This window comes from Passer montanus, unplaced genomic scaffold (assembly GCF_014805655.1).
Source record: "Passer montanus isolate IOZ18808 unplaced genomic scaffold, ASM1480565v1 scaffold1, whole genome shotgun sequence".
In the NCBI taxonomy this organism is placed as follows: Eukaryota; Metazoa; Chordata; class Aves; order Passeriformes; family Passeridae; genus Passer; species Passer montanus.
Window position 1 is genome coordinate 6,335,299 of NW_024356504.1, and position 107,330 is coordinate 6,442,628.

Here is a 107,330-nt window from a genome sequence, read left to right on the forward strand (position 1 = left end):
GTGGAAGCATGTAGTACATTAAAGAAACATATTTCAAGTCTATTATATTTTAAGATTGTTGGAAACATTTTTTAGCTATTGCTTATAAACTTGATGATCAGAAATGGTATCTGCTTTTCATTATTTCTGATAGGGAAACAATTTCCCAGTATTTCAGTCAGTTCTGCCAAACTCTCTGAGATAAGGACAAGAGAAATGATTGTGTAGGTTATTTAATCTCATTCTCTGTCTTTTACTTGCTTCCCTGCCTGCTGAACAAGGAGAGATAAAAAAAAACCAAAACACTGAAATCAGCCTAATTCTGTGAATGCATATAAAACACAGGTCCACAGGAGGCAAGGACAAATCAAGAGAGCACGTGGAGAACACAATGCTACCCAGGACAGTACTTCTTGGCCGTTCCCTTGAGATGCCCAGCACATCAGCAAAAGACAAGTCACCATTTCTTTGTCCCAGCTGTAAGTGGAAATTTGGCCTTGAATGAAGCCTTTTAGCATTTACAATTCCAGTGTTAAAATTTGATGGGCACATGGATTGTCCATAGGACACCCAGAGGTGCTTCAGGTTGGTTTGGGCAATGCCTTTTTTCCTAGGTGTCCTACTGACTCGTGCCAGCTGCTGCCTGAATTCAGTCAGGTTTCCAGGCCCATGAACTACGGACCTTGAAGTCTCACAAGAGCCAGGCAGCAGCCTTAATTTTGTCACCAGAAAATGCTCAGGTCTTCATCCCCATCCTCAAAGGTAGTTCAGGCCAAACAGTAATTTCACTTAGGATTCCCAACTGTGAAACTACTTACCAAAATCACTCTTTCCTCACAAAAAATGAAACCCAAATAAAATAATAATTTAAAAACACCCACCATAAATGTTCTACAATTGCAAAGGCTAATCAGAATGAGCTAGACATTCAAATCCTGCTCGATTTTGAGCAGGCCTCTGAACTGCAGGTGCATCTGCCCCCCACCAGCTGGTGGTGAGTAACAAGAGTGGGCTTGTCTCCTGCTCTGTTGCCAAAGCCCCTTTCACGTGCTCAGCAAGGAGACAAGGATGCCCACTGGGTACAGTCCCAGTTTTGGCTTCACTCCTGAGAGGGACATGGGCACACAGGCTTTGGTGGAAGAGCTCAGGTCTTGTATGTGCACTCCCTTGGACTACAGTGCTCCCCTGCAACATGACAATGTGACCCCACCAGAAAACTGAACACTGTTCAAGGCAAGGAGCACCTGGGGTAGAGGCTCCCTGGTGGCTGAGACAGAAGAACCTCCCAAGGACAAGATGCCCAAAAGGTGTCTTTGGCCATAAGTCGAGTAGTGAAACCAGACAATTCCCTCCCAGCCCGGACCTACAGACAAATAAGAACAGCTTCACAACGTGATGGAGATGCGGACTCTGCTTGTCAGGACGTGGTTTTGCTCCTCCTCCAAAGCAGAGCTGCACAAGGTCAGGCAGCAGTAGCTCACTGAGGTTTAAAGTGGATGCCTGGTGTGGCAGGCAGGCACAGAACTCCCCAGGCAGCTCTGTCTCAGCCAGCCCCTATGATTCCAGGGCCAGGGGTCTTGCCAAGGTCAGCTGTGTGTCAGAAGGTTGTGTTTTGTAACCACAGCGTAGACAAGCATGTTTCTTTCTAGCTCAGGTATTTCTTCAGATGATGTCCTTGGTAGAGCAGCTGCATTTTTCTGGTCTGGTGACCTTGCTAATTGCACCTTCTTAGAGAGCACTGCAATCTCATAATGTGCCTGTAGTTACCAACAAAGCCAATACTAGTACTCACAAATTATTTTTGAAAACTGCAACCAGCAGTGCCTAATGTAATTTGTAATATTTAGATTAATTCATTCCAGTAGAAAAACAGGAGTGTTTCAGTCTCCAGGCCAAATACTTATTTTCCCTTTATAAAATCAAAACAATTTTAGTTTCTGTTAAGTCATTTGTACATTGTGTGAAAGTTTAAAACAGGTTTATGTCAAAGATACATAAAACATACTAACAGGCACTTCAATGCCTAGAGCGTTATGGGCAAGAACATGTAGAGCAAGAAGGTGTTTTTCAAAGGAAGAATTTTCAAACAATAAAATCATGTGAATGGCTTCTAATAGAGCAAAGAAGTGGGATGTATCAGATGCCCCAGAGATTCCTGTCGCTGGAATGTGCCACTATAGAAATACATCCTGTATATTGCTTGCTACCATTTCTTTCTTGGATTACTTTGTATTTAATGATGAATTTTTCAGCATGTAGGCCATTGCATCCTACAGTTTTCTGGGGAATACGCCCATGGGAGGCAGCTGACAAATGCACAGAAATACCACGTGTCTGTTCTAAGGCAACTGAATCCCAGATACTTGCGAAATGTGTAACTTAAAAGATTTCTGCATCCTTTTCCCTTTTTTTTTTTTATCTTAAAACCATTGCTCTTACTGTTTTGCTTAGTACATCAAACTATCCTGGTTCAGCTTTCAAAGCATGCTTTTGAAATTAGCAACTTGGGTTTACTGGTCTTTAAAAAGATAAATAATTTTAATGGCTTACTATGATTTTCTTTTTTTATTATTTTTATTATTATTACTTCTCTTTGAAACTTGTTGGGATCAACCAGAGCTGAATCTATTGATTACTGAAGCACACAAAGAGAAGATCCTGAAAACATGTGAGCCTGAGCAGCCCAGATATGATTTTTGACACTCAGTCTTGCAGCACTCATTCCTGGGGCAAACCAAACTCCTTCACTGGATATGCCTGGCATTACTCTGGAACGACCAGAAACCAGATCTGCCTGGTGACCCTAAGGGAGCTATTCACATGCACAGAAATTACACAGATTATAGTCTGTGGTCTAGAGTATCACTGGTCTGTATGTGCCATGGTGGGAAAGAAGTCCTGCCAAAGCACAATTTCACTGTTGAATAAGAAAAGTTGGAATTTTTCTACTTTGAAAGTTGCAGGAAAGCTGTACCAAGGTACAAACATACTTCCTGCCATCCAAGAGCCTCAACCAGCTTGGGATCTTAATGGGCTGTAAAGGGGATGTTTCATGTGGACAAAGCCCAAGGCTTCCAGCCCTGGGCTACGTGTTGAGCTTAGAGCGTGCTTTTACACCACTTACTGCTTAAGGGAACTATTACACAGCGTTTAGAAATACAGGAGCCTTTTACTCTTTGTTCCTCCCGGCTGCACGAGATCCCGAAATGAGGGAAACATTCTGGCCCAGGCAGCGACTTCAGGAGGCTGCAGCTCATTGCGCCAGCTCGGAACCGGCACTGAGCACGCGGTGTGAGCGCTCGGGACACGGGCGCAGGGAGGGGAGCAGAGGAGGGCGGGCAAACGCGGAGGACGCGGCTCGGTGCCGGCCCCAGCTCCCACTGGCGCAGGGCGGTCGGTGAGGCCCGGGCACCGCGGCCGCGCCACCGCCGCCGCTCCCGGGGCAGCGCCCGCCCCGCGGGAGCGCTTCCGCCCGGCGGCGCCGTTGCCATGGCAGCGATGGCGCCGCTTCCGCCGCCGCCGAGGCAGAGCTGGGGCCGGCCATGGAGGCCGCGCCGGTGCCCGAGGGGCAGCACACGGCCGTGGTGTACGGGCTCATCGGCAGCGGGCGCTTCGCGGAGGCGGTGTCGCTGCTGAACCGCGGGCTGCAGAAGAGCTGCCGCTCCCGGGGCTGCCTCTCGCTGCTGGGCTACTGCCACTACCAGCTGCAGGAGTTCGCGGCGGCGGCCGAGTGCTACGAGCAGCTGGTGGCGCTGCACCCGCAGCTGCTCCCGTACCGCCTGTGCCACGCGCAGGCCCTCTACAAGGCCGGGCTCTTCTCCGAGGCCCTGCGCGTCGCCAGCCCGCTGCTGGACGTCCCCGCCTTCCACCGCCGGGCCCTGCGCCTCCAGGCCGCTGTCCACTATGCCCAGGGCGACCTCCCGGCGGCCCAGAGCCTGGTGGAGGAGGAGCTCGCCGCCGCTGCTGATGGCGGCTCCGGAACGGCCGAGGACCCGTCGGAGCGGGCCGATGCCGAGGTCAACCTGGGCTGCCTGCTGTACCGGCAGGGCCGGCACGAAGAGGCCAGCAGCAAGTTTGCCAGCGCCATGCAAGTGTTGGGGTACTGCCCGGAGCTGTCCTACAACATGGCGCTGTGCTCCTACGCGGCCAAGCAGTACCACGCTGCCCTCAAGTACATATCCGACATCATCAAGCGCGGCATCCACCAGCACCCAGAGCTCAACGTGGGCATGACCACCGAGGGCATCGACGTCCGCAGCGTGGGCAACACGCTGCTCCTGCACCGCACGGCCCTGGTGGAGGCCTTCAACCTCAAGGCGGCCATCGAGTACCAGCTGCGCAACGTGCGAGCGGCGCAGGAAGCGCTCACAGATATGCCGCCGAGGGCCGAGGAGGAGCTGGATCCCGTCACGCTGCACAACCAAGCACTCATGAACATGGACAACGATCCCACGGATGGGTTTGGGAAGCTGCAGTTTCTTCTCCTGCAGAACCCCTGCCCGCCAGAAACTTTTGGTAACTTGCTACTTCTCTATTGCAAGCATCAATACTACGACTTGGCAGCTGATGTGCTGGCAGAGAATGCCCATCTCACCTACAAACTGCTCACACCTTATCTGTACAACTTCTTGGATGCCATTATTACTTGTCAAACTGCCCCTGAGGAGGCTTTCCACAAGCTAGATGATTCAGCAGGGACAATGACTGAGCAGCTGAGAAAACTCACAAAACAGGTACAGGAAGCTAGGCAAAATTGGGATGATGAAGCTCTAAAAAAGACAATTAATGAATATGATGAGACTCTGGATAAATACATACCTATCTTGATGGCCCAGGCAAAGATTTACTGGGACATGAAGAACTACACAATGGTAGAAAAGATCTTCCACAAATCAGTGGAGTTCTGCAAGGAACACGACGTGTGGAAGCTCAATGTGGCTCACGTGCTCTTCATGCAGGAGAACAAGTACAAAGAGGCCATTAGCTTCTATGAGCCAATAGTTAAAAAGCACTACGACAACATTCTCGATGTCAGTGCCATTGTGTTGGCAAACCTCTGCGTTTCCTACATCCTGACAAGCCAGAATGAGGATGCAGAGGAACTCATGAGGAAGATTGAGAAGGCAGAAGAGCAGCTGTCTTATGATTACCCTGATAAAAACACCTACCATCTCTGCATTGTCAATCTAGTCATTGGTACCCTCTACTGTGTGAAGGGAAACTACGACTTCGGTATTTCAAGGATCATTAAAAGCCTGGAGCCGTATAACAAAAAGCTGAGCACGGACACGTGGTACTACGCTAAGCGGTGTTTCCTGTCCTTGCTGGAGAACATGTCCAAGCACATGATCATGCTGCGCGACAGCGCGATTCAGGAGTGCCTGCAGTTTCTGAAGCAATGTGAACAGTATGGAAGAAACATCCCAGCTGTCATTGAGCAGCCCCTGGAAGAGAGTGGGATGCACAGTGGGAAAAACACAGTCACCTATGAAGCCAGGCTTTTGAGGGCACTGATGTATAAAATCACTGGGTGGGCTGAGTAAATGTTGTTATCATACAGCAGAAATGAGAACTTTGTTCTTTTCTTCTGCTTGTGAGGTAATGCTAACCCTCACAAAAATATCTAATTATTTTTTGCTGTATTTTAACAATGTTCAGTAGAATATAGAATATTTTCTTGAAATTTAGCTGTACCAGATAACTAGGAGCATTCTCAGTAACCAGTCATGTTAAATAAAACTTAAGATGTGTTGACCAAGAATGTCATTATAGAAATACCACAGAGTTTTCACCCATAAGATAATACTTTATCCTTCTGAAAATTTGATCAAGTTTATTTTCATTTGAAAAAAAATTTGTTTTCTGTCTCTTCTAGGATAGAATTTGAAGAATGTTGTTTTAATTCTCCAGTTTGTGCCTGTGTGTGAAACGTTTCTTTCTTCTGCTTTTTCTAAGGTATTTTTAATATGTTGCAGATCATGTCAATAGTATATTTAAACACAACAAATGGCTTTATATTAAAAAATCAGTTCTACAAACATAAACATTTCCTTTGTCTAACTCATTAATAATGCATGAATGTTCTGGCAAATTCTATAACTAATACAGGAACCAGGAATAAATTCCAAGAAGGCTTAGGTTGATGCCTCAGTTTAGATCTAGCTTTGAATAAAATTTGTTATGACAGCTGGCTTCAGAGACACTGCTCAGTGCTGCCCCTCTGAGTCCCAGTGCCCACACCATCTGGGTGGGAGCTGTTGCCCTGAAAACCTGTTTGGTAGCAAGGGCTTACTTAGTAATTCAGTCCTCCATGTGCAGCCCCTCCAATCCAAATACTATTCTTAAAACAGTCTCTGGTAAGAGACCCATGAATGTGGAAGTATATTCTTTAAGAAAAACCCATTGTAACTTCCATTTCATGCAAGGCTTACAACCTGTACCCTTGGGTGGAAGAAATCTGTTTCTGTTTCCTCCTTGTGTTACACTCTTCCTGCACCTCTCAACACTTCTCCAAAACCCTATTTATTTGCTTAATTACTTTACTTGGCATTTCCTTCATCCTGGCATCAGTCTGTATTTTCTCAACAGTCTTCCCATCCCTTTTCAAACATATGTGTTCTACAGCAAAGTGTGACCAAAATGCCTTCCAGTGCTTTTATGCAGCTTGGTTCTCTGCTCCATGGCTGCTCTCCTTTTTGTGTATTTGATGCAATGTGTGAGTTGAAGTTTTTTAAATAAGGAGCAAAAATCCTTAGCTTTAACTCATTTGCTTACCTTTGATACTGGCTCCCTGAAGACCTGTCCTGAGGGAGTTTTTGAATCAGTCTGCATGTCCCTCAGAATCCAGTTTCTATGCTGTGGTTTGCCTGAAAACAAAGAGAACAGCATTTTTTAAGCTTTGAAGCTATTATAAAGCAATAGAATAATTAATCTTTCCAGAGAGTTAATGTATATAGGAACTGCACAGGCCTACAGCCATTTCAACACAGAGAAAGTCAGCTCTTTTCTGCTGGGGGAGAAGAAACCTGTCAGGGCTGAGCATATCACATTGCGACTAAAGGAAATGCTGTGGGTTAGGTAATGCTAGAGTTTACCCTAAATGTCCTATAACAGTAAACTAAAATCAAATTTAACAGTGTTAAGAATGGAAAAATGTTCTAGAGAGACTAGAGAGCAGACAGGAACTGCAGCAAGGTGTCCTAGAGAGGCCTCCATAGTTCATCACTAGGCCATTAAACCTGTGATTATTGTGATATTAAATATTTCCCACAACTGTTTCCCCATGGGGAGGAGACCTGTGATTTCAAATTTTGTTCACCTCCATGAAGCACAGCAGCAGGCTGTAAAGCATGTCTCTAATTTACAGTGCAATTGTATTATATATTATGCAGCATAAACAGCATGACCTTTAAAAAAAAAGTTTTTAAAAAGTCACACCACATAACAGTGTCTGAAGTGCACTAATAAGCAATGCCCTTTATTTAGTATTCATTGTGTGTTTTCTGTAAAAGTCACTGGACATTAAAAAAAAAAAATCACTTTGCAGATTTGTGCCCCTGCAAATGTTGAATGCCCTCTAATGGAGAGCAGTTCAGATACTGATACTTGGTTTTCCATAGAGCCAGAGTGTGGCTTTCTTGAGGGCACTGCTGCCAGGATTTGCAGCCCCAAGGGGGTCATCACTCCCTTGCCCACATGGCTGCACTGCGAATAGGCAGAGGCAGCTCTGGCACACACTGCCCGCTGCAGCCTGCAGCCAAGGCTCCTTGGCCACAGGCTGGGGAGGGAGATGAGCCATGCTCCCGATGGAAACATGTCCCCACAAAAGGCTGTGGAGTTCTGCAAGCTGTGGCTGTTTTAGAAGATACGGCTAGAGGGCAGTCGGCATGCCTGGAATTTGCTTCATCTTGTTACATCACAACAAACGTGCCCAGAGCAGCATTTTTCCTGTTCTTCCCTTTTCCTGATGTTTTTATGTGCTTTTCCTCGGGGAGTATGCTGTGCTCACAGACAACCCAGGGCTTCTGAACAGGTTGGGTGATGCTGAACACAAGGACCTCAAAGTAGAGAGGCCTCTGCTGCTGAAAGAAGAGGGAGAAGTGGCAGGGCTGAGGTACCACAGCAGGAGGAGGCCTGGGACAGGCACTTCCTCCTCTGCTGCATCAAGAGATGCTTCTGCATGGAGTCTCCTCTCCATTCCAGCAGCATTTCCACCCTGTCCACCATGGCCTCTTTCTCAGCAATAGCACCCAACCCTCCCACAGCAGTGACATGCTGGGGCAGATGCCCTCACCCTCGTTTTGTCCTGGAGAGCTGCCTACCCACACACTCTGTGCCCAGAAGAACTGGGGCCTGCGCTTATGTGGCTGACATCTTTTGCAGCACAGGACTGTTGCTTCCTCCAGTGGCAAGCACACGTTTATAGCATCTCCCACTGCAGAGCACGTTGGTCATGAAAAATATATAAATGTTACAACCACTTTTATTACCATCTTTATACCACATTTAATGTTATCACTATGTGACTTACACACAAAATACATTTTTAAAGGAAAGCATATACATTTTTATTTAGAGAGAAAGGAAGTAACAGTTTATGCTCCCTATACATATAGTAAAATCCACCTAAATTAATGCCCTAAGCCAGCAGAGTCCTTTTGTTCCAAAAAAAAATCAAAACCACTCCCCAGAAACATCTGACCATATTCCCAGGGCCTGCACTGGGCAAACAGCTGCAGATAAGCATAGATTCCTAAGCAAGAGTCTCTGTTGGTTTGGTTGGTGTGTTTTTGTTTTTTGGGGTTTTTTTGTTGGGTTTTTTTTTGGGGGGGGGGTGTTTGTTGTTGTTGTTGTTGTTGTTTTGTTTGTTTTTATTGGGAGCAAGGGGAAAGAAGCCCTCTGTTGCAGCATCAGTGTCTAAAAGGTGAGCAGCACAAGATGCTTCCCATGCACATCACCCCCATACCAAGGCCAGTCTCCAGGATTCTATTTGCACTAATAGCCCCTTTTGCATCTTGTCCTTACAGGACATCTTATGAAATGTTCTTGTCCTCAAAACTTGCAAGGCCTTGACATCCATGTTGCAGGTGACAAACTGTTGTACTGCATCTTTTTTTTTTTCCAATTACCTTTGCATTAATCACAGCACACATGAGCAAAGGCCTCAGACCAGCGCTCTGACAGCAGCCCACAGGCACTGGCAGGAGCAGGAGAGGCACGAGAGCCTGAGATACAAGTTCCTTCATGCCCCACCTTGGATCCCCTTGGTGCTCAAATCTCCATCAAATGTCTGCTGACACCATCAGCACAACGCAGGCAGTGAATGCCAGGGACCCTTGTGATCAGCACCACAGTCAGAGCTCATCCAAAAATTTCTGTAATTAAGGGGTGGCTGACTTTATGGTAAGACAGAGATAAAAGGTGGGACAGCAGAGTCTTCCTATACAGTGCTGGGAGGAACATGATGACTGTCTTCCTTAGGAAAGTTGTGCTTACTTCTACTGGGTAAGCAAGCCCTTTTAGCAGGAGAACAAAGAATGTTATTTCTCTAAAAATGGTGAAGTTACAACAAGAATAAAAGTATATTAGTAAATACAAGTAAAATTAGTAAATACAAGGATAAAAGATGTTTTAAGAGCCCATTCCACATTATCTTACAACATCCTATTTTAGAAGCCTGAGTTCAAAACTTCCACAAATCCATATTAGCTTTAGCTTCCAGCAAAGGCAGAACAGTCTAACCCTGAAAAATTCAGATTCGGAACACTGATGTGATAACGTGGCTGTGTGGGCTGAAAGATAAGCAATAAAAGAATCATCCCTTCCTCTCCCTCAGGCTTCTCTTCCTTTATTTCTCTTTAACCTTTCAGTAAATTAAATACATCTATATTTTGGGACTCTGCTAAAACTTGCTGTCTTCTTAAGGAGTGGGTATGGCCAAGACAATGTGCAACTTCTTCATGTTTCCGAAGGAAGTGTTTTTGCACCTCATTTGGACGACTTATTCTATACAAAAAAACAGTTTCTAAATGAAGTAAAAGAGGCTTTAACTACTGAAAAACTTTTCAGGCTCTATTTTCAGCAAAGCTTTTTTTTTTTTTTTTTTTTTTTTTGCCTGATGCTTCTTTTCCATTAAGTAGAGAAATTGAGACATTTGGACTCATTTTCCTAAGAACCTTTTGATTAGTATCATTTTCCTATATCTTGCCTGAATTTAAACTAATAAAGCCTTAGAGCAAGCCTTGCCAAACCAAACCAAACAGTCCAGAATATTTCTATTTTTGAAGATCTTCCCCTAAATTAACTGTCATTTATAGTCCAAACTGCAGGCCAGGAAAACCAATTAAAAAGTTCAAATTCACTTCAATGAGTCTTAAATTGGCACCTTAGAAAATGCCCATTTTCACAGACTACTATTTCAAGCCATCCAAGCGCAGCTTCTGGAAAGTACTGGAATGCTACAACCCCATGAGAAAACCCCTTGTTTCAACACACTTAAAATGTTTCAACCCACTTAGAAATCAGCTAACCCCACGTTTCCCATGGCGCAGCTGCTGCACATTGAGAAAACATCACTGTTGCTCAACGAGAAGCAGAGCTGGCAGGGGATTCTGATCCTTCACCAGGAGCTGGCCAGGCACAGCCTCGGAGCCGCGGCTCTGAGCGCAGGGCTGAGCACTGCCCACCACATTAGGCTGGCAGCGCAGCCCAGCCCCGGGAGACAGCCGTGTGCCCACAGCCATCCTGCCAGGAACGGCTCGGGAAGGGAAATCGAATACGCAGCTGCCACGTTTTCTCTGGAACATGGGAATCATCACTCAGCATCACAAACTTTTGAACTTCCCGAGGTGAATGTATGCACTGGCTCTGAACGGTCTGAGCTGCTCATGGCGTTTTTTGTCCTCTGCTGTGCACACTCATCCACTTCCCTGAATTTCAGCCTTTCTTGCTGCTTACCTTCTCCTTTCCCCCAGCTCTGCCCCTAGGACCCTTTCCAGCCTGTGTCACGAGCAGGGAACAGGTTGACGAACAGCTTTTTATGAGTCTGTTTTATTTTACAGCTCTCTTTCCCGTGGGAGAGGGCAGAGCGAGTTGGCTAACACTCAGATCCTGTTGGGTTGAACTGTTTACTAACAGCCGTTTTCCAAATTAAAATTAGCACAGCTCGGATTTTTCTGAGCCGCACGTCTCTGGTGCCTCACAGAGCTCTTTGTGTGCCCCTCCGCTGATTCACGGCCGCTCACACGGCCGGCACACAGGAACGCGAGAGCTCGACACGGCGTGTCGGATTTTCTTGCTCTGTCAACAGTATTTATCACTGCGGCTCCCACGCGGAGCAGGAGGAGATGGCGAAGCACCATCAGCGCTGAGGGACCGGGCATTCAGAGCGCACATAAATCCTTTGCTCTTCCCCTGCGGAGCAGCTCAAGGCCCACGGCGTTTTCACAGCGTCCAGCGCCACACGCTCTGATGGCAGCAGAGGCGCAGCCCGCACACCGACACCCCCGCGCCGCTGCCGCGGGTGCGGAGACACAGCATTGTCCCCGGGAAGCGCCAGGAGCCGGGTCCCGCTTCAGCGGGAGCCGCGGCCCGAGGAGCCCTTGCGGCGGGGCCGGGCCGTGCTGCAGAGGGCGCTGCTGCGCCGGGACCCGCGGGCCGGCAACGGGAACGGGAATGGGAATGGGCCGGGATCCGGAACGGGCCGGCAGCGGGAATGGGAATGGGCCGTGCCGCCGGCGCAGTGCCGCTCCCGACACAAAGGGGAGCGGAGCCCCGCGCTTCCCAGCTCACGGTAGAGCTCCCTGCGTCGCACGGCTGGAGAGAAGGAATGTCCCAGCCGAGTGGTGAAAGGCAACATCCCTGCTCCCTCGGGCCCGGTGCTGGCCTGCCCTCGGATCTCCAGGAAATCCCTACTGCCCTTTCCCCGCGTTTAGGAGGAGCAAGGACATGCAAGGACATGCACGGCCCAGCAGAGAGGCGCTTGTGCTGCCTCAGCATCAGCTGGAGGACAGCAATTTTGGTTACCAGTGCCTTCAGCCCAGGGATGCAGGCATTGCCATGCACCACCTGCATGGGAGCTGAAGGCACTCCTTACAGGGACTGCACATTGGAGAGGAACCTGTCCCTAAGTAGCGCGGTCTGACCCCTGGGCAGGTATTTGTTCACTCCCTGCACACCTGCCCGCACCAGAGCCCAGAGCTGTGCCGGTGGCGCCGCGGGGAGCGTTTGTTCACACGCGGCAGCGCCGCCCCGTCCGCCTCTGCGGAGCGCTCGCAATTGTGTGCGCGGCAGGAATCAGCCCTCCCTTAGAGACGGGGAGCAGCCGCAGCTTTACCCGGCATAACCGCGGCCAGCTCCTTTTCTGCCTCTCAGCCTGAGCAAGAATGTATCAGGGTTTCGGAAGGTATGAAATGCTGGTAAAAAGACTCAGTAGCAGTGAAACAGTCAACAAAACATAAAGCTGTTAGAGCGGGATGGCGTCTCTGGGAAGGGAGATGCGGGAGCCCTGCCCTCTGCCTTTGTGCTCAATCCAGGGCAGAACGCGCAGAGACGCCTCCCTGATCTTGTGAAATGCCTGCCAGCGAGCATGTGTAATGTACTGTGAAATTTTTGTGACTTGCTAGGTTATAAAGCTGGTTATAGGAGAATTTAATAAAAAAAGGAAACCAGTTTATCTCTTTCTGATAATTTCTCTATGGCTTTAGGGTCTCATTCTAGCTTCCTCTCCACGCCTGGAGAGGTGATCCTAATATTCAGCATAAAATGTACAGATTCCCTGAAGGAAACTTGAAAGAAATTCTCTGCTTCAGATTCAAACCTGACAGTATATATCACATCAGGGGATCCCTTTTATCAGCAGGATATTCAGAAGGGATGAATGATTTACTCACATAATCTCTTAAACCTTTCACTTGCAGAGTCTAAGATAGAATTTATAGCATTTTTATCATTTGTGCCCAAAAAAGCCCCAGTAAAATTCCTCTATGAAATCTGAAACCATACTCACTGATTTTCTAGCTGATGAAATTTCAAAGAAACATGTTTTTCTGTGATAGAGTAATAGCAGGCCTTTGCCTTGGCTTTGGTGTTTTCTCGTGTTAGAGATCAGATAATTCCTCCCTAGAGAGACACATTAAATAGAAACCTCCCATCTTTTGCAATTGAAACACTGAGGATGTGTATTAACCTCCTGTAATTTAAGACTGCACCGTGTTTTGCAGAATTATTTTCTCTTGATTTCCATTTTTCAATTAGATGCATATTTACACAAGAAACCTAAACAAACAATGCTTTCATTCTGAGTTTTAACTTAAGTAATTAGCTGTGTTTCTAGATGATGAGGAAAGCAACTTATGTGACAGCACTTGCTTAATATTTCTGCCATGAAATTACTGCAGAAATGTAAACAAAAAATGGGCTGTGACATATTTCTCTTTCTAAAATATTTTTCCTGCCTGATATGTTCTCCTTTTTGTGATGAAAATATAAGCTGGGTTGAGTCCAGGTTGTTTGTCCTGTTGTACCAATAAAGTGCTATGATATTTTTTATTCTTCTAAAGTAAATCTTGAATTAAACTGGTGGAAATGAGCCCAGAATGAGAATGCAAAACCAATCATCATCTCATTTGCTAACGTTGTAAGAACCCAGAACCATCGAGTCTTAATCTGGGCTGATACAAATAAATATGTAATAATACCAATAACTGTTTCTTTATTTGAACTTAAAGGTTCCAGGGACAGGAGGCAAATTAGCATGCCTAGATTGGTAATCAGCACATTGGAAACAGAAGTACAAAGCAGAGCAACAAAAACTGAGATTTCATTTTAGCTGTTAGTGAATTTGCGCTCACCCCTTAGAAGGGGGTTGCTGGCTCTGAACTAATCTCCAGAAGGTTACCTGCAAACAGGGATGCAATTCCAATAAGGACTTCCCACCTCAGACTGCATTTCTGTCAAGCCCGCAGGGGGCCCCTCACCCCTACTTTTCTGCCTTACAGAGCTCCTGCATGAGCTGGGGCTTTGCTCAGCTGGGACACCACTGACCTCCACGAGGCAGGGTCCTCACTGAGTGCTAAATTGTGCTCACACTCACCTAGTGCAAGCCCCAGTAATTCCATGCAGTTCAGCAAAACAGAGTCAAATTTACACCAGCGTAAGTGACAGCAGGATTTGGCCCTGTGGAGCAGGGTCTGTAAGGCCAGATCCTCCATGGGTCTAAGTTAATTTGGCTCAGTTTGCATTTGCAGTGCCAAATTTATTTCTTTCCGTTTAGTATGTGGACAAAGGTCAAGTTAAGAAAATATTTCACTGTCATAATTATTCCCATGAAATCCAGAGCAGTTTGTATTTGGCAGCCAATGTCATTTCCCATGCTTTAAGAAGCTGGCATTAATTTCCTGACACTGAACAAAGACAGATTCATTTACCCATTTTCCTGACTGCCATTTTCTTCACCTGGCATGTCTGAACCCCTGCAATCTGATGCAGTCCTGGAGAGGAGCCTTCCTGGGCTCTACTATAGCACTAACAATAACCATATCTCCATTTAGTGAGGATTTGTGCTGGATTTCATTTGGGGGGAGTTTTACTTTAAACCTGGGGAGCAAACCTGGCAGCTTTGCCTCCCAAGGGCTCTTTGCTGCTGCATTTTCTCCCTGAGAGCCTACCCATCATTAGAGAGCAGAGGTGGGATGCCACAGGAGGGCGATTCCGAGGCTGTCGCTGTGTGTCAGCCGCCCTGCAGCTGGATAATGCCCAGTGTGGTGAGCAGCCCTTGGGAGCAGCTCAGTGCTTCTGGCATGGACCCTCCAGCACCTTCCCTCTCCCAGCATCCTGTGTATGCAGCAAAGCTCCCAAGGAGAAGCACTCTGCCATTTTTCCCATCTGAAATGAATCCCAGACTGGGAGCAGCCAAGCAGGAGCACTGACGGCAGCAAGGGCACTGGGATGGGATAAAGTCTTGAAGGGCTACAGGGGAGCCAGGGTGCCCTTCTGTGCCTCCAAGGGACTGAGTTCTGGCTCTGCCTGCAAACGCAAATGCAAACAGCCACCCCCTTTCTTTTTCACAGAAATATTTCAGTCCATGACATGTAGCTAATATCCTCAGCTGATGCTGGCTTGCCTGGCTCCCCTGAAGCAATGAATATTTATACTAGCTAAGTACCAGCATACATTTCATATCCTTCTGATTATTGCTTACAGCTATTCCTGTTTGTTTTCCCATAGTACTCAGAAGGCTGAATGCCTTTTTCATGAAGCATGTTTTCACCATCATTTTTTTCCCCTGTAGGTTTCTGATTTACACATTTTGACTTCCCATCACAACTTTGTATTCGTTTAAATTGGTCAGTGGCAAGATTACCTAAAGTGCATTTGTCCCACCCTGACACACAAAAAAACATGTCACCCCTCTCTGCTCCCCGCACAAAAAAAAAAAAAAGAAGAAAATTCAAGCCAGATAATTCTGCGCATCCATGGCAACAACATAAGCACGGAAACAGCAGGGTGGACACTCCCACACCCTGGCCAGTGCTGCAGGATTTCAGTAAATTTTCCCATTTCTCAGGATATTAAGTTTGACTGCAAGGAAATCTAGACATCATGTAATCTCAGTGCAGCCTTGGAGCTAATAAAGACACATAAAACATGCCACAGCCTGGAAGCTTGCTCAGAGATTCATGTATGGGTTTTGAAATGAGGACAAGTACAGCAAGGGTGCAATGGGACACAAAGAGCAAAGGAGGAAGACTCAAATACAGATAACATAAGGAGGCACAGCCTATTGGAAAAATACAAATTTTCCTAAGCAAGGAAGACCAACTCACGTTTGGATCACACGTCTGCCACACTGTGGCAGCTAAACCATGGGTGTATGTGTGCTTTCCTCCACTCCTTTGTCCCCCAGAAGGGATCACCCATGGCAGGGACACATTCAGGGGTGCCCTGAGTAGGAAAATGGCCCCCAGAGCAGTGAGCAGCAGCTCCTCTCCCTCCCCCTGGGATAGGCAAGTGGGACCTGAACCATGCAGGCATTGAGACTGGGTTCTGATCACAGAAGTGGCTTTTAAGGATCATCACATCCACTCTGCCATTTCGCTCACTAGCCCAAAGTCAGGGGTGAAGCAACTGTGTGGGTGAAGCAACAGAGCCCTCAGGCCAAGATCTGCATGGGATTTAGGTACCTGAGCTTCACCCTTTCAGCAGGATGTTCCCAAGTACCTGTGGGAATCTGTGCCTTAGGACACGGCATGCTGAGACAGCACCTCAAAGCGCACACCTGCGCTGGGGCTGCGTGGCTGCAATTGCAAGGTTGCTCAACCCTGTGCAGGGCAAGGAGCAGGACAGGCTGTGGCTCCTGGGGCCAGGCAGCAGCATCCTGATGCCTGCAGAGCAGCCCCTCACCTCCTGCTTTGGGCCTTGAAGATGGAATGCTGAGCTTACTGGGCTGCTGCTAGTACATTTTAAATAGTTCAGTTTATTGTCCATCTTAAACCCTCTCTTCTTCAATCCTTCAGCTGGGGGTTTGAAAACAGGTGCTGTCATGAAACACAGATTGGGATTTATTTATTCCCACTCCTGTTCTGCTGTTATATGCAACACTAGAGCCAATCTCACCAAATCCATGACCACGACTTTGTGGCAGCAAAGCATTGAGGCAAAATGCTCAGGGATGAGGAGAAGCATGGTTTCTATCACACAAGCTGAGCTCATGACACACAAGAGAACTTCCTTACATGCTCAGGAAGCATCAGATGGTCTCACCACACAGCTTGGTGGACATCTGAATCTGAGATGGAACTGTATGTGAGACACAACACATGGGCATGGCTGGTGGAAAGACACAGGGCTGAGAGGAGAACAAGCCTTGCAAGCCAGCAGGACAAAGTCCAGAGCGAGATGGAACTGTATGTGAGACACAATACTCCCTGGACATGGGCTGGTGGAAAGACACAGGGGTGAGAGGAGAACAAGCCTTGCAAGCCAGCAGGACAAAGTCCAGAGAAGGTACAGGCACTCTGGGTGGCTGGGATTTTCCCTTGATTTTAGCAATGCTTGTACAACATGTCAGGACAGCCTCCCATACATATCTGGTCTCAGCAACCTTTTAATTGCTTTTGAGGTTTTGTTGGTTTTGGGTTTTTTTAATTGGGATAGCTTTCATCATGCAGCAATGGACACCCACCTCAGTTTTTATAGGGCCATTACAGCAGAAGCTGACAGAGGTGCTAAGAAACCTCATTATTTTAAAAGAGTTTTGTAAGTTTCCTACCTCAAAGTAGATTTTACATTTTCTGTGTTCATTTGCAGTAAATAAATGTGTTATCCCTTGCCTCACCCTGTACTTCGTCACTGATAGGAACTTCTTGTATCTGTTTTCTCCAGGAGGAAATTCCCAGTTGGACACAGGCAATGTGAATAAAAATTTTAGACAAGAAAAATGGGTGCAGAGTGTGTAACTCAGCTCTGAATCATGATGTCTTAAGGGTTTAGTGAGGAAATCTAATTGACACATATGAGTGTTCAGGAGTTAAAACCATGTGGTGGGGGCTGTCTGGTGATTTTGCAGAGCTGCTGGCAGGAGCTGGGCTGAGGGAAATCCCCCTGGTGATTTGTAGTTTTGGAAAGGGAGGACCAGAGCTGCTGAGCTGCCAGGAATTTGATTTCTGGCCACAGCTGTTTATTCCATCTAGTAGTGTTCCTTCTCACAAGGCAAACCCACACCTTCTGAAGAGGCTGTAACACGCACTGCTTATTTTTACCACATCACAGAAACATCTGACTTGGCTCTCCCCCTGTATTTTTAATGCTTGCCAGTTCTAACACTTCAGATATAAAACTTGCAGATCATCCTCTGCCTAGCTTTTGGGTTTCAGTGTGTTTTTTTCCTAGCAATGGGACATGCCCCAAAGCATTTCTGAGGAGAGCAACTCTCATCTTAACAAACAAGAAGTCATTGGCTCTGTATGATATATGCCCTAGTTAAAGTAAACAATAACGTTCATATTTTCCTGTAGGCTGCATCAGAGCACTGGTCAACCATTCAGTAAGTTGCCCATATTTCTTATTGCAATTTATGGCCTTGAGATGGACAGGAGCTAATGCAAATGTCCTGGGCTTTTGTGAGGGATGGTGCAGGGCACATAATGGCTTTGTAGTTACAAATGCTGAGCAGATACACAGTTCACTGATCTGTTAAGCACTTTTGAGATCATGCAGTGTGTAAAAAAATACTATGTACTTGTAAATGTCAAGAGGAGTTACTGATATTTATAGAAAAGAAACTGTTTTACTACTTCCAGTTCTGTGGAGCAAATATACTGGATACTTTAGGGTTCAGCTCCATCAGCCCTGTAGTTTCCATGTGGATCGGATTTTTAAGGTCATAAATTGATTGAGATGACCCCAGCAATTTAGCCCCATGCCTGAACCAACCCCCTGGTCATTTAAAGCCCAGGGAAAGGCAAGTGACATTCAACAGTGGGAAAACAAGCAAAGCAAAGCAAAAGGAATATGGAGGTTTGTAACAGGACAATAAAAACAAGGAATGGGCATTTCATCAGTTGGATTTCACAAAGAGCTTGATCTTGCAGGCTCTCTTTTGCAAAATATGCATGGGCGTAGGAATTTAGCATAGACACCAAAGAGCTCACCTACAGGACTTGCCAAACACAGAATCAAGACAAGCAAGAAAAGAAGGGTTCAAGTCTGGCAGTAAACACAACATTCTGGAAATTACAACTCTAATTTAATGCACCACATGGAAGGCTTTGCATTTTAATTTATCCGTTTCTTTTTAATTGACCAGATTAATTATTTCCACCTTGCCACTTGGCAGGTAGGTCACTGTTCTTTTTCACAGCATTAATGAACTAATTCCATTTTTTCCCCCTGTAATTAAAAGTGCTAGTTACAGAGACCACATTTATAAATTGATTTGGCGCACAATAAAATTTACTCTTTATTAAAGAAAATATAACATCATTTCCCATGTCAAAAGGGATTTCTTTTCTTTGTATTTCTCCACCAGCAAAACCATGACTAGAAAAAAATCCCCTCAACTCTGTACTTTTCAATCAGTAATAAAAATGGGTAAAATAAGATTACCAGTGAACTCCTAAACATCCACAATCTCCCTTGGGCACACCATGCTCAAGCAGAAAAGTGAAAATAATTGAAGGCTCGCATTATCCATGTTTTCTGCTCTAATCAAGGGCTCCCAGGATCAGGTGAAAAAGCAGGACTCGGGAGGATCCCACTGTGGCAGCCCAGTTGCTCACTTTGAGAGAGGCTGCAGGAACACCAACACTTGTTCATTGCAACCAGTACAAGACTGGGGTGGGCTGATTTGGGGGCTGCCACACCTTCAAAAGCTCATCTTAATTATTTACTTACCCTCTCAAATGATTTTTTGTGCTTTTCCTGTCTTTAAATGTCATAACCCAGTGAGCTCACCTAATGGAGCCCAGTTCAGGTAGAGGCTGGATCTCACTGGTTGTACTGGCTAAAAATACACAGGATAAGACAGGAAAACTGGAAGAAGAGGAAGAAGCAGAGGGCTTTGTATAGGAGTAGGGCTAGGATAGATACTACAAACAACTGCCTGAAAACATTATTTTGTATTTCTAATGAATTCACTACAGTCTGGCTGAAGGCTTTCTGTTTTAGCTGTCTAAAAGACACCTAGAAATTGCATTTGAGGGCCATGTCCACAGGTAAACCTCATATCAACACCTTCTGCCACCATTTCCACATCTTCTTATGTATGTGCTGGCACTGAAAATACCTGAATTTGTCCAGTCAGAGAGATTGGACAAAACCTGTCTTTTAAAAGATGTATATGATCTAGCTGCAAGGTAAAAACAAAATATTTGGTATGTTAAATATGTTTCAGGAATGTGTCTACCTGTGAATTCTTGTGCATGTGAGAAAAGATGAATGTTTTCTTTTCTAATCCCTTGCCTTTCTCTAGTGCCCAGGGTAGCTATGACAGGGCTTGAAGAGCGGGTGCAGAGTGAAGAAGAATTGTAAGGGTGACAGAGAAAAGAGAAACCAAAGGAAGAGGATAAAGTCAGGGGGTGCCAAAGAGAGTTAGAATAGGTACTGGTGCTGGCCCAGGAAAATAAGTATCTCAGTCCCCAAAATTACAGCTGCCCAATGCCAAATGCGTCTGACAGCCCTTGTCCCTTTCTGCTCTGGTGTGTGCATCTGAAGCCCAGCTGTTACAGAACATGGTTTTCTCTCTGCAGACTGCATTTTACACCCCCCACAAAGAAATAGGCAAATATTTAAACCTGCAAAACAGCCTTAGGTCTCGTTCTCTGTGCATCTGGAAGAGTGAGATTAATTCAACAGGATTGTGAATAAAAATACAGCAACTGGTATTTCTAATTCCATTTCTCAGTGGAAAGCTTCTAGTAACAGCTAATAACTAAGTCATACTAATCAACTCAGTGACAAAACCTCTAAAGTATGTAATATAACATAGTTTCTGATTTTTTTTTTAATCGAACCTACATGTTGCAATCTCCTACTCTGCAGTCATAAAACTTTATAGTCTTCTCTTTTGTCTACTGAGATTTCAGGTGTTTAACCACTGACTTCCACCCAAACAAAGTCTGTAGTAACAATAATGGTATCCATGTGCTGCAGTAAATGAGCATTTCAGCTTGGCTGGCAGTGACAGCTTTTACATACAAAGGCAAGCAGAGTAGTCTGAATTCTGCACTCTGCCTGTGTAACTTCACTGCAATGCTCATGGCTGTCAGTGGAGTTACTTCTGATTTACTTCAGTGCAGCTGAGGAAAGAGTTTGACCCAGTTTGTCTATATTTATGGAAAGAAGCCTAGAGAACAGCATCTGTTCTTGTTTAAAGTGCAGGAGGAATTCCAGCGTTGCTGAAGGAAAGCATGCAAGCCAAGACTGAGCCAGTAGCATTGTTGCTATGGCACTCCATCCTCAGGATGTTCTTAAAATGCCTGGAAGTTTGGTACCTTGCCCACTGTACCTGGGGGACCAAGGCATGCTAAAGCATTTGTGTGAAATGACTTTTCAATTCAACTCCGACCCAGAGGCACCTCTGGAGAGACTGGGTGGAGGAGGAACAGCGGATGGGAATATGAAACAATTAAAGCTGTTCCATGCTCCCCTACTCCATGAACTGCCTCACATCGTGTTGAAGCCAGGAAAGTTTGGTAATAAAAACACAGCAGTTCCATTAAATAAACTCTTAAGGCACAGGAATGTAACAAAACTAGGGAGTCATCTAAATTCATTACTAGTCCAGACTGGCCAGCACTGCTGCAATGATAAACAGTCATTACAAAAACCATACTTTATTTTCTGTGACTTATCTTGCAAGAATGGTCAAGGGATCCTTCTAGCAAGCAGGGTCCCATTATCTGTGGGGAAATTGTCACTTGCTGAGGTTCTACACTCTGGATTCCCTTTGGGTAGTAATAGACACCAGTCATAGCACTCAGTGCTATTATGCATCACTGCAGCCCCTGCTAGCACAGATCCTGTCAAAGGCAGTACTAGCACGACTTTCAATCAGATAACTTGTTTGAGGGGTTTAGAACCTGATTATAAAAATCTGTTTAAGGTTAAAACTTTGTGCTCTGGTGCTAGAAAATGGCAGAAAAAATAAACTAAGAACTAAAAAATAGAGCTAGGTACTTTCAAAGTAACAATGCAGAGAGAAGGAAAATGGAGCAAATCTGGAACTGCTCAAGTCTGCAAAGATCGGACATCTGTTTTCTTCATTCAGTCCTTGACAGGAAGAACCTGAACTCCAGAAAAGAGCTGCCTTAAAACCTGAGAAATATGTACCTTGAAATCTTTGTTTAGATTTTACCACCACACTCCCAAGTTTACAAATTTCCTGGATTTTCTGGACTGACATTTGTTCTTTTCCACCAAAGGTCTCTTGGCAATATGAGGAGATGAAGCCAGTGTCCTCCTTCTGCCATGTTATATTTGCATGCTTTACCTCCAAGAATCAGTTCTTACTATTCCCTAAACATCAGAAATGTGCAAAATGAGGGCTTGAAAGGATCAAAATAAAACTCTTCCATGTGGATGCACGTACTCCAAAGTGGCTTTTCTCACTCTGTTAGTCCCTGCTGACTTCTTTGACACCAGTGAAGCTCAGCCAAAGCCAGCAGCACACCACCACCACTGTCCCACCTGAATTCTGACACACCTTCACGACTGAGCCAATCTTGGACAGCTACAAAATCCACCCACAGCTTTCCCCTCCAAAATAGTTTCTCCTGACACTAGTTATCCACTCCTTAGCTGTCACCACTTGCATTAATTCTTGACTTGTGTCTGGTGACAAAAGAGAAATGCCCACTCCAGAGCAGTATGGGAGGTTTCCCTGTGTGTCCCAAATACCAATGAGTCTTCATGCTGCTAGTTATGTGACTGGAAACAGCCTCTGCTGCACTGAGCTCACCAAGGGATGCACCTAAAGGGAGAAGGAACAGTGCACAAGGCACCTGCTGAGAAAATGTCTCTCTTGATCCCAGCAGCCTCCATGGGCAGCCAGGAGCCAGAGAGACAGCTGTCCATAGGTATACAGACTCACAGGATGGTAGGGTAGCATCTTTGCCTGGTAATATCAAGCTCTGTAAAATCGTTTCAGGAAGTCATTGGTGAAAATTTTCAGGTGCCCAGTTATTTTGATTTAGAGGTTTATTTTAGTTTATTTTAGTACAATCCCAATCCAGAGAAAAAAATAAATTGAAGTGTAAGAGTAATGCAAAAGGAGATTTAAGATACACACTTAGCTTTTCCCTAGAGCATTATCACTTACAGCCTAGCAGTAAGAAAAATTAAAAAGCACCAATGGAAAATAAAAACAATGTTTCAGTGCACGTCACATTTCTGTTGTTTCCAGATCTTCTGATCCCAATTAGTTTGCCTGCAAAACTATGGAGACCACTTATGATGTTATTAATCAGAGCCATCCTCACACCTGACTTGCTGTGCTCCTGTAAAAGCACGCTCTGGTTTGGGTGGGCTGCCCGTAATTAGTGTCAGGATCCCTGCAGACAGATTTGAAGTTGCTCCTGCCAGCTCAGGGTTTCTCATAGAATTTCCTGTTCCAAGACCTTCCAGTTCTCCAATGGCAGCTCTTACAGAGGAATAAAAATTTTGGCTAATCAGGTTTTGTTCTGCTCCCAAGTACAAATACATCAGGAGAATCTGCACCTTTTCCTCCATCTTGTAGCAGCATCCAAGTACAGGCAGGACCTGAAGCCAAATCCAGCTCTGTCTGAGGATCTGGTAAGAAACACTGATCTACTTTGGGTCCCACACCAGGAGCTGGGGATGAGGGTAACTATTTTTTGTTTTGGGATTTTTTTTTCTCCTTCACTGCCACAGGTAGTTTCCTATCAGTTTCATTACTCCAAGCACTGGGCCAGGCTGGAGCTGAGGAAGAGGTGATCAGGAGGAGGTTAGGGAGGACCTGCCCTTTGTGTCTAGGGTCACACTGTAACTCAGCATCACAGGGAGGAGTCACATCAACAAGTGCCACAGAAGAGAAACTCTATGCTTAAGTGCAGTAGATACTAAAAAAAACTTTAAAGCAAGGAAATTAAAATCTTTAGACTCAGCATGGAAGCTATTTAAGAAACTTGTTTGTGATCATGGAGAGTACAAAAAAAGAGCTGTTCTTTAGGGAGGAGAGAAGGCAGGAAAGTATGGGAAAGAAACCAATAAAATGGTTAAATGGTAAAATATTGTTCAAGCCAAACAGGTGCCTTTCAAAAAAAAAAATAAAAGAAAACCCAAAGGGAACATGAGCTATAACAAATAAAGTGTTGGAGCATGAAAGTTTGGAAGGCTGAGAGTGATTATGAACAACCAATAATGAAAGACATAAAATTAAATAACTAGAAATTCTTTTAGCAAATCAGCTGATTTACCAGAGATTAGAAGCAGCATTTTGTATAAGGAAGCAGATTTGCTACACAATTTCTTTGCATTGGGGAGAATTTCTGAAAAACCTACTGCAGCTGCAGCTTTACCCATGGCTAGGCTGAGAAACTGTCAAAAGAGTGGTTAAAAAACTGAAGCACTAAACCACATGGGTGCAGTTTATAAAACCCTGCTGTGGCACAAAAGGCTGGGGTCTTTCTCCTGTGGTTGTTAGTGCTGCCATAGTAAATAAGAGCATATTTACTGGTGTGAACTGGAAAGGTGTGAGTGATGATGATTCATACTAGGGCAAGATGATTCATATTAACACTTTCTCAACAGCACTTCTATCCAGGAGAGAATAAAATGCCACTTAGTATTGCTTTGGTGGTCCAGAAGCACAAAAGTCTCCTTTCAAGAGTAAAGAACAGGGCCCATCAATGGGCAATCCACTGAACAATAAAAATCAACTAAAAAAGTCTCCAGAATGGCATTGTACATAGTGAATCATAACACCACTCACTCCTCACCTACTTTAGATAACATGATCTCAACACCCAGTCTGGAAAAGAAACCTGGTTACATTTTTGCTTTTCCTAATTCTGTATACAAATCTGTATAGATCTGGTAACTGTCGTTTATTGGTAAATTCATGTTGATGTAAGCTTAGCCAGTGCATTCATCATACTGTTTAATGCATCTTCTGTATCTCCTAGATGGTCTAGAAATAAAAGTAATCACTTATCAGCAGTATTGAAAAAGCAATATGAATTCACAGATGACTGAAATCCTGCCAGACATAGGCAGCCAGGCATGCTCTGTATCCATTGTCACTCTGATTTCAAATTAGCTGAAATGAAGAAAAGGTGAAGCAGACAAAGAACATTTGGTCTGCATAGCTGAAGAAAATAAGGGTTTCTGCATTATAACTTAAGGTTCTCACACGTGCAGTATTTGGATTGAGGTGGCCACAAGGCATGATTCAATTTGGTTTTTAATTCTGTTTGCTATACTGTAAATACAGGCACTGCCACGGGTCTCTGTAAAAATCAAAGGCTGGCGTGGGTAGGCAGACCTGTGTAAAACATTCCCCTGGGATCTAGAAATGTGGGGACTAGATTCAAAAAGTACTAAACAAGAGAGCCATCAAAAAGTGAGGGGGTGGGAAGAGAGAGAAAAAACTATCTCTTAAAATGACGTAAATATTTAAGAGTAGGAAGCTTGTAACTTCTATTCAGTTTCACTGAAATTGAAGGTCCAAAAATCTTGGTGGTGGAGAGCACAACTGGACCCACACATATTCAGCTCTGAAAAGGAGGCTTCAGCTGTGGGCCATCAGCTTCCTGCCTTGCTACCTGACCCAGTAATAAAAGCAAGCAAAACCCAGCAGAGGGTTTGTTTTGTTTTTAAATAATTTCATCTATTCCAGTTCTCCAAGATTTTGAAGATATGCCAGGCAGAAGAGGGGGCTTGAAAAGGGTCCCATGAATTGCAAATACCATATCCGGCTTTAAAGTTGTGGCTGAAATCAGAGCAGACAGGAGAGGAGTCTGTAGGATTTTCCCATTTGGATCATTTGTCTGAGAAGAGCCAAAAGAGAAATAAATCCCTCTGGACTTGGAATTAACCCAAATGTTAAAGGATTCTCCCTCATGTTGGAGATCAATGAGAATATTATCTTTAGCAGTAGGATGCTTTATGTGTAGGCCACGCCAGATAGGGTGTAAATCCAGCACTCAGGCTGTAAATTGCCTCGAATTGATCACTCTGGGAAATCAAACTACAGAGCCAGGTGTGGGACCAAAGGTGACAGGAGTGCTCACCTTTACTGTCACTCTGTGTAGAGAGTACAGCTCAACAGCAAATCCCACAGAGTCTGCACTAGGAAATATTTCATGAACAGTACCAGAAAAGAGGTTTAGCTTGCATTTCTAATCCATTCTGTGGTTATTCCAGCTCTTTTATTTCATATAAAAATTCAGAATTAAATAGAAAGAACCAACCAGAGGTAGGTTACACCTTTGCAGCCTTCAAGCTCAGAATAAGTCGCCTCCAGGTGGGTTTTATCTCCAGAGAAGGAGACATCTGCCAAAGGGCACTGTCATAACAAAACTGGCTTGAAGATCAACTATTGCAACCCTATTTACATTAAAGAGTTGCCTTAAGGAGATCAACAACATCACTTAATTCCTGCCTGCCTGCCTGCCCTTACAGCTGGTAACTGAAGTCAACCACAGTTTAAAACTTGATGCCAGGATGCAGCAACCTGAAGGAAGCTGGTTAGTCAATCTCCGGTCACTGTTGTTTAAACTGAGACACAGCGGTTGCACAATACCCAAATGCAAACTAGACAATTCCTGAGGCAGCATGTGAAATCCTAGCATGCTGCTACTTCTGAAACACCTAAGCATCCAAGACTGAATTCAACTGGCACAGCCTTTTGAGGAAGAAGTTATAAATAGCACAAGAAAATTATTCAGGAAGACCAGTCATTCTGATATGCAAGCTACTTGGTCAAAAATACCATCATGGAAGGAAGGGCCAAGGGGTGATGGAGAATTCAATACTTAACAATGGATCACTCCAAATCACAGAGCTCTGTCATTCTCCCTTGAAGATGTACAAAACTGCCATTTCTGGTACATCCAGCTCCAGTGCTGTTCCTAAGCCTGACATTCTCAGCAGAAATTCCTGCTACTCAAGACAGACGTACTACTGAGAGGAAAACTACCTACCTTACAGTAAGACTTCATGAAAAATGTTAACTATGAATCCTGCTGATTTGTTGAGCAATGCTGTGTTTTCATCAGCTAATCAAATTGAGCAAAATCTTCTGTATTAGAATAAGCCAAATCATTACAATCATATTTCAAATGCACACGATGTGTTTATACCTCTCATGAGACATGCTGTCCACTCCATTAAAACTAACAACCTTTGTAGTTATGCATGCTAAAGTATCAGTAATCAAATCTCATGCTTCATGGTGTAAGATGATCACTAGAAGTGTCAGGAAGAAATTATTTCCTAAGAGATGGCACAGCAAGATGTGTTTGCCTTTGAATCATCACATGTTGTCAGTAACAGCACACTCATGTGTTAGATCATCGATCCAACAATTTGTTATAGCAAATTCTATCTTCTGATGTTCAGAAAATCAGTCACTCCAAGACCAGCAAAATATAAATCTGCTTTCACTGCAAAGCAGGCAGTCCTAAATGTTGAGATGGTGAGGAATGCAGGCTACCTTCTATGCAAGTTTTAAAGTACTTCTAGAACTGGCTAAATCAAATCTCCAGGTTTAAGAATCTTTGTGAGTTTTCAGGCAGCAAGATTTGGCTCTGAAATTTGCTACTTGGTGCCAATCTCTCTCAGTATACTATTAACTTTTTGGGACAATCTCTGTGGCTGAATTAATTTCCCTTTGTCCCCTGTTTTTCTGATGATTCCTAGGGAAATTAAATGTAGAACTGTCACTCCCATAACACCGTATAAGAGCTGGAAGTAGGCAAGGGGAGGATTGCTGACCCAATGGTCTATCCTTCACACTTCACATTAGCCTAGTTTGCCACTGATAAGCTTTGGGTAACTACAGGAGTCAAGAGATAACCTGTAGCTGATGGGATTCTTCCCAGCAGATGAAGATATCAGTAACAAAGATGCATTATTTTGTTGCTGTAATACAGATGTTATTAATCCTATTGTAAGTCTGGTATTTTAAATTCATCAATGAGTATTTCTAGAAGAGAACCAGAGCATTTGTTCTTTGGTAAATCTACCCCAGAAGCCTAGAAATTACCTTTACAAAACCATCAGATTTCTTCAATTTAAAATAGACTGTTAATTCCTGGAAGTGCTTTCAGAAGCAGTGTTTTATGATCATCCTGGCATTTCTTGCTCCCACTGGCTGCTGTTCAAAACCACCTTGGCACCAGAGTTCTGGTCTAGCTGTAGCTTCACATCCCCTGGCATCAATAGGCTGGAAACAGTCCTTTGAGATAAATTACTACGGCACCAAATAGTGGCATAAAACTGGACAATAAAATGTTTTCCTTTCAATAAATAACTCTGATGCTGTGAGGCTTTGCTGTCCTCTCCTGCCAACTCCCCAGAAGCTGTCCATGCACAGTCTGCTCATGGCAAGCACCCTTGCAGAGCCTGAAAACACAACTGCCCTCCAAAGAAAGGTGCTCAAGCATTACTGCAGCAGCATGGCCCCATGTGGCTCTTCCTCTCTCACAGACTTACATGAGGTAGAAAGTGGCTTGGTTTTCAGAAGATCCATGGAAAGGCTTCCAGTCCAGCATTTCCCTTCCAGCTCACTGCCAGCAGGCACTTCACTGTCACATCACCACACTCACCTCCACATCCAGCACTTGGTGCACATCCCCTGCACCACGGGAAAGTCCTTTTAACCTTTGCAATTCCCTATCCTACTTTGGGTTGTGGGCAAGAAGCTCCCTGCTCATGTGTGCTGGGCTGTCTTGTCTGCAGTTTGATATTCCTTGCCACAACTAAGAAAACAAAAACCACAGGTTTGGTATCATAGGGAAATGAACAGATATAACCCCGGCTGAAGTGCATGGAGACAAAGAACACAGACATATGTGAGAGGGTTCATCTCTGCTGAAACACCACTGCTCTCAGTCTTGAGCAGCGTTTTTCTGGGCTAGCTGGAATGGCAGCTCTGCCTGGAGCCCGGTGTGCAGCCCCGCACACCCACCCACGCTGGCGTATGCTCCACACAGCTGCTGCTGGCTACCAGGGCCAGTGTCTGGCCAGGATTATCTGTAACTGCAAAGCCTTTCTGTCAGCCCACCCACGCTGGCCAGAGCTGGCAATTACCTTGTTTATACAAAATACCTTTTGATTAATGGTTAGAGAAATAAAAGCTGTAGCATATGTTGCTCTCCATAGAAAATCATAAGTCTGTCAGGCTTAGAGTGGATCTGGCCAGGAAGTGGGGGACAAAGATTTATTCTCTTGCTATACCCTGTACCCCCTGCATTTAAGTCTGAGCTCCCTCCATCATTTCACTTATTACATTCTCGTCTAGTTCAGCAAAGAAATCTAGGCATGGCCTCTGCAGCAAACCCCACCAGGTGTCAGAAAACACGAAGAAGGTGGGATGTGCTCATGCTGACAGACTAAGTGGTAAATCTTCACTAGAGAAGCACAGCTGGGACACCTGCTGGCAGTGGCTGATGAGGACTCCCAGAAAGGCATTATTTCACTCTCTCCTAGGGAAACTGAGGAAGTGGTTTCCTTCCTTGTTTATGAAATTCCTGAATTATATATGGGACTCTGAACACTTGGTGCACACAACCACTGAAAGGCATTGTTGCTATTTCTGCTTCATGGGGCTCTGTCATGCCAGTTGTACTGGCAGCCAAAATCACACACCAACACCTGGTGTTCCCACACACTGACCTGGCAGCTCTGGCTGCCTGGAGAAAACAGCCAGCAGCCCTCACCTCACTGTGTCCTCAGGGAAAGCTCTCTGTGGTGCCACCACTGCTGAACCCACACCTCAGGGGGGTACCTGGCACTGCCCACACTCATTCAAACAGTCTTGTCTATCTTGTTTTCAAGCCTCCTTTGTAGACGTCTTGGGTTAATAGTTCTAAGAATACATCCAAATTAATATTTTCTAATTGCATCTGATCTGCAGGGCTGGACATGTGATAGCACAACAAACCAAGACTTGTCCTAGGACCTGGTGGAGAGGGTGAAGTCACAGGTCCCAGCCTGTGTAGGTAACCCCAGCGAGATGGTTTTGTGTGCTCCTTCCTTTCAAGGGAAGGGAGAAGCAGCACTCCCAGGGAGGCACAGCCAGCTACCACACCAACCCTGACAAACATACCAGCTCGAGGAAGAAATAGGGTCAGCTGCATGGGGCAGTGTCAGACCTGGGGAGAGATGGCCACAAGTCTTTTTTTCCCCAGGTCAGACAGCTGTGACAAAAGGGGAGGGCTCAGTGCAGGGAAGAGTGCAGGACCTGGGAGAGAAAGCTCAGTGCTTCGTCATTATTCACACTTTTCTCATGAACCTCCTTGCTGTGAATTGTGTAACACATAATTTTTGTAGCATCTTCAGAATATGAGGATACTAAATATATATCCCCCTGAAAAGAGTCTTGCATGCCCAAAAAATTCCGTTTCCCACCTCCCCTGCGCTGCTTGCCCAAATAAATCAAGGGGATCTAATAAAAGGTATTATCTCTCTCTGAAAATTTTATCTCAGTTATAAATAAGACATCAGGCCAGATTCTCAGCTGGCATATATTTTGGGTCACTGAATCTAAGCTCAGGAGAATAGCACTGATCTGGCCTTTTGTCTGTAATGCAGATTAATAGAGGGATAGGGCTTTAAAACAGTATCTGCAGCCAGACCACAATTTCACGCACTTCCTTGCATGTATTCAAGGTGTATTGTAGAGAGAATGAAGCACAGCCCCAACGCAAACCCTAAAGTGCTCCAGGGCACAGGATTGCTCTGCCAGGACTCATTAATGCCATGTAATTGTAACCCAGCACCCACAGAAAGAATTATGGTTTTCCATAAAGTAACATGAAAACCTATCTAAGCTCAGCAAAGCACCAAAAAGTAAATCAGAGTAGCTAATAGAACTCAATTATTCCAAAAAAAGGGATGTAATATGAAGAAAGGAGAGTATCCCAAAATTTTGGAGTGGTCAATCTGGAAAATCTCATGGATAGTCCTCGATTCAGAGACATTTATAATTAGTATCGCTGCACAACTTGGACCTGTGCTTTTGCACGGAAATGGAAATATCCCACAACAGGAAATCTCCTCTGGGAGACTGTGTGCCTTGTTGGCAGTGAGACCACAGTGTAGGAGAGACCAGGAGAACAAGCCTAGAAGCAACTACGGTGAAACTGAAGGACTCTCTGCAGAGGTGACATCTCTGTCACTAGGGACACAACGTGCTAGTTCTTCTTTCCAAATGAAGCCTTTCCCCAGTTTTTTCTATCATCATCCATTCAATGTGGCAGCCTTGTATCTTGTGGTTGCACCTCTAATGCTTCCCTCAGCCAGGGATTAAAAGATGGTCCTGAACTGCAATGTTTGTACGAAGACAAACATTTGAATGTCTTGGATTTCAATGTCTTGGAGTTTGAGATCTTTGGAGCAGATCCTTTGGCTAAGTCTGTGAGAGAGATAAAGATACCTGTCAAAAGGGGAGCCAGTGAATTTCTGTTTATAGCAAACTGCCCTGTGTGGGCTCAATTCACATCAGTTTGTCAGGGACAGTTCATTACTCACAACTGGGCTAGGGGCCCACCAAACATCTGAGGAGCTGCTGGCCTTTAGTAAGGCCATTAAAAACAAAAAGCAGTAATAAATACTGTTGTTAAGCCTCCAGAAAGCCCAAAGGTTAAAGGAACTGGGAATCTTCCTGTCAGACTAGAGCTCCCCCTGATCACAACAGCCTCTGTAACAGAACTGACTGAAGTTTGCCAGCCATAGCTGGCACTTTTCTAGGGTACACTGGCATAAGCAGTGATCAGGTTGCTCAGTTTTTCCCATGATGTGTTATGGTTGCTATATAGTAGGCAACTAATGGGGAAAAAAAGAAGGACTTTGAAAGGCATTTATTAAGAAAATGAAACAAAATCAAACAAAGCAGCTTGCTAATTGTCTTTAAAACTTTTGTGTTAATATGAAGCACCTTTAATCCATTTCAGAAAACTGAAATATTTGGACTAATCTTTGATTGCTGCATGGTGGCAATAGAAAATGCTATTTAAGGTCAGAGAAGTCCCTCAACTCTGAGTAAATTCTCCGCTATGCAGTTGTTGTTCAACATCTTTCCTCTCAGCAATCCAACCTGCACCACCAGGCTATAAGAGGGAGTAAACTTTCTCTGAAATGATATGATCTTTGACCTAGAGTTAAATAAAGATTTACTGTATTTTCAGACTGCTTTTGGCCAGCACTGGGGAAGACAGAGGAGAGAGACTCGCTCATCCAGCACGTTATTCCAGCGTGGCTGGTAGGAGACTGCTGCAGCTTTATCAGCCAGGGAGTGCTGAGTTCCAGTGCTAGGGAAGGGGCTTGCTTGCTCTGCCAGTGAGCTTTGAGACAGCTTTTCCTGCAGCTCCAATTGATAAAACAGTTGGAGATTGTTTAAAAGCAGCTCAGGAAGCAAAAAGACAAAACTACAAAGTCGTGTAGCACTTGCAGGAAAGGGCATGCCTGAGAAAGGGACCAGAAATACCCACTTTAGTCCAGGGTGGAGCATTAGAAAATAGATATATGCATGTGAAGGAGGGGGGAGACTGAGAAGCTCACATGCCACCCACAGTCCCCACTGTACAGACCCACAGGAGTGGCCCAGAGCCCACCAAGCAGGACTTTACTCCAGACACTGGTATGAAGTATGTTGGCATATGTTGTGTTTCTGATGTATATAATTTGTTTCTTTGTATTTAAGGAAATAAAAGAGGTTAAAAAATAAACAGCACCATTTCACAGTAGATATGTATCATGTAACACAGCTCGCACTTTTTATTCTTGCTGAGCTTTGGTCAGCACTCTTCTCTGAAAGCAGTCATTTCGCATAGCAGTTAATCTCGATCATGCTCATGGCTGATTAGATATTTTCAAATCTGATTTAAAAAATAATAAAATCCAGCTACAGATCTCCTATGCGTAGAATTGTGTTAGGCAATTTTTTACACATTGTCTTACAAGCTGGTTTGCTGGTCTGAATTAAAATGGAAAAAAAAGGGAGAGAAAATTTTCCACCTCAGAAATGTGTTTCCACTATGGAACTATCCTTAAGGTACATTTTGATCCCAAAGTTTCCTAGTCTCAGAGCCACCAGTCTGTTTTTTAGCAGGGGATACAAATCACAGCAGAAGTGCAGCTCTGTGCCAAAAGAACTTCCCACCTAACACATACACAACCCATTGGTTGTTTCCGGCAGCATGGACTTTGTGACTTTGTCCAGAGAAAGGCAACAAAGCTGGTGAAGGATGTGCAGCATGAGTCCTGCGAGGAGCAGCTGAGGGAGCTGGGGTTCCTTAGCCTGGAAGAGGCTCAGGGATGACCTTGCCACTCCCTACAACTCCTGGGGAGGAGGTTGTAGCCAGGTGGGGTCAGGCTCTTCTCCCAGGCAAACAGTGACAGGACATAGGCTTAGCTGTGGGAGGTTTAGGCTGAACATTAGGAGGAAATTCTTCACAAAAGAGGTGGTTAGATGGCAGAATGGGCTGCCTGGGAAGGTGGCCAAGTCATCATCACTGGAGGTGTTTAAGAAAGACTGGATGTGGCACTCAGTGCCATGGTGTAGCTGACAGAGTGGTGTTTGGTCATAGGTTGGACTCAGTCTCGGAGGTCTTTTCCAACCTCATCGATTCTGTAATTCTGCAATACCGTGCCAGCAGAGAGTTTGCTGACATCCCCCAGTTTTCCTAGACATTTATACTTGCAGGGCACACACTCTGAATACTTGAACACCTGGGTGTTGCTGTGCTCACCCTGGCACCCGGGCCCTGCAGCTGGGCTCACGTGCTGGCCGTGTGAGTGCCCCCTCTCCCTGCAGACCTCACTCACAGCCCCTGCCATCTCACATGCACCTTCGACAGGGAGAACTGCACACTCCAAAACAGCCTCATTTCAAGCTTAGTTACATTCCCAAACTGCACATTCCAGTTCAAAATCTTACTCAGTGTACATTTGTACCACTTTTCCTCAGCTGTCTCAAGGGACTTGCCAAACATACCAAAATTTCTTGGTCTTATAAGAGAATCAAGTATATGTCACACGTAGAGATCAATATATTTAAATCAGATTTAGTAAGCTTAAATTCGACATAATTGCCTTTCCTTCTTTTTTTTTTCATATGGTATGATCATTGGCATCTGTCTTAGCTTTTAATCTGTTTAAAACTTTATTGGCATAGTCATATGAAGTAAGTAAATATTTTTTTCATGAGCCTATAAAACATTATTAGTTTATTTTTTCATCATGTCAGGTTGGATAAGTATCTCACAGTGCCTGTACATCTTCATGAGGATTTTATTATTTATTTTGATTTAGACTAAACTAAAATGAAGACCTGTGCCAAAGCCCTGAGCTTTTTTGACAGTCTTTAAAATATACAGTAATAAAATTGAATTAACAGGCTCCCTCAGTGATTTCCAGATGGCAATACACTGGTAACAGCAGAGAAACCACAAGAGCTTTAGCCCCCTTTCTTCTACCCCAGCACTGCAACCCACAAATCCTTTTTATCTCTCCCATTCCAAAGCACAAGGGCCAGAGGACAGTGGCAATGGGGCAAGTAAGAATGGGATCCAGTCACCCAAATAATAACCTTGCCCATTCTTAAATGTCAGAGGGGAACATGAACTTTATAGGCTGGTGCTGGACTTCACAATTTTTTGAGACACAATAGCTCCAGAATAGATAATTTAGCATTTTATCCACACAGAGAATTAATAGAGATTATCTTCAGTAATGCATCAATTGTGTTGTAATTCATTCTCTAATTTACTTATACAGAGTTAATATTTCTGTGTAAACTATCTGGATGTGAATTAACACCACAAAATACACAGTTTATCCCAGATCTGAGGGGAGAAGAGCCTACATAGGTTTGTTTTCCAGGTGATTAATCCTGAATGCTCCAGAGCAGACACTTCTTACTCAGTACACTTCATTATATTCCTGATCTTTTGTCCAGTTGAAATAACCTAAACTATTTGTCTCCAGCTTTATAAACTGGTCAAAACAGATAAATTGCTTTCTTTGAATTTATTAAATGCCAAAAGAACCAATAACAAAGGAAGGTGTTGTGCTGCATGGAAACATCTGCATGACCTCACCTTTGTACACCCAGCCAATGTCCCTATCATCCAAAGAATGAAATAACCTGCACAGCAAACTCAGAAGAGTGCACTTTTATATCCACATTGAGCAAACCTGCTCTGAGACCTCAAAATGCACCACTCCTGCAGTCTTTGCTTGAAAAGTCTTTATACAAATAGGGCAATATTCAGTGGCAAAGACATGAAAATTTTATTTTCGTGCTTGAAAGCAACTCTTGTACCTATGAAGGAGGTGACTAACCTTGCTAGCCACCTGTGGATGGCACCATTACAGATGCAGAGTAGCCTTTTGGACTGATTGTGATGTGTGGGCTTGATCCATTACAATTACTGTGACTTCCAACCAATGGTAATTGCAGGACTGAGCCCACAGTCCTACAAATAAATGGGGTGGAGACAGAGTAAGCAAATACAGCTAAGCACTTTTTCTGAAGTAATTTTTCTGTTCCACCCAGATGATTCCTCCTTTTGCATCCATGGCAAACACAACATCCTTTTTGGATATGAGATGCATCCTGCCCACTTACACACCTGCTCCTCTCTATCCTCCAGCTTTCCTCACACAACACACTGGGAAATGCTCTTTTACAGGAATTACACTTACTTCTATGCAAAGATAATATTTTCAGAAGAATCCAGAAAGGAAATGAGGGTTCTCCGTCCTTACCCCAGCAGGTCCTGAAGCAAAAGGGAAGACTTCCCCTTCAGAGAAGTTAAGCAGTATGCATTGACGATGTCAACAGGTAAAGCAAGCCAACCCAACAGAATCCAAATCACACAAGCAGACAATTGAAATACAGAGAAACTGTGCTCTGGACACTATCATTATTTAACTAAGCAGATTTGATTAACCAATAGTTAAACAGCCGCAGGGCCAGCAGACAGCATCCTTACCCATGCAGTTGTCCCTTTTTTTCCTCTTGCCCCTGTGCCATGTGCAGAACACCTGGAGGGGGCTGGGCCACCACGGATCTGCAGGACAGAGGGGGAGATTCCACAGCTGAGGCAGCTCCTCCTCTTGAGGGCTGGGGAGGTGTGGGATACTCGGCCCACTTGGCTTCCCCGGGGTAAAATAAGGAGAATGCTGGGCAACCCAACCTTGCATCGAGTGCCAGGTGGTGGCAGACAAGGAGCTGTAACGAGCTCTCTGTGGTTTCCCTTTTCCACTATATTTCCCCTCCTTTCTCCATGGCATCCCAGAAGTGAAAGTCATCAAACACACAAGCCACCATCACAGTTGGAAAAACACTGGTGTGCAACTTCAGTAAATATAACTCTGTTGTACCAATAAAATTGAAAACAGAGAAATGACATAAAAAGAATGTACATTATTTTAAATTGCAATTTTTATATGTTCACTTTTATGGCCTCACTCTTTAAAATAAATCCAGGACCTGATTTACTTTAATAAAAGTTTAATTTCACATCTTGGTTTCAGTTCTGTACTCTTAATTTATTCTAAGGCCAGCCTTCTGTCAGGAAAAGAGCTAGAGCAGCTGGGGAGTTTTACAGACAGGTTATACTCAAGTCACGGTAATACAGTGGTTAAAAGAAAATTCAATTGTAGCTTCCACTGTAGAGGAATGTTTTTGTCTTTCATTTTTTCATATGTATTGTTTTGAAGTACTAGCAAATGGAAATGGAGCCATTTTTCACACCTGAAACTCCTAAACAAATGCATTAACATTTCACGGTCACATTTCAAAGTCAACAGCAGTGGCAGACAAGAGGCCAGACCCAGAGCACATAATACACAAGTGACCCACAGCAGCACCGGAGAAGCCTCCTGCTTTCAGAAGCCTCAACATACCAAGCAAAATTTGAATTGTCCTTCTTTTAACTGAAAATTGCCAAGTGGTCTCGGAGCACAAAGGCAAATATCAATTACCCACCATGCTGCACAGCTGAGCAGTTGCTGACCTCAAGCTCATTCAACAACACACATTAACAAAGCCGGGCTGGATACATATGGGCTGGCTGCTTGTAAACAAGGGCACAACATGACTTGCTGAATTATATCACAACTAATACAACTGTATGAAAGTGAAATTTCCTCTTTAAGCCATGGGAGACTCACGGGTCACTCTCGTATTTAAATGCTGCCTCCGCGCAGCTGAAACACGAGCAGACGCCGAGAGATGCCCAGGGAGGCACGGCTACACCTTGGGGGAGAGGCTCAGGGCTCCCCGTCCTCCCAGACCTGAACAAGGAGTCCCCGCAGTCCCTCTCCGAGGGGCTGCCTCATGCAGCTTCATCTCGGCCCAGCGAGGGGAGCCCTCGCTGCTCTGCCATCACCTCCGCGCCTCCTGGAGCACGGGGCATCCTCAAGGCTCCCTGCCCAGCCATAGCGGCCGCGCCACCGACCTGCATCCCCGACCCGCACTAGCCATCGGCTCCAAGCCCACGTGTTACTGCCAGTACGCGGCCATGGAAGCAAAACAATCGCCAGCATCCTCCTAAGCGTGTGCTCTTACCTGGCGAGGAGCGCGGGCCGGGCCCTGCCCGCTGGGGTCGGCAGCGCTGCTGAGGCGAGCCGCGGCTCCGGGCCGCAGCCGCCCCTCACACGGCCGGAGCCGGCAGGAACCGGGCCCGGCACCCGGACACAGCTGAGGCCTGCTGCTGTCATTAGGGATGGGGAAAGGTGGGAAAGGGCCAAACAGCCTTCAAGGCGCAGCGATTTGTGACCTCCTCCTCCTCCTTTGCCCAACCAGCCCTGGCCGGAGGAAGGAGCTGCCAGGAGGGCAGCGGTGCGTGTGGGAGTGCCACGGCCCAGGCGGTGAGACTGGCTCGGGCAGGGCTGGAAACCGTGTGAAGGACAAAGCGGTCTCTCTCAGGACTAGAGTACGCACAGCCAGAGCAAGAGAAGTGTGTTTGGAATAAAATGGCAGGAGTTTGCAGATGCAAAAAATGAAAACAGCCCTTGTGAGGCAACTAAATTTTCTGTGTGTCAGACACCTGCTCAGCCCAGCCTGGCAGGAGATCAACAAACCTCTGCTATCTCGGCACGACTCCCCATCTTCCTGGGAAGTCAGCACACACAAACATCCCGTTTCTGAAGAGTTTGTGTGCAAGCCATGAGCAAATCCCATTCTTCAGACTCGCATCCTGCTTTTGATGTGAGATGCCAAGATTCAACAGGAATGTGCTCTCTGCACGCGGGGGGGAAGAGACGCAAACACAACTGCTTCTGGACACTAGTCCCTGTGTTCAAAAACCTGCCCGGCTCCCTCTCAGGGAATCTGCATTTAACTCCAGTGATGGGTACTTGTGCTCTGGCTGCTGACAGTCTTGCTCACTGCTACAGCATCCCTGCAGTTGCTAACTCGTCACTAATGTGGCATTCACAAGGTTCCCTACCCAACTACTCACAGCTGGTCTTAACTTCTCTCTGACTGGTCTACAGCTGTAGCATATCAGCACGTGGTTTTAAACAAAGAAAACTAAAGTGACCCAATTGCTCTTCTTTCTTCATTTGTTTTTGAAAGGGAAAATCAGCCTATGCTTTCTGCAACAGCAACAAGGATAATTTTGGTTTCAGTAATGTAAATCATGCAGTGACAGAAGTGAGGAGGAAGGACCCAAAGCGCTGAAGCATGGCTGAGCAGGCAGCCCACAAAGGCTCAGCTGTAAACACCTACTCGAGCCCTGATATGCATGGGAGTCTTCCATGAACTACTGAAAAGAACAGGAAATAAAATTATGTTTTATTCATGTGTGCAGAGCAGCACAAGGTCTACAAACAAAGAGACAGTGATTCCCTCTCATCAGCCTTAAAAAAGTACTAAATTGTAACCAAGGCAGCAGATTTGTTACCATCTGAAATTTATCATTTCTCTATAGCAACCAGGTCCCTTCTGCCTGGCTGTTGCTGCCAGATGTTCATTTCACTGTAATTTAGCCATACACACAAGACACTGGCTTGCACTGCCCTTGCTCTGTTTTCCTCATTAGCAATTCTCTTTGCTTCCAGGTCATGATTTCATTAGCAGTAAGTCATTCAACAGCCAGGTGACGTTGCACAAAGGAGTTTTTATTAAGTGTGCTGGTGGGCTGTGCTGCCTCGCTGAAGCTTTGCAGAGGGACAGCCTCTGTGTTCCAGGGTGTGATGCTAAACCTCTGCACTGCACAGGAGTAAGGACCTTCTTGAGAGCCTTTCTCCACTGACCCTCGGGCAGCTGTCACTCATCTCCTCCATCTGAAACAGTAAACTCAACCACAAGCTGGGTAACAAGGACATACTCCACCCTTGTAAATCTCCACCGACCTGCTCCAACATCTTTTCTCTTTGGCCTTGTGCTTCTTTTTGTTCTCTGCAGACTGCTTTTAATGCTGTGCTTTAGAGGTATCTCACCTCTTTAGAAGAAGGTTACCAATCACAATCCCTAACTTTGAGACACTTCTGCATGAATAAAATGAGCTCCAATGAGCACAATTTCAAGGACGCCACTGGCTTCTATTCTTCTTCATCTTCCTGCACTAGAATGTGCTAACCTGTAAAACTGAGCACAGAGAAGAATTTAGGCATTACACAGTTACAAGCCTGAACAGAGAAAGACAAAATCTTCATTTTTTATGACAATCTTAAGTTAAAAAAAAAAAAAGCTTGACTGAAAGAACAGTGTTGCCCTGTACTTCTAGAAGCAACATTACTAAGAAGGTAAATTTGCCTTGCGGCTTACCCACTTACCAAAGTATTGCATTCAGCTCACCCGCATCTTGCTTTCTAACATTAGCCAGATTTACTTTCCTTAATAACCAGCTTTTATGGCCTCATCTCTAGATGTATTTACCCAGCTGCTATGTATTTGCTAGGTGAGCATGTGTGTCACTTCATGTTTCAGAAGGGTTTTTAAGCCTCGCCTCTGGGCAGTCAGGATTTCCTGCTCTGCGGCGGCAGGAACACAGCGAGACAGGAAACAGTGCTGCTGCCACGGGCTGTGAGGGAGGAAGGTCAGCGCCTGGGTCTGCATTCTCATTACTGCCACAGCCTCAGGACTGAGTCTAGTCAAGAACTGAACTTACCAAATCGCCCTTTTATGCTGAACTGAAAGCATAAAGTGCTTTCAACTTAATTCGAGTACGTAACATCAGCGATATTCCTTGCCTTTAAAATACTTTGGGTATCGTGTTGCTGAGCCAGCACTGACAGATGCAATGGCAGTGCCAGATGACATCCACACTCAGTGTCCGTGTCACTCGTGGGAACAGAGCCCAGCCCTTCCAGCAGCCTGAAATGGGAGCAGTTGTATCATGACCCTGCCTGGAGCCCATCCATTTTATATTTGCTGCACAGAAGCATTGTGGGAAGTCAGCAACGCTCAGACAAGCCAGATGATATTGAACAGCAGAGCTGGGACAATCATTTTACATTCTTCATAATTTAAAAATAAAGTTTTAAAGTATAATTTTTAAACAAAAACATTTTTTCATTTATTTCCTAATTTGATATGAAGTTTTAGAAGCATCTACTTGAACTTTACATTATTAGAGTCACATCATCAAATTTTGTCCATCATCTTTCAGCACACAAATCCACTGCTGTGGTCAACTCTTGCTTTATCCTTTAGAAGGCTGCTATGATACTTTACAGTACTACAACAAATACATTACTGTAAAAGCTGCTGTGGTCCCCATTTTGGGGGGAGGCAATACTACTACATTACTGCTACCATGAAGGTGGGAACAGGCAAAGTGCTACCCAGATATCAATGTTATACTGGAAATTATGAACAGTCAATTGAAATTTAGATTTATTCTGAATCAAAATGAAAGATTCATAAAATTTCCCAAAAAAATATACTTTGTTTTTCCAAAGTACAAAAAAAAATTGTAAATGAAACATTTCACACGATTTCAGTAAAAGTACATATTATTGCAATTTATATTGTTAAATAGTGCAAATAACAGTACAATTTAAAATATCCTAGACCCATTTTTGAAATGGAATCCTTGATTTCAAACTAACAGCACTAGTATTTCTCAGAGACAGCACAGCAAACATCTTTGAACAGTATTTTTGACCACTTCTGCCCTTTGAGCAAAGCAAACCTTAAAGCTGACACTGAAAAAAGCAGCCACTTGCCAGTTCTGGTCTCCATAGAGAGCCTGAGGAAAGACATCAATTTATGTTAAAGGTAATGTGGAATTCAAAGTCAGTGTTGGGACTATAAAACCATAAACAGTGAGCCTGTAGTATTTACACAGCTGTGAGTTCAGATCCAACTTTTTATAAAATTTATGTATTTCAAACAAAGAGAACACTGATGGGGTCTGGCTGTCATCCTGAGACAAGTATATCATCATCTAAAATCTCCTTCAGACTCAGACTCACTGGATCCAAGTAAAAATACTGCAGTTTAATGCTGTTAATAGAAGGAAAACACAAATAAAATGCTTGATGATGAGGTAGTCTCCTTCCCATGAGCAAGCACACATAAAAAAACATATGAGCACATTGAACAATTGGATCATATTGAGCAATTGTCATAGTTCTACATGGTACACCATGTCATTAGTTCTTCTGTCCCCTGCACACTATGACTTTTGCAGGTTTTGTGCAATGTGTTAAGACTGAGTTACGTTGCTAACACAAGACAATGCAACATTTCTTTAAAGCAACATGTGATTTCAGCCACTTTTGTTAAAAAGGCACAAAGTCTTTATAGCAATGATGCAGGTAACTGAGAAATATTGCTTCTGCTCACATGTGATGCATTGTTGTACACAGAACTTTAACAGAGTCCAGGACCTGCAACAAGGAGGTTACATGAGAGATGAGCAGCAGGAAATGATTTACCTATTGCAACAGCTTAATACAACAGGGCTTTCAAATATGGGGAAGCTAAATAAGACAAGGTCTGCTTCTGTATTATACTGAAAGGGCTTTCAAATAGCAGCTGAACATGGTCCCCATCCTGCCCTCACCAAGGAGGTGAAATTCTGAACCAAACAGCCTGGTGTTGTTTCGCCCTTCCTTCTCTGAAATTCTCTTTCCTGTTGTGCTTTACATGAGACACAAAAGCAGAGTTCCTATTAGCACAGATTTATAATTTCAGTCTCTCCTCTCCCAGCATGTGCCAAAGCTTTCCTAATAGTTTTCCTTAGGCAAGAGTTCATCACCAAATTAAAATGAAGGGATATGACAAGTTAGTAGAATGTATTTGTTTAGTTTCATCACAAAAAACACATACTAGTTTAGGCTGATTTTCTTTTTATTAATAATATAAGGTTCTGTAATCTCTTAACATTACAACTGAAGCTTTACAGTTAATCTCACACTAAAATGACGAACACTGTTTGGCTTTATTTTCAGAAAATTAAATTACAACCTTGATAAACATACATTTCCAAGATGAGAAGCAATTTGTGTTTTCTGGATTTCAGTGCTAATGTTTCCCTGCCTTTGAAATTGGTTTCAGTTAATTAACATTGCTATGGAAGAACTATTTGGCCTGGCCTCTGTTCACAGCTGTAAGGCAAAGATGACATCTCTAACTTCACCATTATAATGTAAGTCAGATCAAGACATGTTCTTTGACTGTAAGATTTAGATCCTGGATCAGTTTTTAACAGATCTGCTTCTTTTCCCTCCAAACTTTATAAAGGTCTCTCTAATGTAAACATATTTTACAGTCAAGCCACAGTCACTCTCTGTACCTTTCCTCCTTCAAAGGGAGCAGAAACTCTGTAACTGGAAGTCATTACAAGGTTAATTAAAACTGCTTGTAACTTATGTATGGCCAGAATACTCAAACAAATGCAAAAGTTATGTTATGCACCAGCACTTCTAATCTGCATGGATCAAACTCCATCTCTGAACAGGCTGCAGCTACAAGTGAAGTCTGTAGAAAGAAAGTAGAGCATACAGATGGAAGAGTGGTGGAAGACTACAGTATTAGAGACAGTTAAGATTTCATTTAAATGATCTATCTAGGTCTTCTGAACTTGCATTACATTTTTTTCTATTTTCATTAGCAATGTGAAATTAAAGACAGTAATACATATGTTTCAACTGCAGTTTCAACTAAGCTCTGACCAGTTCATTAGATAATATTTAGGAAGACAGCAATATCTATTACAGTTGGAGTGAATTTTTTCCTCAGATATCCAGTGACAGTGATTTGGGACCCTTGTAGCCTGGTATTTCACCTCCCCATAGGACAACTGACATACAATAAAAATCTTTACTGCATTTTAAATCACTTCATAAGTCAGTGGCTATGTAAAGGTTAGAGAGTGTAAGGAGCTTTTACCTGTGTAGTTACAATACAAAAAAGGATGAGGAAACCATAATCAGAAAATTAAAAAATGGGAAGGATGTTGCAGAGCTGTGTTGTACTGTAGTCAAAATCTTAAGAGATCAGTATTACTAAGCTACGACTACTTGTTCTACTCTGTGCTGTCATTCTGCAAAAAAGCTTCACATGCTTTAGTTCAAAATTAATTCTTCATAGTTACACAAACTGTCATTGAGGCACATAAACATCCTTCATATTGACCAGCTCCTAGCAAAGTCTCCACTGGGGAGTGACACAAGTCATCAGCACGAGGCCAGCCGTGGCCACGGAGTCACCAGCGAGCAGCTGAGCTGAGGCAGCCCCTGCACAGCCACAGGCAGATCCCCTCCCCGAGACACCTCTGTGCACTTAAGGAACACTTAACCACAGTGCAAAGGCTCAGTTCCCACAACAGACTACGCCTACTGTTCTGGTTACTGCTGAAATACCAACTCTGGGGCAAGAAAAAATAATAGATTTTTATACTGAAATGTTGTGAAATAAAGACCATCCAGCTGCATTGAAATATCACATGAACATTCTGTCTTATGACCTGCAGATCATAAAAAAGTTTTCTTTAATTACCCTGACAGCATGCAGTTTAATGTCATGGTTTGAGTGTCCATGTTTTTCAATAATTTGAATTGTAGCATTGAAATTAATCTTAGAACAAGTCCAGAGTTTTCTGATATGCAGTATCTTTTCAAGCATCTTATATTCTTTTTGGTATATTACCAAAACTGAAAGCTAATTAGAGAGTATTCTAAAACAGTTTAAAAACAAAATCCAGTTTATAATTTTCTCCTCATTAAGGGCACTACCAATACAAAAGGTGTCCAAACTGACACTACAGAGCTGTGAAGCAGTTGACTAGAGACAGTGTCCTCAAAGGATAGTCTGTATTTTTTCTACCTTATGCATATACATTAATTATCAAAAAGTTGGATAATTTGCTTTAAGAAAGAACCCACCTTAAAAATGGATCATGAGTATTGACAAGTATTTTGTTTATTTTACTGATTACGATTCAAGTTTCAATGTAAAAATGCTTACTCTCACATGATAGTGATCAAGAAAATATTTCATTTTCATAAAGTTCAATGGACAATTAAAATTGTGGCTACTTGTGAAGTAAATAAATGATTCATAAAGGCCATAGGAAACTGTACAAAACTTAAATGGGAAATCTCACTTCCAGGATGACAGTAGGTTGTCCATTTAAGTGTTTTATTAAACTGTTGTGACTGTTTCAAAAGACAGTGCTGGGCAGTTTCATCTGAATAACTGAAAAAGATATTTTGCATCTGTGCAAAACAAACAACGGGAACAAAACCCATACACACTAGGACTGAAGTACAGATGAACACAAAATTTTGTTACAAACCTGTTTTCAACATACAGTGAGAAATGTCCATTGTACAAAACTTAGTGACTGACCTACAGTTAATTTAAGATTATCCCAGCAATACAAATACAACTCAGAACAGCTCAATTGTGTAAGATTTTCCAGTAGTACTACAGTGAGAGACTACTGAATTTTTAAGTTTGACTTACACTGTCTCTTTTGATGAAAGCCTGTATTTATACTCTAAGTATTTGCGGGTTACAAGTCTGTTACATACTTAATGCGGTGCAGGGAGGTACTCCTTGGTGTTCTCTCATCTGTCTCTGAGCAGCTTTCCTTTAGCAAGAGGCTGGGCTGTGCAGCTGCTTCTGTAGAAAACACTGCTGTCAGTCTTTGTCCTCCTTGCGGGGGATGCTTTAAGTAAGAAACATCTGGCAGTATCCAGCACTGAAAATATTGTCAGCTGTGCTGCCTGGCCCAACTTGGAAACCCAAATTTGCATTTCCTGGTTAGTACTTTGTGCCCAGTAAGTTGGAATATTGTTAAGTAAAAGTCCATAAACATTAACAGTGATGTTTACACTTTATTGGGAGAAAGGGGAAGGGAGTAGCAAAAATCAATGTAAGTTACTAGTTTTGAAAGTTTAGTCTATGTTATATTTGATTACTGGGATATCAATACAATGAAAGTGGAGGAATTTCAACAGTAATTTTTAATTTTTAGTACATCATTTGTGCAGGGCTTTATAAAAGATTTTTGTTTCCAAAGATGTTATTGGGGTCCACATATTCTTTAACAGATCTCAGCATTCCCAAGCCAACATCAGAGATGCTCTCCTTCATCCAGCGCTTCCGCAATTTGCCTACTAGAAAAACAAAAACAAAGTGTTTCAATATATGGCAGGATTCTAGGAGCCAATCAATCTTGTGACCATGAATGAATAAACACTGTGTGATAAATGCTTTTATTCAAAAATGAGAAATGTTTTGCTTTATTTGATTTATTGAGCCCACCAGACTATCAAGCTCATTAAGCTCAGCATACTCCCAGAGGAAGACTGTGTTCCACCCTGTCTACTTTCTTTAGAAACTATGAAATTTAGATGAAGCTTAGGCTGAAATCACATGTTCTATTAAGACAAGGAATCAGTAGTAAGTTTTAAAAAGCCACAAACTAATTTTAAGTTGTAAACTGTAGAGGAGATTACTAAAAAGCAGAACCCCACGTCTTGATTACTTTAAAGTGAAAACATAATTCGAAATCAAGCTTAAACCAGTGTTGGTTTAAATAGCAAAAAATGTTTCTATGAAGAAGGTTTAATATTTCATTTAAAACTTCTATGCTGGCTGGTAATTGCTCAATGCTATTACACAAGAGCTTTGTTTGACATATAAAAATGGCTATACAGAACATATACCAAATACAAACAAAGCTGAAACAATCTTCTGAGAACTCATTTCACTAAATTCTTACAATAGTCCTGTTAAATGGCCAAGTGTTCACATGCTAATTAACCAAATCATCAACTCTGATTAACAGATCATTCAAAACTGAGGTCATTTTTTTCATTAAACACACTTTAGCATTAAACTTACCAGCCTGAAACACAATCCATTTGTCAGTATGAAGAGACATAGTAAATGTTTGAGAGACGGAAGCTTTAAGAGTATCTGAAGCTAAATTCAAGCTATCTTTTGTGCCCTGTTTCAGGGTAACCATCAAACTGTCATCAGAATAATAAATTACAGGGACACCTCTGGAGAACAGAGTATATTTGTTTATACCTTAAGGAATACGAGCCAGTCACAATGCCAACAGAAAAAGCAAATAATGTGAGACAGAATGAAATTTGCAGTTTGCTAGAAAATGACTATTAGCAGCACGTGTGTCAAGATCAAAGATCACAACTGAAGGACAAAAAGAATTTGTCATGTGGTAGGAACCCTGGCTGTATTTTGCAGCCCCAGCTCAAGAAAGAATCCCCATCTGTGAATATACTGTCACTACAACGTGACTGTCTGAGCACACTGACGTCAAATTTTATCTGTTCAAACTTTAACACTACTACAAAATAACTGAATTGTGGATGTGGCTTGACCATCCCCTCAAGTCACTCACACTGGCTCTTACACAAGCAGCTGAAGAACAGTCATTACTATTCTCAACTGTTATCTGTAATATAGTTTCAGTGAATGTGTTCTGTGGTTATGGATGTAATTGTCCTGAAAAGACTGCAAACAACTGCTCCAACAAGATGGAGCACATTAGAATCACAGCAGGATGCCCAACAGCTAGCATGCCTGCCTCCTTTACACCTCCAGTAATAATGCAATTCCACAAGGAACTGAACTACTGTCTGAGCAGCACCAAACAGTCGTTGCATATTTAATGAAGTCGCTCACCAAGTGCTGGAAAACAGAAGGTGCTTGGAGTGCATCATTAGTTCTGTCAAAGTGATAATTTACACATCTATCTTGTCAAATTTTCTATGGTTTACACTTTTGCAATAATAAATCTAACATACATCTGATTAGTGAACTGGAAAGAAAAAAAGCTGTACTACAGTTACCAGCAGTCCTTCACAAACATGCTCAACAAAAAGATTTTAACCCCTTGGTAACAGCGATGTTGATTCCCTGTTCCTATGTCAATAAAACATACGTGGAATTTTCAACTACTCAAGTTTTCACATTAGAGTTAAAAAGCTTTGAAGCAATCTCTCCTAATTCTAAGCTGGTCCATCAGATAAAATGGAAAACAGACCAAGTGAGGGAAAGGCTCTGTGAAAATGAGAGCAGCACTTAGAAAGGTCATTTATATATTGTTTCACTTCAGGTTAGTGCTGTGCTATTCATTTGCTGGTTCTCCTCCTCCACAGGACAGCCCAAATGGCTTCAAGGATGAGAAGAGAAAAAGAGGAATAAAATGCCATAATAGTTAAAGTTGTTAGTGTGAACATAAAAATAATTCTAAGTGACAAAGTTGCCTACCTCCACTCTAAGCCTAGCTAAAGAATTTAGCTAGAGATTAGTTAGGCCTGATCTTATCACAGAAAACCAACTTCCCATTTCTAGCCTAGAGAAAGTAGACTTCTCAGTTTTAGCCCTACATGATGGCATTTATCTAGAACTGCCAGGAGACGGTGCACAAAACCAGAATAGATACAAGCATCTACCACTTACAGGCTTTCAGCACAGTATACTTTGAGATAAACATGAGATCAAAGTCACCTGATTCTATATGCTACATAATAACATGATTAACAATGTGTTTGTAGTAGCTTAGCACACTTTCAGCACAGTATACTTTTCACAATTCAAACACGAGATCAAAGTCACCCGATTCTATATGCTACATAATAACATGATTAACAATGTGTTTGTAGTAGCTTAGCACAGCTTGTTACTACTTATCCACTTAGCTATACACACCATCATGTGCATAATCCTTGTGCCCCAACTGGAAACAAACACAGCCCCTCCTTCTTGCACCTTCTTCTTCTGAAAACACTTAATCTTGCATCTGAAGGGAGGGTGTCAAGAGGATGGAGCCAGGCTCTGCCTGGTGGTGCCAAGCAAACGTCCAAGAGGCAACAAGCACAGGAAATTCCATCTAAGCATGAGGAATAATTTCTTCACTGTGCAGGTGCCCAGGCACTGGAAGGGATTGCCCAGAGAGGGTGTGCAGTCTCTCTCTGGGTATTCAAGAGGTATTCAAGAACCTTCTGGATGCCACCCTGTGCAGTGGTGCTCTATGATGGCCCCATTTGAGCAGGGAAATGGGATGAAATTACCCACTGTGTCCCCTTACAACCCTACCCATTCTGTGATTCAGTGATCTTACGTATCTAAGACGAGGTACAAGAGAATCGGTTTCCCAGTTTGACAGGAGGCAAGTGGCCTGTTCCTGAGGTGTGCTGAGCAGTCTAATAGCCTTAAAACATTCACTGCTAGAAAGCAGAAACCTCCAATCTGAACCCCCCCCTATTACACTGAGCACAAACCCCACAGCATGGCATGGAGCCTACTTCTCACAAGGTACTTCAGATCAGAAAGCCAAGAAGCTTGTTCAGTAGCAACTCCAGAGACAGTCCAACACCAGCTGAATTTTAGCTTTTTATCTATCATTCTAGCCCACATGTGAAAGAGAAATATGTGAACTGGGTAACTCTTCCCTAGCTCTGATACATGCTGCTCCATGTTGGTTTCACTGGAAAAGTTCATCTTTCCACTGCCCTTTTTCACTTGTGCATCTTTGAAAATGCATCTGGATGGTTACAACAAGTCTGGCTGTAAAAATGTAATGAGCAAACAGCAGGCAGCAATTGGTATTCTCACTTTTGGAATATGAAGTACCAGAGCACACATGAACAGTTCTGTAAGAAAAGTTTTCATGTAGCTGATTGATTTCAGGAATTACTCTACAACCATGCAGAACAGATTTATAGCACTGTGTGGTCCCAGTGGAAATAGGTTCTGATGGCACAGCACATGGCTCTGGACTTCCTCTGCTCCAGCCCTTTCAACCTGAAGAATCAGTTACTGCATAACAACAGCTTTGCAAAAGGAGCAGCAGTGACAGGTCCTAAGAAGGATGAGGCTCATCCAGCTGTTGCTCTTCCTGAAGCTAGCTGTCCCTCCAGAAAGCAGCCCTCTGCACTTATAGACTGCTTAACATGCTATTAGTCTTCCAGGGAGAACTCTGCAATACTGAGAAAGGTCAGTGCATTCATGTAAAACACGGTGACAATGGAGTATATTGGACCAGTTTACACCAAGTCTACTGCAGAATTAACACCACCACCATAACACTTTGCATATTTTCACTTGGTATCTTAGCAGCTGAAATAATAATTTCAAGTTCAGTGTGATGAATCAGGAGGTCCTTTCCTTTTTCATTTTTTTTTTGAAAAGGCACTGAAGATGACTATTCTATTAAGACTTTCAACAGACCAAGGAGGAAAATACAACTGTGTTATTGTATTATTGCACATGAGGTTACTCCATTTTTAACCAATGATCAGGTTCAACTCATTCTAATGAGTAGAACTAGCTCTAGTATGCTTAACCTAAGGGAAGATTTTTTTCCCCTGTGTAGAAGAGAAAAGAATGTGTTTAACTCCCCCTCATAAAAGAACTTTATAATTTCAGATTTTGTAGTTTGAGTTAATTACTGCAGTGTATAGCTTAAGCCACAGCCCTTTAATGCCAAAGAACTGCAATGTCAAATATGAATTGAATGCAAACAAGGTGTAAGGTTTGCTTTTTCCTTTGTTTTGTTTTAGGGGTTTTGCTTTTGTTTTTAGTGTTGTGGGATTTTTTCTTATTTTTTGTTTTCCTACATAAACTGCCATTGATACTACAGCTAAATCTATGCAGCACGGGCTACCTGGTTAACCTTTATTCTAATCAGCTGTCTAGGAAGTAGAAGAAAATTATCTCTATTATGTTAAGTGGCTAAATGGGGCTATTTTCCTCAACCCCACAATCTGATAATTGTTTCCTTAAGCAACCAGTTTAGTTAAAACAGTGCCTCAAAGGGAAGCAATGTATCATTAGTTTTTAGACTGCTTAGTTTTACATGGGTCCTTAACATGGTAATATGAAAGAGATCAGGCACAAATCCAACCTTCTCCCTCTCTGATGGTGTACCCCAAAGGAGTTATAGTTGTATTTATACACAAGTCATACCTACTGGTACCTCCTTAGCTCATTATTTCATGCATACAAAAAAGGGCATGTTCAATAAAAGAAAAATTCAAGTGTGACACATCATATGTGTGTTTTAAGGGCTTGCCATAAATGATTAGAATAATTATTTATCTGAACTTAAACTTGTATCTACAAGAAATTGTCATTTCTAATGCTGCTTTTTAAATGCTAAGTTTCTAAACACTATCTATGGCTCTCTAGCAACCTTACATGACTCTCAAATCTAAAGATACCCAGTGCCCAGAAAGAAGGATCAAACTCTGCTTGAAGACGTGCAATGTCCCTTTCTGAGCGTAGGACAGAGTAAAGCCAGGGTGACAAGGGGGGTGAGGGAAGAAAGATTTATCCACAGTGAAGTCCTTCTGAAGCTACTCTTCATAAAGTTAAAAGTAACATGATTTCAGTTCTCACTTTGCACCTACCTGCAGTTGGTAATTCCCCAGATGCAAAGTAATTTATACATTTACACAACTCAAACTGTCATATATGACCATTTCTTCACTCAAGGAGTACATGAACATTGACTTAAGCAGGCTTTGTATTTCCTATAGCCTCAAGTCCCAGACTACATCTGTTTTCTTTGATACACAAACCCAGAGTTAAAATAGCTCCATTTATCACAGTGTGATTGTAGGCAGACAAATCAGCCTGTCTGTTTCCAGATAGTGAAAACAACTGTTATTAATCACAATTACAAGACAAACACCAAAGGAAATTGCACCAGTATTTTCTTTTACCCTACACAATAGACCAGTCAGTGCTAAGAGTTACAAGGCTTGAAGGTCAGTAAATAAAACCGACAATATTAGGCTAATTTTCAGCACCACATCTACTAAGCACTGGAAAAAAATTAATCTTGAATATTAAACACAATGAACTGCCAGACAAAACCACTCAAAGTGGAAAATATATATCAGTGGCAGTCATGCATACAACAGGAGCATACGAAGTCAAACAGAAACCCAGTTTTCATAGCTGTGGAGTCACAAGGTTCAAGCATGCAACGGTTTGAAAATGCTATATAATTTTTTTTTCTTGTTCAATACATGCAGTAAGCAAGATTTTATATGGTGAGGGCAAATACATCCAAATATGTGACAAGCTCCAGCTGCATCCAAGCTGGATGAAATGCTAGTCACAGTAAAACAGAGTGTGACAGCAGGGAAAGCATGAGAGTACATCAAGGGGGTAATCCCACATTCAGTGTGTGAGACCTGACAGTTCCACTACACCACCATGTTAAAGATTTAATCAGAGCATATTAACAAAAAACTACTGAAACCTTTTCACTCATGTTGTTACCTACATATCCTTCAATATCCTGATCCTGCTAAAGCAGAGTCCATTTCAGTTTTCATCACCAATCAAGACGCCTGAAAACAGCACTAGCTAAAAGTTTAAGTTTCCTGCAAGTTTAGGAAGTAACTGACATGTTTTAAAGCACAGCTTCTGCCCTTTAGGATTCTTTCCCCCACACAGTGATTTTAGAATTACAAATTTTTTCTCTAGTTTTAAACCATTACACGTCTTCTTTGCACTTGTATCTGTGACCAAGCAATGCCCCAAGAGAGCAGAGAGAACAAATATATGAAAAGAATCACTTTTAAGAAGGTAGCTGCACAAATCACACTGACATCACAAGTCTTCCTGACATCCAAGGTTGTAACATTGTATAGGATGCATGCAATCAAATTAGACTATCCATGTATGTGGGAAAAATGTATGTAAAGCTTCAGGTATAGGAAATATTGCTTATACATGACATTGGTTCTTATTATCAAAGTATAAAATACCTTGTCAAGATGCTAGTAACACAGGACAAGTAATCCCCAAACTCCAAGAGAGGAAACTGGGTAACCAGAACTTACCAGACAGCAGGTCAGTAAAGTAAACACTTACATAACATCAATTATGCAATCAATGGTAGATTGGAACATAGTCCAGTTCAAAGTCACTGGCTCTTTTATTCAGACACGTGGCCTAAGTGCTCTGGAATTTGGACAAAATATTCACAAAGCCACAAGGGACACAAAACTGTCTTAAAACTGAAAATCCCATTTGAAGTCTTTGTAACTGAATATATATCTACACAAGGATAAGTAAAAGTTGTTTAGGACAAACTGATCAAACTGGAAAAAGAGTGAGAAGTTTCTAGATAAAATGCCAGGAAATCTCCTTCCCCCTTTGACCCTCCCCCAGTAATTTCAGTTAATGCCATGAAATATTTTTCAGAATTCTACTACAAACTATTTCATGTACTCATGAATATTTAACAGTATCAAAGAAACTGACATTAGACTGAGAACATTACCTCCATGGTGATGTGAAAGACTTCCTCCATTGGCAAGTATTTCTTCTCTAGCAGCCCTCTAAATTTGAAAGAGATGGTATTTATTCAACAGCAATTACACAACACTGTTGGATTTCATGAAATGCTTTCTATTGCACTCATACACACAGGTGTATGAAAAGTTTCTGAAGTAATCAGGGTACATTATATAGGTAAACATTATAGCTCAAGCCTGCAGATAAAGGTAAGTAAGAGTCTCCTAAATAAACATCACAGCCATGACATTTCAAAAGGCATCTCTTGTAACAAATGTATTGCTCAGGAATAGAATATTCTGGATCACTTTCCCATTGCCAAAACTTAAACATCCAGTTGCTGGGATGCTCATTTGGAAGATGATTAAGTATCAAAAGAGAAGTCTGAAAACAGGCTTGTCAGAGATCCTTATTCAGATTAGAGTTCAACCCAGATCTCCAAGATGCAGTGAGGTACTTTACAACAGGCAACCCTTTCACAGGTGCCGTTTGTGGCAGAAAACAAAGCTCAAGTTTTAGAATCTTCTTTACCAGTCACTTCTGAATAATCAGAGAGCTTAGAAGGTGTAAACAATGAAAGCTTTTCTAAGCCCAAGCACTACATGTTTTCTTTTCTAAAGAGTGTACTGCTTTAGGAATAACATATATAGCTGTAGCTGTGCAGTTAGAGATTTTTTTCCAGTCTGCCATAGAATACATATACTTGGTCAGCAAACTCACTTTGTTATGTTAAATTTTGTCACTACAATGGAAAAAGTGCATTCAGGTAATCACACAAATGAATTCTAATAAAAGAAGTATCTAGGTATAAGTAAGTTTCATTAAGTAAATACTCAAGTATTGCATTCTTCAGTGCCCTATATGCAACAGCATGGAAGCCTCTGAACTTGTAGATAAAACTTTGCATCCACTTGCCAAATTTGAGATAAATTTCTAAAGAATAAGCATGAGAAGAATGATATCCCAGATATAAATACTATTTATCTACAGTCCTATTAGCAATTTTCTAGTGCAAAAGTCTGAGCTAGGAACCAGAAGGTAGGACAAAAAGCAGTTTGGCTATAGTCCTTCTAAGAATTGCATCTTGAAGGTAACAAGGATATAATTTCACCCAAGTACAGTGTTCCATCAGGTGAAGTGTTACAGCAGAATTACTGCAGAGATGCCTGGCCAATGCTGAAGCAGCTTACAACTGGTCTAACAGACTGGATGTAGACCAATGTTTAATCTCAGCCTAACAGAAAAGGCATGAGACAGTACCATTCCTTATTCTCTACATGCAGCACTATTAATAAGGTATGAGCTTGGCAGTTTTACCATGCATTTTACAGACTGTGTATTAAGCAGAAGTAGTTTTGTAAATAATGGAACTAAGGAAGACTAGTTTCCCATGGATTTGAGGTTTAAGATTTGAAGCTTCTGCCATCCAAGAAAATCCAGGTCAAGCTCTTCTATACTTCAGTCAGAACTACTGATGTACTGATATCTAAAACTGTCACCTGGTAGCCTTTTCTCTACTTGATGAGCTATGAATATGTATTATTGCTGATAATAATCAAAGCTTTGCACACAGACTTCTGAGATCTTTCCTGCAAAGTTCAGTAAGCTTGGCCAATAGGTTCAGAACAAAATACAGGTCATCAGCTTTTCCCCCTTAACTATTGTTTCTTCATACATTACCTCAATTTGTTCATAGACATGAATAGGATCACTAATTCCTCTGTAGTTAAAGGCAAAGTAGAAGTAGACGCATGCACCTGCATCGTAAGTCTGTGTCACCCTGTTGAAGAGAACTGCATTACAAACAAAGCTTTATGATATTAACCCAACCACTATGTGACATCATAAAATTCCTGAGATTACTTCCTATCTTACTCAAAGGGACAGCACCTTTTTTTTAAAATTTCTTTATTTTTTTTTGCTGCTAATCCAGGAGTGACTCAATGCTGTGACTTTGAAAGTTGAAGTCAGTACAACTGACTCTTGTCCATATAAGCAAAAGTCTAAAGCCTAAGCAAGTGCTACTAATCCCTTGAACTCCCCAGGTTCAAGAGGAAGGTTAAAGGCTACTGGTATTTGTAATATCTTTACTAGATCTCTTACTGAACTAAGATTCAAGAAAAATTATTTATATTATTGCATGGCTTACCTACAGGTGGAAAGAGGAGCAAACTGAACACCCCTTTCTTTGCATTCTCGTACTATCCTTTCCTTTACATTTCTACAAAGGTCCAAAACCCTGTAACAGGAAACACATTAATATATAAAATTTCAGTATTAGATTTTATACAGCTTCTAAAAAAAGAACTTCACAACCTTTTTAAAAAGCATAATCTAATACAATGTAAGAGTACCTTCTAAACTCACTGTTAACTAGCTTAGTCTTTCTTCTAAGGATAGTTCTCATCAAGACTCCATTGCTTTTTTTGCACTTCTCCTGAATAGCAAGTTTATTGTGAAAAAGAGAACCTAAAAAACTCTTCTTCATAAGGAAGAGATGTCAAAAGTGTTAAAAAAATAAGGAGGTTACCTACTTCTGAATGTCTTTACTTTCTTAGCAAAACAGCCTCAAAGTTTTGGCAAAGTAGATAACAAATACAGAAGAAATCCTGAGAACTCAAAGGTCTGGCAAGCTATACTAACACCATATCTTTGTGTTGCTGCAAGGCCAAAACTGCAGATCCTTCAGCTGGGCACTACTCTGCCAACTTGAGACACTATAATTCTAATACAGCAATGAACTATGAGACCCTGTTAGAAGCCATACTTGTTCTGCCTTTTTTTTTTTTTTGGTTCTTCTAGGATAGACTCAGGTCCAAACAAAGTGCTAGAGCAACCAAAAGAAATCACTGTTTTTCAAATGATCATTTCTTCAGTTACACAGTCTCCCACAAAGGTCTGCAGAGCTACAATTCAGATTTTGGTGTTTTATACAGATTTAGAACTACATTAAAGATTCACAGAACACAGGAGAATTTAACCATTTAGTGAATAAGAAAGTCAGCTAAATATTTTGTTCAAGTATCTTCTACCTGTCAAGAAGAAGTTAATCAGTTTATGGAAAGTTACATGGTCCTTATAAATCAAAGCAGAAAAAGATTTTCAAAGCATATGCTTCAGTGAGGACAATTTTAAATACTTTCTTAAGTAAAAATTCATAGTCTTCTGAAACTTGGGAATGGCAAAAAAATTGGGGACTAAGAAGTTAGCATGCTTCAAAACCTATAAAGCTAAAGGAAGAGCACTTTGACTTTAAAATTGTCCTCAAATTTCTTCTACGCTCTTAGGATACTTTGCATTTTTCAAACAGGCTGGAATTTACAACTGCCACTAAATTCAATTGCAAGGGTATAGGGTTGCCAGCTTAAGTCACCAGACTTTGCACTGAATGCTGTAAAGCTTTGATTCAAATCACTCTGGATCCTACTAAAGAGATTTCAGGCTTACCAAATGGATCAGAGCATCCAAAATGATTTTGTATATTAAACTCTGTTGTGGTCAAACGTTACTCAACCATAGCTAACAGATAAAATACCCTTAGGTAAAAGATCTCAGTCGCCCTTTCAGTATTTCCCTACATTACTGGACAAAGAAAAAAACTTACTTAAATATACCTGATTTTTTTCATCTTCACTGAAGACTAATCCCTTTGAAATACACTGATGATCCCACACATGTGGCTGCTCACGCCCCACTGCAATTGTGTCACCAATGTCCTGCCTCCTAAACAGGGCAATTTCAAATCCTAAATTTGTTACAGTAAGGTAACCTAAGATGAAATATTACTGAATGCTTGATACACTGCATTTACAAAACTCTGGTATGTAATTTATCAGCAACTTCAGCAAGAACACACAGCTGCAAGACTCAAGGTATGTCAGGCTGCATCCAATACACAGGCCTAAAAGAAGCATCCTCATGAGCAAACACGAGTTAGGAGTAATTTGAATGAAATCAAGTTTTAAGAAATTCTGAAGAGTATTAAGAGTTTACCTATCCCAAGGAACAGATGTCTCAAATGATTCTCCTATTACGTAATAATCCAGGCCTAGGTCCTAATAAAAAAAGTAAGGAGATTATCAGTAACATTCAGTATCAGCATCTGGGATTCCACTGTATGCTACACAGCTATCAGGAGAACAACTTTTTAGTTTGCAGGAAAAGAACAGAAATTCTAATGTAGCAGAAACACCCATATGTCCCAGTGACCTAAGTTTATTATTAATAGGGAAATAGGGACGCTCTTAAAAGACACAGATGACAAACATTTTGATGCCATGGCTACAGTGAGATAACTTATCAGACTGTCAGTACATCTATACTAATCAAATATTTTTATCACTATAGTACCAAGCCAAGGGTTTCACTGTGCTCATCAGTATAATACCTAGTAAAAATATTTTTGTGCAATGTAGTCGCTGTCTAGATAGAAAAAAGACAAACATCTTCTCATCTTACACACAGCCTGCTGAAATAAAGGGAGACTCAGTGATTTGTCCCCAACAAATCAAACACTCAGGATGTGCATATTGTTCTGAAAAATAAAAAAAAAATCTCAAACAGTAAGACTAAAATGTGTAAGAACAGCTGCAGCAGTTTAGACTAAAAGTTCCTTATGTTGGAATTCTGATTTAAACCAGTCATAAGCAGATCCCAGGTTGATATAATCTCTGAGATATCATCCAAAGCAGCCTGCACTCAGATTTCAGAAAAAGCATCTTCAAAGAAACATCTCTATGTTTTGTTACATTAATTAGCAGAAGTTGCAGCACACAGACAAAAGCTGACTTACCCGAAGATAAGCAATGACAAATGTCAGCATGTATCCTCTTTGTCCATTATCTTCTCCTGCTGCTAAGCCACTGAAATTTACAAGAATTTAATTAATTTTCCACCAAATTAGTTACCAGATTACAAAAATATTTATAAAATAACTTTTATTATTAAACATATGTCCAAGTGTAGCTGCCTAAGCTGTGTTTTTTTAGTTGTTAATAGTAAGATTTCTCCACTAGAAATCAGAAGTTACTTCAGACCAGACCTTTATTCATTTCTCTTTTCATTCCATAACCTGGAGACAAACTTACCAAAATATTTGACGAGATCTTAGAAAACAGTCTTCAAAACCCACAAAAGAGTGGAAAAACACAAATAGACATAATATATCCTGGATATTAATTTACAGGAACATGGGTAATTACATTTCTAAGCAGGCTGAATTTGTGTATTTTTATGTGCACAAGTCATGAGACCCCAAGACTTAAGATCTCCAAAGCATAAGAGCGCTGAATGAATTTTAAAAAGACACAAAGGTTATAGCACTAAAGAAAAAGGAAGCCTTGCTTTCACTAGCCTAACAAGGGTTATTATGAAAGCATTTGTTTTTAACTATTGGTTTCTAAGAACAACAAAGTGCTATGCATCTGGAATCAGTATTCCTACAAGCTCCCCTAAATCTGAGAGAGAGGTGGGTATGGGTGTGAAATCAGACACCTGAAGAAGCACAGAAGTGAAGTATTTTATACTATAAAGCCATTAAATGGTTTATAATTTTAAACCAGGTTAACCTATGAAGACTTCACTAATGGCCTTAATAAAGCAGCATAGACAGCACCATCTTGCAATGGCTCTAACACAGACAAGTTTCCCCCCTTATCAATACACTACCATCTTGAAATACCAAAATACAAAAGGATTCACAATTGAAGTAACAGAATGAAAGCACAAGAAAAGCACAGAATTCAGTAATTACAGCCTAGAGGTGGATAAAACAGCACTTATACGTATATTTGAATAGCTGAGACTAGTATTAGCAATAACAGTACTTTCTTGACAAATCAGTTTTAATGATGGTTTTAATCAATCACATTTAATCAAGGCAGAAGGAAAGAAAATGCTTGATCATTACTCAGCCTGCCACTTCAATGGGAGTTTTCTGTCCCTTTGTGGCACAGAGAATCACTGCACTCTTCCAACTAAAGTTTCTTATATTCATATACTCACATGAATTCTGCAAAAACTTAATATCACCATAATATCACCCTAATATCAGCTAATTGACTGCTGCCACTTCAAACTAGCAAATGAGAACATATCCATACAGGAAGCACTACAAAGATATGGTGGTCCAATTTTTTCCTGGACAGTTCACTCCCAGCTTCACACTGAAAATGTTCTTTGAAAAGCATACCCAAACTTGGTGGCAATATCATAGACTTGCTTCTCATGCTGAAGAACCTTCTCTCTGTCACCCTCAAAGAGCAAGGTAGCTACACACAGTATGTTGGGATCAAATCCTTTAAACTGCAAAGAGAGACAAACTTGCCATTAGTCATAGTCTATGTGGCAGAATACATGGAAGAGGTTTTTACTTTTCAAATACATGGCATGTGCCCTAGTCAGTAAGTGTTGCTGCAATTAAGAAGAATAATTAGAACAAAAGTCTTTCATAAATTTACTCCCAAAACACCTAAGTTTTTCCTTGACAGGACAGGTCAACGGAATTAACAAATTATCTGCCACCTCTATCCTCCTGTTAAAAGGCAGGATAGGCATAACAGCTGTCTACCTATGCTGTAGAAAAAAAAGGTCTTAAATGCTTTGAGCAACAGAGACATTTATATTCAATCAATTATTCCTACCAGCTATAAAAGCAGGAAGAAAACTATGCCCATCATGAATGTGAAGGGAAGAAAAAACTTCTGGGCTATCTCAACCAGAATATATATTCCTCAACAAAAGAAGTCCCAAGACACATGTTATTTCCCACTTCAATAATCCAAGAAAAAGCAGCAGAATCAACATTGGTCACTGTCTTCCAAAGTACGCTCTCTTGGAAGACAATGAAATTTTCTACATTTGAATACATTTGAACAGGCATTAATCTCTTATACAAGTATGACCAGTGACAACAGCTCTCTTGGAATAACTTCTCAAACACAATCTCATTTGAAAGAAACCACATTTAGGACCTCAAGTTCTTGCACTGTGGTATCAGTTATACTCAAACTCGGCTGCATTGGAAACAGTTTACCAAAAAATCTTGAATTTTATGAATAGCATGAAAAATTCAGACCAATATTAAAAACTCCAAAATTACCTTTGTGATGTAGAACTTTTTCAGTCCATCCAAAAACGATGTAAAAATGGAAGCAACTTGTGGTTTAAGAGCATGACCTTTGGCAAAAAGCAGAAGTCGTCATATAAAGGCAAACAGTGCTCTTAAGATTCCTACTTTAAGGGGCAAATAAAAAATAGCTTGGTAGTCAAAATTACAAAAATTGCTTGGCGCACTTTGATTATCAAAATTATACAGAATTTTCTCTACTAATTTAGAACATGATTTAGGAAAAGATTTCATTAATTTTTGAACACATATGTACAACTCTGCACAAATATTTGACACTAATTAAGGCTGCCTAAGTTTAGATTTCACAAGCCTATGGCATGTGGAAAGTTTTTAAGAGAGCGCTTCATTAGTTTTTACACCACAAAACTAAGCAAAAATCAGGGACTTTTTTTTTTAAAGTTACACCAAAACCACTGAAACAAACAGCCAAGAATGGTGAAAGTTAGGAGTTAAGCATTTTTTCCCTAACTTGTGTGAAGTTTTCTACATAAAGCTAGTTATTGCTTCCTTAATGACAAACGGGGAACTAAAATTACCAGGATATATAAATGGTGTCTTGGAGCCTGTTAAATTAACATTTCTGCCTCAGGACTGGGTTTAATTGAGATGAAAGTCTTTTACTGTTTGTTCCATTGTTTTCAGTCACAAACAACTTCTGAACTCTCATTACTGCTTCACTTTAGCAGCCTGGCATCTGGCCTACATGCTGTGAGCCCAATTCATAAAAAGTTATGCACCATTTACATGATACTTCCTTCTAAAATACTTCACAAAGCATTTCCTCCTGAATAACACATGAACTTTGACAACTGACTGCTCTTTCTTCCTCTTAAGCAAAGAGGGAGTCTCTCTGCAGACACAAACCCAAGGAGGACACCTACAAGCACACTTCAGTAAGCACACAGAAATTGTGAAAAGACATGAATTTATTAAACCACAGTCTAAAAAATTACTTAAGTAGAATCTCTACTCCTTTACAGCTAAACAGAGGAAGTGATTCCAGAATTTCAATCTCACCAATAGACTAAATGTCAAGAAATGAAACAGCAGAAAACCCATTTCATTTATAGGCAGAGCATGGCTTTTTATTGAGTCAAGTAGCTGATAGTGTTTCCTCAGAGACAAAGACAGGCTTCTGCTTCCCAAACTCACGTTCAGCACTATCTGGAGACTGAACTCTGGGTTCACTGCCCTGTCTAGATTTGAGCAGAAGAATTACTACCCAAAACAGACTTAAGCTACCAAAAAGCCCTTGGAAATATGATGCTCCACAATGATCTACATACTTACCAAACTGAAACTGTGCATTGTCAACAAGGCGAATTGATGCAGGAGCACATCTCTTAGAGGCAAAGTTAGGGGAGTAGAGGAAGGAAGAATAAAAAGATTACGTACATAGTTGGTTTTTAAATTCGTTACCATCAAATTTTCATTTCAAAACAGCATATAAGAAAGCACACTTTGATACCAGAGACCTCTGGCCATCACCATCATTGAAACAGGGTGACTATAAGTTGTTTTCACTGGAATAACAACACCTACTAGGTATGTCTAGATATAATGCATTGAGAATTTTCAGTTTAACCTCAAGCCAACACAGTAATAGTCCAAAAACATTGATTTTCACATCTTGAGTATTTTTCTAAAACGGCATATGCACTAAAGATAGCACACTTGTTTAGTACAAGCTTATGTTTCTGTGTAATCAGAGATACACACATAATAACATCCATTGAAAAAGTTTAATTGTTGAAGGTCATCTTGGCATGCAGCAACTTTTTCAATGGATTGTTATTATGTGTGTAATTGTTGAAGGTCATCTTGGCATGCAGCTGAGCACCACACAGCTGCTCACTGAGCCTCCTCCCCTGTGGGATGGGGAAGAAAAATCAGAAGGGCAAAAGCTGAAAAACCCATGGGTTGAGATGAAGACAGCTTGGTAAGCAAAATGGAAAAAAAAACCCACAAAAGCACAATGCAAAAAGCAATCAATTACCATCAGCTGACCAATATACAGCCAGTCTTCAAGCAATGGCAACCCCTATGAAACACCCTCCTCTATTTTATTTATGATCATGACGTTATATGGTATCTGCCTTTAGTCTGTTTGGGTCAGCTGTCCCAATTGTGTACCCTCCCAGCCTCTTATCTGCTCCAACACACTTGGTGGTGGGAAGAGAGGGAGAAACAGAAAAAGCTTTGACATTGTGCACACTTTGTTTAGCAATAACTAAAACACTGGTGTGTTAACACTCTTTTGGTTACAGATACAAAAGCTAACACCACATGCTGCTATGAAAAGAGCTGATTTAATCCTGGCTTGACCCGGTACACTCATGCTCTGCTGTCAGACTGCAATCAAAATCTGAACTTGGGTCTAATCTAGATTCTGCACTGTACAGGAATCTGAAAAACTGTAAGAACAGCTGCCTTCACTTAGGTAAGTTTCTGGTCATGTACGTGCTTACATCATATACTAACTGATGGCCATGTCCAGTCATACTGAAATGTATGGCCAGAGGAATATGACAAAAGTCTCAATTTTAGGCCAGTCATCATCTAATCACATGGATATGGAAGTACTGCTCTTTCACTTCATTTGACATGTTCACTCCTCACAATATCATTAATAGGTATTTGGTCACACAAGAGGAAGAAAACATGAAGAACTAAGGGAGCTCACCAGGCAGATAGACAGAAGGCTGTGGGAATGGTTTTAAATGAGACCAACCCACCCACAACCTGATTATTCTTACATTAAAGTGGACTGATACATAAAAGAGCTTTTCAGACAGCAATCATTGTAATTACTACTCAGATTGATGTGAGGGGCAACAGAAGAGAATAAGTAGTTCAGGCTGAAGTAAGCAGAGAAACAGCAGCAGCAGCAACAGAAGCTTAGAAATGGAGCAACATTAAGTGGCAAATAATGCCTCTTTTTTCCCCCTCTAACTAAGCCCATAGACAGGGAAAACACGAGTTCCTTAACTGGTTTTAAATGTTGATAAGCCACATGACTAAGCATTCCCAAAAAGTCTGCTTAGGTACCTTTAAAAGGAAGGACAAGCACTAGCGGTAGAAGCACGACAGAAAAACTGGCAAGTGCTGCTGACTAGCATATAATGTCATTCACATACCAGTTTGAACATCTGGCTTGGAACATTAAGCCATTAATTTAGACCAATCACTGGAAAAAATGTAAAGCTGTGTTTAGTTTGGCATTAAGTAAAACATTTCTGAAATTATCTCCCCAATTCAGGGTACATTCTACCATTCATATATATAATTTGCTATGTTTTGCACAGAACAGAGGAAAGGTAGTCAGTGGAGAAAGAGGCTAGCCAGACTAAAATTTGTTTGGATGCACAGCCTTGAGGAAAAGTACTAGAGAACTTTGAAATCTAAATACTTCACTACCTGAAACCATCTGCCGCACTATTCTCTATTTAAATACTACAGTGTAAGCACAATTCCACTTGGAAATATCCATCACACCTGTCCATGTCACTGTGCTCCAGGCAGTGATTTCTAAATACAGGCTATATCCTTCCATTGCATTCCTTGTGCTCCTTTATCACTTCAAAGCCATGAATTGAACTGCCTTTTTCCTGTATGCAACTCAATTCCTTTAAACACTGCTCCCTTTTACATAGCCCTAATTAATCTAAGGGTAAAGTTCTCAGCTGAAGGAGATACAAAGCTGAATTTTTCAGGCTGCAATATGAAAATAACTCCCACTGAAACAAGCCATTAAAGGCTTGTCCATGTTTTGGTTCAGAATACCAAGCAAAGTTCCAACATGCTCAGTCCTGAGCTGAGTAATTGCCAAAATCCTCATGGACCATATCCTGCATTTCATGGATGCTTATCAGATTCCTGCCTTAACCTCCTGGTTAACAACTGCCAGAAATACTGAAGCATCAATATACCCCTACTAGAATCCATGAGTCCTTGAGTGAAGTCAACATCCAGCTTTTCCTTACCTGCTTTGCCACTTCCCTCAAGCAGGCCACCCCTCGCTCAAAGTTGGGGAAGACCACAGAGCCATACTTCTGGTATTCAGGGAGTGGGCGGATCTTTATCGTAACTTCAGTAACCACTCCAAGGGTTCCTTCAGGAGAGGAGAAAAACTGAGCAAAATGTTCCAACATGAACTGCTTGCAAGCTTAACATGTACCAGACCCAACTTAACATGTGCCAGAATGTTGTAAGTTAACATAAATCAGAAATCCCAAAAATTCAGTTTGCAATAGCAGGTGACTTCTTCCTTACTTTTTACATGTAGTAAAATGTGAATTCTCACAATATATTCTCTAAATCCTGCTCTTTGTTACTAGACTTGTAGGCTGACTCTACAGGTCCAATGCCACCCATCAACACACTGGAAGTCACAGCATTAGAGATGCTCAATGATCAAGCATTATGGAAACTGAATTAAGATGCAGTATGAGAAATTACTCTGTTTATACCTTCAGATCCCATGATGAAGTGATGGATATCAGGTCCTGTTGACATGCGAGGTACTTGACAGTTTTTTTCTACTATTCCTCTAGGAGTTACCATTTTTATATGAATCACCTGTTTAAACAAAGTGCAATGGCCATCAATATTAGCATTAAGCACAGATTTTTATTATATTTATTTTCCACAAAACATACTAAGTTTGATACAGTTTGGCTTTATAGGTTTTAGACATTGTGTAGGCAATTCCAAGAAACAGAACTGTTACCAACCATTATTTTGACACAGCATGGTTTCCCCAACAACAGATAGCTTCCACTCTATGACAAATCATACCAACTGGTGGCTACATCCAGGCAATACCAGTTAAAATTGTTTTGTTTCTCAGTGTAGAATTGCACAGATAGAACTTTATATACACCAGGATTTTAATTCAGAATATACACTGTACTACAGAGGGAAAAAGTGAGAGTTTAAGCTTTGCTTAAGTTTTGCTTTAGAACTGCTGCTTGATGAAGCTACTATAATTCAGTCATTGATTGCTACAAAAATATTTCAATTAGACGGAAAGACAGAAGTAGTGAAATACTTTGTGAAATAGATTGTCAATATAAAAGCTGCCATAAGACTGACACGTGTAGGGCTAGAAGGCTGTTTTTTTTAAAAATATTTTTCAGTGTTATGTTTCCAGCTTAATTCAGGCCCATGCAATAGAGCTCACATGTGGGTTTTTTTAATCCTCTATTCAATTCAATCCTCTATTTTATACCTTATACCAAGGAAGGGCAGAGTTTCAGCTTTGCTTTAGTGATGCCTTTAAATGAAGCAAAATTACTGAATTTCAGCTAATGGCTTTAAAACTTTCAAGCACAGGTAGTTAAGTAATTTTCACTCTATGCAATTTATGAAGCGTTGATTCTGCAGTAAGTGGATTTTAGGCAGCTTATATAACACACTGTTTCAAGATATAAAGTTCCTCAAAAGGTAAACACTTCCTTGAAACATTCTCACCATGCTATTTTGAAACTCATGAACTGTTCTGAATCAATTTCCAATCCTATTTCCTTCTAATGAAAATTTCAGAAGCTGTTTTAGCCTAAAGTTATGCTTCCATAATAGAGAAGCCTTCAGCTTCACAACTCCCAGAACAAGCAGAACTGCACCATTCAGGCAGCAGGGGAGGGATGACACTTTGTAAGTGCTACGAGTTTTACTTCAGCCAGGTCTACAAATAAAAACGGAGTAGCTCCTGCCAGCCTCAGTCACTGACAGTGAAGTGTCACACCTGTGCACAAAACAAATATGTCTAAACTATGAGCTGATGAAAAAGCCTGAGGTAACATGGATACATTACCCAGAGTGTGCTGCAGGAAAGAAGGAAAAAATTCACACATGGAAGGGTTAAACAAATTATGAGAGAAAGCTGGAAATTTGAAGCAAAAAGGCAGGCAAAGTCTGACTAGTGATAATTTATCTTCAATATATTCAATGTATTTGTTGTTACAGAAAACATAGACTTGAAAATCAAAAAGTATGCTTAAAAATAAAAAAAATTATCTGAGTTAATATAAAGGTGAACCATTTTAATGACTAAAACAAATTCAAGAGTAGAACACTGCCATTCCCAGTCCACTGCTTCTTTCCTCTGGATTCCTACAAACCATGTGGTGGCACTAGATCTCACCACTGTGCACCCACATGCTCAATTAGATCAGCCTACTGATTTAACAAATACTGCTAGCCATGGGCACGTAGGAAGGTGGGGAGCTGCTTGCTGTCAGACAGTTCAGCTACATATCTTCAGCTACACACAACAGGTAGGAGAGAACGTGGGACTTCTGGAAGTTTGACAGGATTATTACACAGGATGAGTATAGAGTCCAAAATGGTAGAAGACAGCACCAGAGTCAAGACAAAGTAACAAATCCTTAAGATAGTCAGTGAGTGCTGAAATGAAAATTAATTTTATGTAAGTGATAAGGATTACCAGTACTAATACCAAAAACAAGGAAACAAAAACGTCAGTCAAGCTTTGATACTAAAACTATATTACAAAAAGAAACACTATTTACTCTCCCCCTGTGAGTCATTATAATAAGTTAAATATCTGAAATTATAATAAGTATTAAAACTACTTACCAGATCTTCAATGTTTCCATAGATGTTTTTTTTCATGCCTGATGCTCGTGTTGCTACCCATCCCCCTAGTGAACTGAATTCCATGGAGTCTGGTTCATGGCCTGTACAGAAGCCACTTTCAGCAAGCTAAAGAAAAGAAAAGAAAAAATACATCCTACAGGTCCTGCATTAACTTAGTATTCTAAATTCAATATTCTATACCTGTTTGGTTTGTTTGGGTTAGTTTTTTTTTTTAAATAAGTATCCTGATCACACACCCATTTATGAAATTTTATCTTGGATATGTACCTGACATGAAAATTGAATCTGCTCCTACTGTGCACACCTGTGCTACATATCACCCTATAATACTCCTCCCCAGCATTTTAAAACTGAGAACTCTATTGTTCAAAACAAGGTGCAAATTCATATACATCTGCAAAAAGAAATTATAACTTAGGTAACTGCCAACTTTGCACAAATGCTGCCAATAAATAAGGCATTTAATCTCTTGTTCCTTCTATCCTAATGTGATATGCAGCAGGTCTGCAGAAAAATTGAGCAAATTGCCTGTACTTAATTCTCTCAAGGAGAGATGTGTTTTAATATACAGCCATCTGGCTGGGCTTCCTGTATGCAACATTGTCAACTACTTGTGATGCACATCATGCATTCCTGTACATTAAGTAGTCACTTGTTTCTCATTTTTCTACATTAACTTGGCCTTGCCATCTGCACAGCACCTGAGGTTGACAGGATGCCCTCAGAATTACAACACCAAAGCTGTCAAACAGCAAGAATTAAAGGCCAAGCAGTCTCACATTAAGTGATAACTGCATTAGTGCATTTGAGATAATCAATTTATTGCACTGACCAACTGATAACAATCATGTTGAACAGCTGTATTTCAGTATACCATGTAACATGGATCATTAACTATGTTCTGTTGTACACAGTGGTTCTAACTTCAAGGCTGAAAGTCACTTCTACATCCTGTCTACAGCAATTCACTTAGTTCATGGTTTTCTCTATACCACAGGAACTTGTGGCTTTGTATGTTTACTGGTCATATATTAGGAAGGATGGGTTCATAACCATTGCATGTAATTCTTACCAGCTGCATGAAAACACACAAGAATTAAGAATTAATTAAATGCTTTGGACAAGATATAAACAAAATCTAAGAAAAATATTAAAAAATACTAGAAACTTAACCAGATAAAAATACCTGTTTTTCCAGATCTTGTCCAACAATGCCAGCTTCTACACAAGCTGTCAAGTTTTTTTCATCTATCCAGAGAATCCGATTCTGTGGAAAAGCCAATCAAAACAATGAGTGTTTAAGATTTCTATTTAGTTCCTTCCCTAATGCTATAGGATAAACATGCTTAGTCATACAATTTACTATTGATACCACTCCAGTTATTACACCAGTGGAAGCTGAGGCTCTTCACTCCCTCAAACTGCTACAGAACAGGTTTCAATTTATGAAGTCACCACTACAAGAGACTAACACATACATCTTTCAATTTATACCAGGGATGTTTACAGAATAAAAAGCAAAAAAGCCAGAAAGAATTAAATCAAAACTCTAGCAGGAGTCTCTCTCTCACAAAGTATGGACTAATTAATTATTCAAAGTGAACTACTTCAGCTGCTTCAGTTTCAACATAAACTGCTTAACTGATCTCAGATGCCTATATAAATCAGTTTTTATCTTATATATAGGGTCCATATTGCATAAAGATAACTATCAAGCATTTATTAAAATAGTAAAGCTTCAGCAATCATCTGAACTGCTCTGAGACACCTATGTTTAAACTTTGACAATGTTTCCTTTCACCTAAATTGTCTTATTTAATTCCTTCATTAATGATTACAAGAACTGGCTGGCAGTCATTCAAGACACATGAAACTGGTTTATTTTCTGACTCAATCCTTATTTACACATCTAACTGACAAAAAAGCAAGATAGTAAGAATTAACCACATTTCCCTGCCACACCTACACCTGACAGAAGTCAAAGCTGTGGGCTATAAATCAAGGAGTTCAAATGAAATCCTGAGTCACCAGTGTACTTGTTGGATTTCATTCTGATAGACACCTGAAGAGCTTCCTTCAGCATACAAGTACCACCTCTGCAGAAAAAAATCACTTTGTTTAACTGAAGAACCACTGAGGGCAGAAAACTGAGCCAAACCCCAAGTCTTACCTTCAAGGCTAAAGGAGTTTAATGAGCTCAGCAGGTAGTTGAAGGCAGTAGAGCCTTACATCAAAGATACAGAGCTGTTTCTGAAGCATCTCATTACCAAGTAGCCATAAATCTATCATTTTAAAAGTACAAAGCTCTTCATAATGAAAAGATGAAAACCAGCAATAAATTTTACAGAACTTCATTTCTAGACTGCCATAAAACTATGAACTTCACATTCTCAAGATGCTATCTACACAAAAACCCCAGTTATTTCTTGAAAGTTTATCCTTCAAGTTGATTTATATGTATTAGGTCACCTTATTAATCTTTGCTTTAAGTAATTTGAAGTCTAGTGCAAAAACCAGTGAAATTTGCAATAACAACTTCCTTCCAGCCTTTCATTTATCCTCAGTACAAATTCCAATATAGAAGAAGAGGAGCTTTCTCTGAGTTTGATCACTTGAAGCTGCTATAAGGCTTAACAGTGATATTTTTTTTTTCTTATTGAATACATACAGGTCATATAAAGTAGTAGAGGACTAATATCAGAAAAACAAACTGAAGGAGTACCAGTTTAACATCATAGTGCTGATTAATACTTCCATCCCTACTTTATTCTGGAAAAGAAAGAAATGCTACTCTGCAGTGATCACCCAAGTAACTGTAAGATGATTTTAAAAAAATTCAAATAAAACTTTAAGAGATCATACCATTTGTGATGTATCCAGGGAGACAATTGTTCTTTTTTCTTCTTCAGGACATTCAAGGGCACTAGAGACACTTGTCCCTCCTGCAAATATGGGAATGATATTTTGTGATCATAAAATTCTCAAAGTAGCTTTTCTTCCAATAGAATGCCTCTGTCCCTCCTTTCTGATATAGAACTGAATAAATAAAGATCACTTAAGTTAACTGAGTCTAGTGATTAGACTCTTAAGGCTGCCTCCTTCTCCAGACCAGGTTTCACAAAATCAAGGCAGCTGTGGAGCTGAACAATGCTTTAGCAGCACTCCATAACAAACATGACATTCTGTGACCATCTCAGCTGCTTCTGTTAAGCCCAGCACAGAGCTTTAAAACAAAGAAGGGTAACAAATTACAAAGCTATTCAAGAACCAGAGAGCTATAGTTTCTGTATATTCTTTAGCTATCACTATGGAAGCCACTACATTTCAACCTACAAACTTGGAATAAGAAGTCTGCCTAGTACAGGAACGTAATACTCATCTGAAAGAAAAAATAAACTGAAAGGCTTTAACTATTAAAAAAAAAGGATAAAGAGGATACTCAAGATCCACAGCAGGCTACGAGAAGAAAAGACAATGGCAAGTACAGAGAAAGTCCCAGCTAATAAAACACTTTGCAAGAGCAGTGAGGTCCATCACCTTTGTTTCCAGTGATGGAAAAGGTGGCACTTCCCTTAAATACCAAGCACTACTGTAATAACTTCAAAAGTTGACTGCAATTTACTAGAAACAAACTTGGAAAACAACCTAAAGATCTTTCTGTACCCTGGACAGTGAACAAGAAATAGTCAATATTGCCACTTTCAGGTCTACTGGTTTACTACTATCAGTTAAAATGTGACTTTTAGCTGTTTTGCAGTCCTTCAGACACACCTGGCAAGGGTAACAGTGTTTAGTGAGGAACCAGCTCACCAGGTTTGCTATCATCTTCAAGTGAAATGCTCATTTTCTTAAATAGTTAATGCCCTTTTGCAAGGGCTGTACTACAGCATAAGCAAGTACCAAGCAAAACACAGATTTATACCACACAATTAAGAGTTCTTGACAAAAACCTTATCACAGAATGAGCTCATGAAAGCCAAAACCCGCTGTTTCCTATGCTCTATGTTAAAACAAGGTAGCTCCCAGCTCTACTTCAGCAGGCTTAGAGAAGACATCCACAGTGAAAACTGGAAGTCCTTTATGCATTCTTTAGGCCTTTAACTGTACTCTGTATCTGGAACACTTCTTGGAAACCCCTTGCTACAGGAGTTTCTACTGAACAACATCTACAAGGAAATTAGAATAATTTTGCAGCAGTGTTTGACCACAAGCCTCTCTGAAACTTTGAATTTTCAACAGTGGAACAAAAACCCCTAATTTATACACACTGTGGGAACAGAGCACAAGTAATGAAGAACATGTATTTAAACTGAAGTAGAAGACATTTTCACGAATAACCTCAAACAGCAAGTTATGAGACTTTATAATTTTGCTTACCACCAAATGGTATTATGCAGAGATTGTGTTTGCAGGCTAATTCCACAATTTTAACTACATCTTCATGGCAAACTAAAAAAGAACAAACAGTTAAAAAATAGACATTCTGCTTGGTACTGTTATTTGTGCTTATTATTAAATACTGCAGTCTCATTAAGCAGCAGCCCCTTTTCCAACACCAGCAAGGAAGACATTTCAAAGTTAGGCACTAAGTAAGAGCTGGGCTCGGAAGTATCAGTTATACATTTTAGACCTCAAACAATTCTACATTTGAAGAACTAACTACAGTTTTAGTCTCTTGCTCTACTCATGGATTGAGACCTCCTGCAAATTCTTTTCGTTCACTAGTGAAGAATGACACATGGAGTAGTTCCTAGTGACCAGAGAGCACATGATCAAGTGAAAAAAAAGCATTTGTATCCTTTTACTAGACTGAAACAAGCAGGCCTAGCCTATACTCAGATTACAAAAGATCAGTGGCTGGAAGAAAGAGCAGTGCAAAGTGTTCTGACAGGAGTTACAGGTGTTACACTTTTTTTTTCACTGAAGTACAGCATGTATAAAACCAAAAGTACTTCAATACAAACATTTCACTACCCTTCTAGCATCATGTACACCTTCAGAACCCAAAATTGAGACTGCCATTTTTGACAACTCCTCTTGCTGAACATACACATTCGCATTACACAGTGGTTACTTAAGTGGAAAATTCATCAGTCAACATAAACTTCAGCTAATCTTATCTATCTATATAATACATATATCTACATATCTATCAGCTTATCTAGTAATAAACTGACTTCCCCACTAAATGATAGAATTTCACAGACACAACCTGCAGTCCAGATGCTAAACAAACATGATTACCATTCATGAGAAAATTCCTTCAGTTTCTGTAAAGATGAGTGAAGTCAGTGAACCAAGAGACAGTTTTCCCCTGACCAGAAAGCACAAGAGTTTAGCAAACAATGGCCTCCCAGCTCAGAAGGCAGAAGACAATAAACACTTACCAGGCCATACAACTATATCAGGAATTCGCTTAAACATTCCTTCCCTGAGTACAAATATCTCGTGTAGGCAGTGACCTGGAACACAAACAATAAGTTACCAAGGTCAAACAAGAAAGTGTTGAAAGCAGCACAGTTATGCAAATGAAGTTCTCTTACCATGAGCTCTGAATACCCTATCTTCTGCATCCTGGGAATACGAGATTTTAGTGGCTCTAAGATCCTGAAGAAATTCTTCATTTACAATGGATGGAGGTACATCATTAACATTTAAGGATGCCTACGATACAAGAAAATACATTAAAGATAGGTTCACTTTACAGTATTTCTATACAACACAAATAAGAAAAACAGGCTAACACTGACTGATACCCAAACACACCTATTCCAGATCAGAAAGACATCAGTTCTCCTTCACATCTTCAAACCACCAATCTGGCTTATCCTACTCTGCACACAAGAAGTTTTATTTCAGTAGCACATTCTTACCTTTCTTTGTCCTAATAAATAAAGAGAAATACATGAGCTTGTGAATGCATACTGAACAAATTTTCTTTTTAAGCCTTCTCAAGGTACCAGAATACATCCTAAAGCTGCTGCAAAGTCTTCACTACTTAGAGTTGTTTTCACTAACCCACTTCCCCTCCTCCTGTCATGTCCTCAGAGTTAAATCCTAATTGGACCTAAAGCCTAATCCGAAGTCCAGTGCTAGGCAAAACTACATCATGACTAATGTAACATAACTGGCACACAACAAGCAGACCTCACCTGTAAAAAAGACCTCACCTATAAGAAAGATTCCATAAAGCCCAGGTTTGAGCCACATACATACAGGTGTCCCCATCTAAAGTCCTGAAGAACACCTGGGAAAGGTGTTCTTTCCAAGAAGCTACACAGGACATTGTGACTTACCAACAGACCTTAAATCAACATTCTGTAAAGCAGAGGGAAAACCTCTGCTTAAGATTTTCTAACAGCCCATTCTTCCAACTGATGTCTTGTCTAGTACTCTTACAGCTTCTTGAAGTGTAGACACAACCACTTAACTCTCTTTTCTGAACTACACTTTTAATTACTGGGCACATTAAAATAGTTTAAAAGTAGTTCATGCGTCAACTTTTTAAACCCACTTAGAGAACAAGAATTCTTTACAAGATTCAGATTTAAAAAAAATATTTTGCAGACATTAAGTGCAAGACTCTTACGTGCTTTGAAGATTCCAAAAACACCATGCCTTTTTTTCTCCTTAAAAATTGAGCAAATATGGGTAATCTCCCTAAAGGAATATGTCTTCTATCACAAATGGCCTCTAATTAAAGAGTTCTAAAATTAGATAAAAAGCTTGTCTGATGACTAAAATGTAACTTCCTGACTTCAAGTCTTATTGCAAAAGAAAATGTTGGTCAAGAGTCTTATTTCCTGTTAACAAAGTCCCTCAAGTCTGAGAGCAGAACTGAAAGTTTTTTTACCACCATATCTTTTATTTTAAATACACTTTTAAAAATCAGGCATTGAACAAAAATTAGTTGAAAGAGTGCAATGCTTTCACACTTCTTCCATGCAAGCCTTGCTGGAAAATGAACTGACATCAACCCAAAGAGAAGAATGCACTTGCACTTCTGCTATAAAGCTCTCAGGAAATAAGCCAGAAAGAACTAATTTATAACCCTACCTCAAAAAGTATTGTGCAGTCATGTCCCACCTAGCCAAAGAAATTTAAGACATCTCTTTGACAAGCCCTACCTATGCTTCTTGACATATGCAAACATAGAATAACAAAATGGAAATCACTGTGCTTTCATCTTCTGAAGTTAGCCTTCTACAAAAATTATACTCACAACAAAGTTTTCTTTCCTAGAACAGAGTTTGCCTATCCTTGCTCTACATAACCTTCAAAGCAGCTGATACTTTTTGCCAATATATGGCAAAAACAGCAGCAATCTATTCTGAATAGGTTGAGTCTAAAAGTTGTGAGATATGATGAAGGTAGGATTTAAACTTATCAGGAAAATTGTATTATTGTGATGGAGTGTCCACCTTACAAAAATTATGGAAGGTTATGGAGAAATTAAGAGTACTGACAGGAATAATTCAGAAAGAAATAGCTGCATAAGATGTTCATTAGCAATAGCTGACATCATTCACAGCATCAAGTGGATAGCCAAAAGTTTGGGTCAGAATTTTCATGTGGAACATATGACATAATGAAAATGCAGTTTTAATAGTGATTTGACTTCTGGAAGAGATATGTGCCATTCTGATTTGCTTTAAGGACAATGCTGTAATTATTGAAATAAGGTGTCAGACAACTAAAAAAAAAACCCTTTTCCCTCCAATACATTCATCTTGTCATCTACAAACACAGAAGCTGAAATTAAGTGTTGTTCGGTGAGAGGCACTCCACTACCGAGACACCTTGATTTTAGGAGCCAGTCACAGTAAACATGGTGTAAATCTGGTCCTGAACTGCTGCTTTTACTATTCTGCTATTAATGCACATTCACACAGTGCTGTTTGCTAGCTCAAAGACCTCTGACAGCAACACAGGGAACATAAGAAACAAGTAGGTACCAAATAAAGATCTTCAAATAATTTGTTTCAAGAAAAACCCTCGCTAGCTGGAGTTTACATTTCAGACTTCAAAGTTTTGTTTCTTCATGGATTTCCACAGACAGAATTATTTCATATCAAGTTGAACAGTAAGTGCCTGAAGATCTTTGTTCTTGAGAGCATGAACTACTTAACAGGTATAACAATTCTTTGCAGGTGGCTTTAAGCACCTTGATTTTTATAACTCTTCCACAAGTTTTAATCTTGAAGATTAAAACTAAAATATTAAAAAGTTAATATTTATCTATAAAAATCTTATGCACAGTGACAAACAAAAATACAACTCTATTTATTTTCATAGAACTGAAATATCTTAAAATTTGCACCCTGAAAAGCTAGTCAGGAAACATATGTGAACTAGGTCTAAACTGCTCTCTACATGAAGTTTGATCTGAAAAAATAAAGAGCATCAACAGATCTTGAAGATCACAGAAGCAGGTACATTTAATTGTTGTTAATTAAAACACAAAAGTCACATGAAACAGGGAACCCTCCAACCTTACATGACAGAGGCAGGAGGAGATGGCACAGAAAGACAAATGAACCAAGAGATCTCTTCCCTTCTGCTGCTCCTATATCTGTGTTTCTTCATGCTTAGCTGATAGCACAAGTTGAAAACCCAGCATAGCATGACAACCTGAAATACACCTTGGAGTTATGACAGCCACAAAAATGAGGGACCTGCAGCAGTATGTGATACTAGCTATGAGAGGTCCAGGTATATATTGGAGACTCCAAAGAGTCCTATCCCATATCAAGGTAGTCAGCCTGCTCCACATTACTAGACCATTAAAACCAGAGGGGCACAACATACTAGCAAATCACTCAACATTGCTGGCAGATATCCTGGGGAGCTGGTCTGTAAGATGTACTATGGAATCAGGGTATTATTAAAAATATGTACTTGTCCTCCAATTCTGCTTTGCTCTATCCTTTCTCTGCAGGTAAAAAGGGAACAACAGTTCTCAAGACCTCTGCTCACAGCAACTTAAAGCAGCTGCCAGTTAAGATCAACCCTGGTCAACAAAAACACATCCAGATGAATTTTTCAAAATATATTGGCTGGTGGAGATCCTGTAAACCACAGCAGATGAAAGAATATCTTGATGAATAGAAGACTGAAGAAACATTTAAGTTTTCAGGCTCTATGAGACTACCTGCTTCAATCCTGTACCCATCTCTTGAGTGAGTTCAACCATTACCCAAGCTGGGTTGCTACAGTCACAGTACAAGCCTGCTTCCAATACTGCTTTAGCAGCTGTCTAGTCAGGAACCTGAAGCTTCAAAGGGACTCTAATTAGGGAGTCAGGTCTCCTGACTCTAACTTAAGTTACTCTTTCTAAAAAGCAGTGTATGACTTCCAAAACCTAGAACATTCCCAATGTGTTATTTTTCTGAAAACATTCAGATCAATCTTGAGTATTCTGGTAGTCAGTTTTCAACACCCAGACATGTAAAAAAAAATTACTGTCAAATAAGAACTTTGACATCTTCACACCAAAAACACATCACAGTTTAACTTCCCTGTATTTTCTATCTCTGTTATCATGAATAACATCAATGTGGTATAAACAGTTCCCTCTGGGCTAACATTTTCTACAGTCTTGAAATGTAAGCTACAGGCAGGACAAAAAACTCCCTGTGTTGGAAACTTTCATTTCAATAAATATACTACCAGCTATCCTGAAACCACAAGTCATGCTAAGACATATAAGGTTTCACATAGTAGTTCTACACCAATTTTTTTCCCCAAAAAACTTTGAACTATTAATACACTACATTTAAATCAATTATCTGTGACAGCTGAATCATCTTTAACAGTGTGGTCTTGATTATCACCAAGACTAATGTTCAAAGGAACTGGTTCAGCTATTTACTTACTCTAGAGGTAGTTTTGTGCTCCAGACTTGCTCCAAAGGTTTTTTCTATCCATTCCTTAAAAGTTGGTAATACCATACCACCTAATCTGTACCTGAAAAGTCAATATTACATAGGGTCATTTTAAATTAAAAGAATGTATGTCAGATACACTTCCTTCAATTGTATGTATGCAAAAACAGAAGTTTCAAATCAAACTATTTACCTACAAGCCTGCAAGGCTTCTGCACATTCACTTTTCATGCAACTGCGTATTTCATTGTATTTAGCTGTTCTTTACTTCACACAGAATCAAATAATTTGTCAGCATGGTACCACTTTGCTTTGGGCATAAGGCTTTTCAGTTATCCTACCCACACTCTTAAGAAAGGTCTCTCCCTTGCAGTAGTGTAGAAAGCAGCACCCAAGCTTACATGCTGGTTACAGGTAGAGGACACATTGCAATGGAAACAGCAGTCTCAGACACACAAATCCATTTCAGTACACCTTACACGTTCAAGAAAACAGAAATAGTATTAGAGGTTCCCCCTTCATCATCAAAATGCATTAGAATCCATCAAACACTGTAAAATTATTTCCAGCACAAACTGGCAAGAGTTTAGCCATGTGACAAATTCAGACCTACAGACAAGGGACAGAGGAGCTGGTTTTGACCATGTGCACCATATGTAAAAACATAGAAGGCTGGGGACACTGGAAACAGCTAGAAACTACTGCTACTAATTGTATACATATACACACCTTCAGCATGTTTATGTGTTCAAAAGTATTCCCAGAAGAGAGGAGAAATAAGATCTTCCTTCCTTTAAAGTACTGAGAGCTTTTAGCAGCTGAGAATCCTTACCATAGTCTTCACCTGGGTCATTGCATTAGACCTAACTGGGTCTTCCCTCTAAGATCATTCAGTCACTGTAAATCCAGTTATGACCCTGTCCTTCACAGCTGGTGCAACCAACTCTACAACTGAGTCGCCTGTTTCACAAAAAGATCAATTCTTTTTGTTTCCTCATCTCAACTTCTTCCCAGCTCTCCTACTGACAAACTCCCTGCTCTAATCCTAGAACTAAAAGGCTACAACCTTAACTCAAGCTAGACTCTTCAGCGTGGAAGAGAGTATTCAGTCATTCCTCCTATGATAGCTGTTATTGTTTCATCAAACCCATACAAAAATTAAGTGAATTCTTTCAAGATGAAAGTGCAATAAGCAATGAAAGTTTAGTGCATTTGCATCAAGAGTTTGCAATGAAGGCAGAGACCCAGGCCAGCTTGGTGTGTTTTCTACTCCAGACCTACTTCTCAGTATTGCCAAACTATCATTATAGCTGAATTGCAGGGGTAACCTTAATCACTTACTTAAAGGACAACTAAAGCTATCAGAGACCCCAAAACTTTTAAGTCAAGACACAGACAGAAGTTACAGCATAGGAGAAGTTAGTTTACTGCATGATTGCCCAGGAAGCAAGCTTTGTATGCACACACTGATGGTGCAAGAAGCCCCCCAAAAACCACCTGCCACAGACACTCCCCAAAAAACAGCTTCAGTTGCTCAGACTAGCAAGTACCATCTACCCCTGTGGAGGTGTCAAAGATGTCAAAAAAGATCATTTGACGTGTGGTCTGTAGGGAAAGTCAACACAATTTTCATAAAGGGGAATCCTGTTTCACTAATCCCTGGAGTTTTATCAGGGTGTAAAAACAGAAAGTGAATAAAATGGATACAATGAACATGAAATCCCACACTCCTTTATATTTCCACAGGTGTTCATCCCAAAAGTTATTTAAGAAAATACACTGCTACAGAACTGAAGAAAAGGTTCTTCTACAGGCTGAAGGATAAGCTAAGTTTTAAGTTAAGATGCAAAGGGCAGGATTTATTGATCACACTGATAGGAACTCATGACCTTAAAAAAAACAACTAAGCAGACAAAAAAACATGGAAGTTAAGGTAATTGCCACAGCCAAAAGAAAAGCATGACTGCATATTTGGCAGAACCCCACTGATAGTCAGTATCATGGCATCTTCACTGACCACGTACAACAGCAGCCCACAGTGCTATGCATCATCTGGGCAGTGGGAAGAAAGAAGAGAGTTCATCTCTTTCTGCTGCTTTGCAGAACACTGATGTATCCACACCATGAGTGCTGCACACAGTTTTTGTCCCTGTCTCCAGAAAGATCTAGTGGAGCTGGAGAGAGTGCAGAGAACTGTACAGACCAAAGGGCCTTAAAAGCAAAGACTGAAGACACCAGAAGCATGGAGAGAAAATGCAAGAGAGGATATAACTGAGTCTTATAAATCAATAACACAGTAGATAGGCTGAAGAACTATCATCCACCTAGTCCTGCAAAACAGTAAGGGATACTTGCTGCAAAACACAGGTGCTTTACACAAAAACTTGCTGCCATGGATGCTGCATAGGCAGGCAGCATGAGCAGACTGAGGTTATTAGACAAACTTATGGACAACAGGCCTGTTAGTGGCTACTGAAATGATGAGGCATCTACGCCACCTGTGCAGATGCTCATTCTCCTGTTTTCACTTCAAACACTCTCCTTTTGCCACTGTGGCAAACTATTCCATAGAAATTATACTGGTGTGGCCCAACGAGGTATTTCTAATGTTATGTCTCAGTTAGAGACAGTGTGGATGGGGAAAAAACCCTACCATTCTTGAATATGTACGTATTCTTTTCCTGAAAAAACAGAAGTCCTGACCTGTGTCTTTTTTTTTTCATTTAGTGTCCTTTGATTCTTTTGTATAGCATCTCCCTAATATGATACAATGAACTGGCTTATACAAGGCTTGGCATTTTAATTTGTGGCTGAAAATCAAAAAATTAACAACTGAAGTGCTCAAGATCCCAGTTAGGTTTTTGCAGCTTTGATGCAACTAATTTCATGCAAGTTTACAGACTCAAAGATTAGGAAGGAATTTTTACGAATGACAGAATTTTATCTCTCTTCTGCATTCTTTTAATTCTTATGGAAAGTGTATTTTTTAAACCAGGGAAGAGACTGCAAGGTTACTTTCCACTCAGGAAGAAAAACAACCCCAAACCACAAAGATGGCAACAGGTTTAAATTCCACTGGAACAAAATGGAGAGATCCCCAAGTAGACTTAATTTTAATGCTGTTCCTCAAAAAATATACTTCTCAGAAAAACAAGCTTGCTGCATAAAGGGTTAGAGGGTAATAAATCAGAAGTGGTGCCACTACACAACATACAACCAAAGAGCAGTTTTCATTTTTAAGTTCAGAGGATGAAGTAGCTCCATGCACAGTGGTTAAGAAAAAATTTTTGTTCCCAAAACAAAGTAGAAATTTAATAAAGCAACTAGTTGATGCTCAAGAGATTCTCAAAACTTCACTGTTGTGCTGCATGTTATCTAAAGCTTTAGAACATGGTGCAGATTCTCAGTGTGATTTCATTAACCCACAGATTATATCAAGTTACAGAGAAGACTCACATTAATTTGTCATTATAGCATTTTAAATAAACATTTCAACAAGCCCCACAGGCTATTTTACGATGTCAGACTCCCGTGTATAGACTTCCATAAACCTGTTAAAGGCAGAATAACTTATTCTATGAAATGAAGCAACTTCTTTGCCTTCTTTGAATTAACTGCACTGTGCACCTTTTAAACTCTTTTCAAATAAACACTAAATAAGATACTTCATTTACATAAATTTTCAGCTTACCTTTTTCCTGTGAATTCTGCTTGTCCCTTCTTATTGAAGATGAATTTGGAGTCATTATATCCCCATCCATTCCACTTCAAAAGTTCTTGCCTTAAAGGGAAAAAACATGAGTGACAATATTAGCATCCTGCAGATCCAAAATGCTTTTCTGTCATATGGTTTTGGAAAAAACTCTTACCAGACAGCAATTCAAGAAATCAAGTACATATCGAAAGTATATAGCTTAGAGCCAAAAGAAATTCTGAAACCACAACCATTACTCCTTCAGATTGCATCCCATGACTTGAAAGACCAGATGCTCTATAAAAAGAACCACCAGCTTAAGTCATTGCACATTGAATTGAATCATAGAATCATTAAGGTTGGGAAAGACCTTTAAGATCATTATGTCCAACCTTTCACCAACCACCATGCCAACTAAACCACAGCACTAAGTGCCTCATCCAGTCATTTCCTGAATACTTTCAGGGATGGTGACTCCACCACCTCCCTGGGCAGTCTGTTTCAATGTCTGACAGCCCTTTCAGTGAAGAAATTCTCCTGATGTCCAAGCTGAACCTCTCCAGGCACACCTTGAGGCCAGTTCCTCCCATCCTGTGTCTCCTGTTAACTGGGAGAAGAGATCAACCCCACCTGGCTACAGCCTCCCAACAGGGAGTTGAAAAGAGTGACAAAGTCACCCCTGAGCCTCCTCCTCTCCAGGCCAAACACCCCCAGCTCCCTCAGCCACTCCTTATCAGATCTGTGCTCCAGATCCTTCACCTGCTCCACTGCCCTTCTCTGGACACACTCCAGCCCCTCAATGTCTTTCTGCTCTGAGGGGTGCAGGATTCGAGGTGTGACCTCACCAGTGCTGGGAACAGGGGGATGATCACAGCCCCAGCTCTGCTGCCACACCAGTGCTGATCCAGGCCAGGATGCCTTTGGCCCTCTTGGCCACCTGGGCATGCACTGGCTCACTCCAGCTGGCTGTTGACCAGCACCTGAAGGTCCTTTCCTGCTGGGCCAGCTTCCAGCCACTCTGCCTGTAACAGTACATGGGTGTGTTTGGACTGAAGGGATTTGTCTGTTTGTTTTTCTTCTGTGTAGAGAGAGAGAAGTAGAGCACTGGTGACACAGTGATATTTTCCAGTTTGCAAGGGTAAGGTGTGAAAGATGGCTGGTTTTCACTCTATACATAAACATACAAATAGGTAATATCTAAATATTTTCAGAATAAAAAAAGACATTTAATATTAAAATTCATTTTCTTGACAGAGAATAATGATTTCAGTTGCTTGTTATCACTACTGCAATCCCGTAGCATTCTTAACATTCAGTTGATGAGGAAGTTTGAGATACATTTGGACTGAAAGTCATAAAGAACAAAACCTCAAGAAGCGAACGAATAACAAATACAACCAGAATGTGATAGCATAAAACTATAAATATATAAAAACCAAACTAGCAACTGCCAAAGTACAAGCAGAAAACTGAAAAATCTTAAGCATAACCATATCAGAGAATCTCTTAACTATGATAGTCATCAGAACTACATCAGTGCAAGTGTATTTAAGACTTAAGAAATACTGCTAGTAATTACACAATAATCAAGCTTTGCTTTAAAAGCTTGCTATTTATTTACATTACAAATGAAATTACTAACCTACAAACCAAATTTTAGTTAAAAGAAATGTATCTCAAAGAATTCTGTCAGAAGATCATTTACTTCCCTGCCCTATATACAGTAAATGTAGCTCTTACTCTGACTGCCTAAGAGTAAGATGATCAGGAGTGACCATTTCAAAAAGACCCTGTGATTCAGAGAAAACACTGCCTCAATCACTTTCAGCTCCAGCATTACATGCAGGATAACCATGGGATGATTGATTACCAAAGGTTTTCATTATAAATGTATTATTAACACAGGCTGCTGACATACTATGAGTGCAATTCAATGGACTTGGCTCAAACAAAATCTATTTTCTTCAAACTGCCTGTATGCAAGATTTTAATTAATCAAATGGAAAAAAAGCCATGGTCATGTATTTCATTACAATTGTTTGATTCAGACATTTCAACCAGCCTTTGACAAATCTGGCACTTAAAGCAAACTTTAGCAGCTACTGAGTACTGAAATAACTCAATACAGTTTTGTGAAATACCCAGTCTACATTTTTCTTCCATACTGAAAAATCAATTCTAAAATTTCAGTCAAAATTAAACTGAGCAGAGCTGTCCAGATAACAGAAACCTCTTCCACTGCCTGCTCTTTCTGATCTTTATACATGCAGGGTTCACACAAGAAAGGACAAGGATTCACTCATGTTCCATAGCATGGGAATGCCTTGTACTGTTGTGACAGATTATCAAAAAGGGTTTGTAAAGCATGTTATGCAGACTTGCCCATTTTTACCCTTATTTCTATGTGTGTGTATTTATAAATGCTGCATATATTTATACGAAGGTCCCCAAAGTATCTAATTCATACACAGTGGAGCTGCTCCACTGTGAGAAGAAGGTGACATAGAATTGGTCAGCTCAAGATATTTTTTTTTTTTAAACTAAATGTTCTACTCAAATCCCAATCAGTACAGTGCTCCTCAAGGGAAGATTTCTCCCTCTGCTGACTAAATGCAGTATTTCTATATACCTGACATCTGTAGTTTGTTGAATCCTGTTAAGTCAGAACAGACTTGATATTACTAAGCAAAACTGAGGAAGGCTCAAACTTCCCCTCTAATTTAGAGAGGGAAGTCCTCTTGCAAGGCAATGCCAAAATAAATATGCCAACAATGATGCATTAAACAGGTTAGAGAAACTACCTGCAACTCAGGAGACAATCAGAGAAAGACACAAAAGGCCAGGCCCTAAAGAAACTGGTGACATGAGATAAGCTGATAATGGCCAGGTTTGAAACTATCATTAGTCCTGGTATCAGTACAGACAGGTACTTCCCACAAAACCATGGGGAGGTATTATTAATTAAGGACACAAAGACAGACTCAGATATGAGGTTTTTCTGCTACACTAACCACATTCCCATCTGCTTGCCTGTTCTAAAGGCCTAATTTCCTAGGTTGGTGTTAAACCACCTGGTACTTTGATCAGGCTCTAAAATACAAAACAGAGTTTAAGAGTTTTAACTTCTAAGAATTTATTTTATGGTTGAACTATTCCTGAGTAAAATTAAGTACACAAAGCTTTATTCTGTCAGACAACGTAGCTTCCATCACTGGTGTGATGATAATAAAAAAATTAAAATCTAAAATAACAGTTTGCATGTTTGTAGAAGAATACTTGACCCAAATATCTTGGCTACCTTGTAACACAAAGGCAGGGGATTTCACACCACCACACACAATGGGCAGTACACTGTCTTGTGGCAGGTAAACACCAGAACAAGAAACATCCAATTTTTTTATATTCAAAACTATACTGAGCAAGTGTGAGGTTTCTCTTTGGAGACAGGAAGGGTTGTTTTTGGAATGAGTATGCTACACACACAGGTTGCATGTGTAGCAAGATATAATTTACCCACCCTTCTGGTTTTCTTCTCAGACTCCTTTCCAAGGAAAAAAAAAATTTAAAAAAATGTATATATATATATATATAGCCAAGACTCTCACCAAAATCTGACATTATTCCCACTTTAAACTGTTATTGTAGTATCATACCCAAACTGTCTTATATAAAGACAACACCTTTTCTATTCAGTACATTAGCTTCAACAAAATATCAAGCTCATCAACTATCTCATTTTTGACAGAAATGTGAAATGCTTTAGTCAGAAATAGTAGAAATGGACCAGTACTTCCTTGCCTTCTAACTTCAATGATAGAAATTCACTACTGAAATATACGAAGTAGTACAAATCAAACCTTGCTTAAGGTTTTTAACGTGTATGTTTGTATATATACACGAAATTATATTGCCTGAAAGAAAACAACTCACCATGGAAGCAGTGACAATAGATTAACAGAGTGTGACTAGTTTAAGTGAATTTAAATATTCCACTTTCACTACAATGCCCAACACTAAAATACTAGTTTGACTTGCTGGATAAGGATTTTTACAGCTGGGGGGCAGGAGGGTGGCACCCGGTCCACCAGCTGAACTGGTGCTCCTGAAGAATGCAGTCACTCAGCTGGGCAGGCAGAGGCCTTGGGACTACACTATTTCAACAAACTGCACCTGCCAGCACTGTTCAGTTCTTAGGTTTTAGTCATTGGCACAGTGACTGGATGAAAAAGTTCTTATCTCTCCCACAGGAAGCGGAAGGATAAGCACAGAGTCTCCCACAGATAGCCAAGGCTTCTTTGGAGAAGCAAGATGAATGTGCAGTTCAATCCAGCTGGAGAAACGTGACTCAGCTGGAGCAAAGCCTAGATGTTCTCATCAGTTTCCTCACAATAACCACTGACTTTGTCAATTCAATCACCAGCGGACAGTCAGCATTAAAATCCCACACACATAAAATATTCACAGGCACTTCTGCTGCACAACAGAAGAGTCAGCAGATTCCTGGAAATCAGTTTAAAGCAGCAATTTTAAGGGCTACATGGGCTTAAGCACCAGTATTTGCCTAATGTAACACAGTCTTGCAAGTTGTAGAGTTCTTGCATAACCCAGTGTGTGGGTGCAGTAATACTGAGGCAGTATTATGCTGGTAAGGTGTTACAAGAAGACATTACCCAAGGAACAATTCCTCAGGGCACACCCCAGTTGGACTTTGGGTTACCAATCCAGCCCCCCAGCTGGAAATTCAGAACCCTTTCCACAGGTGGTACCAGAAGATCCCTCTCCCCTGGAGCAGTGCCTCTGTTCAGATTATACAGTCACACTTCTCAACACGACACAGTGCTTCTGAAGCTGGTAGTAAATCAGCATCAGGTGCCTGAAATAAACAAAGAACATGCAGCCCAAGGAATTGTTTCAAGAATTGCTTTGTGAAAGCATCATTTATCTGGAGAGGAATGCCACACTGCAGGCAGCGAGTATCTGCTGTGTTTGTCATTCTTATGCTTTTTCCCTCTTGGAAGACCTTCCCTGCAGCAAACCCAATATAATTGTTCTCAAGTCTGAAGTCAAGTAACACCTATTTTATAACCTCAGACACACTCTAAGTTTGTGTATTTAATGCTGCCTTTCAAACTGATTCCATGAAATATATCTATGAAAATAAGCCAAAGCTATTTCTTGTAATCCTCAGTGCTGAGATGCTGAATATTCTTAATTTTGGACTACAGGGTCTGCAGTCCACACTTCCAGCTAAGCCCCTGCAGCTGCACATACACTGATTCAGTTGCTGTCCTGTTTGCTGAATACCTCACACAACAACACAAACCTGTGCTCATAATTACAGTTTAAACCTACAGTAAGCAGCAAATGCAGACAACCAGATTTTAGGCATAAGACATCAAGGGTTTAGGTACCCAAAAGCAGAGTGCTTTTCTCTAAACTATTCTGATAAAACAAGCATTCACTTTCCTTTTCTTAGCCTTGACTATTGACCATTTCATTACTCTTCATTTCACTACAGTGTAATAAACAAAGCCCCAAGGAATAAGGAAATTAGTGTTTCTCTAGTGTCCTTCCATAATAAATAAAGCAAATTAGGGTGAATTAAAGATCAAGCAAAGCCAAGACATTATAATCATTCTTCTCAGTGAACACTTGGCCAAATGATGTTTCTCATGCAACAGAATACTTTACTGGAAGCTCTCTCTATTCCACCTACTACTTCAGCTGACACCAGTTTCACTTTTATCTTTGAATACTGCTCTACTACAAAATGCACACACATGGCTACTTCCAGGCAGTAAATGAAACAGCACAAAGAGATCAGTCCATTGAGAAGTATTTTCTGAAAGCTTGCAAAACCAGGAATTCTCCTTTGCTGTCTTAAAGAAATAACTTAATGAAGGAATCAACTGTCTGCCATTTTTCTGCACAAGTAAATTCAGTTCCTGGACACCTTTTTTACCCGTCCCATAGAGAGCCTTTTAGCAGGCTTTGCAGCAAATACATCACAGCTCAGGAAAACTTTCTGGCCTATACCATGAACCCCAACGGAGTTGCACAAAATAGCCCAGTTTTGGATATATCAACACCACAGAAGCATTAGGCTTGTCCATCACATTCAACCTGCACATGATTTTTTATACTCCACATTATTTATTTTCTACAAAGAGGTACAATAACACTTTAGGAAAGTCTAGTTGACTGCAGTCTACTACACTACTGATCTCCTTACTTTGCTTCAGGTCAAAGTACCTTCTAGTCCAAGTAATTACTTTAATCTATTGCATTATCAGATTATTCTAATTCTATTCAGTTTAAATAAACACATCAAATTTAAATAAACACCTATATACATATTCATTTTCTTGTATACAGCAGTTCAGATCTCAGTAGATATCAAGCAGCTGATCTACAAGTCTTGCAGTTTTTGCTGTAAATTGCTACTTGCTTTCATATAACAATCTATATAGAACTTCACATATTAAACACTTCACACTTTCATCTAGGTCCTTTTTCTAATAAAATTTAGCTAATTAATATATCCAGTTTGGCTTACTTGGTATCAAATGATCTAACAATAAATATTGTGTTACTTAAATTCTTATAGATTTCCTACATTTCATCTTCCTGACATGCAACTACTTGGAGCTATGTGTTAGACAGGAATTGCTGTAACATATGAAGTCACTTTTATCATCAGGTTAGGACACTTTTTTTCATGTTAATGTTTCCATGAGAGAATCTTCTTTATCTGTTCTTCAAGTATTAACTTTGACTAACAATTAATTGCTTTGATGCAATCAAAGAACCTCCTGTGAACTGCCACACCTTCCTCAATGCAACAGGTTCTTACTCTTCTGATTTCTTAAGACTGGTGAAGTGGCACCAGCCCTTTCCTTCTTCATCACCTTAAATTCAGAAATCAGCTACACCAGGATACAGCTTAGCACCACGTGTTACTTAAACATCATTCTCTAAAGGATGAAGTCTTTATTATAAAGATCCCTCTGAGTATTGGGGGTAAGATACAAAGCCTCTCCTAGTACCAATTCTTTAGGAGTTAATACATGCTGCCGCATTACAACATCATAATCATTAGCATCAAGAATGGCAAGTGTCTATATGAAGAAGGTACAGCAACATTAACTCATTGCCCTGAGCAACCTGCCTGTGAACTCGACACACAGCAGTCAGCTCGCTACACACTCATCCCTTAGTTTACCCTGTGCAACAGTATGCCCATAATAATTAAAAGGTATTCACAAGCTTCTCTTTATCCCCTAGAAAGCAGCTTCTCCACAGAGATAGGATAATCAGGAGATCCTGTCCAGCTTTCTGTTAGTCCAGGATAGAATAAAGGTTAAGCCTACAAGCTACTGAGTCAACATTTAGTTACACTTAATCAATTACCCCTTTTAACAGAGACCAAATGGTTGCAAGTTTGATTTGAGTAAGTTATACTATGTAAGTTTTGATGAGATTAGCATCAGTGCATACTCCATCTTTAAGGGACTCTTGAGCACACCCAGCAATTACTCTGGTACAACTCTGTCCTAGGAAGTTGTAGCACCTGGCTGCTGTTCAACGGTACAAGCTGAACACTTCATGTGTACACCGTTATTCTGAAGATTAAGTAGGTTTTTAAATCAAGTCTCACCAGCAAACTGAGCTTACCAGTCAACAAAAGTCAACAGCAGAACATAAAAGGACAGGAAAATTAATTTCAAGGAAGAGTTATCTTCCAGCTCAATTGTTTTACCAATGTTTTCAGCATGCCTATAATCCTCTTCTGGCTTCAACACACATTGTGTAACTATGATTCCAGCTTTCACTGCAACACTCAATTAAAATATTGCATTTAAGCCAGGAATGCCACTGAGAAATACCATCTCTGTACTCTTACAGTGCCTAAGATTTCCTTCAAGAGGATACTCAGACAAATACACAGTTACTTGTCTTTTGAGGAACTTTCCCATCTCAATAACTAAAACTTGAAAAAGTAGAAAGTGTATTACAATCCTTAAACACATCAGTGTGCAAACACATTGCTCAGTCTTCCAAGGTATTTTTATTTGGAAACAGGAAGAATTAGATGAGACCCACAGACTTTCAGCCAATACCATGTACTCTCCATCCTCTCCTTGCTGGTGAGAAATAATGTCTGGATGAGACCTTTGCACACTTTCGTGGTTGAACCATCAACAAGAAAGCCATGTTTCCAGAGGCCACTGTCTACTGACTGTTAAAAAAACAGCCAGGAAAAAAATAATTCTGTCATCACAGACCTAAAGTACTACTAAAGGGTTTTTTTTATCAAAGAAAGCCATTTACTTGCAGAAGAAATGCAACATGAAAGTGCACTTGAATCTGCTAAAATAGTGTCTATAGCTTTGCTACTATTTCAAATGCTACAGGAAACATGCAACAGGTGTAAAGAACAAAAATTTTGTTTAAGGTACTTTTGGCTACAGCTTTGCCAGGAAAAATTAAAGTAACAGTTCAAAAGAGGCAGTAGAGCTGAATCAGCATCCAACAGACAACAAGAAAGAACATCCAGCTTTGAATTGCCTGAATATTACCAAAAAGAGGCATGCAATGTCTCTAGGTCAATTATTTTTACTAGATTTTTTCCAGCAACCTTCTTGGCCTCACAAATAAAAATCAACTGCAGATTAGCTGGGATTCACTAGAACAAGACTCAGGCATTCATCAGTTGCCCCCTCCAAATCAGTGTAGGCAACAGAACTTTCTCCTCCATCACTCCAAAACCTGGGTATTATCCTCAAACATGAGCTCAACCAAGATCCTCATATCCTAGCTATACTGTAGTCTCAGAATTTTCACATGCAGCATCTCAGGTGTATTTCAACCATATCTCAGATGTTCAGACAGAAACTTAAGACAGAGACAAAGCTCCCTTTAAGTTTTTCTTGTTTCTACACATACAAATAGGCTGAGCTCTAAGTACAGCAAGAAAGTTGTACCTCTGGTGAAGAACAAGCTAATCTTTCCAGCAAACTTCCAGAACAAGCTAAATTTTCCCTTATACCCCCACAGCAATTTTTTATTCTGAGTCCAGATCAAGTTATCTAGAGTAAAAATCCATTATGATCTTATAGCAGGTCCTAATACAGGAGAGCAGTGTCAATAACTTGTAGAAGTACAAATGTTAAGCTCTCCAAGCCTGTGTTTCCACAGAGAAAGAAGCTATATTCCAGGTCACAGGCATCTTCACAAAACTTTGTTTCTCCCACTCTTTACAGGTGCAATATCTGGCTGCAGAAATTGTACATCAATCCATTTAAAATAAATCCCTGAAAAATAGCTAAGCTGGTATTTTTCCGGAAACAGTGATTTCTTCCTGGATTCAAACCAAACAGAAACTCAATATGGAAGGCAACAACTGCAGAACACCCCTTTTGTCCCAGTGAGCAGCACAAGCATCAAACTCCCCTCAATGAGAACTAAACACTCTCAAAGCTGTTCACATCTGACTGCACATGCATGACAGCCCAGTCCTCCCAAAGCAGGCAAGCTCAGCTTGGGACCACAGGCCACAATTTGCCTGTTAGGAGAATCCAGGCTGTTCCTTGCTCTTTTTGAAAAGGTTGAGAGCAAAGCATGGGCTGAATGGATTTTCCTCAAACAAGGAACAGCTCTTCTATTCACTGCTTGCCCAGTCTGCTTCTGGACTACCCCCATGCACTAACACACTAGTTCCTGTCCACAGCTCAAGAGAGAACAGGAGGTTTTCTACAACCTAAGCCTTAAAACGCTCTTATAAGATAGCAAGTCAACATACATATAGAAAATCCATATGCGAGAAAGGGGAAGCAGTAAAAGAAAGTCACATAACTAATACAAGTCCACCCCAACAGAAAGGGGGCCTCATAACAATAAGTTACATGGAACCATAATGGTATTATAATCATAGCATTTCTTTTTAATCCAGCAGAAAAACTACTCCAAGAGTCAGGGAAATAACTTTGAACTAGACCATTTGATTGTCTTCCCTTGGTGTCACGCGACTTGACTCCTCACTGCTACACACAGCAAGAACCAGAAAAAGTATTTCATAGCTCTAAAAATTATTCATTTCTAAGAAACTTTTGTTAGAACCTAATGCATGAGCACACTCTCCCAGTATTCACATCAGCTGAAGGTTTCTGTGAACAGGGGAGGACCAAGAGAGCAGACACAGACCTTGCTCTTCACACTTGCGGCATCCCTCATTAGAGCAGCCTCAAAGTATTTTACAAGAACAAAACTCCTCCATCACATCTACAGATGTGAATCAGATGAGCACGAACGACTTCCCATTTTAACACCATCCCACTTACTACAGAAACAGGCAAGAGGCTGAAGACCACGTTCTTTCGGTTTCCTCCAGTCCGCGCAGCGGAGAACGGCTGCAGCCACTGACATCACCCGCGCCCGGCACCTGCCTCGCCCTGCTCGGGCCGCTCCTTCCCGCCCGCCGGACCCCGCTCCTCCCGCAGAGCCCACGCGGGGCCTCCCGGGCCCCGCCGGCCCGCGCCCGTGCCCGGCCGGGAGGAGAGCGCTGCCACAGCCCGGCCCCGGCCCGCACCACGGCCCCGCTCCCCGGCACCGCCGGCACGGCACGGCACGGCACGGCACGGCACGGCCTGCCCGAGCCGCCTGCCCCGGCAGCGCTGGGCTTGGTGGGCAAACCGGAGAGAGAGAGAGAGAGAGAAAAAGCGTTTCTGCCCGTGTTCCCGCCTCCGGTGCTGTAATTATAGCCCCTCTGGGTCGCTGAACAAACGTGAGAGAACACAAAGGTGTCCTTTAGAGATGAGGATTGCCTAAGTTAATGATGAAATGCTAATTAATGACAATAGCATAGGCGGGTTACTTAAGAAATAGGTCGGTGATGTGGCAGATAATCCTACAGGTGTTGCAGATTTTATCATGGCTGTTGATAGGGCCACAAGGCTCTGGTGAGTGCCGGGCTGCCGGGCCAGGTGCCTCTCTCTGCCCGTGCAACCCGGCTGTCCCGGAGGGGAGGATCCAGGCCCGGCGAGCTGCTCGCCCACCCAGCCCGCACCACGAAATGAATGCTGGCCGGCTGCCTGGGAATGCATCCCTTCTGTATTGGGATACCCATCACTGGGCCAATCCTTGCAAAAACTGACAGTCCTCACCGTGTTTGGGACCTGTGGGAACATCTGGGATTCACTTTGTAGCATCACTTTGAAGACGGAGAGGAATTGGGATTTAAGGGAGATACAGATTTGATGCCAAATCCAGGTGCTTTCGGCTATGAATTTACCTTGACTCACCAGAGTGCTTTGAATTTCTACTCAGGAAAGGATGTGAAAACTGGAAACATTTTAAAGTAGAATAGATGAGAAGAGGATTTTTTCCATCAGGGAATGAAAAAAAGCTTAACAAACCGAGTCCCTTACAAAAGACTAAGGAAGATAGGTTATCAGTCTTCAAATATGTAAAAGACTGCTATGGAGTGAAAGGAAGCAATCAATCTGCCCTTCATATCCCAGCTAGGTTGGTGAGAAGTAATGAGCTCAAACTGCAAGATATAAGTCCAGTATTAGCATTAGACTACTTTCTAATGGCAGTGAAAATGAAAAACTGTTGTAGTCTGCCTAAGTGGAGAACAAAGTCACCTTCATTAGACAGCGTTAAGAACAGACAACATACATCTATCAGCCATACCATTATAAGCAGTTCTGCTCAGGGCAAGGTGATGGGCTAGATGACCTGCTCAGATTAATGCCAACTTTTCCTCTGTGACATGAAGTATCTCACACTGTTGAAGCCTACTCAGTTGTCACACAGGACCTACTTTCATGATCAGCTTTTGCCACTGACTGGCACCAACTTTGCCAGTTGCTTTGGAAGTCCTGAAGTGGATTGCTGGGATCTAGGTGATGACTGATACTTTCGTAATGACATTTTGTCTGTCAGTGTTGATTTATTTGTTCATTCCTTCCTCAGATGTTTGTTACCTATGTGAAATAAAATCCCATGAAAACTGATAAAGCTCTTACCCTCTTTCAAGACTTTTTTAGGGACCTGTTTCTCCCATGATACTTCAACGTTGCACCTTTCCATTAACTAAGCAATTTGCAGGAAGTTCTCCAAGGAGCAGGCTGTACTGCACAAGCAGTGAGACTTGGGCTCAGTTCTTACCTCACATGCAATATTGGTGCTTCTTTTAGTCATAGCTCCCCATATATAAACCAGGGATAACACTATCTCCCTAGAGAGACTGGTCTGAAGATACACTATGGACTGTGTGACAGCATAGGACCAACCCCAGTAATGCCTACTGATGAGAAGCAGTTCATAAAAGCCACCCAGGTGTTATTACTGTTTATTTTGCTTTTATTCTCACCATTGTTAATTGATTTTATGCCCTTTGTGTACTTTGTCTAGAAAATAGCCTGCAGTTTTCCTGGGGCAGTGATTGCACTAGTTGCAATGGGATCTCAGCCTTAAGTTAGGTGTCTGGTATTAGTGCAACATAAACAGCTGTTGTACCACTTCCATAGTTTGGTTATGGAGTTAAATTGCCCCCCTGTGAATAATTTGTATACAAGTTTCTGGATTAACTCGTGCATATCCACATTTAGCTGTGTGCTGCTGCAGAGGCAGTCTGTAGGGAACAAACACGGGTCCCAATGGAATTTCCATTCACATTGTTTACTGAAGTTCTGGCTATAGCTGGGGGGACTTTCAGTCACAGTTACCTAAACCTTTCCACATTGCTGAATGCTGCCAAATGGATGCTAAATCCCCTGTAGTAGGCTTCAGATTTTCCTAGAATGTTTCCTTGAATCCCAGTCACTTGTAAGGAACAGTAATGAGCCCATTGGTCATTTATTTGATCCTAGTTGTACAGCTTCACAGTAAAAAATTGACCTCAACTAGAATCTGATAAGTAATATTTAGCATCACTTCACAACTTATTTCTCAAAAAAGTTTCAAATTCGTTTTAAAGTATGTGTGTGAATGAAGATTTAACTGGGGATGCTAGAGACATAGTGATATAATTTGGAAACTATTGAGAGCCTTGTCTTTTGCAAAGCAGAGGAATAGCTAAGTCACACCTTGTTTTTGTGCAACAGGGATCTTTTCTTACAATTAGAATGCTAAGGTCCTACCAGAGCTCTGCATGCAATCTCTGCTTCCCTTGAAGGATGGCAATCTTCATAAAAAGCAGCAGTAACTTAATGTGCTATCAGATTGTGAGGTCACTGTTTCTCATTTGCTGAAGTGAACCACTGGCATGTTTTCCAAAACTATATCTAATTTAACCATATAACTAATTCTGATAAGTAGTAGTGCTGAGAAGAAAACTTAGGGAACAGGATTTTGAAAGTAATATGTTGTGACACTGAAGAAAACTTATATCAGTAAAAATACCAGCAGATCTACAGTGCGGTAGTTGGAAATATTCTAATTGTTGTTGAGCCAAAGCAGCAGCCTTTGCCATTCCATGAGCTGTCCTGCCTGCAAAACCAAGTGCATCTGTAAGCAAAAGTGAGATGCCAGCTCAATGTGATACCTCATGTCAACAAAGGCCTGCGTTTCCAGAATTCTACACATTGGCATTTTCAGGAAACATAGTTTTAAAGCAGTTTACAGTGTAATACAAAATAAAGTTGCCAAAGTACTGTAAACTTCCAGAGAGGTCCTCATAACAAGGTGTCTCAGAGTTCCATTACACAGTGGTCCCATGGGATACCACGGAGGGAGCATGCTCTCAGGACAAACACTACACTCCTAAGCAACCTGCACACAGGCTGTGCAAAGGAAAGACTCTTCTGATAAATCTTCTTGCCTTGAGTGGAGTCCTGCAACAGGTTGTAGAGAATCACCTAATATAGCATGAGAGCACCTGAGATGTAGGTATTCGATGCAGAAAATTAATTGATGGGAAGTAGCAACTATAGATACATCTGGGAGAGAGGGTACAGTGTTCAACCTAAACAGTAGTAAGAATTTTGAAACATTTCAAAGAAGTTTTATTGAAATAAAGAAAGTTCCCAGTCCTGGCAGGAAGTGCACTGCTATAGTACATGTCTGTGCTATTCCTTAACTGACTAAATAGCAGAAAAAGTTGTGGGATTCTTTTTGTTTATTTTTCATTTTAAAGTGACACACCTTTAAGCTACAATTCTTAATTCACCTCACTGCTTCTGAAAACAACAGAAGAACATTATCATAATACTAAGCTTTGAGAAAATAGACATAAAGAATCTTTTGCTTTCTAGATAAATGAAAAAGTAGAAATTAATTTTTTCAAGACTCTTTATTTCATGGTGCTGCTTGAAAGGTTTAAACAGAAGGAAACACCTATTGAACAAGGCGTGTTCCAGGTGTTCTTGCTTTCTCCAGTTCAACCACTATTAAGATGTGATTGACATGAATGTATTAGAACACCTTTTTGTTCTGTACCCCTGTACAAAAAGACACCACCTACAGAAGAGGTGGGGTTTTGGCTGCCCTAGGTTTAGGATGGGTGTGGGACATCCACAGCTGAATCATGGACTCAGAAGAAGCTGTTGAGGCAATAAAAGGGGGAAAAGGCATAAGCCCTTGAGATAACCTCTGGATTAGTCATTTTTTCACCAGAGGGGGAAAAAAAAACAAAACAAGCCTACACACATTCATGAACATGTCATTCAACACCCAGTAATTCATGCTCTGGGAGGAGTTTGTTGATATGGAATGGGCCAAGAAGTTTCCCTAAAGTAGCCAGTTTCTCTAAGATCTACTTAGGCATTGTGTCACTTTTACAACGTCAGCAGAGTCCCTGGGCAAAGGCAGTGCATTCATCCCTCAGTCCATCCATGCACTACCAGCTTCCAGCACTATGAGCTCAGCTTGTCGGCCTCGGTGCCACAGAAGAAGAAGGGCCCTGGTCTCAGAGCTCAGAGCTACGAAGCAGCCTGAAGGACCTCTAGCCATTGGCAAGGATCAGCCTGGATTTGAAAGGTTACACAAGGAAAGAAGTGATAATAAGGAAAAAATTATAACAGAGAGCATGGGCCATGAATGACCTCTAATTTAGGGATCTCTGACCAGAAGCTGTCCTTTTTTTTAAATAGAGAAAATGTTAGTGCACAGTATGTTCACTCTTTAAACATACAGGAAATGCATTGTGGTCAACTCTCTGCTATTAAAGACAGAAAGTGTAAAAGGACCTCAACTATTTCAGCTTTCAGTCAACAAGGTGATCTGAAATCTTAGAAATGCTAGAAGTAAATATTTATCCGAACAAGAGATGTTCACTGAGAATAAAGTACTAAGTTCTTGTCCATGGTATATTTAAAAGTATATATAGGCTCCTCAGTGAAACTGCTGTAACTCCACTAAGCCTTCCAAAGCAGAGTTATTAGTGATATACTTTTACTATTGCTGTACTTAGTAACTCCAGACCTGAATTTTCTGTATACAAGTTTTGCATGGAAGAAATATACTTTCTAAATTGTTAGCTATATGCACAGATAAGTTTGTGCATCCTTCTGTTCAAAGCTGATAAAGCTGTTTGTCTCTGCAAACTCTGAAAAATCTCTGTTTTTTCTGATTACTTCTGGTAGTCAAACCAGTTGTTCTTTGTCGCTGGTAGCAATAGTGGCAGGTGTTTATCAATGTACATACTTTGCAGGTGCACAGTGAACTCATTTCACCTTCTTCATTCTACTGGAATGACAGTCCTGCTGCCTCCAGAAAACTAAGGGAAGAGAGACAAGCTTCAGAGAAAACTGCATAGAGATGTATAGCCCTGCCAGTTTCAGCTCTTCCACAGTGTATGTCAAAAGCTTGTCAAGAGAAAAACCATTCATATTTACTTTTTGAGACAATTCTGTAAAACCAAACATAGTTACCACACATCCTCTCATGGCTTGGTTGGTGAAATTAAGCATAATTTGATATTTACAGGCAGTTAGCTTTCAAAGTGCATATCCCAAAGGAGCTCAAGTGCACACTCTTTTTTACTGCCCCAAGACTTTCTCCACTTCCTCCTTTTTAAGAGAGCTGTCAGTTTAAATGAAATGTAACTGCCCAGCATGACAAGGGAGCTTCTGTAGAAACTATTTGCCTCTACACTTTCCTGCCTGTTGCAAGTCCTGCACACCTGCATTTTGTCTTGGTGACATTATCTCATTACTATTCTCAGTTCTCCACACTGGAAAATAGATTATATGACAGCACTTTGCTGAAATATCCAGTCTCAGAATATCCAATTTCTCAGAATTTAGAGGAGAAAGAAGAAATTGCATAATAATGACATTTGCTTAATTCTGTATTTTCCTTGTTCACGTCCCTAGACATATTGGTTCTAATAACTATTGTTACTCCTAAGGGTATATAACATATAAACTGTATTGTGAAAGAGACTGTTGCTTGTGTTTTAATTAGAAGCTCAATCCTTTTATATACTTTTGAGAAGATTATAAGTCTGACAAAAGCTCTACAATTTCTGGGTGAGAACAGCATCTCAGGAGCAGACTTAATACAAGGGTATGAAGAGGGCTGATTGTGCTTGAATGCAGTTTAAGTCAGTTGAGTTTTTACTTGCTTAATTAAAATAAGAAAAAGGTGTTAATAAAAAGCCTAGTGTATTTGTACTGTTCTTGACTGAATCTTTTACAGAGTTCTTTACAGCTGAACAGGGACATTTATCAGATGACTTGGCAGAAATGTTTGACATATTTCAGTTAAAACTCTAACACTTAACTGTTGTAGCTGACTCACAAAAGCCCTTTCCTGGATCAGATAGCCAGGCAACTTAAGAAACAAATCAGCTATTGCAAATTCTTGGAGTTTAAAGAGAAGGAACATTTTCTTCTAGTGATTATTCCATTTTAAGACAATCCCTAAGTGTGCTCTGGGGAATACCAAGATATGCAACATCAGACACACAATTGAGCAACGTAATTGTGTAAACACCATGTTTGGGACAGGCAGAGTGTTTGAATAGACTGCGCAAAAACTGTTCCCAAAAGAAAGCTGACAAATAATTAAGTGACTCTTTAAAATGAATAAAATACACCTTAGGTGTTTGATTCTACTTCTAGGGTTCCCTTCACATTGTGCCATTGGTTTGCTCACTTTTCATGTGATACAGTGTCTTTTCCCTTGCTTAAAACAAGAGGTTTTCATGATCTTGAGGGAACTAAATGTCAAAACAGAATAAACTATCTACACCTTACATTAAGCCTGTCTCAATAATTCTTATATCATATCATATTACTTGATAGTTATCTCCCACACCATAGTAAAATTATCCTGTAAAGGTAGCTACTAATGGAAAGTCAAGATTATATAACTAAAAAGAGGGCATTTTATTAAATATCTGAATTTCCAGATGCTTTGTGAAAATGGAAGGCAGTTCACAACTACTCTGAGGCATCTGTATTTGTTCTGATATATGCAGGCACCCATATCCTTTTTATAAATCAGATGCACAGTCTTTTAACACACAGCTAAGAGTGGAGACTATCACTGTCATTTAAGGTCTGATGGGGAAATGGGTTAGGCTGACACCTGATGTTCTGCAGATTTGCAGTTTATGCACCAAAGTACTTTAAGAGATGTTTATGCAAATAGCCACTTTCTCCTGTCCCCTGAACTTGTATCTTTTTTCAGCCTTGAGTGCTATTCAGTTCCTTCTTAGTCTGTTCCCCCAAAGTTTCCTGTGATTCCTTCTAATTTGGCTCAAATTCCCCCTGGACTGCCTAACAGATGTGCTCTCCCTGTATGTACTGAAGAAATGTAGGGGACTAATACAATTCATTTTGAGAGACATGCCTCAGAATGAAGACATTCAGGAATACATGCAAAGATAATGAGAACAGATTAGATGAGAGTCAGGCAGTGTGGACAAGCACACATGGTGGTATTAGGTATTCAATGGTCCCTGCATATGCTGTGCCATGAGAGAATTGAGCACCCTAAGCAATTACATGGCAAGATAATGGAGGCAAACTGAACATTTAGAAATGGCTTTTTTTGAACTTGCCACAGAAAGCTTTGGCAGGAGACTGCCAATGCCATGAACATGGGATATTCTCTTTCCTTGTACCATGTTTCTTTTGTACCTCTCCTGTCGCTCAAGGAACGGAGAAATGGGAAGGAGGAATTGCAGTCAGCAAAAGAGGAACCAGAGTGACAGCTCACAGTGTGTGAACACGGAACTTAAACACAAGCTAGTGAGCACCATCCACCATGTGGTGTTGCACTGGTGGCCAACCACAGCAGAAGAGTAGAGATTTAATGGTTTACAGGCAGCTAAGTTATCATTATGCCAGTACTAGACCATATGCATTTTGTTCAGGGCAGAAGCACACAGCTTCCATAACTTACTCTCCTTTTCCTTGGAACTGGATCTAAGTTCAGTTCTGCCCCTTCTGAGCTCAAAGAAACAAAAGGAGGAGACAGACTGAATTCTGAATAATGAGAACAGGTAGTAAATCAAGGAAGTTTGAACAAATGTAGCTAATTCTGTCAGTATGTGAAACAAAACAAATGTTGATTCAACTCTAGTTTAGGCTGGGGCAGTCCAAGGCAGCTGAACAGAATATTTGAATGAGTAAAAGTAGCATTTCTGCTCAGATGCAAATCTGTTGCTGTTTTTAAAATACAGTTTTAACATCAGAATGCTGATGAAAAGGGTTGATTTTCAGGATTTTTCAAATTACAGCACAGTATATTAGGAGAAATGAGTGGCAATTTATCTGAATATGCAAGGCCATAAACTGGAGCAGTTCAGCAGCTGCTCCACAGGCAGCTAAACTGTCTTTGTGATGAGAGAGAGAGACACTCTCACAGAGAAAAGTGGACACTCATGGGTAGGAACCACTAAAAAGCATCATTACTGATAAGTAAGCAAGCACTGCTAAAGCAGACAGAAGAGTGAGAGTCACTAGCAGGCAGCCTGGCCGTCTGTCTCCCTTTCCTTTTGGAAATATTGGTTATTTGTTGATTTTAATTTTGAAAATGTTGTTTCTTTCCTGATGATGATGTGATTTGAACTCACCTGCATATTTGATTTGCGCCTTGTAGAAATTGAGTATGTAAAATTAATGACTGGCTTATCCTGTGGAATTTGCAGCAGCAGGACACCTTAAATGCTGCTGCTGCTGCTGCCTTGCCAGACCTGAGGACTCCAGTCTCGGGCACTGTCAAGCCAATGCTGTTCTCCAGTGCTTTGTTTCAATAGAGAAATGTGGCACATACAAGGGACAACAAAGGCAGCTCCTTTTTTGAAGAACACAAAATAGATTAAGCTGGTCTCAGCTGAAAAGGATGCCATCAATTTAGACAGCAGCCTGCTCTTTCAGCTGAAAACACGGGAAATGGAGCAGCACAAATGGGTGAACTGCTTGATTCTCCAAAATATTTGTGAGATAATTAATCTCTGCTGCTTGCTTTGTTTGATAGGGGACCAGCTTACTGCTCCATTACATGCAGTGATGTCTCTGAAGAAGGTAGGCATTTTCAAATGAGAGAAAAACAGAATTTATTTTCTCTTTAACACAACATTCTTTGTGTGTTGAGAAGTGAAAAAACAAGCTGTCCTTGTGTTCATGGCTCCTCAGCGCTGCAGGACTGGAAGTTTAGGGGCAAAGGAACAGTTGTAAAACAGAGAGTGGGGGCAAAGAAGGCAGTGCCAGACTTTGAGGGACTTTATATACTGTAAATATACCTAATGACTAGGCATAAAAAGAGGTACTAAGTGATTCCTCATGCCCTTGTTAGCTGAAAGCAGCTTGGTGAGAAACCTCAGGGCAATCATTCCCAAGCTTGCTGGAACATCAGGACTCTGGAAAAATAGTGTTGGCTCCCATGCTGGAGCACTCCCTCCTGGCCTATGGATGCACTAGTTTTAAGAGGATAATTAAGGAAAATAGTACAACTTTGTGACTGAAGGAACAATAAAACCATGATAATAAATTCAGCAGAGGGAGAGTTAGAATACTGAGACATTTATCAGGACAATTATCTTGCTGTGACACTGGTAGCACTTGCTTGGACATCTTGGTACAAAGCAATTGCTCGTGGGCCAAGAACATTAAACTGCCTTACTCCAGTTAAAATAGCAAGTTTCAGCTGGAATGGAGAGCGTGACTCCTGATACAGAGGACAGCAAGACAGTAAAATGACTGCTCTTGAGCCCCTAATTTGAGTTTTTCTTGTTTTTGAATTTTTCCTTAAATGGCTAGAAATAATTTCTGTCTTATGCCTCCAGTAAGATGTTTAAATTCCTCATTTAGTGCTCAGTACATCATTCAAATTCTCCAACTCTCAGAGCAGAAAGCACTGCTTTTGAATCTTCAGGGCCTTTTACGGGATGCTTTTTTGCAATTATTTTGTAATCAACTGAATTGTGTATTTATATATCAGCAAAGTATCTTCTAAACACTTTTGTTATAGTATCCAAATATATTTTACTGCAGCTTCTAAGCAGTTTCTAAAAGCCATTAAAAATTAAAAAGGAAAAATTATATGCCTTGGATTTATTTTCCAGGTGATACTGTGTATCCCAGAATTGCCAAGCGTTCCTGACTTCTGTAGCTCTTACTTGACTTGTATGGCATTGTTGGCTGTGTTAAAACAGGCAAACTTGATCCTTATGCCTTGTCAATCTTACTTGAGATTTGAGTCAGTTATGTTTTGACTGGGTTTAAAAGAAAATATTTCCAAGTTTGGGGTTTTTTTTCCCCTGTCAACCCTTGATTTCTCACTCTGTCTTACCTTGTACGTTGCTTCCAGGACTCTTCAGAATGTACCAAGTGTTGGAATGAGACTCCAGAGCCAGCTGCACAAGCATCCCTCAGATTTCTGGAGTGCTGACCTGTAATGAGCTGATTTTAATCAGTGCCTTTGTGGCAAGTTTTGTCCTCAAACCCCTGCAGGAGGTCCTGGAGTCCCCAGCTACCACAGGCATCCCCATCTCACATTGTGAAACACAGAGGCTGAAGCTGGACCTGAGACCTGATGACATATTTTCATTTTCATTTGACCTACCACATCTGGGGACAGCAATTATCTTAGACAGCATCTCTGTGTGAAGGCCATTTGAGATTCCATGATACTGAGCTCTGATCTAAGGAGATCTGGAAAGTTGAGCAGGGTGGATTAATAAAACATTTTCTGATCTGTCACAGCCTAAATGTGTCATTGGCAAAGGACTGGGATGTGCTGTTTGTGACCTTTGCTTCCAAATCCACCAAAGCCCAGCCTTCCTTTCACCCGGCAGATGGCCAACTGCTTTTGCTAACATAAAATTAACCTAGGCAGAGGCTTCCTCACTAATGTTTATAGCCCTGCAGATGGACACGTTAAAGGAAAGGCAGATTTGTTAAAACATAAAACAAAAACCTATGAAACTTTAAATTCAAGACCTGTTATTTTGTGCTTGGTGGCAGAGCTCCTTTTTCTCCAGACAAGTATGCTCGAGTAATAAAGCACACGCATGGCCTCTGGGAACTGCAGCGTGTGCTCTAGGGATGTGGGGTAGTTTACTTCTACCAGGAGAGCCAAGACTGCAATAACAGACATGGTAGGCTTTGTGCCCCTGGAAAAGCTTAGATATATTAAGCTTAATTACAGGATAAAATGTAAATAAATGCTTTGAAGTTTTGTTCAGTTCAGCTCTATCTGCCCTTCCCTGATGCTGCTCTTTCTCTGAGTGTTCTTTGATCTTTAAAAGACACTGTTAGTTTAGCTGGACCCAGCTGCACACAGTGGTTGCAATTTTGCCTAATGCTTGTGACTTTGGGTGGTCAGAGGGTACTCTTAGATGGGAATGTGAAAGTTTAAAATTGAACTAGTATTTTCTCTGAAGTTCACATTTAGGATTCTGCCAGCAGCTCAGACATGGTTCTGCAGCATGTAGTAATTCATCCAGAGGGGATAGGTTCAATTCACATACTTAGAATTATCCCTAATATTTTGTCTCCTGCCATCCACTTCTGCTGGTAGGTAGTTACCAAGATGCGCCAGCTGATGGACAGGCATCTTTTAGCATCAGAGAAAGTCTCACAGTGACAAAATGAACCAGCTAATGGAAAGCAAACTAGAAATGGAAACAACAAACTTTCATCCATTGCTAGGACACTGTGCAGTCTAACACAGTATTGCAACTGTTGGCAGACACTCAAAAGCTGGAGCATGGCATGCTTGAGAGGCTTGGACTGACCAGTCACAGGCTGTGTCAGCCAACATCTCCAGGAACTGAGGACACAAAAGACATCAGTTCTCCTCCCAGACCTGCTCTGTTTTCAGTAGTTTTCCCTCTTCTGCTTTTCCCGTAACTATTACAGCCGTGCTATTCAGTCATCAGGGAGGTAAATGCACACCACATCAAAGGTTACAGTAGAACAGAGATTACAGAAAACAGTTTCCTGCTTAATTTTATGTAACTTCTAGCAGCATTGGAGTTACTGTTTTATCATTCCTCATATGTAGCAAATTAGCTTTTTCTATCTGAAAATCTCTTGGATAATAACCCAGCAAAGGATATAAAGTAAGGAAGTAAGGCTCTCCACTGGAAAACGAAGAAAACTGGCAGGAACCTTATGGGCAGATAAAGTAAATAAAATAGCATTAACAACCTTAGCAAAGCATTCCAGATTTTGAAATTACAAAGCCCTTTACAATAAGCTTTTTGCGTTACTTAAACACTGTGTTGTGCAAACAGTTTTAATGTTCTCCTGTTACTGAGCAGGAGATTGTGCAACCAGGCCACAATACACACGTTTCTTTTTGAAGACACGTTCATAAAGCAGTAAGGTATTATAAAAGTATTGTTACAGAAGCAAAAGCTCTTTCAAGTCATTGTAACTGCTCATGTCACAAGAAAGGGAGGTTCTTTAAACTCTGTATCATTGTATATTATGCATGTAAGGCATAAAAAATGACCTTGGGAGACAGAAGCCCTGCCTGCCTCAGAAAATCATGGGTGCCTCAAGTGTTTGCCTTTCAGAGGTGGCAAATAATACTCTAAGTTCACGTACACAAGTGCGTGTAGACACTTGGCTAAGAAATTCCAAACAGGTGGAAAGAAAAATTTTTGGCATGGGAAGCCACTAAATGAGGCAAAGGTCTGAGTAGGCAAGGCTGAGAGCACTTCTGTCCCCTGCTAATATTCTCTGCCATTTTACCTTGGCATCTATTACCTTGATAGGCTTTTACTATTTTCTGCCCTGCCCCAGGTGTCTCTAAGCCTAGTAATTGATTTTGCACCCCTTTCCCTATCTTGCTCCCTATACTTGTTTCAGGCATCAACAACTGCATGGAGTAAATCTTTGGGATTTTATAGAGCCATTGTTGAAAACTGTTGGAGACTGCTCCTACACATTTGCAATAATAACAGAAGAAAGAAGCTAAAAATAATAAAAACATAACAAAAAGGCAGAGCTAAATTTTATATACAGTGAAAGCAGTTGGAAGTATGAATGTATGAAAAGGCTTCTTTGATTAGCATGTTGTGAAGGAATGATAATTTTTAGAGAAAGAGCATGCAGTACCTATTTCATCCACCAAAATGTCATTGGTTTTGTGTTTTGAACCCAGTTTTGAATAAACACTGTGGGGCAGAAATGTTAGATTCACTTTCTTCATTTTGTAAGTACATGTAAGTACATTTAGGTCCTCTTGCAGCCAGGTGCCCAGTCCTCTGGTGAGAACTGGAGCAGACTCAGTGATGATCCAGTTATGTTCAGACCATGGTTGCTCCAAAGGGAGAGATTCCAGTTAAAAATACAAGTCTTCACTCTTTTCTATCATACTCCCTTTTGGCAGAAGAGAAGCATTTGGCATAGAACTGCTCTGGGAACCCCTCACCAGCTCAGACATTGCCTTGCAACAGAGCCACACCTTGGAGTCCATATTGGACCTTATTGCTGGAAAAGAGAGTGGCTTGGCTGTAGCAGAATTTTCTCCATAGCCTTTTTGTTTTTTCCTTCCACTGGGTTACCCACAAATCACTAATTAAAAGGAATAGATCCTTAGAACAGATGGATTTAGTTATCAATCAGACTTGCTATTTTAATTACTATTTTCCATTTTACCAGAAAGAGAAGGAAATTACAGTAAAGATCCTTTCATAACCTTGCAGATTCCACTCATATAGCTATCTCCTATTTTGTGAAAAGCTCTATGTATATTGTGCATTTTTATATTATCTAGAATTTCAGGACACAAGATGGCAGTGTACATATTAGTGATTCATGCTTGGAAATGCTCCTGCTACTCAAACTAAGCATATAACATGCTATTTAAGCCTATATAAATCTGATCATGGAATTGTGGTATTAGAAATAAACCTAAAAGTATTTGTCAACAGCAGAAACGAATGCAATTTGCCAATAAATCAGTATTGCATGAACAAGTGTTAGGTAAAGCTTAATTCAGGATTTTATTGTGCACAACAACACTCTGGAGACATTAAAAGCCTCTTATGAAACTCCTCAATTGCAATAACAAGAGGGTATCCCTTTATGAAGGAATGGAAGCTGGCTTAGTCATAAGAGCTTCCGAGCAAAATTGGCTGCTGGGGAAAAGCACATAAGAGAGCTGGCAGCCCGAAATATGTGGAGAGCTCAGGGCTCTCGGAGGAGTAGTGCAGACCACTGAAGTGGAACAGGCTGAACAGTATCTAAAATTGAACAGGTGCCTTTCTGTGAAAAAACTAACAAAGCAGACAGCTCTTTGGCATGACAATTGAGAGTAAAAAAATTTTCACTGAGGGGCATCAAATTAGGGGATAGGTCTCTGGCTGAGGAGAAAATTGCTTAAAGGGCTACAAGGAGTTGGATCTTTCCATGTGTAACTTCAAAGGAAGTTCATTCAGAGCCTCTCTGGGCACCAGTGGGTAAAGAGAACTGCAGTAATGACTGTTCAAGGCCACTACCCAGAAACCTCTTTGGTTGGGTTGAGTTGAATACTGGAATTAGTAGGTGTAGCTGAAAAGTTGTTTTGGCTGCCTTTCCTATCATTTGATTATGCAAACATGGCCTTGCTACATAGTAAAAAAAGCTCTTTTAAAAACAGTAATATTTCAGAGTACAAAATAATCCTCAAAGTCATTATCCCTGTGGGATTTCTAATGCTTGACAAAATTCTAGGCACTCCTCCTTTCTCCTAGGGAATGTTCAGGTGACTTTGCCTCCCTCTACCTAAACCTGTGGCCCTAATGGGCAAGTCAGATTGACCCAGGAGATGCGAACTCAACATCAAGGTTCATTATTTCTGGATACAGCTCTTAATTTGACAGAGTTATTAGGAATTAGATAATGAAAAAATATATCCTTCTCTCAGACAGGTGTGATATAACTGTTTTCTGGTTTTCTCTCCAGAATGGGAATATTTGTTATCCTCTGTTGTACTGCACCATGGAAATCCTCCTAGTGTAAGTGGAGATGGTTGTACTGAGCTTGACCAGTGTTTTTGACAGAAGGTGGAATTTGGGGATTCCTGGTCCCTAAGTCTACTTTTCTTGTGGTCATTATCTAGGTGTAAAAGTATCACCACGTTCCCAATGCCTCAATCACAGAAGCTACAATGAAAAGTTGTCAGATTTTTCATGGTGGTCCACTCCTGTTGTTACAATTGGCCGATTGCTGCTTGTTATGGCCTTATGTTCCCACGCATAAATCACTGGGTTAATACCAGGACTTCTTCTCCCTCTCTCTTTCTGTGTTTGCATAAGATTGAATTTGGCGTTGATTCAAATCAAATAATTCAAATGCCTGGTATTTTAACTACAGCTGGGTGTGGATTCATGACTAAAATAAAGTGTATTACCTAGCAGTTTCAGTCATTTGGTCTATTCGTCACAGTAGATTACAGAAAGTGTGGCATGCACAGAATTATGCATGCACTTTTCAACCATCTAAAATGGAGAATAAATTGAACATGTCATGGTTCTAGGAGAGTAATTTATATTGAGTACAAGCTGGGAAGGGACTAGAGCCAAAACCTCAGATCTAAATTACTTGAGTTCCAGGGAAATTTTAATCCAAATAAAAACTTCAGAGCTGTTCATTATATAATTAAGTGAACCAACAAGAGACCATATCTCAGCACTCACTCCCAAGCTAAAGAATTTACACCAAAATTGAAGTTTTGTGGTTAAGTCCACAGATGCTTAATACTGATTATGATCACTGTATGGAGTTACTGCCAATTGTCTGTTGTAACCACCCCACATGTCCCTTTTGGCTTTGCATATATCCCTGTTCTTCATAAATCAACTTTTCCAGCCCGATAATAGTTCCTCACTGAGAGTGTGTTATGAGGATTCACAAACTTGTCTTTTTTCATGCATGGACCATTGAACTTGGTCTCATTGTCCTCTTATCACTGCACATGTCACCAATAATGTCTCAGGACTGAGAGGAAAAAGGAAAACATGTTTTTTTCTTGCTGCTTCTGCATGATCTTTCTTACAGTCTGTCTCACCTTCTTTTGCCTCTAGTCAAAACCCAAATATTCTTATCATGGCAGTAGTCAGCCCATGTAGACATTAAGTGAAATTCTGTGTTTAGGTAAAACAGAATCATTCCTAATCAAACCTTCTTTTACCAGGTATAATCAATTTCCTCCAAATCAAACATAATCTACTCTTTTCCTGTGGTAAAAGTTGTAATAGCCCACCCCAAGATTAAGTCGTCCTTCCCCAGTATTTTACAAAAGCACCTCTTTGCACCTCTTTGACCTGACCCAACACAAATTGTGTGGTAAAATGTAGTTGTAATAGCCCACTCTAAGATTAAGTCCTCCTTCCCCAGTATTTTACAAAAGCACCTCTTTGACCTGACCCAACACAAATCAAAACAAATGTCTTTCCCATAGTCCAAAACAACTTCTTTTCCCCAAAATAAACTCTTCTCTTGACATTAAAAGGAAATGACCCCTGCAAATTCAGGAAGTCATGGTGCAGCAGAGTGATTGTAGATAGTCCTAAAGACACTTTAAACCTTTTCATTTACTGCAAGCATCATCCTTGTGCCTGTCATCAACCCATAATGTAAAGGTGAAGTCTGGACTAAGAGGGATGGAGCAGGAAATGTTGGCAGGATGGAGATTGTTACCTTCTGGTCCAGCACAGGTGCACAGGATCCAGCTGAGGCTTGAAAGTTGTTCAGAGCAGGCAGTTACTGGGGAAAAGGAATTGGGGGTTATCACTACCACTGATACATTCCCCAAGCAAATACTGATGGTCATAATGAAAGTAAAAGGCATTATATTTAAAGTCAAAAGTAATATGTCTGTGAAACATGCTGGCAAATGATATCATTGAGGCCAAGTGCTTAGCAGGATTCAGTAAAAGGTTATACATACATATTCATACATTTGTGCGGGGAAGTAGATTGGACCTGATAAAAATTCATAATGGATATAAATGTTCACAGTTCAGGGCATAAATCAGCCACCAGCCCGAGGTTAGAAAATAACTTCCCCTAGAGTCAGGCTGTTACATAATTATCAATTATACTTGCAGAGGGGGGAAAGGAGGTTGAAGAATAGGCCAATTTCCTCAGAGACATCTGGGAATTACTATTGGCAGACAACTAATTTAGA

General features: G+C 40.9%; 3 protein-coding genes across 3 annotated transcripts in view; 2 read left to right on the plus strand and 1 right to left on the minus strand.

The window, feature by feature from the left end:
* The window catches only part of PDE11A (phosphodiesterase 11A), a 107,870-nt gene extending 107,704 nt beyond the window's left edge, over positions 1-166 (plus strand). The window contains exon 20 of the mRNA XM_039699397.1: positions 1-166. This exon is cut by the window's left edge and continues 2,627 nt beyond it. The gene's annotated coding sequence lies outside the window, so the exon portion shown is untranslated.
* A 3,323-nt stretch (positions 167-3,489) lies between these two features.
* LOC120497654 (tetratricopeptide repeat protein 30B-like) lies at positions 3,490-6,023 on the plus strand. The gene has a single exon (XM_039699409.1). The coding sequence runs from the start codon at positions 3,522-3,524 to the stop codon at positions 5,520-5,522; it is 2,001 nt and encodes a 666-aa protein (XP_039555343.1). The 5' UTR covers positions 3,490-3,521; the 3' UTR covers positions 5,523-6,023.
* A 35,933-nt stretch (positions 6,024-41,956) lies between these two features.
* Positions 41,957-100,818, minus strand: AGPS (alkylglycerone phosphate synthase). The gene is made up of 21 exons (XM_039701914.1): positions 100,770-100,818; positions 100,497-100,596; positions 79,746-79,835; positions 76,046-76,136; positions 71,714-71,834; positions 71,558-71,632; positions 70,548-70,619; positions 69,033-69,112; positions 67,357-67,437; positions 66,150-66,275; positions 64,019-64,127; positions 63,533-63,660; positions 60,840-60,891; positions 59,520-59,596; positions 58,611-58,723; positions 57,213-57,282; positions 56,414-56,475; positions 54,570-54,659; positions 54,101-54,200; positions 52,407-52,464; positions 41,957-45,249 (listed from the first exon to the last, which is right to left on the minus strand). The coding sequence occupies exons 1-21, from the start codon at positions 100,801-100,803 to the stop codon at positions 45,128-45,130; spliced, it is 1,851 nt and encodes a 616-aa protein (XP_039557848.1). The 5' UTR covers positions 100,804-100,818; the 3' UTR covers positions 41,957-45,127.
* Between the last annotated feature and the right edge of the window lie 6,512 nt (positions 100,819-107,330).

Excerpts from the sequence above, each read along its gene's own strand:
- LOC120497654 (XM_039699409.1), top strand. The coding sequence starts at position 3,522 with ATGGAGGCCGCGCCGGTGCCCGAGGGGCAGCACACGGCCGTGGTGTAC.
- AGPS (XM_039701914.1), bottom strand. The coding sequence starts at position 100,803 with ATGCTGTCTAAGATAATTGCTGTCCCCAGATGTG. Across the intron at positions 60,892-63,532 it reads TGAGGGAAGTGGCAAAGCAG|AGATGTGCTCCTGCATCAAT; the intron begins GTAAGGAAAAGC and ends TTTGCCTCTAAG. Across the intron at positions 45,250-52,406 it reads TCTTTCACATCACCATGGAG|TAGGCAAATTGCGGAAGCGC; the intron begins GTAATGTTCTCA and ends TTGTTTTTCTAG.